Below are 102,096 nucleotides of genomic sequence, written 5' to 3'. Positions count from 1 at the left end.
GCCCTGCAGAGCTTACACTCTAATATACAGAGGGACACACATACAATACAGGGAGAGGGAACCATTGGGAGAAGGGAATCCTGCCCTGCAGAGCTTACACTCTAATATACAGAGGGACACAGATACAATACAGGGAGAGGGAACCATTGGGAGAAGGGAATCCTGCCCTGCAGAGCTTACACTCTAATATACAGAGGGACACAGATACAATACAGGGAGAGGGAACCATTGGGAGAAGGGAATCCTGCCCTGCAGAGCTTACACTCTAATATACAGAGGGGCACAGATACAATACAGGGAGAGGGAACCATTGGGAGAAGGGAATCCTGCCCTGCAGAGCTTACACTCTAATATACAGAGGGGCACAGATACAATACAGGGAGAGGGAACCATTGGGAGAAGGGAATCCTGCCCTGCAGAGCTTACACTCTAATATACAGAGAAACACAGATACAATACAGGGAGAGGGAACCATTGGGAGAAGGGAATCCTGCGATGCAGAGCTTACACTCTAATATACAGAGGGGCACAGATACAATACAGGGAGAGGGAACCATTGGGAGAAGGGAATCCTGCCCTGCAGAGCTTACACTCTAATATATAGAGGGACACAGATACAATACAGGGAGAGGGAACCATTGGGAGAAGGGAATCCTGCCCTGCAGAGCTTACACTCTAATATACAGAGGGACACAGATACAATACAAGGAGAGGGAACCATTGGGAGAAGGGAATCCTGCCCTGCAGAGCTTACACTCTAATATACAGAGGGACACAGATACAATACAGGGAGAGGGAACCATTGGGAGAAGGGAATCCTGCCCTGCAGAGTTTACACTCTAATATACAGAGGGACACAGATACAATACAGGGAGAGGGAACCATTGGGAGAAGGGAATCCTGATACTAATTGTATGGCCTTGTTCCTCGCAGGAGGAAAGCTGGGATAGTGCTGAGGCCCTGGGATGCAAAATTACATCACTGGATACAATGCAAAAAGGGACATTGGAAAAGGGAAATACTTTATTACAGTATTATAGTACAATCTTCAACACTTTCACTGCTACATTACTAATATAGTGCAGTCTTTATTATTATTCCGAGCTCTATTTATCCTTGCCAAATATTTCTTCCAGACTCAGCTCCCGTTCAAACCTGGGGATGGAATTCCGGTGACGGATGTACCTGCAACTCTTCACGTCTTCTAAAGTGATCTCAGAGGGGTTCTTCAGTTCTTGGCTTTTTCCCGTACTCTCTTTCTCATCGTCTGTTGAGAGTCCGACCGAGTCAAAACTATTGAATCTTTTCACCTTGGCGATAAAGTTCGATATTTTCCTTTGAAGTTCCGATGAGCACGAAGCGTCCGAGCTGCGCCGCCCAAACCTGTACCTAGTATTGAACATGAGTGACAAAATTACATTTTCTTGATGGCCAATGAGAGCTGACTGGTTGCTGTTGTTTACAAAGATTACTCCCCACTATGTTGTTCCCACGATGAAAGCCTGGATTTCCTTTTGCAGTAAATGTAAGTAAATTTGATGTTTTTTTTGTAAATGTTGTGACATTAATGTGATTCCTACTGAGAAACTAAATCTGTAGCGCATTGAGCACTAAGCAGAGATACATTAGATAATAGGCTGCTGTAAGGCATTCATTGTGAATAATTGGTACAATTTTTCCTTTATAGCAGACAATGGTGATTGTTGTTTTACAGCGACACTGAATAAATGGGCCCACTTGGGTCAGTGGGTCAGTAAGTTATTAATGCCCTAGGGCACGATGAGATAATACAGTTTTAATGAGTCATGGATCTATTATCCAGGGGTAATTATCTAATTTATTAGACTCTGGGTCACATTTCATTAAAGAGCCTATAGACAGCGATTATTTAATGGTCTGTGCTGATCAGCAACCCTGAACGACCCCGCTGAAAATCAGCTACTTTATATTCAGTTCAACAGATATGAATTAAGCAATAATAGCAGGGAATCAAGGAGCCAGAACTGTGTACAAATAACTGCTTGCTGTGCTATAGGTTATATAGGTTATAGGCTATAGGTTGATTCTTCCCTTCACTACAATGGGATAAGGTTGCCAACAAGTTACGTTATATTATGACCTGACTTAATGAATGATTCTCAACTAATGGCCAAACCACCAACCTTCTGCTTTCCTCTCCCGCTTCACGTCCGTGAGTACCAAGTAGTGGGAGTGAATATCGTTTCCTCGATAAGTCTGGTAGATCAGGAGGAAGTCCCATTTCGAGGCTTTCCAACGAAGGGGTCACATCTCCAGCAGAGACAAACATAAAGAACGCCAGTCAGCATTTCTTTCTAAGGGCTCTGGCATACGGGGAGATTAGTCGCCCGCGACAAAACTCCCTGTTCGCGGGCGACTAATCTCCCCAGATTGCCATCTCACCGGCAAAAATGTAAATCGCCGGTGGGATGGCATACGCGGCGGCGCGATTTCACCGCCGCGTATGCCATCCCACTGCCGATTTACATTTTCGCCGGTGGGATGGCAATTCCGGGAGATTAGTCGCCTGAGACACGGGAGATTTGTCGCGGGCTACTAATCTCCCCGTGTGCCAGAGCCCTAAATGTTCACCTTTGATTGTTCAGTTAAACAGAATGAACCCTTCCGTGCCACTGGCCACCAAAAACTCTTACGGCGTTATAAAATAACAATATTTTTACTTTTACAACATAAAATACTTGCTGAAAAGGCTAATATGGAAACCACAAGGTCTTGTATCTATTGCATCATTGTTTCTGACTTACCAGTTTCGACTTGCTCAAGCTCCTTCCATAACTGCTTGCATTCCAGGTTCCCTTCAGCCACTTGTCTAAGGCGCTTCCTCTCAATCTCAGTCAGGCTTTGGCATAACATTGTGTCAGCCTTCTTATTGAGCTCTTCTGCTCTCTTCAGGCCATGTGGGAGCCTCGGTCCTTTTTGCCTGCGTCGTGTAGCCATCAATGCTGGAAAGCATAAGAGCGGCACGACCTTTTGGGAATATATGAAATGTGAGGAACAGAATGAAAAAATACAAAATGAAATGTTTTGGTAACAAGGATAGAGAGGTTCTGAAGAACTGAAAGGGTTAGAAGGGCAAACGAACGACCATCATAGATAATATAAATGGAGAAAAGACTAAAGAGTAAAAGAAAGGGTAATAGAAGAGAGCAGCGCAACTGCATTTGACTCCTATTTATAAGAGTCCAGTTTCTTTATTTGAACAATTTTAAAGGTATAAATCACGCATCTCCACCTACCCCGTGCCCTGTGTTTAAACAGAATGGTGAGGAGATAAGCATTACAAGCTTGGTCTTGTTTTACAGACTTCTGGCCACACTTATATGTCCTGACTATACAAAGGGTTCTGTATGTCTCGGGCATTATATGCTTATTTTTATACACATTTTATTGTTTCTAGAATGCACGAAATACAGTGGATCCATGGTTACGGCAAATGTCCTTAACCAATGTTATCAAAAGCCCTACATACCCTACATACCACCTCAAGGTGGCCACACATGGGCTGATAAAAGCTGCCAATGTATAGGGCCCTTATTGGGTTGTGTACGGGGCTTAAGTAATGACCAGCCAACCAGTAACTGACTTGGGATCAATCAGATATCTGTGAAGCAGGTATGAAAATCCCAGTAGGTTCTGAGGATTAATTTGGGCCTTTGATGCGACTACCAACTGCATGGGGCCCTATTATGATCAGCTTGATTTTGGCCACCAAATTAGGCAAAGATTTGGATGTTCCATGTCCAGATTTACAGTCATTCAGGGCTGCTTTGTGCTAGACACTATACCCGAGTGTTCTTTTGCACCCCTTAGTTCTCTTGCACTTGGGGTCTCCATAAATGACCCCCATTTTCTTCCTATAGAAACGGTATAGTCGTGTTGTAACATCCAGCTTTCACACGGCCCTGTCGGTACAAGATCAATGGGCTTTTTGTTGATACACCTGTAAACAGAAAATTTGAGAAAACGTCAAACAGAAGCAAAGCAAACAGATGCAAAGCGTGCAAGGCCAAGGAACCCATAACAGAAGTTAGAAATATGAATCAATATTTGAAAACCTTTCAGTGAATCCTTGTACGCTATGCTTGTTTTATGTTTGTGCAGATACATTTAAGTTATTAATATCAAAGCACTTTGTAGGTTACTCGTGTCTTTTGTGAGGTTCACCACAGTGGTAAATCTTGTGCTCCTCTTGTATGAAGTGGCTTATTCTAGTCTTGGCTTTCCTGCTTTAGTCGTATCTAGCTTGCCTCGACACTGGGTTTCACTGGTCCATAGAGGTTTTTTTCTGGGCTTGCACCTAAATAGATTGTGGTTGCCTAGTAGGGCTAGGTAGGAAAGTATAAAGCCGGCCACCTTAGGAGTGGTCCCTAGGCCAAGGTTTCTATATATCCGTAACCTTGTTATAGAACTAAGGGGGCCCAGCCTGAAGGCCAGTTAGCGGGGGAATTGGGGTGAGTGCTTATTTGTGCCCTGGGTACCCCTGGAACTATAGCAGGGTGACTGTTACCCCAATGTTTCTATATATCTGTAACCTTGTTATGGGCTAAGGGGGCCCAGCCTGAAGGCCAGTTAGGGGGAGATTTGGGGTGAGTGCTTATTTGTGCCCTGGGTACCCCTGGAACTATAGCAGGGTGACTGTTACCCCAATGTTTCTATATATCTGTAACCTTGTTATGGGCTAAGGGGGCCCAGCCTGAAGGCCAGTTAGGGGGGATTTGGGGTGAGTGCTAATTTGTGCCCTGGGTACCCCTGGAACTATAGCAGGGTGACTGTTACCCCAATGTTTCTATATATCTGTAACCTTGTTATGGGCTAAGGGGGCCCAGCCTGAAGGCCAGTTAGGGGGGGATTTGGGGTGAGTGCTTATTTGTGCCCTGGGTACCCCTGGAACTATAGCGGGGTGACTGTTACCCCAATGTTTCTATATATCTGTAACCTTGTTATGGGCTAAGGGGGCCCAGCCTGAAGGCCAGTTGGGGGGGGGATTTGGGGTGAGTGCTTATTTGTGCCCTGGGTACCCCTGGAACTATAGCAGGGTGACTGTTACCCCAATGTTTCTATATATCTGTAACCTTGTTATGGGCTAAGGGGGCCCAGCCTGAAGGCCAGTTAGGGGGGGATTTGGGGTGAGTGTTTATTCGTGCCCTGGGTACCCCTGGAACTATAGCAGGGTGACTGTTACCCCAATTTTTCTATATATCTGTAACCTTGTTATGGGCTAAGGGGGCCCAGCCTGAAGGCCAGTTAGGGGGGGGATTTGGGGTGAGTGCTTATTTGTGCCCTGGGTACCCCTGGAACTATAGCAGGGTGACTGTTACCCCAATGTTTCTATATATCTGTAACCTTGTTATGGGCTAAGGGGGCCCAGCCTGAAGGCCAGTTAGGGGGGGATTTGGGGTGAGTGCTTATTTGTGCCCTGGGTACCCCTGGAACTATAGCAGGGTGACTGTTACCCCAATGTTTCTATATATCTGTAACCTTGTTATGGGCTAAGGGGGCCCAGCCTGAAGGCCAGTTAGGGGGGGATTTGGGGTGAGTGCTTATTTGTGCCCTGGGTACCCCTGGAACTATAGCGGGGTGACTGTTACCCCAATGTTTCTATATATCTGTAACCTTGTTATGGGCTAAGGGGGCCCAGCCTGAAGGCCAGTTGGGGGGGGGATTTGGGGTGAGTGCTTATTTGTGCCCTGGGTACCCCTGGAACTATAGCAGGGTGACTGTTACCCCAATGTTTCTATATATCTGTAACCTTGTTATGGGCTAAGGGGGCCCAGCCTGAAGGCCAGTTAGGGGGGGATTTGGGGTGAGTGTTTATTCGTGCCCTGGGTACCCCTGGAACTATAGCAGGGTGACTGTTACCCCAATGTTTCTATATATCTGTAACCTTGTTATGGGCTAAGGGGGCCCAGCCTGAAGGCCAGTTAGGGGGGGGATTTGGGGTGAGTGCTTATTTGTGCCCTGGGTACCCCTGGAACTATAGCAGGGTGACTGTTACCCCAGTGTTTCTATATATCTGTAACCTTGTTATGGGCTGAAGGCCAGTTAGGGGGAGATTTGGGGTGAGTGCTTATTTTTACCCTAAAAGTGCAACCATTTTAACTATGTTGTTATGACAATGTGCAATAAGAGTCCAAATAAGAGGGGCCAAATACTCTGAAAACCTCTAGTGTAGATGCTTTGGCTGTAACCAACCCACATTAGGTGGCCCGTTGCTATATAGCACGCAGCTGCATTGGAAACACAATACCCTCATACTTCCTGCGCTATAGCGAGTACTTGGATAGCTTAAGCACCATAACAATAAAATGTTTAATCCTTTAGGACCTTGAGCACTTTTGCCATTTATTTTGATTTAATGATCTATAAATTGCTCCAGGGAACCCCTTCGGTATAGTTCACTTTCACAAAGCCTTTAGCCCCCTTTTATGGGCTTATTATAATGATCCTTTATGTGCATAGAGCCAGTGGATTACGAGTCTGTTCATCATTCACATCAGTTCCTGCAGTTGGTCTTCATTTTTTTAATAGTTTTTGAATTATTTATCTTCTTTTGACTCTTTCCAGCTTTCAAATGGGGGTCACTGATCCCAGCAGCAAAAAAAAAAAACACTTGCTCTGTGAGGCTACAGTTTTATTGTTATTGTTAGGCCCTCCTCTAATCATATTTCCGTCTCTCATTCACACCATTGCCTGGTTGCTAGGTTAAATTGGGCCCTGGCAACCTACATAGCTGCTGAAATTCCAACTGGGGGAGCTGCTGAACAAAAAGCTAAATATTTCATAAACCGCAAATAATAAAAAAATTAGGACCAATTGCAATTGCTTCCCTTTGCTTGTGTGACTGCAGGGCTGTGATTGGCTGTTCCCCTCCTACTGTGCTACCAGCAGGGACAGTTAGGACACGCCCACCCCTCATTTGAAACACAGACAGGGACCTGAGAGGATCTATAGGGAGCTCCAAAAAGGGGCCATTTTTACAGATAGGATTATTATTTAGCACCATATATTATTCATAATTGCCTACAAAATTAGGGTTTTTCCATTTATCCTACGTCTCCTTTAAAAACACCAGAAGGAGCCAGTTTGGTCGCCCTCATCCAGAACATATACAAGGCTTACTCAAGGCCTTTCAAGCCCTAATCCCACAAACACCTTCCTTACCCCCATGTCCCTGTGGTGCCTGGAGATGTTTGGACATGGCCCTAGGTAAGCCTTAAGTCAATACATCAACTTTAAACATTCATTTGGCAAGTTACACCTTTTTGAAGCCAGATCCAAAGCAAATAATGTCTGTTTTCCATAATCATCACCTATACGCAATGGGTGTCCTTCTTTTTCCAGTCAGTTAGTATTGTGTTTCTTTCTGTGTGTGAACGAGCGTTTGATACAGTGACCCGTACAATGAACAGTTGCTTTCTAGAGTGAGGTTTATTGGGTTTCACAATGGGTTGATGCAAGGTTCTGTTTATTCATTTTGTGGCCTAATCACAGATGTAACTCGGGCCTCTATGGTTACATCTACGCTTGGGAGGTACAACTGTCGCTCATGATGGGAGTTATGATACCAGTGCAGAGGATATAGGGCCTCTAGGTGGGTCAATATGAGTTTGACATGTTTAGTGTATGACCTAATGCAGCTATAGGAAGTATCTCCACATCCAAATCTTGATTTTTTTAACCTTGTCTGAAGACTGATATTTGGCCTGTTCCCTGACCACTGTTCAGTGGCAGAATGAGGGCCATTTTTGGTGTTCAGTGAGCTCCATGTACTGACAGGCAGGCGGACCTGATAGGAAACTGCGGTATATTTGTTTTGTGTAAGGGCAGAGCTAGAATTGGCTACCCAAATCCTATTTTGTTTCAGGGGAATGTAACACAGCCTCCAAACCAGAGAGGATCCGTAGGGAACACTTAATGCAGCTATTCAGTTCAACACCACTAAGCAAACTCCACCAAGCTAAGCAGTCCAACTCCCCTGAGATAATCATTTCAGCTTTACAGAGCTATTCAGTTCAACTCCACTGACCCAAGCAGTACCAACCTACCAAGCTAAGCAGTTCAACTCCCCTGAGATAATCATTTCAGTTTTACAGAGCTATTCAGTTCAACTCCACTGACCCAAGCAGTACCAACCTTCCAAGCTAAGCAGTTCAACTCCACTGAGATAATCATTTCAGTTTTACAGAGCTATTCAGTTCAACTCCACTGAACCAAGCAGTACCAACCTACCAGGCTAAGCAGTCCAACTCCCCTGAGATAATCATTTCAACTTTACAGAGCTATTCAGTTCAACTCCACTGACCCAAGCAGTACCAGCCTACCAAGCTAAGCAGTCCAACTCCCCTGAGATAATCATTTCAGCTTTACAGAGCTATTCAGTTCAACTCCACTGACCCAAGCAATACCAACTTACCAAGCTAAGCAGTCCAACTCCCCTGAGATAATCATTTCAACTTTACAGAGCTATTCAGTTCAACTCCACTGACCCAAGCAGTACCAACCTACCAAGCTAAGCAGTCCAACTCCCCTGAGATAATCATTTCAGCTTTACAGAGCTATTCAGTTCAACTCCACTGACCCAAGCAGTACCAACCTACCAAGCTAAGCAGTTCAACTCCCCTGAGATAATCATTTCAGTTTTACAGAGCTATTCAGTTCAACTCCACTGACCCAAGCAGTACCAACCTTCCAAGCTAAGCAGTTCAACTCCACTGAGATAATCATTTCAGTTTTACAGAGCTATTCAGTTCAACTCCACTGAACCAAGCAGTACCAACCTACCAGGCTAAGCAGTCCAACTCCCCTGAGATAATCATTTCAACTTTACAGAGCTATTCAGTTCAACTCCACTGACCCAAGCAGTACCAGCCTACCAAGCTAAGCAGTCCAACTCCCCTGAGATAATCATTTCAGCTTTACAGAGCTATTCAGTTCAACTCCACTGACCCAAGCAATACCAACTTACCAAGCTAAGCAGTCCAACTCCCCTGAGATAATCATTTCAACTTTACAGAGCTATTCAGTTCAACTCCACTGACCCAAGCAGTACCAGCCTACCAAGCTAAGCAGTCCAACTCCCCTGAGATAATCATTTCAGCTTTACAGAGCTATTCAGTTCAACTCCACTGACCCAAGCAGTACCAACTTACCAAGCTAAGCAGTTCAACTCCCCTGAGATAATCATTTCAACTTTACAGAGCAATTCAGTTCAACTCCACTGACCCAAGCAGTACCAACCTACCAGGCTAAGCAGTTCAACTAAACTGAGCTAGTCCGCTTGCCTCTGTTTTTTTCTTAGCAGTTCAGTTCCAAACATTTCAACTCAACTGACCTAAGCAGTTCAACTCCACAAAGCTGAGCAGTTCAACTCCACTGACCTTAGTATTTTAATTCCCATGTCTCCAAGGAAAGGGTAACAAAACCATTTCAGCAGAAAACCCTTAAGGTGTGTAATGATTTTGCTTTTATTATCATGTCGTTTGGGTGCATCTATTGCTCAAGCTGTGCCTCACCTGATATATTATCTAGATTTTCCAGTTTGGCCGGGAAAGAGGGATAGATTCTTTCAATTATATTTCTATCTGTTGCGCTGCAGCCTGCAGAAAGTGTATGTGACGTATATAACAACCCTTTAATGTCTTATCTGGGTATTAATAAGCAGAATGTTATATAGCAGGGCAGCCCAGAGACAGATAACCCCCTGGGAGTGCAGATGCCCCTTATCTCCTGCAATAGTCTGTTACATTATACTGCAGCCGGGGGCACTAACTGGGCAGGGAGCACATCACACATTAAATAATGCCAAAGTTCTGGTTTAGAGTATTTATTCAATGTCACTGTTTGTTCTGCCTCAGGTACAGCTCTCACCTAAGGGAGGTTAACCTGTAAAGGAAAACTATTCCCCCAGAATGAATACTTAGCCAACAGATAGTTTATATTATGTTAAGTGACCTATTAAAGAATCTCGCCAAACTGGAATATATATATCAGTAAATATTGGCCTTTTATATCCTTTCCCTTGAGCCGCCATTTTGTGATGGGCTGTGTGCTCCCTCAGAGATCAGCTGACAGGAAGTGATGTATCTTTAACTGTAACAGGAAGTAGTGTGGGAGTAAAAGGCAGAACTCTGCCCATTCATTGGCTGATGGGGCCTAGCATGTATGTGTGCCTTGGCTTGTTTGTGTGCACTGTGACTCCTATGATCCCGGGGGGCGGCCCTTAGAATTAAACATGGCAATTTTTTAGCCAAACCAAATCGCTACTCTTCCTAGTGGACCCCCCAAGGCCAGGAGAGGATACTATGGTTTTCCCACTCCCCATTGTTAACCAATTTACATACCTGGGGGTAGAAATAGCACCCCCTATCTCCTCTTACCATGAATTGAACCTAAACCCAATGCTTAGCTGGATGAACACCAAATTTGCTGCCTGGAACAACCCACCATTAGGCCCGGCTGGCCATATCCAGCTCATTAAATTGTTCATACAGCCCTAGATCATGTACGCTATGTGGCATACACCACTTGCCCCCCCTATAAGGGTTTTTTTTTAAAAACTGGATACCAGCATGGATACTAGCATGAGGGCATTTATTTGGGGTAAGGGCCTGTCCCGTTTAGGGCTTCCCCTCCTAAAATGGCCAACTACCAAAGCAGGGATGGTCCTTCCAGACTTCTATACGCTCTACCTGGCTCTGCAACTGTCACATGTGTCCTCCCTTACCCCAGAAGGTCCCTGTTCTGCACTTTACAGCACCTGGATAAATATGCTGCTGCCTACCTATATGGCTCCCTTAGATTGTAAGCTCTACGGGGCAGGGACCTCCTTCCTACTGTGTCTCATACCACATGGCACTTATTCCCTATGCATTTATATATATATATATATATATATATACAGGAACAAACGGAGCACACCCTATTAAAGTTCAAATGCCCAGGGTGCTAGCAAAAACATATAAAGCAAGAAAGTGAGCTGCACACACCAGGACTTCGCAAAAAAATGATAGCTCACTTTCTTGCTTTATATATATATATATATATTTATTTTATTTATTTATTTTATCGCTTATCCTCCCTGTGTGTATTTTTGTATTTTGTAAGATTGTACAGTGCTGCGTACCCTTGTGGCGCTTTATAAATAAAAATATACATACATACATACATACTCCCTGGCAGGCTTTACTGACCCAGCATTCTTCTCCCCCGAATCCTATAATAACAGCAGTAAAAAAAGCATATGATGGGGCTAAGTTTGCTCCCTATTGACCCCTCTACCCCCCTTTGGGGCAATAAAACCCTGGGTAACCTGGTGGAAATCGCACCCCCAAACACTGGGTAAACTCTGGTTTCACATCTATACAAGATGTTTGGTGCGAAGGAAGGATGATCTCCTTCTCAGCCCTGAAACGCCTCCCAGTGGCTAATTTATATAAGGCTGCATACGGCACTTAAAGCGACACTGACAGAGTTTTGTTTTTTTTTTTAACCTGGCCATGTTATTTACTTACCTGAAAGCTAATGAAACGCTATTAAAAAAAATCCGACGGTCCAGTTGGTCCTCTGTCCGCACCTTTTGAATCTAAGTCCTACGCCGCCGCCATCTTCTTTCTTCTCTTCCTGGCTCCTGGATCGCTGCCCCTGCAATAGAAAAAAAACCTTACCTGTAGACCAATCGGCAACGGGACCTGCGCTGCCCTTCTGGCTTCAGTGCGCGATGACGTCATTGCGCGCACGTCAGCACTCAGAAACAAGGCCAGGATTTCATTCTTTAGCCTGACGTCAACCAGCACCTGCTTTGAGTGACAGACTTAGAAGAGACAGTCGAGTTTATCTCACTGTCGGTCCAGGATTTTATTAAGCGTTTATTTAGAAAACAAGGGCTTTCTGGGGAAAACGATCCACATGAGTAATAGGCATATTTGGAGGTAGAATCATTTAATTAAAAGTATTATTTTGCTGTCAGTATCACTTTAAGCACCTACACAGATACTCATTTCCTTTGAGGAGGACCCTATACTTATTAATCATAAAAAGGGGCCACAAAAAGTGCAAAATCTCTACCCTTTATAAATATATAGTCAGCCCTAAGTCTGACTTTGTTACCCTAAAAGGCAGAGGTTCATGGGAGGATGACTTGGGATACATGACTGATGAACAATGGAAAGAGGTACGAATATCTACTAAGCGGGTATCAATAAACTGCAGGCATGGGATGCTTCAGCTTTACCCGATCCACGGGGCATACTGTGAAACTTCATAAAATGTACCCAGCGGTATCTCCCCAGATGCCAAAATAACATTGGCACTCTATTACACATTCTTTGGGCATGCCCCCATATGTGCGGCTACTGGACCAATATTCTGGATAAAGTAGGCAAAGTAATAAACCTAAGTGTCACCCCTGATCCTAAACTGTGCCTACTAGGGATTACCACAGGCCTGGGACTAAATACAGACAAAAAACTATTCTTAACTAAGGTACTCTTCCAGGCCTGTAGGCTCATCCCTCTAACCTGGAAGTCACAATTAGCTCCTACCTTTCAAGCATGGCTTAAAGCTGTGAATGACGTGTGCTACCAAGAAAAATACTCCCTATATAGGAAAAGCGGCTAATGCCTTTGACAATATCTGGGATAATTGTCTCTCTCACTATCCATAAAAGCTACTCCGCATGGGGATCCATAGCACCCCCACCTTTGGGTCCCATCTAACCCCACCAATACAGACCCATAGCAGGGAAACTACCTCCTAACATACTGATACATCTGCTGTAATCACTTAATGAATGCCTATACCTGAATGTAAAAATAGCCATTCTATGTCATTCCTTGTAATCTACTTTGATCTGTAAGGCTAATGTCAGACCAAGCGTATGGAGTATATTTTCAGCAAGCTGAAAAGCGATTGCCAAAAATACCGCCATACGCCTCCTACCTGTGCCTGCACCCGAATAAATGGAATACGCTTGGGTACAGGCACATGGAGCCGATATCCGCATAAGAACACGAGAGAATGCAAAGCACACGTTTTTATGTGTATTTTGGCTCCATGTGCCTGTACCCAAGCGTATTCCATCCATTCGGGTGCAGGCACAGGTAGGAGGCGTATGGCGGTATTTTTGGCCATACGCCGAAAAATTTTCAGCTTGCCGAAAATATACTCCATACGCCTGGTCTGACATTAGCCTAACATGATATTTGTGAATGCCAATGTTATTTAGGATTACCCAATAGTACATACTACTAAAAAAGTATATTTATATGAAAATGGTTTATTTAGATGAAGCAGGGTTTACATATGAGCTGTTTATGCAATATATTTTTATAGAGACCTACATTGTCTGGGGTATAGTTTTAAATTAAATTAATTAGCCTTTAGTATGTTAGTATGGCCACTTCTTAGCAACTTTCCAATTGGTCTTGATTTTTTATTTCTGATAGTTTTTTTTATTATTTGCCTTTCACCTCTACATCTCTCCAGCTTTCAAATAGGGGTCGCTGACCCCAGCAGCCAAAACCTGTTTGCCCAGCTACCTGCTAAGATTCAAACTGGAGAGCTGCTGGACAAAAAGCTAAATCATTCCAAAACCACAGTAAATAAAAAGTAAAGACCAACTGCAAATTGACTTAGAATAGCAAGCTTAATAGTGAAGGAATAAATGAAAAGGCCATGGGACTGCCCCCCCTAGAGGGCTCTGAGCAGTGGCAGTGACCAGGCGCTTTGTACGGTCAGAATAAGTTTCCATCTTTGTATATTTTATTAATGCTACAAAATCACACATTTATATAACAGTGTAAATGGATATTTCTGTCCCCCTCTCTCCTGCTCAGTTCAAACAGTTGTTTGGTGAGTGGTGATGACATCACAATGCTCTTGCCTCCGGGTTTGGTCACAGGACTTGGTTGTTGATGACATCACAATGTCAGGTTTAATCCAGATATTATTCCTGACTGCAGCCATTTGAGGTCTGAATTTTAAAAGATGAAGACCTTGTTTTTGCTTATAAATTTTTTATTCTTATTTTTAATCAATTCAAGTAAGTACCATTGCTTCTAGTACTTATATTTTTCACAGTTTATCATTACACAGATTTACTTATTATATATGACATATATATGTGATTTAATTCTTTGAATCTGACATTGTGCGTTGCTTCTAATTGCAGCTGTTGGAGCTCCGGTGCGTCGGAGAGAGACCACCGTTTCACCTGGTGAGTACCTTCAGTTGGTCTCTGTGTAACTGCCGTTTTCTCTATATTCCCACCCCTGTGCTAGCCTGTTTCCTTTTTACATAGAGCATTAGCCTTCCTCTGTATTCTCTATAGTACCCACGCCCCTCACATTATTGCTCCTGTTCTTCTCCTCTCTGCTTCATTTATATGTTAGAGCTCCCTATTCCACTAATGTCTAGTGTCTCTTTCAACAGATAATGTTATTGAGGACAAAGCGGTGACAGAGTATTTCAACAGAAAACTGGTTATATTGCAGGAAATAAGTAAAGTGTCCATTTTATATTCTATGTACCTACTTGTTCTACTCTCCTTTCCCTTTGCCCTTCCCGCCCTCCCCACTTACTATCCCTCCTATCACTTTCTACATAGAGCATTAGCCTTTCTCGCTATTCTCTATAGTACCCACACCCCTCACTTTTATTAGAACATGGGGGCACCTGGATAATATTATTTCTATAAACATTCTATTTTTATATGTTGTAAAAATATAAGGAATAAAGGAAAAATAATCTTCTCATTACAGGAGAAAACCTGCTTAAAAAATTGAGGAAACGAACCACTACAACCCCTGGTAAGCTCCTCCCCTTCTCCCAGAGTCACTACTCCCTTATGCTCCTCTATAGCATCTGCCTTGCTCCTTCCCACAGTTTATGGTCCCCTGAATAGTACGATATAAATCTCATGCTGTGTAACCCTCCCTTATATGTTAGATCTCCCTATTCCAATAATGTCTCTCTTTCAACAGATTATGTTGTTGTGGACAAAGAGGAGATATTGCGCGCCATGCATTCCAGAAAAATGCATCGATTTGATAGAACAAGTAAAGTGTCCATTTTATATCAAGGAAATTGAGTGTATAAATTTAGAACTTTTCATAGATTTGGTGTGACACATTTGCATATACCGCCCGCCCGCCCGCCCTCAGTGCCGCCCGCCCGCCCGCCCTCAGTGCCGCCCGCCCGCCCGCCCTCAGTGCCGCCCGCCCGCCCGCCCTCAGTGCCGCCCGCCCGTCCGCCCTCAGTGCCGCCCGCCCGCCCGCCCTCAGTGCCGCCCGCCCGCCCGCCCTCAGTGCCGCCCGCCCGCCCGCCCTCAGTGCCGCCCGCCCGCCCTCAGTGCCGCCCGCCCGCCCTCAGTGCCGCCCGCCCGCCCGCCCGCCCTCAGTGCCGCCCGCCCGCCCGCCCTCAGTGCCGCCCGCCCGCCCGCCCTCAGTGCCGCCCGCCCGCCCTCAGTGCCGCCCGCCCGCCCTCAGTGCCGCCCGCCCGCCCGCCCTCAGTGCCGCCCGCCGCCGCCTCAGGCCGCCCGCCCGCCCTCAGTGCCGCCCGCCGCCCTCAGTGCCGCCCGCCCGCCCGCCCTCAGTGCCGCCCGCCCGCCCGCCCTCAGTGCCGCCCGCCCGCCCTCAGTGCCGCCCGCCCGCCCGCCCTCAGTGCCGCCCGCCCGCCCGCCCTCAGTGCTGCCCGCCGCCCGCCCGCCCTCAGTGCCGCCCGCCCGCCCGCCCTCAGTGCCGCCCGCCCGCCCGCCCTCAGTGCCGCCCGCCCGCCCGCCCTCAGTGCCGCCCGCCCGCCCGCCCTCAGTGCCGCCCGCCCTCAGTGCCGCCCGCCCGCCCGCCCTCAGTCCCGCCCTCAGTGCCGCCCGCCCGCCCGCCCTCAGTGCCGCCCGCCCGCCCTCAGTGCCGCCCGCCCGCCCGCCCTCAGTGCCGCCCGCCCGCCCGCCCTCAGTGCCGCCCGCCCGCCCTCAGTGCCGCCCGCCCGCCCTCAGTGCCGCCGTGCCGCCCGCCCGCCCTCAGTACCGCCCGCCCTTCCCCAGCACCGCACACGCCCGCCGGCGGGACCTGACCGTCCTTCCAGGGGGAGGGGGTGCTACCGTTACATTAGAGGGAAAGCAGTTAAGGACAGATAATGGTTGGTACCGTAGATACGATAATCACACAAGTAAGCACCCCAACACCGCGCACGCACACCGCCGGGACCCACCCGCCGTCAGATATAATGGTTGCTACCGTAAATGCAATAATCACCCACTTCAATCAAGTAAGCACCACAGAAGCGCTTCCCCAGCACCGAGCACGCACGCCAGCACTTTTTTGGTGCTGAAAAACTCGGCTTATACTCGAGTATATATGGTAGATTTTGATTGAAAATTTTACAATATCATTATTTTTCCATTGCAGCAACGGAGAGTCCAAAAATTGAAACTACTGTGGGTAAGTGCCATTATCCATGTACCTACTGTTCTACTCTCCTTTCCCTTTGCCCTTCCCGCCCTCCCCACTTACTATCCCTCCTATCACTTTTATTCTCTATAGTACCCACGCCCCTCACATTATTGCTCCTGTTCTTCTCCATTTATATGTTAGATCTCCCTATTCCAATAATGTCTCTCTTTCAACAGATTATGTTGTTGTGGACAAAGAAGAGATATTGCGCGCCATGCGTTCCAGAAAAATGCATCGATTTCATAGAACAAGTAAAGTGTCCATTTTATATCAAGGAAATTGAGTGTATAAATTTAGAACTTTTCATAGATTTGGTGTGACACATTTGCATATACCGTATATACTCGAGTATAAGCCGATCCGAATATAAGCCGAGGTACCTAATTTTACCTAAGAAAACTGGAAAAACTTATTGACTCGAGTATAAGCCTACATTAATTTCTGGTGGTCACACAGCTTATATGGAACTCTAAATATTCACTGGTGAGCTGTTTTCTAATTGGTGAATACTTTTTGCATCGGCAATAACATTTTAAGGAGCTACTTTAGAGAGCTAGAGGATACATGCAACATTGTTACAAAGGGTTTAGATCTCCTTCACTCACACAAAGTATGTGCAAGGGTAGGCTGGGAGTTGTAGTCCAGCAATAGCCAAGCAAAGTTACATTATTATATAAAGTTCATATCCCCTTTAATAAATATTTTATAAAACATATAACCTGTATTTGCTTAAGAAGGTGTAAGAAGCAACATGTCTTTAAAATAAATAGAGACAGCTATACTTGACGTCTGCCTTCTGAATCAGGGAGGACTTCCTCATCCTTAATACATCTACAGGGAACCTACTGAAGGTTTGCTCTCACTAACGCGTCATTAGGGAAAAGAATTCATGCCAAGTCAACCAAGCAATTAATTTTAACTACAAAGTTATAATTCGGATGGGCAAAAGATTGAGGGAGCTATTTATTTTTAAAGAGGCTTTGATCTGGATGGCTCAAAGAGTTAAATATAGCACGACAGTGCTACCCTAGCAACCCGCCCGCCCGCCCTCAGCGCCGCCCGCCCGCCCTCAGCGCCGCCCGCCCGCCCTCAGCGCCGCCCGCCCTCAGCGCCGCCCGCCCGCCCTCAGCGCCGCCCGCCCGCCCTCAGCGCCGCCCGCCTTCAGCGCCGCCCGCCCGCCCTCAGCGCCTTCCAGGGGGAGGGGGTGCTACCGTTACATTAGAGGGAAAGCAGTTAAGGACAGATAATGGTTGGTACCGTAGATACAATAATCACACAAGTAAGCACCCCAACACCACGCACGCACACCGGCAGGACCCGCCCGCCGTCAGAGATAATGGTTGCTACCGTAAATGCAATAATCACCCACTTCAATCAAGTAAGCACCACAGAAGCGCTTCCCCAGCACCGAGCACGCACGCCAGCACTTTTTTGGTGCTGAAAAACTCGGCTTATATTCGAGTATATACGGTAGATTTTGATTGAAAATTTTACAATATCATTATTTTTCCATTGCAGCAACGGAGAGTCCAAAAATTGAAACTACTGTGGGTAAGTGCCATTATCCATGTACCTACTGTCCTACTCTCCTTTCCCTTTGCCCTTCCCGCCCTCCCCACTTACTATCCCTCCTATCACTTTTATTCTCTATAGTACCCACGCCCCTCACATTATTGCTCCTGTTCTTCTCCTCTCTGCTCCATTTATATGTTAGATCTCCCTATTCCAATAATGTCTCTCTTTCAACAGATTATGTTGTTGTGGACAAAGAAGAGATACTGCGCGCCATGCATTCCAGAAAAATGCATCGATTTCATAGAACAAGTAAAGTGTCCATGTTATATCAAGGAAATTGAGTGTATAAATGTAGAACTTTTCATAGATTTGGTGTGACACATTTGCAGATAGATTTTGATTGAAAATTTTACAATATCATTATTTTTCCATTGCAGCAACGGAGAGTCCACAAATTGAAACTACTGTCGGTAAGTGCCATTATCCATGTACCTACTGTCCTACTCTCCTTTCCCTTTGCCCTTCCCGCCCTCCCCACTTACTATCCCTCCTATCACTTTTATTCTCTATAGTACCCACGCCCCTCACATTATTGCTCCTGTTCTTCTCTCTGCTTCATTTATATGTTAGAGCTCCCTATTCCAATAATGTCTCTCTTTCAACAGATTATGTTGTTGTGGACAAAGAAGAGATATTGCGCGCCATGCATTCAAGAGGACTCAATATATTTGATAGAACAAGTAAAGTGTCCATTTTATATTTTATGTCTAGGAAATTGAGTGAATAAAATTAGAACTTTTCATAGATTTTGCAAATAGATTTTGATTGGAAAAAACTAATTTTACGATATCATTATATTTCCATTGCAGCAAAGAGTCCAAAATTCAAAACAACTACTGTCGGTAAGTGCCATTATCCATGTACCTACTGTTCTACTCTCCTTTCCCTTTGCCCTTCCCGCCCTCCCCACTTACTATCCCTCCTATCACTTTCTTACCCGCTGCCTCTCCCCTTCTCCTCTCACTTTCCTTGCACCTCTTTGTACTCACGTATTCTCTCTCCCATCTTTATAAAGATTTTTCCGAGCTTTTGAAGGGGATTGACGAGGAATCAGAGAGACCGTTGCCCCGAATGTACGGCCTTCGTAAGTGTTTCATTCTGGAAAATATATTTTATCATTATTATTATCTTATAACTGCAGTACTCTATCCTCCCTCTGTGTATAGAGTATAGGCAGTCACATATTCCCATTTGTTAATATTCACTACACCCCTTCTTATTACTGCAGTTCTTGGATTTATTGGATTCGTTGTGTTCGGGTTCTCCGCCCTTATGTGCATACAACCGTATGCATTCTGGAAGACCGGGCACCTAGGTGAAGATGAAGAAGATTCGGAAGAGGAAGCTGGCATTAAAGAAGAGGAAGAAGAAGAAGAAGAAGACGAAAATAAAATTTGTAATATTGAAGTCAGTGAAGAAGCTGCTGAAGCTGCTGAAGACATGGAGAGTTAGGCTCAGCTTCCATGAAAAAGACACTGCTATACTTGGAAAGGCTTCTATTATTAGGGCCCCCAAACAAACGTCTCCCTCTTCAGCACTGTATATAGGGGGAACGCGTTATCAGAAGGCACAAAGGAAGAAAAGAATAGAAATCCCAAAAGTTGATCTAAGGACTGGTCCGACTGCCGTTTTGGAGTCAGGAAGGAATTTTTTCCCTCTCTAAGGCAAATTGAAAAAGACGCTCGGATGAGTGGTGAAACGTTTTCAAGAAAAACTCAGAAAAGTCCACTTGTTTAAGACTTCATTCGACTAGATACTGTATATCATGACCTGGATGAATGAGAATCTTCATAGACATCAGAGGGTTTTTTTCGCCTTCCTTTAGATCAACTAGACGTTAGTTTGGAATGATTTGAGTTGAAGACTGATGGGGATAAGGAACAGAGATACCGCAATTAATATAGCAAAGCCTTAATCATATGAGGCATAATCTTGGCATCAAAACAATGGAAAATAAAAACTGATAGTACTGAGACACATTGTCATTATTTCATTGGACTCATGAGCAGTTACTGGTTGTACAAACAAAGGATGAAGACACTATGGCTGCAAAGAGATATTAGTAATACGAATCCGAACTCTGCCGATAAAGGCCGAATCCGAACTCTGCCGATAAAGGCCGAATCCTGGCTGAATGCTGAACCGAATCCTGGGTTGAGTGTATCCCTACTTTAAATAGCTAATAAAAGTGCTAATGAATCAGTCTTTAAACTGGGTGCCAAGTGGAGTTGATACATAGGTTGAATAGGTTTCTTTGAAAGTATTGTACGTAAATGGTGTAATAACCAGTTATTCCCCTGCTGGAAATTTCATGTAGAAAATGCTGATATCATTCAGTAAATAGATCCCAATGTAAACAGTAACATTACGTTTCTAGGCAGTTGTTGCAGGAGTATACGTAACTTATGGAATCTGTATAATTCTCCCAACACGGCCGGGCACCGGCACAACAGTACCCCCTCAACCCCCCTTCATGGTGGCCCTGGTCACTGGTAGTGTTGCTTTGTCTCAGTATAATATCACGTAGATCCCATTACCTATAGCTTTGTCCCAGTATAATATCACGTAGATCCCATTACCTATAGCTTTGTCCCAGTATAATATCACGTAGATCCCATTACCTATAGCTTTGTCCCAGTATAATATCACGTAGATCCCATTACCTATAGCTTTGTCCCGGTATAATATCACGTAGATCCCATTACCTATAGCTTTGTCCCGGTATAATATCACGTAGATCCCATTACCTATAGCTTTGTCCCAGTATAATATCACGTAGATCCCATTACCTATAGCTTTGTCCCGGTATAATATCACGTAGATCCCATTACCTATAGCTTTGTCCCAGTATAATATCACGTAGATCCCATTACCTATAGCTTTGTCCCGGTATAATATCACGTACATCCCATTACCTATAGCTTTGTCCCAGTATAATATCACGTAGATCCCATTACCTATAGCTTTGTCCCAGTATAATATCACGTAGATCCCATTAACTATAGCTTTGTCCCGGTATAATATCACGTAGATCCCATTACCTACTGTATAGCTTTGTCCCAGTATAATATCACGTAGATCCCATTACCTATAGCTTTGTCCCTGTATAATATCATGTAGATCCCATTACCTATAGCTTTGTCTCAGTATAATATCACGTAGATCCCATTACCTATAGCTTTGTCCCAGTATAATATCACATAGATCCCATTACCTATAGCTTTGTCCCAGTATAATATCACTTATATCCCATTACCTATAGCTTTGTCCCAGTATAATATCACGTAGATCCCATTACCTATAGCTTTGTCCCAGTATAATATCACGTAGATCCCATTACCTATAGCTTTGTCCCAGTATAATATCACGTAGATCCCATTACCTATAGCTTTGTCCCAGTATAATATCACGTAGATCCCATTACCTATAGCTTTGTCCCAGTATAATATCATGTAGATCCCATTACCTATAGCTTTGTCCCAGTATAATGTCACATAGATCCCATTACCTACAGCTTTGTCCCTGTATCATATCATGTAGATCCCATTACCAAATAACCTCACTGTGTGTTATGATGGCACGATGATATAACTTACTGAAAATTGTGATGCAATTATTTTTACCCCTGCTCAGTGTAAAAACCAACCCTGAATAAAGGAGATTTAAGAAGTTGTAAAAATGTACAGTATGGCTGCAAGCACTAATTGTTTACTTATTTTAATTTTTATTGTTGTTTAAAAAAAAACAAGCAGTGCAAATGATGGATTTCTTACAGGGCCAAACATTGGGGGGAACATTTGTCCAGGCCCGGTAAATTTGGTGTCTCAAGCGGGGCCTGGGCATGCTGCACCAGACTGGCTGGGCCCCCATTAGCTAATACCCCCGCAGACTGATTAGTGCCCAGGGGCTCATTCTGCCGGTTGTTTCCCGTGCGTATGCATGATATCTGGAAGCACCAGGCACAACCTTATAAGACCACTGCAGCCAGCAGCATGTAGAAAGCCATGAACCGTCCCTTTTACCTTTAGGGGCCCCTGGCCTCATTTGCCTTTGCCCTTAATAGGACTAGTTATGTTTCAACCGAGGATTAAACCAAAAATACCTGCATTCATTTTTTTTACCTGTAACAATAGAAAACGTATCAACTCCCCCATATTTGTCACGAGTCTCCCTGATTTCGCCGCTCTTAGCCCTTCACTCCGAGTAACAGGCCTGTCTGTGTGAATAAATCATTAATGAGAATTTTTACTTCACACAAATAACAAATAATATTCACACAAAGTACCAATAATTTGCTAAATATTTTGTGGTAATTTAAACATGTGCTTTATATATACTTACGTAGGGTTACCGCCTGGCTAGTGTTTTACCGGCCTGAGAGGTAACAAATGATACCTGATGCCAATAGGGATAACATGAAAATATAGGAAGGCCTGCATTATTTTCCACAAAAGGTGGCAACCCTATACATGGCAACTACACAAAATGATAATTACATTACATGAGAGGTTATTGCAGCCTTCAGTTCCCCGTGTTTATACCCTCATTATAGCCAGGCCCGAGAATAGACAAAGTCCCGCCTGAGGTGGTGCAGGGCTGAGGGGATAATGCTGGAAACTGCCCTGTCTGAATAAAGATGTCTGACCACCCTAATGATTGTTACTAGCCAGGAGGTAACACTGTAAGGTGCCACTCACAGTTTACTGAGTAAAGGCGGCAACCCTAGTCCCTAGGCACCAACCCACTATAGTTCATGGGCATCCTGACTGCGACCAGAACGTCTCCATGCAGGGTTGCCAGATTTATTTTTCCAAACCAGCCAAAGTCAGTTCTAAAACCAGCCCAAAACTAGCCAAAAGCCACTTCTAAAGTAGCCCAATATGCGCAATGAAAAAAATTCTAAAAAATAAAGGTATTTATGGGAAAACTTGCCTTTTTAAAGAGTATAATCACTACCCAAGCCCCGCGCCCCCTCTCCAGTTACTGGGAAGGCTGATAATTCCCTCTGTGCCCAGTCCAGTTGGGAAGTCACTCCAGAAATGGATTCAGAATGTTGCATTAACCCCAGACATGATATACATATGGGTGCGTTGAACTGCAACTCTCAGAAGCCCCAAGAGATCCTGAGAATTATACGTCAAGGGTCAACTGCAGAAAGTAACAAATGGCAGCCCCCCCCACATCACAGTAGAAAGTAATGGGACAATCTCATACCATATAGAGCAGGTTGTAGGGCAGACAGGTTGAGCCTTAATAGAATAAAAATGGGAGCCTCTGTCTATACTGTCCAATTGCATGCTGGGTATTGTAGTTTTATATTAATCCTAGCTGTAGGCTAATTGTTAGAAAAAAAACTGCATTACCCAGCTTGCAATGTGGCATGTCAGGTTCACCTAGAGCAGTGCTGTCCAACTTCTGCGGTGCCGAGGGCCGGAATTTCTCGCGCATACATGGTGGAGGGCCGCTAATGGAAGCCAGTTTGACCACTCCCCCCTTTTAAACCACACCCACTTCAAACCACACCCATTTTATCACAATGGTGTTAGTGCAGACACACCCTAAAATCCATATGACTTCTCCTCCCCTGTGGATAGTACAGCAACCCCCAGCATATAATTACACACCTTAGGGACCATTTAATGGCTATTTCCAACTGCTAACAAACTCCCAGAACAAACCCCTGCTAGGTTCACCTCCCACAGGCAGCATAGGGTAGAAAGAGTATGGCACACACAGGCAGCACTCTGCCTGGCCTACGCTACCTGTGTGTGCCATACTCTGCCTGCCCTATGATGCCTGTGTCTGCCATATGCTGCCTGTGTGTGCCATACCCTCCCTGCCCTATGCTGCCTATGTGCCATACTCTGCCTACCCTATGCTGTCTACACACAGGCAGCATAGGCCAGGCAGTACATACAATGTCTGAGGTGTGAACAGACAAACAATGTGGGTGATTACAGCCCAAGCCTGAAGTGTGAACACTGCAGGGGGTGAACAATGCATAGATTAAAAGGTGTGAACACTACAGGGGATTACATGTTTAAACAATACAGGGGGATTACAGCCTGAATCTGACGTGAGAACCATGCAGGGGGGCCAGTTAATCTCAGTACTGATACCATTTAAAGCTTACACAAGGGTAAAACATCAAAGCAGCCAGACAGGTGGGGGGCCACAAAGAGGGGGGTCGAGGGCCGCATGCTTTGGTACACCGGGTGTTAGCGGAGTGCCCAGTGACCAAGGCCCGGGCATGTGAGTTCCGCTTGCCCCATGGCCCAGTGAAGACTCCCGTGTTCATGCCCGTCGGGACACAGGGTACCATGGGTGACGGCAGATCAGCTGCGGAATCTGGGCTGCGAGATCTGCCTGGGGAACACCTATCACCTCGGGATGCGCCCGGTGAGGGGAAACTTGTAGCGGAAGTGCAGGCTCATTTGGCTTGTAATGTAGCGCTAGGAACTGCTCTGTGTGTGTGTGCTGCCCGGGCCCACAGGCACATCAGCATATGGGAATGTTACACTCATTATGGAGCTATAGTTTAAAGGGGCGCTGGGGGGATGGAAGGAGTGCATGAATTCCCCCCAATCATTGTGGGTGTTACAGTATTAAATACAATTGTTTCCCAGCAGCAGCAGAAACAGTTAACAGCCTTATCTCCCCTGTAGGGTCCGGAGATCATGAAAAAGGCGGGCGGCCTGCATGGTTTTATGAACTGGGGCAAAAACCTCCTTACTGTGAGTACAAGAGGATTACACAGACTGGGAAAAGATATCAAAGTTATTATTTAATTATTTTAATCTGTACCTGTGCCAGTAGCAGCCATCATATTGCCCCCAAGTCCCCAATCTGTACCTGTGCCAGCACCAGCCAATCCCTCCTATTGCCCCCAATCTGTACCTGTGCCAGTAGCAGCCATCATATTGCCACCAAGTCACCAAGCTGTACCTGTGCCAGCACCAGCCAATCCCTCCTATTGCCCCCAATCTGTACCTGTGCCAGTAGCAGCCATCATATTGCCACCAAGTCACCAAGCTGTACCTGTGCCATCACCAGCCAATCCCTCCTATTGCCACCAAGTCACCAAGCTGTACCTGTGCCATCACCAGCCAATCCCTCCTATTGCCACCAAGTCACCAAGCTGTACCTGTGCCATCACCAGCCAATCCCTCCTATTGCCACCAAGTCACCAAGCTGTACCTGTGCCATCACCAGCCAATCCCTCCTATTGCCACTAAGTCACCAATCTGTACCTGTGCCAGCACCAGCCAATCCCTCCTATTGCCCCCAATCTGTACCTGTGCCAGTAGCAGCCATCATATTGCCACCAAGTCACCAAGCTGTACCTGTGCCATCACCAGCCAATCCCTCCTATTGCCCCCAAGTCACCAATCTGTACCTGTGCAATCACCAGCCAATCCCTCCTATTGCCCCCAATCTGTACCTGTGCCAGTAGCAGCCATCATATTGCCACAAAGTCCCCAATCTGTACCTGTGCCAGCACCAGCCAATCCCTCCTATTGCCCCCAATCTGTACCTGTGCCAGTAGCAGCCATCATATTGCCACCAAGTCCACAATCTGTACCTGTGCCATCACCAGCCAATCCCTCCTATTGCCCCCAATCTGTACCTGTGCCAGTAGCAGCCATCATATTGCCACAAAGTCCCCAATCTGTACCTGTGCCATCACCAGCCAATCCCTCCTATTGCCCCCAATCTGTACCTGTGCCAGTAGCAGCCATCATATTGCCACAAAGTCCCCAATCTGTACCTGTGCCATCACCAGCCAATCCCTCCTATTGCCACCAAGTCACCAATCTGTACCTGTGCCATCACCAGCCAATCCCTCCTATTGCCACCAAGTCACCAAGCTGTACCTGTGCCATCACCAGCCAATCCCTCCTATTGCCCCCAAGTCACCAATCTGTACCTGTGCCATCACCAGCCAATCCCTCCTATTGCCCCCAAGTCACCAATCTGTACCTGTGCCATCACCAGCCAATCCCTCCTATTGCCACCAAGTCACCAAGCTGTACCTGTGCCATCACCAGCCAATCCCTCCTATTGCCACCAAGTCACCAATCTGTACCTGTGCCATCACCAGCCAATCCCTCCTATTGCCACCAAGTCACCAATCTGTACCTGTGCCATCACCAGCCAATCCCTCCTATTGCCACCAAGTCACCAAGCTGTACCTGTGCCATCACCAGCCAATCCCTCCTATTGCCACCAAGTCACCAATCTGTACCTGTGCCATCACCAGCCAATCCCTCCTATTGCCACCAAGTCACCAAGCTGTACCTGTGCCATCACCAGCCAATCCCTCCTATTGCCACCAAGTCACCAATCTGTACCTGTGCCATCACCAGCCAATCCCTCCTATTGCCACCAAGTCACCAAGCTGTACCTGTGCCATCACCAGCCAATCCCTCCTATTGCCACCAAGTCACCAATCTGTACCTGTGCCATCACCAGCCAATCCCTCCTATTGCCAACAAGCCCCCAAACTGTACCTGTGCCAGCAGCAGCCAAAAAAAATCACACTGCTCCAAAGCCCTCAGCAGCAGCCAATCCTTCATATTGCCCAATTTGACCCCAATAGGTACCTATGCCAGCAGGTAGCAGCAGCCAAAAAATCATATATTGCCCCCATATTATCTCCACCTGTGCCAGCAGCAAGCGTCAGAACTCCCAGGTTTCTCCTACTCAGACTTTATCTTCACACTTCACAACGCGCCAGCTCTCTGTCTCCGCTGTTTGAATGACGGCGTATGCACGCTCCACCCCCTACTGTGCATGCGTCACAGCGCCAGCGTGATAACAGGAGAGCGCATCAGGTTTATTAAGGTATTGGCTGTAAGCAGAATTCACCAGGAGCAGCCCCTCTGCTCATAGATTATACAGAGAGACAGTGGCAGGAATTATCAGGCCATATGTAGTAACATGGTAAAAGCAGCTCTCAATCTGTTTGATTGCGGCAAGATGGCACCTAGTTGTTTGGACCACCTTGTTACAGGCTCCACCCACTTACTCACCAGTCTATTGAAATGTGTGACATGGTAGGAACAAAACAGACCTAGCTATGAGGAACTCCTGTACATTACATGTTACAGGCCCCTCCTACTTACCCATCATTCTTTTAGAACACATGGTATAACTGAGTGAGTGAAGGCAAGACTCACCCAAGGAGCCTCATACAATAACCTTTCACTGTATTTTTCACCTGCAGATATGCTACAGACCTTGTGGTATGTGTAGCTTTGGGCTGTGATATGTTTGACTGTGTCTTTCCAACAAGGACAGCTGTAAGTATCCCCTTAACTGTACCGTACGCTTTAGCACCTTAGGTTTCAGGAATCATTAGGGGGCTGGAACGTAGTATTATTTATGGTATGTAATGTTTTCTCTTTTAGAATTACATTTCCTCTTTGCCAATTACCAAAGCAGGGATGGCCCTTCCAGACTTCTATACGCTCTACCTGGCTCTGCAACTGTCACATGTGTCCTCCCTTACCCCAGAAGGTCCCTGTTCTGCACTTTACAGCACCTGGATAAATATGCTGCTGCCTACCTATATGGCTCCCTGGCAGGCTTTACTGACCCAGCATTCTTCTCCTCCGAATCCTATAATAACAGCAGTAAAAAAAGCATATGATGGGGCAAGGAAAGTGCTGGGTTTGCACTCTATTGACCCCTCTGCCCCCCTTTGGGGCAATAAAACCCTGGGTTACCTGGCGGAAATCGCACCCCCGAAAATCCAGTATCACATCTCCTTTAATCTGTAAGGCTAATGTCAGACCAATCGTATGGCGTATATTTTTGGCAACCTGAAAAGCGCTTATACGCCTGCTACCTGTGCCTGCACCCGAATGGATGGAATACGCTTAGGTACAGGCACATGTAGCCGATATCCGTATAAGAACACGAGAGAATGCAAAGCTCACGTTTTTATGTGTATTTTGGCTCCATGTGCCTGTACCCAAGCGTATTCCATCCATTCGGGTGCAGGCACAGGTAGGAGGCGTATGGCGGTATTTTCGGCCATACGCCGAAATTTTTTTTGGTTGCCGAAAATATACTCCATACGCCTGGTCTGACATTAGCCTAACATGATATTTGTGAATGCCAATGTTATTTAGGATTACCCAATGGCACAAACTACTAAAAAAGTATATTTATATGAAATGGTTTATTCAGATGAAGCAGGGTTTACATATGAGCTGTTTATGCAATATATTTTTATAGAGACCTACATTGTCTGGGGTATAGTTTTTAATTAAATTAATTAACCTTTAGTATGTTAGTATGGCCACTTCTTAGCAACTTTCCAATTGGTCTCCATTTTTTTAATTATTTGCCTTTCACCTCTACATCTCTCCAGCTTTCAAATAGGGGTCACTGACCCCAGCAGCCAAAACCTGTTTGCCCAGCTACCTGCTAAGATTCAAACTGGAGAGCTGCTGGACAAAAAGCTAAATCATTCCAAAACCACAGTAAATAAAAAGTAAAGACCAACTGCAAATTGACTTAGAATAGCAAGCTTAATAGTGAAGGAATAAATGAAAAGGCCATGGGACTGCCCCCCCCCTAGAGGGCTCTGAGCAGTGGCAGTGACCAGGCGCTTTGTACGGTCAGAATAAGTTTCCATCTTTGTATATTTTATTAATGCTACAAAATCACACATTTATATAACAGTGTAAATGGATATTTCTGTCCCCCTCTCTCCTGCTCAGTTCAAACAGTTGCTTGGTGAGTGGTGATGACATCACAATGCTCTTGCCTCCGGGTTTGGTCACAGGACTTGGTTGTTGATGACATCACAATGGTCCCTAGGTTTAATCCAGATCTTGTTCCTGACTGCAGCCATTTGAGGTCTGATTGTCAAAACATGAAGACCTTGTTTTTGCTTATTATTTTTTTATTCATATTTTTAATTAATTCAAGTAAGTACCATTGCTTCTAGTACTTATATTTTCCACAGTTTATCATTACACAGATTTACTTATTATATATGACATATATATGTGATTTAATTCTTTGAATCTGACATCGTGCGTTGCTTCTAATTGCAGCTGTTGGAGCTCCGGTGCGTCGGAGAGAGACCACCGTTTCACCTGGTGAGTACCTTCAGTTGGTCTCTGTGTAACTGCCGTTTTCTCTATATTCCCACCCCTGTGCTAGCCTGTTTCCTTTTTACATAGAGCATTAGCCTTCCTCTGTATTCTCTATAGTACCCACGCCCCTCACATTATTGCTCCTGTTCTTCTCCTCTCTGCTTCATTTATATGTTAGAGCTCCCTATTCCACTAATGTCTAGTGTCTCTTTCAACAGATAATGTTATTGAGGACAAAGCAGCGATGAAAGAGTATATCAACAGAAGACTGGCTATATTTCAGAAAATAAGTAAAGTGTCCATTTTATATTTTATGTACCTACTTGTTCTACTCTCCTTTCCCTTTGCCCTTCCCGCACTCCCCACTTACTATCCCTCCTATCACTTTCTACATAGAGCATTAGCCTTTCTCGCTATTCTCTATAGTACCCACACCCCTCACTTTTATTAGAACATGGGGGCACCTGGATAATATTATTTCTATAAACATTCAATTTTTATATGTTGTAAATATATAAGGAATAAAGAAAAAATAATCTTCTCATTACAGGAGAAAACCTGCTTAAAAAATTGAGGAAAATAACCACAACAACCCCTGGTAAGCTCCTCCCCTTCTCCCAGAGTCACTACTCCCTTATGCTCCTCTATAGCATCTGCCTTGCTCCTTCCCACAGTTTATGGTCCCCTGAATAGTACGATATAAATCTCATGCTGTGTAACCCTCCCTTATATGTTAGATCTCCCTATTCCAATAATGTCTCTCTTTCAACAGATTATGTTGTTGTGGACAAAGAGGAGATACTGCGCGCCATGCATTCCAGAAAAATGCATCGATTTGATAGAACAAGTAAAGTGTCCATTTTATATCAAGGAAATTGAGTGTATAAATGTAGAACTTTTCATAGATTTGGTGTGACACATTTGCATGTAGATTTTGATTGAAAATTTTACGATATCATTATTTTTCCATTGCAGCAACGGAGAGTCCAAAAATTGAAACTACTGTGGGTAAGTGTCATTATCCATGTACCTACTGTTCTACTCTCCTTTCCCTTTGCCCTTCCCGCCCTCCCCACTTACTATCCCTCCTATCACTTTTATTCTCTATAGCAGTGCTGTCCAACTGGCGGCCCGCGACCCACCTCTGTGTGGCCCCCCACCTGTCTGGCTGCTTTGATGGCTTACCTTTGAGTAAGCATTAAATGGTATCAGTACTGAGATTAACTGGCCCCCCTGCATGGTTCTCACCTCAGATTCAGGCTGTAATCCCTCTGTATTGTTTAAAAATGTAATCCCCTGTGTTGTTCACACCTTTTAATACCTGCATTGTTCACCCCCTGCAGTGTTCACACCTCAGGCTCAGGCTGTAATCACTCCCATTGTTCACTTCTTCACACCTCAGACATAGGTACTGTAGGCAGAGTATGGCACATACAGCCAGCATAGGGCAGGTAGAGTATGGCACATACAGCCAGCATAGGTCAGGGAGGGTATGGCACACACAGGAAGGGTAGGGCAGGCAGTGTATGGCACACACAGTCAGGGTAGGGCAGGCAGAGTATGGCACACACAGGCAGCAAAGGGCAGGCAGAGTATGGCACATACAGCCAGCATAGGGCAGGTAGAGTATGGCACACACAGGCAGCATAGGTCAGGGAGGGTATGGCACACACAGGAAGGGTAGGGCAGGCAGAGTATGGCACACACAGTCAGGGTAGGGCAGGCAGAGTATGGCACATACAGCCAGCATAGGGCAGGTAGAGTATGGCACACACAGGCAGCATAGGTCAGGGAGGGTATGGCACACACAGGAAGGGTAGGGCAGGCAGAGTATGGCACACACAGTCAGGGTAGGGCAGGCAGAGTATGACACTCTGCCTGTGTGTGCCATACTCTGCCTTGCTGCCTCTGTGTGCCATACTCTGCTTGCCCTATGCTGCTTGTGGGAGGTGAACCTGGCAGGGGTTTGTTGTGGAAGTTTGTTACAGTTGGAAATAGCCATTAAATGGTCCCTAAGGTGTGTAATTATGTACTGGGGGTTGCTCTGCTATCCACAGTGGAGGAGGCGGCATATGGAATTTAAGGGTATATCTTAATATGACATAATTCTTTCACATATGAATGATGGTTGATATCCCCACTGTAAGGACCAAGCATTTGGGATTTTGCTGTGCTACCACCATTGTGATAAAATAGGTGTGGTTTGAAGTGGGTGTGGTTTCAAAAAGGGGAGTGGTCAAAACTGGCTTCCATTAGCGGCCCTCCACCATGTATGCTAGAGAAATTCCGGCCCTCGGCACCGTAGAAGTTGGACAGCACTGCTCTATAGTACCCACGCCCCTCACATTATTGCTCCTGTTCTTCTCCATTTATATGTTAGATCTCCCTATTCCAATAATGTCTCTCTTTCAACAGATTATGTTGTTGTGGACAAAGAAGAGATATTGCGCGCCATGCATTCCAGAAAAATGCATCGATTTCATAGAACAAGTAAAGTGTCCATTTTATATCAAGGAAATTGAGTGTATAAATGTAGAACTTTTCATAGATTTGGTGTGACACATTTGCATGTAGATTTTGATTGAAAATTTTACGATATCATTATTTTTCCATTGCAGCAACGGAGAGTCCAAAAATTGAAACTACTGTGGGTAAGTGCCATTATCCATGTACCTACTGTTCTACTCTCCTTTCCCTTTGCCCTTCCCGCCCTCCCCACTTACTATCCCTCCTATCACTTTTATTCTCTATAGTACCCACGCCCCTCACATTATTGCTCCTGTTCTTCTCCATTTATATGTTAGATCTCCCTATTCCAATAATGTCTCTCTTTCAACAGATTATGTTGTTGTGGACAAAGAGGAGATATTGCGCGCCATGCATTCCAGAAAAATGCATCGATTTGATAGAACAAGTAAAGTGTCCATTTTATATTTTATGTCATGGAAATTGAGTGTATAAATGTAGAACTTTTCATAGATTTGGTGTGACACATTTGCATGTAGATTTTGATTGAAAATTTTACGATATCATTTTTTTTCCATTGCAGCAACGGAGAGTCCAAAAATTGAAACTACTGTGGGTAAGTGCCATTATCCATGTACCTACTGTCCTACTCTCCTTTCCCTTTGCCCTTCCCGCCCTCCCCACTTACTATCCCTCCTATCACTTTTATTCTCTATAGTACCCACGCCCCTCACATTATTGCTCCTGTTCTTCTTCTCTCTGCTTCATTTATATGTTAGATCTCCCTATTCCAATAATGTCTCTCTTTCAACAGATTATGTTGTTGTGGACAAAGAAGAGATATTGCGCGCCATGCATTCAAGAGGACTCAATATATTTGATAGAACAAGTAAAGTGTCCATTTTATATTTTATGTCTAGGAAATTGAGTGAATAAAATTAGAACTTTTCATAGATTTTGCAAATAGATTTTGATTGGAAAAAACTAATTTTACGATATCATTATATTTCCATTGCAGCAAAGAGTCCAAAATTCAAAACAACTACTGTCGGTAAGTGCCATTATCCATGTACCTACTGTTCTACTCTCCTTTCCCTTTGCCCTTCCCGCCCTCCCCACTTACTATCCCTCCTATCACTTTCTTACCCGCTGCCTCTCCCCTTCTCCTCTCACTTTCCTTGCACCTCTTTGTACTCACGTATTCTCTCTCCCATCTTTATAAAGATTTTTCCGAGCTTTTGAAGGGGATTGACGAGGAATCAGAGAGACCGTTGCCCCGAATGTACGGCCTTCGTAAGTGTTTCATTCTGGAAAATATATTTTATCATTATTATTATCTTATAACTGCAGTACTCTATCCTCCCTCTGTGTATAGAGTATAGGCAGTCACATATTCCCATTTGTTAATATTCACTACACCCCTTCTTATTACTGCAGTTCTTGGATTTATTGGATTCGTTGTGTTCGGGTTCTCCGCCCTTATGTGCATACAACCGTATGCATTCTGGAAGACCGGGCACCTAGGTGAAGATGAAGAAGATTCGGAAGAGGAAGCTGGCATTAAAGAAGAGGAAGAAGAAGAAGAAGAAGACGAAAATAAAATTTGTAATATTGAAGTCAGTGAAGAAGCTGCTGAAGCTGCTGAAGACATGGAGAGTTAGGCTCAGCTTCCATGAAAAAGACACTGCTATACTTGGAAAGGCTTCTATTATTAGGGCCCCCAAACAAACGTCTCCCTCTTCAGCACTGTATATAGGGGGAACGCGTTATCAGAAGGCACAAAGGAAGAAAAGAATAGAAATCCCAAAAGTTGATCTAAGGACTGGTCCGACTGCCGTTTTGGAGTCAGGAAGGAATTTTTTCCCTCTCTAAGGCAAATTGAAAAAGACGCTCGGATGAGTGGTGAAACGTTTTCAAGAAAAACTCAGAAAAGTCCACTTGTTTAAGACTTCATTCGACTAGATACTGTATATCATGACCTGGATGAATGAGAATCTTCATAGACATCAGAGGGTTTTTTTCGCCTTCCTTTAGATCAACTAGACGTTAGTTTGGAATGATTTGAGTTGAAGACTGATGGGGATAAGGAACAGAGATACCGCAATTAATATAGCAAAGCCTTAATCATATGAGGCATAATCTTGGCATCAAAACAATGGAAAATAAAAACTGATAGTACTGAGACACATTGTCATTATTTCATTGGACTCATGAGCAGTTACTGGTTGTACAAACAAAGGATGAAGACACTATGGCTGCAAAGAGATATTAGTAATACAGTGACAGAGTGGGTGTCTCTTATGTTGAGACTGACTTAGGGGGGGTTGTCACTTTAGTCACATAGTAGACAGAAGCCCTCACTATCAATTACACTGTGGGAGCCAGAGGTGGAAATACTTGGGGGGCAGGGTGTTACTCCATGATAGGTTACCCCTCATCTGATTAGCCAGAGGGGGCCCTCAGTACGGTGGCAGTGCTATAAACAACTGAACTGGATGATAAGGATTGGGGGAAAGGTAACATTTTGTCCACGCCCCTTGTGTGTGCACTATAACAGATATTACTTCATAATAAGCAATTCATATAAGGAGTTCTATTAATTAATGTGCTAATTAATGGTCCGTTCTTTGGGGGGCAGTGGAGTTTGCCCAAAGTTTAAACCCTACACTCTTTCCTGCTCTGCCCTCTCATTGCTTGATATGGAAGTTACGTGAGTTTACATAAATTGTGTAAATTTAGGGGCTTTAAATTAGGGATGAACCGAACCCTAGAACCCGTCGTAAGGGATTCGGCCAAATATCCAACCGAATCCTAATTAGCATATGTTAATTAGGATTTGGAAGGGTTAATAAGTTTTCCACTTCCATGTTCACTCAGCGACATTTAACCCTTCAGTTCGGCCGAATCCGAACTCTGCCGATAAAGGCCGAATCCTGGCTGAATACCGAATCCTGGATTCGCTGTATCCCTACTGTAAATAGCTTTAAAAGTGCTAATAAAAGTGCTAATTAATCAGTCTTGAAACTGGGTGCCAAGTGGAGTTGATACATAGGTTGAATAGGTTTCTTTGAAAGTATTGTACGTAAATGGTGTAATAACCAGTTATTCCCCTGCTGGAAATTTCATGTAGAAAATGCTGATATCATTCAGTAAATAGATCCCAATGTAAACAGCTGATGTCACTGTATAATAAGCATTGATATAAATAGTTAAAATGAATAAATGAATGTGCTAATAAGTCGGTTCATTGGGGGCAGTGGAGTTTGCCCCTGCCTGCCCCAGTCAAGCTACTCTACCCCTTTTGTTTGCTTTATAAGTTCCTAGGCAAGTAACATTACGTTTCTAGGCAGTTCTAGGCAGTTGTTGCAGGAGTATACGTAACTTATGGAATCTGTATAATTCTCACAACACGGCCGGGCACCGGCACAATAGTACCCCCTCAACCCCCCTTCATGGTGGCCCTGGTCACTGGTAGGGTTGCTTTGTCTCAGTATAATATCACGTAGATCCCATTACCTATAGCTTTGTCCCAGTATAATATCATGTAGATCCCATTACCTATAGCTTTGTCCCAGTATAATATCATGTAGATCCCATTACCTATAGCTTTGTCCCGGTATAATATCACGTAGATCCCATTACCTATAGCTTTGTCCCGATATAATATCACGTAGATCCCATTACCTATGGCTTTGTCCCGATATAATATCACGTAGATCCCATTACCTATAGCTTTGTCCCGATATAATATCACGTAGATCCCATTACCTATAGCTTTGTCCCGGTATAATATCACGTAGATCCCATTACCTATAGCTTTGTCCCGGTATAATATCACGTAGATCCCATTACCTATAGCTTTGTCCCAGTATAATATCACGTAGATCCCATTACCTATAGCTTTGTCCCAGTATAATATCATGTAGATCCCATTACCTATAGCTTTGTCCCGGTATAATATCACGTAGATCCCATTACCAAATAAACTCACTGTGTGCTATGATGGCACGATGCTATAACTCACTGAAAATTATGACCAAACTAACCCTGAATAAAGATATTAGGAGATTTAAGAAGATGTACAAATGATGGATTTCTGACAGGGCCGAACATTGGGGGGAACATTTGTCCAGGCCTGGTGAATTTGGTGTCCCAAGCGGGGCCCGGGCATGCTGCACCTCAGACTGGCTGGGCCCCCATTAGCTAATACCCCCGCAGACTGATTAGTGCCCAGGGGCTCATTCTGCCGGTTGCTTCCCGTGCGTATGCATGATATCTGTAAGCACCAGCCACAACCTTATAAGACCACTGCAGCCAGCAGCATGTAGAAAGCCATGAACCGTCCTTTTTACCTTTAGGGGCCCCTGGCCACCAATGTATTTATTTCCTCATTTGCCTTTGCCCTTAATAGGACTAGTTATGTTTTAACCGAGGATTAAACCAAAAATACCTGCATTCATTGTTTTACCTGTTAGTAACATTAGAAGACGTATCAACTCCCCCAGATTTGTCACGAGTCTCCCTGATTTCGCCGCTCTTAGCCCTTCACTCCGAGTAACAGGCCTGTCTGTGTGAATAAATCATTGAGAATTTTTACTTCACAAAAATAACAAATTATATTCACACAAATTACCAATAGTTTGCTAAATATTTTGTGGTATTTTTTAAATGTGCTTTATATATACTTACGTAGGGTTACCGCCTGGCTAGTGTTTTACCGGCCTGAGAGGTAACAAATGATACCTGATGCCAATAGGGATAACAGATGAAAATATAGGAAGGCCTGCATTATTTTCCACAAAAGGTGGCAACCCTATACATGGCAACTACACAAAATGATAATTACATTACATCAGAGGTTATTGCAGCCTTCAGTTCCCCGTGTTTATACCCTCATTATAGACAGGCCCGAGAATAGACAAAGTCCCGCCTGAGGTGGTGCAGGGCTGAGGGGATAATGCTGGAAACTGCCCTGTCTGAATAAAGATGTCTGACCACCCTAATGATTGTTACTAGCCAGGAGGTAACACTGTAAGGTGCCACTCACAGTTTACTGAGTAAAGGCGGCAACCCTAGTCCCTAGGCACCAACCCACTATAGTTCATGGGCATCCTGACTGCGACCAGAACGTCTCCATGCAGGGTTGCCAGATTTATTTTTCCAAACCAGCCAAAGTCAGTTCTAAAACCAGCCCAAAACTAGCCAAAAGCCATTTCTAAAGTAGCCCAATATGCGCAATGAAAAAAATTCTAAAAAATAAAAAGGTATTTATGGGAAAACTTGGCTTTTTAAAGAGTATAATCACTACCCAAGCCCCGCGCCCCCTCTCCAGTTACTGGGAAGGCTGATAATTCCCTCTGTGCCCAGTCCAGCTGGGAAGTCACTCCAGAAATGGATTCAGAATGTTGCATTAACCCCAGACATGATATACATATGGGTGCGTTGAACTGCAACTCTCAGAAGCCCCAAGAGATCCTGAGAATTATACGTCAAGGGTCAACTGCAGAAAGTAACAAATGGCAGCCCCCCCCACATCACAGTAGAAAGTAATAGGACAATCTCATACCATATAGAGCAGGTTGTAGGGCAGACAGGTTGAGCCTTAATAGAATAAAAATACTGTCCAATTGCATGCTGGGTATTGTAGTTTTATATTAATCCTAGCTGTAGACTAATTGTTAGATAAAAACTACATTACCCAGCATGCAATGTGACAGGCATGTCAGGTTCACTAGAGGAAAAAACTTTGGCTAGTTGCCAAACTACAAACCCACCAAGGCTGCAAAAAATAGCCCAAATCTGTACCTTGGTGGGTTTGTACTTCGGAAGCCCACCTGGGCTTTAAATTTGTAGCCCCCAACCTGGCAACCCTGTCTCCATGAGCCCCCTGCAATGTCCCGCCAGTTTCCTGAGGTAATTTTGTCACACGTTTTAATGAAGCACCTTAACTGCAACTCACACCCTCATATTAAAGCAGGGCTTCTTTGTAAACTAGAATTCTGATTGAAGTAACCCCATTTCAATGTGTAGTAGCCTGAAAGAACAGCTACCACCTACTACCCACAAGGGTCGCAAGTTAAATAAAGTTTTGGAAAAAAAAAAAAAACATGAATAAAAAAGCACGTTGCTATGGTGCTGGAACGCAAGGAGTTGCTTCCGGGTCTCAAGGGAAAAAAATGGTGGCGCCCCAGTGTCACGCTTTGGTACACCGGGTGTTAGCGGAGTGCCCAGTGACCAAGGCCCGGGCATGTGAGTTCCGCTTGCCCCATGGCCCAGTGAAGACTCCCGTGTTCATGCCCGTCGGGACACAGGGCACCATGGGTGACGGCAGATCAGCTGCGGAATCTGGGCTGCGAGATCTGCCTGGGGAACACCTATCACCTCGGGATGCGCCCGGTGAGGGGAAACTTGTAGCGGAAGTGCAGGCTCATTTGGCTTGTAATGTAGCGCTAGGAACTGCTCTGTGTGTGTGTGCTGTCCGGGCCCACAGGCACATCAGCATATGGGAATGTTACACTCATTATGGAGCTATAGTTTAAAGGGGCGCTGGGGGGATGGAAGGAGTGCATGAATTCCCCCCAATCATTGTGGGTGTTACAGTATTAAATACAATTGTTTCCCAGCAGCAGCAGAAAGAGTTAACAGCCTTATCTCCCCTGTAGGGTCCGGAGATTATGAAAAAGGCGGGCGGCCTGCATGGTTTTATGAACTGGGGCAGAAACCTCCTTACTGTGAGTACCAGAGGATTGCACAGACTGGGAAAAGATATCAAAGTTATAATTTAATTATTTTAATCTGTACCTGTGCCAGTAGCAGCCATCATATTGCCCCCAAGTCCCCAATCTGTACCTGTGCCATCACCAGCCAATCCCTCCTATTGCCCCCAATCTGTACCTGTGCCAGTAGCAGCCATCATATTGCCACCAAGTCCCCAAGCTGTACCTGTGCCATCACCAGCCAATCCCTCCTATTGCCCCCAATCTGTACCTGTGCCAGTAGCAGCCATCATATTGCCACCAAGTCACCAAGCTGTACCTGTGCCATCACCAGCCAATCCCTCCTATTGCCCCCAATCTGTACCTGTGCCAGTAGCAGCCATCATATTGCCACCAAGTCCCCAATCTGTACCTGTGCCAGCACCAGCCAATCCCTCCTATTGCCCCCAATCTGTACCTGAGCCAGTAGCAGCCATCATATTGCCACCAAGTCCCCAAGCTGTACCTGTGCCAGCACCAGCCAATCCCTCCTATTGCCCCCAATCTGTACCTGTGCCAGTAGCAGCCATCATATTGCCACCAAGTCACCAAGCTGTACCTGTGCCATCACCAGCCAATCCCTCCTATTGCCCCCAAGTCACCAATCTGTACCTGTGCCATCACCAGCCAATCCCTCCTATTGCCCCCAAGTCACCAATCTGTACCTGTGCCATCACCAGCCAATCCCTCCTATTGCCCCCAAGTCACCAATCTGTACCTGTGCCATCACCAGCCAATCCCTCCTATTGCCCCCAAGTCACCAATCTGTACCTGTGCCATCACCAGCCAATCCCTCCTATTGCCCCCAAGTCACCAATCTGTACCTGTGCCATCACCAGCCAATCCCTCCTATTGCCCCCAAGTCACCAATCTGTACCTGTGCCATCACCAGCCAATCCCTCCTATTGCCCCCAAGTCACCAAGCTGTACCTGTGCCATCACCAGCCAATCCCTCCTATTGCCAACAAGCCCCCAATCTGTACCTGTGCCATCACCAGCCAATCCCTCCTATTGCCACCAAGTCACCAATCTGTACCTGTGCCATCACCAGCCAATCCCTCCTATTGCCACCAAGTCACCAATCTGTACCTGTGCCATCACCAGCCAATCCCTCCTATTGCCAACAAGCCCCCAAACTGTACCTGTGCCATCACCAGCCAATCCCTCCTATTGCCAACAAGCCCCCAAACTCTACCTGTGCCATCACCAGCCAATCCCTCCTATTGCCAACAAGCCCCCAAACTGTACCTGTGCCATCACCAGCCAATCCCTCCTATTGCCAACAAGCCCCCAAACTCTACCTGTGCCAGCAGCAGCCAAAAAAAATCATACTGCTCCAAAGCCCCCAGCAGCAGCCAATCCTTCATATTGCCCAATTTGCCCCCAATAGGTACCTATGCCAGCAGGTAGCAGCAGCCAAAAAATCATATATTGCCCCCATATTATCTCCACCTGTGCCAGAAGCAAGCGTCAGAACTCCAGTCTCACCAGTCTATTGAAATGTGTGACATGGTAGGAACAAAACAGACCTAGCTATGAGGAACTCCTCCTGTACATTACATGTTACAGGCCCCTCCTACTTACCCATCATTCTTTTAGAACACATGGTATAACTGAGTGAGTGAAGGCAAAACTCACCCAAGGAGCCTCATACAATAACCTTTCACTGTATTTTTCACCAGCAGATATGCTACAGACCTTGTGGTATGTGTAGCTTTGGGCTGTGATATGTTTGACTGTGTCTTTCCAACAAGGACAGCTGTAAGTATCCCCTTAACTGTACCGTACGCTTTAGCACCTTAGGTTTCAGGAATCATTAGGGGGCTGGAACGTAGTATTATTTATGGTATGTAATGTTTTCTCTTTTAGAATTACATTTCCTCTTTGCCAATTACCAAAGCAGGGATGGCCCTTCCAGACTTCTATACGCTCTACCTGGCTCTGCAACTGGCACATGTGTCCTCCCTTACCCCAGAAGGTCCCTGTTCTGCACTTTACAGCACCTGGATAAATATGCTGCTGCCTACCTATATGGCTCCCTGGCAGGCTTTACTGACCCAGCATTCTTCTCCTCCGAATCCTATAATAACAGCAGTAAAAAAAGCATATGATGGGGCAAGGAAAGTGCTGGGTTTGCACTCTATTGACCCCTCTGCCCCCCTTTGGGGCAATAAAACCCTGGGTTACCTGGCGGAAATCGCACCCCCGAAAATCCAGTATCACATCTCCTTTAATCTGTAAGGCTAATGTCAGACCAATCGTATGGCGTATATTTTTGGCAACCTGAAAAGCGCTTATACGCCTGCTACCTGTGCCTGCACCCGAATGGATGGAATACGCTTGGGTACAGGCACATGTAGCCGATATCCGTATAAGAACACGAGAGAATGCAAAGCTCACGTTTTTATGTGTATTTTGGCTCCATGTGCCTGTACCCAAGCGTATTCCATCCATTCGGGTGCAGGCACAGGTAGGAGGCGTATGGCGGTATTTTCGGCCATACGCCGAAATTTTTTTTGGTTGCCGAAAATATACTCCATACGCCTGGTCTGACATTAATCTAACATGATATTTGTGAATAGCACATAATACTAAAAAAGTATATTTATATGAAATGGTTTATTCAGATGAAGCAGGGTTTACATATGAGCTGTTTATGCAATATATTTTTATAGAGACCTACATTGTCTGGGGTATAGTTTTTAATTAAATTAATTAACCTTTAGTATGTTAGTATGGCCACTTCTTAGCAACTTTCCAATTGGTCTCCATTTTTTTTATTATTTGCCTTTCACCTCTACATCTCTCCAGCTTTCAAATAGGGGTCACTGACCCCAGCAGCCAAAACCTGTTCGCCCAGCTACCTGCTAAGATTCAAACTGGAGAGCTGCTGGACAAAAAGCTAAATACAATTGTTTCCCAGCAGCAGAAAGAGTTAACAGCCTTATCTCCCCTGTAGGGTCCGGAGATCATGAAAAAGGCGGGCGGCCTGCATGGTTTTATGAACTGGGGCAGAAACCTCCTTACTGTGAGTACCAGAGGATTGCACAGACTGGGAAAAGATATAAAAGTTATAATTTAATTATTTTAATCTGTACCTGTGCCAGTAGCAGCCATCATATTGCCACCAAGTCCCCAATCTGTACCTGTGCCAGCACCAGCCAATCCCTCCTATTGCCCCCAATCTGTACCTGTGCCAGTAGCAGCCATCATATTGCCACCAAGTCACCAAGCTGTACCTGTGCCATCACCAGCCAATCCCTCCTATTGCCCCCAATCTGTACCTGTGCCAGTAGCAGCCATCATATTGCCACCAAGTCCCCAATCTGTACCTGTGCCAGCACCAGCCAATCCCTCCTATTGCCCCCAATCTGTACCTGTGCCAGCACCAGCCAATCCCTCCTATTGCCCCCAATCTGTACCTGAGCCAGTAGCAGCCATCATATTACCACCAAGTCACCAAGCTGTACCTGTGCCATCACCAGCCAATCCCTCCTATTGCCCCCAATCTGTACCTGTGCCAGTAGCAGCCATCATATTGCCACCAAGTCACCAAGCTGTACCTGTGCCATTCAAACTGGAGAGCTGCTGGACAAAAAGCTAAATCATTCCAAAACCACAGTAAATAAAAAGTAAAGACCAACTGCAAATTGACTTAGAATAGCAAGCTTAATAGTGAAGGAATAAATGAAAAGGCCATGGGACTGCCCCCCCTAGAGGGCTCTGAGCAGTGGCAGTGACCAGGCGCTTTGTACGGTCAGAATAAGTTTCCATCTTTGTATATTTTATTAATGCTACAAAATCACACATTTATATAACAGTGTAAATGGATATTTCTGTCCCCCTCTCTCCTGCTCAGTTCAAACAGTTGTTTGGTGAGTGGTGATGACATCACAATGCTCTTGCCTCCGGGTTTGGTCACAGGACTTGGTTGTTGATGACATCACAATGGTCCCTAGGTTTAATCCAGATCTTGTTCCTGACTGCAGCCATTTGAGGTCTGATTGTCAAAACATGAAGACCTTGTTTTTGCTTATTATTTTTTTATTCATATTTTTAATTAATTCAAGTAAGTACCATTGCTTCTAGTACTTATATTTTCCACAGTTTATCATTACACAGATTTACTTATCATATATGACATATATATGTGATTTAATTCTTTGAATCTGACATCGTGCGTTGCTTCTAATTGCAGCTGTTGGAGCTCCGGTGCGTCGGAGAGAGACCACCGTTTCACCTGGTGAGTACCTTCAGTTGGTCTCTGTGTAACTGCCGTTTTCTCTATATTCCCACCCCTGTGCTAGCCTGTTTCCTTTTTACATAGAGCATTAGCCTTCCTCTGTATTCTCTATAGTACCCACGCCCCTCACATTATTGCTCCTGTTCTTCTCCTCTCTGCTTCATTTATATGTTAGAGCTCCCTATTCCACTAATGTCTAGTGTCTCTTTCAACAGATAATGTTATTGAGGACAAAGCAGCGATGAAAGAGTATATCAACAGAAGACTGGCTATATTTCAGAAAATAAGTAAAGTGTCCATTTTATATTTTATGTACCTACTTGTTCTACTCTCCTTTCCCTTTGCCCTTCCCGCACTCCCCACTTACTATCCCTCCTATCACTTTCTACATAGAGCATTAGCCTTTCTCGCTATTCTCTATAGTACCCACACCCCTCACTTTTATTAGAACATGGGGGCACCTGGATAATATTATTTCTATAAACATTCAATTTTTATATGTTGTAAATATATAAGGAATAAAGAAAAAATAATCTTGTCATTACAGGAGAAAACCTGCTTAAAAAATTGAGGAAAATAACCACAACAACCCCTGGTAAGCTCCTCCCCTTCTCCCAGAGTCACTACTCCCTTATGCTCCTCTATAGCATCTGCCTTGCTCCTTCCCACAGTTTATGGTCCCCTGAATAGTACGATATAAATCTCATGCTGTGTAACCCTCCCTTATATGTTATATCTCCCTATTCCAATAATGTCTCTCTTTCAACAGATTATGTTGTTGTGGACAAAGAAGAGATACTGCGCGCCATGCATTCCAGAAAAATGCATCGATTTGATAGAACAAGTAAAGTGTCCATTTTATATCAAGGAAATTGAGTGTATAAATTTAGAACTTTTCATAGATTTGGTGTGACACATTTGCATGTAGATTTTGATTGAAAATTTTACAATATCATTATTTTTCCATTGCAGCAACGGAGAGTCCAAAAATTGAAACTACTGTGGGTAAGTGTCATTATCCATGTACCTACTGTTCTACTCTCCTTTCCCTTTGCCCTTCCCGCCCTCCCCACTTACTATCCCTCCTATCACTTTTATTCTCTATAGTACCCACGCCCCTCACATTATTGCTCCTGTTCTTCTCCTCTCTGCTTCATTTATATGTTAGATCTCCCTATTCCAATAATGTCTCTCTTTCAACAGATTATGTTGTTGTGGACAAAGAAGAGATACTGCGCGCCATGCATTCCAGAAAAATGCATAGATTTCATAGAACAAGTAAAGTGTCCATTTTATATCAAGGAAATTGAGTGTATAAATTTAGAACTTTTCATAGATTTGGTGTGACACATTTGCATATACCGCCCGCCCGCCCGCCCTCAGTGCCGAAGGGTCCGCCCGCCCGCAGTGCCGCCGCCGCCCTCCCTCAGTGCCGCCCGCCCGCCCGCCCTCAGTGCCGCCCGCCCGCCCTCCCTCCCTCAGTGCCGCCCGCCCGCCCTCCCTCAGTGCCGCCCGCCCGCCCTCCCTCAGTGCCGCCCGCCCGCCCGCCCTCAGTGCCGCCCGCCCGCCCTCCCTCAGTGCCGCCCGCCCGCCCTCCCTCAGTGCCGCCCGCCCGCCCTCCCTCAGTGCCGCCCGCCCGCCCTCCCTCAGTGCCGCCCGCCCGCCCTCAGTGCCGCCCGCCCTCAGTGCCGCCCGCCCGCCCGCCCTCAGTGCCGCCCGCCCTCAGTGCCGCCCGCCCTCAGTGCCGCCCGCCCTCAGTGCCGCCCGCCCTCAGTACCGCCCGCCCTTCCCCAGCACCGCACACGCCCGCCGGCGGGACCTGACCGTCCTTCCAGGGGGAGGGGGTGCTACCGTTACATTAGAGGGAAAGCAGTTAAGGACAGATAATGGTTGGTACCGTAGATACAATAATCACACAAGTAAGCACCCCAACACCGCGCACGCACACCGCCGGGACCCACCCGCCGTCAGATATAATGGTTGCTACCGTAAATGCAATAATCACCCACTTCAATCAAGTAAGCACCACAGAAGCGCTTCCCCAGCACCGAGCACGCACGCCAGCACTTTTTTGGTGCTGAAAAACTCGGCTTATACTTGAGTATATACGGTAGATTTTGATTGAAAATTTTACAATATCATTATTTTTCCATTGCAGCAACGGAGAGTCCAAAAATTGAAACTACTGTGGGTAAGTGCCATTATCCATGTACCTACTGTTCTACTCTCCTTTCCCTTTGCCCTTCCCGCCCTCCCCACTTACTATCCCTCCTATCACTTTTATTCTCTATAGTACCCACGCCCCTCACATTATTGCTCCTGTTCTTCTCCTCTCTGCTCCATTTATATGTTAGATCTCCCTATTCCAATAATGTCTCTCTTTCAACAGATTATGTTGTTGTGGACAAAGAAGAGATACTGCGCGCCATGCGTTCCAGAAAAATGCATCGATTTCATAGAACAAGTAAAGTGTCCATTTTATATCAAGGAAATTGAGTGTATAAATTTAGAACTTTTCATAGATTTGGTGTGACACATTTGCATATACCGTATATACTCGAGTATAAGCCGATTGGAATATAAGCCGAGGTACCTAATTTTACCTAAGAAAACTGGAAAAACTTATTGACTCGAGTATAAGCCTACATTAATTTCTGGTGGTCACACTTATATGGAACTCTAAATATTCACTGGTGAGCTGTTTTCTAATTGGTGAATACTTTTTGCATCGGCAATAACGTTTTAAGGAGCTACTTTAGAGAGCTAGAGGATACATGCAACATTGTTACAAAGGGTTTAGATCTCCTTCACTCACACAAAGTATGTGCAAGGGTAGGCTGGGAGTTGTAGTCCAGCAATAGCCAAGCAAAGTTACATTATTATATAAAGTTCATATCCCCTTTAATAAATATTTTATAAAACATATAACCTGTATTTGCTTAAGAAGGTGTAAGAAGCAACATGTCTTTAAAATAAATAGAGACAGCTATACTTGACGTCTGCCTTCTGAATCAGGGAGGACTTCCTCATCCTTAATACATCTACAGGGAACCTACTGAAGGTTTGCTCTCACTAACGCGTCATTAGGGAAAAGAATTCATGCCAAGTCAACCAAGCAATTAATTTTAACTACAAAGTTATAATTCGGATGGGCAAAAGATTGAGGGAGCTATTTATTTTTAAAGAGGCTTTGATCTGGATGGCTCAAAGAGTTAAATATAGCACGACAGTGCTACCCTAGCAACCCGACCGCCCGCCCGCCCTCAGCGCCGCCCGCCCGCCCGCCCTCAGCGCCGCCCGCCTTCAGCGCTGCCCGCCCGCCCTCCCTCAGCGCCGCCGCGCCCGCCCTCCCTCAGCGCCGCCCGCCCGCCCTCCCTCAGCGCCGCCCGCCCGCCCTCCCTCAGCGCCGCCCGCCCGCCCTCCCTCAGCGCCGCCCGCCCGCCCTCCCTCAGCGCCGCCCGCCCGCCCTCCCTCAGCGCCGCCCGCCCGCCCTCCCTCAGCGCCGCCTGCCCTTCCCCAGCACAACCCGCCCTTCCCCAGCACCGCACACGCCCGCCGGCGGGACCTGACCGTCCTTCCAGGGGGAGGGGGTGCTACCGTTACATTAGAGGGAAAGCAGTTAAGGACAGATAATGGTTGGTACCGTAGATACAATAATCACACAAGTAAGCACCCCAACACCACGCACGCACACCGGCGGGACCCGCCCGCCGTCAGAGATAATGGTTGCTACCGTAAATGCAATAATCACCCACTTCAATCAAGTAAGCACCACAGAAGCGCTTCCCCAGCACCGAGCACGCACGCCAGCACTTTTTTGGTGCTGAAAAACTCGGCTTATATTCGAGTATATACGGTAGATTTTGATTGAAAATTTTACAATATCATTATTTTTCCATTGCAGCAACGGAGAGTCCAAAAATTGAAACTACTGTGGGTAAGTGCCATTATCCATGTACCTACTGTTCTACTCTCCTTTCCCTTTGCCCTTCCCGCCCTCCCCACTTACTATCCCTCCTATCACTTTTATTCTCTATAGTACCCACGCCCCTCACATTATTGCTCCTGTTCTTCTCCATTTATATGTTAGATCTCCCTATTCCAATAATGTCTCTCTTTCAACAGATTATGTTGTTGTGGACAAAGAGGAGATATTGCGCGCCATGCATTCCAGAAAAATGCATCGATTTGATAGAACAAGTAAAGTGTCCATTTTATATTTTATGTCATGGAAATTGAGTGTATAAATGTAGAACTTTTCATAGATTTGGTGTGACACATTTGCATGTAGATTTTGATTGAAAATTTTACGATATCATTTTTTTTCCATTGCAGCAACGGAGAGTCCAAAAATTGAAACTACTGTGGGTAAGTGCCATTATCCATGTACCTACTGTCCTACTCTCCTTTCCCTTTGCCCTTCCCGCCCTCCCCACTTACTATCCCTCCTATCACTTTTATTCTCTATAGTACCCACGCCCCTCACATTATTGCTCCTGTTCTTCTTCTCTCTGCTTCATTTATATGTTAGATCTCCCTATTCCAATAATGTCTCTCTTTCAACAGATTATGTTGTTGTGGACAAAGAAGAGATATTGCGCGCCATGCATTCAAGAGGACTCAATATATTTGATAGAACAAGTAAAGTGTCCATTTTATATTTTATGTCTAGGAAATTGAGTGAATAAAATTAGAACTTTTCATAGATTTTGCAAATAGATTTTGATTGGAAAAAACTAATTTTACGATATCATTATATTTCCATTGCAGCAAAGAGTCCAAAATTCAAAACAACTACTGTCGGTAAGTGCCATTATCCATGTACCTACTGTTCTACTCTCCTTTCCCTTTGCCCTTCCCGCCCTCCCCACTTACTATCCCTCCTATCACTTTCTTACCCGCTGCCTCTCCCCTTCTCCTCTCACTTTCCTTGCACCTCTTTGTACTCACGTATTCTCTCTCCCATCTTTATAAAGATTTTTCCGAGCTTTTGAAGGGGATTGACGAGGAATCAGAGAGACCGTTGCCCCGAATGTACGGCCTTCGTAAGTGTTTCATTCTGGAAAATATATTTTATCATTATTATTATCTTATAACTGCAGTACTCTATCCTCCCTCTGTGTATAGAGTATAGGCAGTCACATATTCCCATTTGTTAATATTCACTACACCCCTTCTTATTACTGCAGTTCTTGGATTTATTGGATTCGTTGTGTTCGGGTTCTCCGCCCTTATGTGCATACAACCGTATGCATTCTGGAAGACCGGGCACCTAGGTGAAGATGAAGAAGATTCGGAAGAGGAAGCTGGCATTAAAGAAGAGGAAGAAGAAGAAGAAGAAGACGAAAATAAAATTTGTAATATTGAAGTCAGTGAAGAAGCTGCTGAAGCTGCTGAAGACATGGAGAGTTAGGCTCAGCTTCCATGAAAAAGACACTGCTATACTTGGAAAGGCTTCTATTATTAGGGCCCCCAAACAAACGTCTCCCTCTTCAGCACTGTATATAGGGGGAACGCGTTATCAGAAGGCACAAAGGAAGAAAAGAATAGAAATCCCAAAAGTTGATCTAAGGACTGGTCCGACTGCCGTTTTGGAGTCAGGAAGGAATTTTTTCCCTCTCTAAGGCAAATTGAAAAAGACGCTCGGATGAGTGGTGAAACGTTTTCAAGAAAAACTCAGAAAAGTCCACTTGTTTAAGACTTCATTCGACTAGATACTGTATATCATGACCTGGATGAATGAGAATCTTCATAGACATCAGAGGGTTTTTTTCGCCTTCCTTTAGATCAACTAGACGTTAGTTTGGAATGATTTGAGTTGAAGACTGATGGGGATAAGGAACAGAGATACCGCAATTAATATAGCAAAGCCTTAATCATATGAGGCATAATCTTGGCATCAAAACAATGGAAAATAAAAACTGATAGTACTGAGACACATTGTCATTATTTCATTGGACTCATGAGCAGTTACTGGTTGTACAAACAAAGGATGAAGACACTATGGCTGCAAAGAGATATTAGTAATACAGTGACAGAGTGGGTGTCTCTTATGTTGAGACTGACTTAGGGGGGGTTGTCACTTTAGTCACATAGTAGACAGAAGCCCTCACTATCAATTACACTGTGGGAGCCAGAGGTGGAAATACTTGGGGGGCAGGGTGTTACTCCATGATAGGTTACCCCTCATCTGATTAGCCAGAGGGGGCCCTCAGTACGGTGGCAGTGCTATAAACAACTGAACTGGATGATAAGGATTGGGGGAAAGGTAACATTTTGTCCACGCCCCTTGTGTGTGCACTATAACAGATATTACTTCATAATAAGCAATTCATATAAGGAGTTCTATTAATTAATGTGCTAATTAATGGTCCGTTCTTTGGGGGGCAGTGGAGTTTGCCCAAAGTTTAAACCCTACACTCTTTCCTGCTCTGCCCTCTCATTGCTTGATATGGAAGTTACGTGAGTTTACATAAATTGTGTAAATTTAGGGGCTTTAAATTAGGGATGAACCGAACCCTAGAACCCGTCGTAAGGGATTCGGCCAAATTTCCAACCGAATCCTAATTAGCATATGTTAATTAGGATTTGGAAGGGTTAATAAGTTTTCCACTTCCATGTTCACTCAGCGACATTTAACCCTTCAGTACGGCCGAATCCGAACTCTGCCGATAAAGGCCGAATCCGAACTCTGCCGATAAAGGCCGAATCCTGGCTGAATGCTGAACCGAATCCTGGATTGAGTGTATCCCTACTTTAAATAGCTAATAAAAGTGCTAATAAAAGTGCTAATAAAAGTGCTAATGAATCAGTCTTTAAACTGGGTGCCAAGTGGAGTTTATACATAGGTTGAATAGGTGTCTTTGAAAGTATTGTACGTAAATGGTGTAATAACCAGTTATTCCCCTGCTGGAAATTTCATGTAGAAAATGCTGATATCATTCAGTAAATAGATCCCAATGTAAACAGTAACATTACGTTTCTAGGCAGTTGTTGCAGGAGTATACGTAACTTATGGAATCTGTATAATTCTCCCAACACGGCCGGGCACCGGCACAACAGTACCCCCTCAACCCCCCTTCATGGTGGCCCTGGTCACTGGTAGGGTTGCTTTGTCTCAGTATAATATCACGTAGATCCCATTACCTATAGCTTTGTCCCGGTATAATATCATGTAGATCCCATTACCTATAGCTTTGTCCCGGTATAATATCACGTAGATCTCATTACCTATAGCTTTGTCCCGGTATAATATCACGTAGATCCCATTACCTATAGCTTTGTCCCGGTATAATATCACGTAGATCCCATTACCTATAGCTTTGTCCCGGTATAATATCACGTAGATCCCATTACCTATAGCATTGTCCCGGTATAATATCACGTAGATCCCATTACCTATAGCATTGTCCCGGTATAATATCATGTAGATCCCATTACCTATAGCTTTGTCCCGGTATAATATCACGTAGATCCCATTACCTATAGCATTGTCCCGGTATAATATCGCGTAGATCCCATTACCTATAGCTTTGTCCCGGTATAATATCACGTAGATCCCATTACCTATAGCTTTGTCTCAGTATAATATCACGTAGATCCCATTACCTATAGCTTTGTCCCAGTATAATATCACGTAGATCCCATTACCTATAGTTTTGTCCCGGTATAATATCATGTAGATCCCATTACCTATAGCTTTGTCCCGGTATAAAATCACGTAGATCCCATTACCTATAGCTTTGTCCCGGTATAAAATCACGTAGATCCCATTACCTATAGCTTTGTCCCGGTATAATATCACGTAGATCCCATTACCTATAGCTTTGTCCCGGTATAATATCACGTAGATCCCATTACCTATAGCTTTGTCCCGGTATAATATCACGTAGATCCCATTACCTATAGCATTGTCCCGGTATAATATCACGTAGATCCCATTACCTATAGCTTTGTCCCAGTATAATGTCACATAGATCCCATTACCTATAGCTTTGTCCCGGTATAATATCACGTAGATCCCATTACCTATAGCATTGTCCCGGTATAATATCACGTAGATCCCATTACCTATAGCATTGTCCCGGTATAATATCACGTAGATCCCATTACCTATAGCATTGTCCCGGTATAATATCACGTAGATCCCATTACCTATAGCTTTGTCCCGGTATAATATCACGTGGATCCCATTACCTATAGCTTTGTCCCGGTATAATATCACGTAGATTCCATTACCTATAGCTTTGTCCCAGTATAATATCACGTAGATCCCATTACCTATAGCTTTGTCCCAGTATAATATCACGTAGATCCCATTACCTATAGCTTTGTCCCAGCATAATATCACGTAGATCCCATTACCTATAGCTTTGTCTCAGTATAATATCACGTAGATCCCATTACCTATAGCTTTGTCTCGGTATAATATCACTTATATCCCATTACCTATAGCTTTGTCCCAGTATAATATCACGTAGATCCCATTACCTATAGCTTTGTCCCGGTATAATATCACTTATATTCCATTACTTATAGCTTTGTTCCAGTATAATATCACGTAGATCCCATTACCTATAGCTTTGTCTCGGTATAATATCACTTATATCCCATTACCTATAGCTTTGTCTCAGTATAATATCACGTAGATCCCATTACTTATAGCTTTGTCCCGGTGTAATATCACGTAGATGCCATTACCTATAGCTTTGTCCCGGTATAATATCACGTAGATGCCATTACTTTTAGTTTTGTCTCAGTATAATATCCTGTAGATCCCATTACCTATAGCTTTGTCCCAGTATAATATAATGTAGATCCCATTACCTATAGCTTTGTCCCAGTATAATATAATGTAGATCCCACTACCTATAGCTTTGTCCCCTGTAATATCCTGTAGATCCCATTACCTATAGCTTTGTCCCAGTATAATATAATGTAGATCCCATTACCTATAGCTTTGTCCCGGTATAATATCACGTAGATCCCATTACCTATAGCTTTGTCTCAGTATAATATCACGTAGATCCCACTACCTATAGCTTTGTCTCAGTATAATATCACGTAGATCCCATTACCTATAGCTTTGTCCCCTGTAATATCCTGTAGATCCCATTACCTATAGCTTTGTCCCAGTATAATATAATGTAGATCCCATTACCTATAGCTTTGTCCCGGTATAATATCACGTAGATCCCACTACCTATAGCTTTGTCTCAGTATAATATCATGTAGATCCCATTACCTATAGCTTTGTCCCGGTATAATATCACGTAGATCCCACTACCTATAGCTTTGTCTCAGTATAATATCACGTAGATCCCATTACCTATAGCTTTGTCCCCTGTAATATCCTGTAGATCCCATTACCTATAGCTTTGTCCCAATATAATATAATGTAGATCCCATTACCTATAGCTTTGTCCCGGTATAATATCACGTAGATCCCACTACCTATAGCTTTGTCTCAGTATAATATCATGTAGATCCCATTACCTATAGCTTTGTCTCGGTATAATATCACTTATATCCCATTACCTATAGCTTTGTCTCAGTATAATATCACATAGATCCCATTACTTATAGCTTTGTCCCGGTGTAATATCACGTAGATGCCATTACCTATAGCTTTGTCCCGGTATAATATCACGTAGATCCCATTACCTATAGCTTTGTCCCGGTATAATATCACGTAGATCCCATTACCTATAGCTTTGTCCTGGTATAATATCATGTAGATCCCATTACCTATAGCTTTGTCCCGGTATAATATCACGTAGATCCCATTACCTATAGCTTTGTCCCGGTATAATATCACGTAGATCCCATTACCTATAGCTTTGTCCCAGTATAATATCACGTAGATCCCATTACCTATAGCTTTGTCCCAGTATAATATCACGTAGATCCCATTACCTATAGCTTTGTCCCGGTATAATATCACGTAGATCCCATTACCTATAGCTTTGTCCCAGTATAATATCACGTAGATCCCATTACCTATAGCTTTGTCCCAGTATAATATCACGTAGATCCCATTACCTATATAGCTTTGTCTCAGTATAATATCACGTAGATCCCATTACCTATAGCTTTGTCCCGGTATAATATCACGTAGATTCCATTACCTATAGCTTTGTCCCAGTATAATATCACGTAGATCCCATTACCTATAGCTTTATCCCAGTATAATATCACGTAGATCCCATTACCTATAGCTTTGTCCCAGTATAATATCACGTAGATCCCATTACCTATAGCTTTGTCCCAGCATAATATCACGTAGATCCCATTACCTATAGCTTTGTCTCAGTATAATATCACGTAGATCCCATTACCTATAGCTTTGTCTCGGTATAATATCACTTATATCCCATTACCTATAGCTTTGTCCCAGTATAATATCACGTAGATCCCATTACTTATAGCTTTGTACCGGTATAATATCACTTATATTCCATTACTTATAGCTTTGTTCCAGTATAATATCACGTAGATCCCATTACTTATAGCTTTGTCCCGGTATAATATCACTTATATCCCATTACCTATAGCTTTGTCTCAGTATAATATCACGTAGATCCCATTACTTATAGCTTTGTCCCGGTATAATATCACGTAGATGCCATTACTTTTAGTTTTGTCTCAGTATAATATCCTGTAGATCCCATTACCTATAGCTTTGTCCCAGTATAATATAATGTAGATCCCATTACCTATAGCTTTGTCCCCTGTAATATCCTGTAGATCCCATTACCTATAGCTTTGTCCCAGTATAATATAATGTAGATCCCATTACCTATAGCTTTGTCCCGGTATAATATCACGTAGATCCCACTACCTATAGCTTTGTCCCAGTATAATATAATGTAGATCCCATTACCTATAGCTTTGTCCCCTGTAATATCCTGTAGATCCCATTACCTATAGCTTTGTCCCAGTATAATATAATGTAGATCCCATTACCTATAGCTTTGTCCCGGTATAATATCACGTAGATCCCATTACCTATAGCTTTGTCTCAGTATAATATCACGTAGATCCCACTACCTATAGCTTTGTCTCAGTATAATATCATGTAGATCCCATCACCTATAGCTTTGTCCCGGTATAATATCACGTAGATCCCACTACCTATAGCTTTGTCTCAGTATAATATCACGTAGATCCCATTACCTATAGCTTTGTCCCCTGTAATATCCTGTAGATCCCATTACCTATAGCTTTGTCCCGGTATAATATCACGTAGATCCCACTACCTATAGCTTTGTCTCAGTATAATATCATGTAGATCCCATTACCTATAGCTTTGTCCCGGTATAATATCACGTAGATCCCATTACCTATAGCTTTGTCCCGGTATAATATCACGTAAATCCCATTACCTATAGCTTTGTCCCAGTATAATATCATGTAGATCCCATTACCTATAGCTTTGTCCCTGTATAATATCATGTAGATCCCATTACCTCTAGCTTTGTCCCAGTATAATATCACGTAGATCCCATTACCTATAGCTTTGTCCCTGTATAATATCATGTAGATCCCATTACCTATAGCTTTGTCCCAGTATAATATCACGTAGATCCCATTACCTATAGCTTTGTCCCAGTATAATATCATGTAGATCCCATTACCTATAGCTTTGTCCCGGTATAATATCACGTAGATCCCATTACCTATAGCTTTGTCCCAGTATAATATCATGTAGATCCCATTACCTATAGCTTTGTCCCAGTATAATATCACGTAGATCCCATTACCTATAGCTTTGTCCCAGTATAATGTCACATAGATCCCATTACCTACAGCTTTGTCCCTGTATCATATCATGTAGATCCCATTACCAAATAACCTCACTGTGTGTTATGATGGCACGATGATATAACTTACCGAAAATTGTGATGCAATTATTTTTACCCCTGCTCAGTGTAAAAACCAACCCTGAATAAAGGAGATTTAAGAAGTTGTAAAAATGTACAGTATGGCTGCAAGCACTAATTGTTTACTTATTTTAATTTTTATTGTTGTTTAAAAAAAAACAAGCAGTGCAAACGATGGATGTCTTACAGGGCCAAACATTGGGGGGAACATTTGTCCAGGCCCGGTAAATTTGGTGTCCCAAGCGGGGCCTGGGCATGCTGCAGCAGACTGGCTGGGCCCCCATTAGCTAATACCCCCGCAGACTGATTAGTGCCCAGGGGCTCATTCTGCCGGTTGTTTCCCGTGCGTATGCATGATATCTGGAAGCACCAGCCACAACCTTATAAGACCACTGCAGCCAGCAGCATGTAGAAAGCCATGAACCGTCCCTTTTACCTTTAGGGGCCCCTGGCCTCATTTGCCTTTGCCCTTAATAGGACTAGTTATGTTTCAACCGAGGATTAAACCAAAAATACCTGCATTCATTTTTTTACCTGTTAGTAGCAACAGAAGACGTATCAACTCCCCCATATTTGTCACGAGTCTCCCTGATTTCGCCGCTCTTAGCCCTTCACTCCGAGTAACAGGCCTGTCTGTGTGAATAAATCATAAATGATAATTTTTGCTTCACACAAATAACAAATAATATTCACACAAAGTACCAATAATTTGCTAAATATTTTGTGGTAATTTTAAAATGTGCTTTATATATACTTACGTAGGGTTACCGCCTGGCTAGTGTTTTACCGGCCTGAGAGGTAACAAATGATACCTGATGCCAATAGGGATAACAGATGAAAATATAGGAAGGCCTGCATTTTTTTCCACAAAAGGTGGCAACCCTATACATGGCAACTACACAAAATGATAATTACATTACATGAGAGGTTATTGCAGCCTTCAGTTCCCCGTGTTTATACCCTCATTATAGACAGGCCCGAGAATAGACAAAGTCCCGCCTGAGGTGGTGCAGGGCTGAGGGGATAATGCTGGAAACTGCCCTGTCTGAATAAAGATGTCTGACCACCCTAATGATTGTTACTAGCCAGGAGGTAACACTGTAAGGTGCCACTCACAGTTTACTGAGTAAAGGCGGCAACCCTAGTCCCTAGGCACCAACCCACTATAGTTCATGGGCATCCTGACTGCGACCAGAACGTCTCCATACAGGGTTGCCAGATTTATTTTTCCAAACCAGCCAAAGTCAGTTCTAAAACCAGCCCAAAACTAGCCAAAAGCCACTTCTAAAGTAGCCCAATATGGGCAATGAAAAAAATTCTAAAAAATAAAGGTATTTATGGGAATACTTGCCTTTTTAAAGAGTATAATCACTACCCAAGCCCCGCGCCCCCTCTCCAGTTACTGGGAAGGCTGATAATTCCCTCTGTGCCCAGTCCAGTTGGGAAGTCACTCCAGAAATGGATTCAGAATGCTGCATTAACCCCAGACATGATATACATATGGGTGTGTTGAACTGCAACTGTCAGAAGCCCCAAGAGATCCTGAGAATTATACCTCAAGGGTCAACTGCAGAAAGTAACAAATGGCAGCCCCCCCCACATCACAGTAGAAAGTAATGGGACAATCTCATACCATATAGAGCAGGTTGTAGGGCAGACAGGTTGAGCCTTAATAGAATAAAAATGGGAGCCTCTGTCTATACTGTCCAATTGCATGCTGGGTATTGTAGTTTTATATTAATCCTAGCTGTAGGCTAATTGTTAGAAAAAAAACTGCATTACCCAGCATGCAATGTGGCATGTCAGGTTCACCTAGAGCAGTGCTGTCCAACTTCTGCGGTGCCGAGGGCCGGAATTTCTCGCGCATACATGGTGGAGGGCCGCTAATGGAAGCCAGTTTGACCACTCCCCCCTTTTAAACCACACCCACTTCAAACCACACCCATTTTATCACAATGGTGTTAGTGCAGACACACCCTAAAATCCATATGACTTCTCCTCCCCTGTGGATAGTACAGCAACCCCCAGCATATAATTACACACCTTAGGGACCATTTAATGGCTATTTCCAACTGCTAACAAACTCCCAGAACAAACCCCTGCCAGGTTCACCTCTCACAGGCAGCATAGGGTAGAAAGAGTATGGCACACACAGGCAGCACTCTGCCTGGCCTACGCTACCTGTGTGTGCCATACTCTGCCTGCCCTATGATGCCTGTGTCTGCCATATGCTGCCTGTGTGTGCCATACCCTCCCTGCCCTATGCTGCCTATGTGCCATACTCTGCCTACCCTATGCTGTCTACACACAGGCAGCATAGGCCAGGCAGTACATACAATGTCTGAGGTGTGAACAGACAAACAATGTGGGTGATTACAGCCCAAGCCTGAAGTGTGAACACTGCAGGGGGTAAACAATGCATAGATTAAAAGGTGTGAACACTACAGGGGATTACATGTTTAAACAATACAGGGGGATTACAGCCTGAATCTGACGTGAGAACCATGCAGGGGGCCAGTTAATCTCAGTACTGATACCATTTAAAGCTTACACAAGGGTAAAACATCAAAGCAGCCAGACAGGTGGGGGGCCACAAAGAGGGGGGTCGAGGGCCGCATGCTTTGGTACACCGGGTGTTAGCGGAGTGCCCAGTGACCAAGGCCCGGGCATGTGAGTTCCGCTTGCCCCATGGCCCAGTGAAGACTCCCGTGTTCATGCCCGTCGGGACACAGGGTACCATGGGTGACGGCAGATCAGCTGCGGAATCTGGGCTGCGAGATCTGCCTGGGGAACACCTATCACCTCGGGATGCGCCCGGTGAGGGGAAACTTGTAGCGGAAGTGCAGGCTCATTTGGCTTGTAATGTAGCGCTAGGAACTGCTCTGTGTGTGTGTGCTGTCCGGGCCCACAGGCACATCAGCATATGGGAATGTTACACTCATTATGGAGCTATAGTTTAAAGGGGCGCTGGGGGGATGGAAGGAGTGCATGAATTCCCCCCAATCATTGTGGGTGTTACAGTATTAAATACAATTGTTTCCCAGCAGCAGCAGAAAGAGTTAACAGCCTTATCTCCCCTGTAGGGTCCGGAGATCATGAAAAAGGCGGGCGGCCTGCATGGTTTTATGAACTGGGGCAGAAACCTCCTTACTGTGAGTACCAGAGGATTGCACAGACTGGGAAAAGATATAAAAGTTATTATTTAATTATTTTAATCTGTACCTGTGCCAGTAGCAGCCATCATATTGCCACCAAGTCCCCAAGCTGTACCTGTGCCATCACCAGCCAATCCCTCCTATTGCCCCCAATCTGTACCTGTGCCAGTAGCAGCCATCATATTGCCACCAAGTCCCCAAGCTGTACCTGTGCCAGCACCAGCCAATCCCTCCTATTGCCCCCAATCTGTACCTGTGCCAGTAGCAGCCATCATATTGCCACCAAGTCCCCAATCTGTACCTGTGCCAGCACCAGCCAATCCCTCCTATTGCCCCCAATCTGTACCTGTGCCAGTAGCAGCCATCATATTGCCACCAAGTCCCCAAGCTGTACCTGTGCCAGCACCAGCCAATCCCTCCTATTGCCCCCAATCTGTACCTGTGCCAGTAGCAGCCATCATATTGCCACCAAGTCACCAAGCTGTACCTGTGCCATCACCGGCCAATCCCTCCTATTGCCACCAAGTCACCAATCTGTACCTGTGCCATCACCAGCCAATCCCTCCTATTGCCCCCAATCTGTACCTGTGCCATCACCAGCCAATCCCTCCTATTGCCCCCAAGTCACCAATCTGTACCTGTGCCATCACCAGCCAATCCCTCCTATTGCCCCCAAGTCACCAATATGTACCTGTGCCATCACCAGCCAATCCCTCCTATTGCCCCCAAGTCACCAATCTGTACCTGTGCCATCACCAGCCAATCCCTCCTATTGTCAACAAGCTCCCAATCTGTACCTGTGCCATCACCAGCCAATCCCTCCTATTGCCAACAAGCTCCCAATCTGTACCTGTGCCATCACCAGCCAATCCCTCCTATTGCCACCAATCTGTACCTGTGCCATCACCAGCCAATCCCTCCTATTGCCCCCATGTCACCAATCTGTACCTGTGCCATCACCAGCCAATCCCTCCTATTGCCCCCAAGTCACCAATATGTACCTGTGCCATCACCAGCCAATCCCTCCTATTGCCCCCAAGTCACCAATCTGTACCTGTGCCATCACCAGCCAATCCCTCCTATTGTCAACAAGCCCCTAATCTGTACCTGTGCCATCACCAGCCAATCCCTCCTATTGCCAACAAGCTCCCAATCTGTACCTGTGCCATCACCAGCCAATCCCTCCTATTGCCAACAAGCTCCCAATCTGTACCTGTGCCATCACCAGCCAATCCCTCCTATTGCCACCAAGTCACCAATCTGTACCTGTGCCATCACCAGCCAATCCCTCCTATTGCCCCCATGTCACCAATCTGTACCTGTGCCATCACCAGCCAATCCCTCCTATTGCCCCCAAGTCACCAATATGTACCTGTGCCATCACCAGCCAATCCCTCCTATTGCCCCCAAGTCACCAATCTGTACCTGTGCCATCACCAGCCAATCCCTCCTATTGTCAACAAGCCCCTAATCTGTACCTGTGCCATCACCAGCCAATCCCTCCTATTGCCAACAAGCTCCCAATCTGTACCTGTGCCATCACCAGCCAATCCCTCCTATTGCCAACAAGCTCCCAATCTGTACCTGTGCCATCACCAGCCAATCCCTCCTATTGCCAACAAGCTCCCAATCTGTACCTGTGCCATCACCAGCCAATCCCTCCTATTGTCAACAAGCCCCCAATCTGTACCTGTGCCATCACCAGCCAATCTCTCCTATTGCCAACAAGCCCCCAATCTGTACCTGTGCCATCACCAGCCAATCTCTCCTATTGCCAACAAGCCCCCAAACTGTAGCTGTGCCAGCAGCAGCCAAAAAAAATCATACTGCTCCAAAGCCCTCAGCAGCAGCCAATCCTTCATATTGCCCAATTTGCCCCCAATGCCAGCAGGTAGCAGCAGCCAAAAAATCATATATTGCCCCATATTATCTCCACCTGTGCCAGCAGCAAGCGTCAGAACTCCCAGGTTTCTCCTACTCAGACTTTATCTTCACACTTCACAACGCGCCAGCTCTCTCTGTCTCCGCTGTTTGAATGACGCCGTATGCACGCTCCACCCCTTACTGTGCATGCGTCACAGCGCCAACGTGATAACAGGAGAGCGCATCAGGTTTATTAAGGTGTTGGCTGTAAGCAGAATTCACCAGGAGCAGCCCCTCTGCTCATAGATTATACAGAGAGACAGTGGCAGGAATTATCAGGCCAGTAACATGGTAAAAGCAGCCCCCAGTCTGTTTGATTGCGGCAAGATGGCACCTAGTTGTTTGGACCACCTTGTTACAGGCTCCACCCACTTACTCACTAGTCTATTGAAATGTGTGACATGGTAGGAACAAAACAGACCTAGCTATGAGGAACTCCTCCTGTACATTACATGTTACAGGCCCCTCCTACTTACCCATCATTCTTTTAGAACACATGGTATAACTGAGTGAGTGAAGGCAAAACTCACCCAAGGAGCCTCATACAATAACCTCTCACTGTATTTTTCACCTGCAGATATGCTACAGAGCTTGTGGTATGTGTAGCTTTGGGCTGTGATACAGTGGTGTGAAAAACTATTTGCCCCCTTCCTGATTTCTTATTCTTTTGCATGTTTGTCACACTTAAATGTTTCTGCTCATCAAAAACCGTTAACTATTAGTCAAAGATAACATAATTGAACACAAAATGCAGTTTTTAAATGAAGGTTTACGTTATTAAGGGAGAAAAAAAACTCCAAATCTACATGGCCCTGTGTGAAAAAGTGATTGCCCCCCTTGTTAAAAAATAACTTAACTGTGGTTTATCAATTTCAATTTTCAATTTCAATATCAATTTCTGTAGTCACCCCCAGGCCTGATTACTGCCACACCTGTTTCAATTGAGAAATCACTTAAATAGGAGCTACCTGACACAGAGAAGTAGACCAAAAGCACCTCAAAAGCTAGACATCATGCCAAGATCCAAAGAAATTCAGGAACAAATGAGAACAAAAGTAATTGAGATCTATCAGTCTGGTAAAGGTTATAAAGCCATTTCTAAAGCTTTGGGACTCCAGCGAACCACAGTGAGAGCCATTATCCACAAATGGCAAAAACATGGAACAGTAGTAGCTCAACGCGTTTCGCGTGCTCCTCCGGAGGAAGCGTGCAGTCAGCACGCGAAACGCGTTGAGCTACTACTGTTCCATGTTTTTATACTTCTACTACATTGTAAGTAGCCTGCACTGTCCAGGATTTTAATATATTAAACGTTTTTACACTATATTCTGCCTTGTTCTCCACCCTATATATATTGTGCTACTGGATCCCTCTTCTATCAATGCCCGGTTGGGATGATTCTACATGCTTCTATATAAGTTGTTCTGGTGAGCAGATATAGAATCTACATTAGCATATATATAGAATTGGGGTCACTTCACCTTACATTGGTGTTTCAATTAAGCACTCACTTTGTTAATCAATTTTTTGGACGTCATTATTATATTGATCTGCACTATATTTTATTTTTATTTCTATTTTTATGCGCTTCCACCAACACTACTGCACATATACTTTGAGGCTCATCTTAAGGGGAGCTGACATCAGGAGGAAGCAGCATCCTATTCACATTGACCTCTACTACATCGAAGGTTCACAAACACGGATTTCTCATCAAGAAGCGCTGGGTTTAGGAGTGTTCATTCACTCCACAAACACTAGATTGGGCTGTGATATGTTTGACTGTGTCTTTCCAACAAGGACAGCTGTAAGTATCCCCTTAACTGTACCGTACGCTTTAGCACCTTAGGTTTCAGGAATCATTAGGGGGCTGGAACGTAGTATTATTTATGGTATGTAATGTTTTCTCTTTTACAATGACATATCCTCTTTGCCAATTACCAAAGCAGGGATGGCCCTTCCAGACTTCTATACGCTCTACCTGTCTCTGCAACTGTCACATGTGTCCTCCCTTACCCCAGAAGGTCCCTGTTCTGCACTTTACAGCACCTGGATAAATATGCTGCTGCCTACCTATATGGCTCCCTGGCAGGCTTTACTGACCCAGCATTCTTCTCCTCCGAATCCTATAATAACAGCAGTAAAAAAAGCATATGATGGGGCAAGGAAAGTGCTGGGTTTGCACTCTATTGACCCCTCTGCCCCCCTTTGGGGCAATAAAACCCTGGGTTACCTGGCGGAAATCGCACCCCCGAAAATCCAGTATCACATCTCCTTTAATCTGTAAGGCTAATGTCAGACCAATCGTATGGCGTATATTTTTGGCAACCTGAAAAGCGCTTATACGCCTGCTACCTGTGCCTGCACCCGAATGGATGGAATACGCTTGGGTACAGGCACATGTAGCCGATATCCGTATAAGAACACGAGAGAATGCAAAGCTCACGTTTTTATGTGTATTTTGGCTCCATGTGCCTGTACCCAAGCGTATTCCATCCATTCGGGTGCAGGCACAGGTAGGAGGCGTATGGCGGTATTTTCGGCCATACGCCGAAATTTTTTTTGGTTGCCGAAAATATACTCCATACGCCTGGTCTGACATTAATCTAACATGATATTTGTGAATAGCACATAATACTAAAAAAGTATATTTATATGAAATGGTTTATTCAGATGAAGCAGGGTTTACATATGAGCTGTTTATGCAATATATTTTTATAGAGACCTACATTGTCTGGGGTATAGTTTTTAATTAAATTAATTAACCTTTAGTATGTTAGTATGGCCACTTCTTAGCAACTTTCCAATTGGTCTCCATTTTTTTAATTATTTGCCTTTCACCTCTACATCTCTCCAGCTTTCAAATAGGGGTCACTGACCCCAGCAGCCAAAACCTGTTTGCCCAGCTACCTGCTAAGATTCAAACTGGAGAGCTGCTGGACAAAAAGCTAAATCATTCCAAAACCACAGTAAATAAAAAGTAAAGACCAACTGCAAATTGACTTAGAATAGCAAGCTTAATAGTGAAGGAATAAATGAAAAGGCCATGGGACTGCCCCCCCTAGAGGGCTCTGAGCAGTGGCAGTGACCAGGCGCTTTGTACGGTCAGAATAAGTTTCCATCTTTGTATATTTTATTAATGCTACAAAATCACACATTTATATAACAGTGTAAATGGATATTTCTGTCCCCCTCTCTCCTGCTCAGTTCAAACAGTTGTTTGGTGAGTGGTGATGACATCACAATGCTCTTGCCTCCGGGTTTGGTCACAGGACTTGGTTGTTGATGACATCACAATGGTCCCTAGGTTTAATCCAGATCTTGTTCCTGACTGCAGCCATTTGAGGTCTGATTGTCAAAACATGAAGACCTTGTTTTTGCTTATTATTTTTTTATTCATATTTTTAATTAATTCAAGTAAGTACCATTGCTTCTAGTACTTATATTTTCCACAGTTTATCATTACACAGATTTACTTATCATATATGACATATATATGTGATTTAATTCTTTGAATCTGACATTGTGCGTTGCTTCTAATTGCAGCTGTTGGAGCTCCGGTGCGTCGGAGAGAGACCACCGTTTCACCTGGTGAGTACCTTCAGTTGGTCTCTGTGTAACTGCCGTTTTCTCTATATTCCCACCCCTGTGCTAGCCTGTTTCCTTTTTACATAGAGCATTAGCCTTCCTCTGTATTCTCTATAGTACCCACGCCCCTCACATTATTGCTCCTGTTCTTCTCCTCTCTGCTTCATTTATATGTTAGAGCTCCCTATTCCACTAATGTCTAGTGTCACTTTCAACAGATAATGTTATTGAGGACAAAGCAGCGATGAAAGAGTATATCAACAGAAGACTGGCTATATTTCAGAAAATAAGTAAAGTGTCCATTTTATATTTTATGTACCTACTTGTTCTACTCTCCTTTCCCTTTGCCCTTCCCGCACTCCCCACTTACTATCCCTCCTATCACTTTCTACATAGAGCATTAGCCTTTCTCGCTATTCTCTATAGTACCCACACCCCTCACTTTTATTAGAACATGGGGGCACCTGGATAATATTATTTCTATAAACATTCAATTTTTATATGTTGTAAATATATAAGGAATAAAGAAAAAATAATCTTGTCATTACAGGAGAAAACCTGCTTAAAAAATTGAGGAAAATAACCACAACAACCCCTGGTAAGCTCCTCCCCTTCTCCCAGAGTCACTACTCCCTTATGCTCCTCTATAGCATCTGCCTTGCTCCTTCCCACAGTTTATGGTCCCCTGAATAGTACGATATAAATCTCATGCTGTGTAACCCTCCCTTATATGTTAGATCTCCCTATTCCAATAATGTCTCTCTTTCAACAGATTATGTTGTTGTGGACAAAGAAGAGATACTGCGCGCCATGCATTCCAGAAAAATGCATCGATTTGATAGAACAAGTAAAGTGTCCATTTTATATTTTATGTCATGGAAATTGAGTGTATAAATGTAGAACTTTTCATAGATTTGGTGTGACACATTTGCATGTAGATTTTGATTGAAAATTTTACGATATCATTATTTTTCCATTGCAGCAACGGAGAGTCCAAAAATTGAAACTACTGTGGGTAAGTGCCATTATCCATGTACCTACTGTTCTACTCTCCTTTCCCTTTGCCCTTCCCGCCCTCCCCACTTACTATCCCTCCTATCACTTTTATTCTCTATAGCAGTGCTGTCCAACTGGCGGCCCGCGACCCACCTCTGTGTGGCCCCCCACCTGTCTGGCTGCTTTGATGGCTTACCTTTGAGTAAGCATTAAATGGTATCAGTACTGAGATTAACTGGCCCCCCTGCATGGTTCTCACCTCAGATTCAGGCTGTAATCCCTCTGTATTGTTTAAAAATGTAATCCCCTGTGTTGTTCACACCTTTTAATACCTGCATTGTTCACCCCCTGCAGTGTTCACACCTCAGGCTCAGGCTGTAATCACTCCCATTGTTCACTTCTTCACACCTCAGACATAGGTACTGTAGGCAGAGTATGGCACACACAGGCAGCATAGGGCAGGTAGAGTATGGCACATACAGCCAGCATAGGGCAGGTAGAGTATGGCACATACAGCCAGCATAGGTCAGGGAGGGTATGGCACACACAGGAAGGGTAGGGCAGGCAGTGTATGGCACACACAGTCAGGGTAGGGCAGGCAGAGTATGGCACACACAGGCAGCAAAGGGCAGGCAGAGTATGGCACATACAGCCAGCATAGGGCAGGTAGAGTATGGCACACACAGGCAGCATAGGTCAGGGAGGGTATGGCACACACAGGAAGGGTAGGGCAGGCAGAGTATGGCACACACAGTCAGGGTAGGGCAGGCAGAGTATGACACTCTGCCTGTGTGTGCCATACTCTGCCTTGCTGCCTCTGTGTGCCATATTCTGCTTGCCCTATGCTGCTTGTGGGAGGTGAACCTGGCAGGGGTTTGTTGTGGAAGTTTGTTACAGTTGGAAATAGCCATTGAATGGTCCCTAAGGTGTGTAATTATGTACTGGGGGTTGCTCTGCTATCCACAGTGGAGGAGGCGGCATATGGAATTTAAGGGTATATCTTAATATGACATAATTCTTTCACATATGAATGATGGTTGATATCCCCACTGTAAGGACCAAGCATTTGGGATTTTGCTGTGCTACCACCATTGTGATAAAATAGGTGTGGTTTGAAGTGGGTGTGGTTTCAAAAAGGGGAGTGGTCAAAACTGGCTTCCATTAGCGGCCCTCCACCATGTATGCTAGAGAAATTCCGGCCCTCGGCACCGTAGAAGTTGGACAGCACTGCTCTATAGTACCCACGCCCCTCACATTATTGCTCCTGTTCTTCTCCATTTATATGTTAGATCTCCCTATTCCAATAATGTCTCTCTTTCAACAGATTATGTTGTTGTGGACAAAGAAGAGATATTGCGCGCCATGCATTCCAGAAAAATGCATCGATTTCATAGAACAAGTAAAGTGTCCATTTTATATCAAGGAAATTGAGTGTATAAATGTAGAACTTTTCATAGATTTGGTGTGACACATTTGCATGTAGATTTTGATTGAAAATTTTACAATATCATTATTTTTCCATTGCAGCAACGGAGAGTCCAAAAATTGAAACTACTGTGGGTAAGTGCCATTATCCATGTACCTACTGTCCTACTCTCCTTTCCCTTTGCCCTTCCCGCCCTCCCCACTTACTATCCCTCCTATCACTTTTATTCTCTATAGTACCCACGCCCCTCACATTATTGCTCCTGTTCTTCTCCATTTATATGTTAGATCTCCCTATTCCAATAATGTCTCTCTTTCAACAGATTATGTTGTTGTGGACAAAGAGGAGATACTGCGCGCCATGCATTCCAGAAAAATGCATCGATTTGATAGAACAAGTAAAGTGTCCATTTTATATTTTATGTCATGGAAATTGAGTGTATAAATGTAGAACTTTTCATAGATTTGGTGTGACACATTTGCATGTAGATTTTGATTGAAAATTTTACGATATCATTTTTTTTCCATTGCAGCAACGGAGAGTCCAAAAATTGAAACTACTGTCGGTAAGTGCCATTATCCATGTACCTACTGTCCTACTCTCCTTTCCCTTTGCCCTTCCCGCCCTCCCCACTTACTATCCCTCCTATCACTTTTATTCTCTATAGTACCCACGCCCCTCACATTATTGCTCCTGTTCTTCTCTCTGCTTCATTTATATGTTAGAGCTCCCTATTCCAATAATGTCTCTCTTTCAACAGATTATGTTGTTGTGGACAAAGAAGAGATATTGCGCGCCATGCATTCAAGAGGACTCAATATATTTGATAGAACAAGTAAAGTGTCCATTTTATATTTTATGTCTAAGAAATTGAGTGAATAAAATTAGAACTTTTCATAGATTTTGCAAATAGATTTTGATTGGAAAAAACTAATTTTACGATATCATTATATTTCCATTGCAGCAAAGAGTCCAAAATTCAAAACAACTACTGTCGGTAAGTGCCATTATCCATGTACCTACTGTTCTACTCTCCTTTCCCTTTGCCCTTCCCGCCCTCCCCACTTACTATCCCTCCTATCACTTTCTTACCCGCTGCCTCTCCCCTTCTCCTCTCACTTTCCTTGCACCTCTTTGTACTCACGTATTCTCTCTCCCATCTTTATAAAGATTTTTCCGAGCTTTTGAAGGGGATTGACGAGGAATCAGAGAGACCGTTGCCCCGAATGTACGGCCTTCGTAAGTGTTTCATTCTGGAAAATATATTTTATCATTATTATTATCTTATAACTGCAGTACTCTATCCTCCCTCTGTGTATAGAGTATAGGCAGTCACATATTCCCATTTGTTAATATTCACTACACCCCTTCTTATTACTGCAGTTCTTGGATTTATTGGATTCGTTGTGTTCGGGTTCTCCGCCCTTATGTGCATACAACCGTATGCATTCTGGAAGACCGGGCACCTAGGTGAAGATGAAGAAGATTCGGAAGAGGAAGCTGGCATTAAAGAAGAGGAAGAAGAAGAAGAAGAAGACGAAAATAAAATTTGTAATATTGAAGTCAGTGAAGAAGCTGCTGAAGCTGCTGAAGACATGGAGAGTTAGGCTCAGCTTCCATGAAAAAGACACTGCTATACTTGGAAAGGCTTCTATTATTAGGGCCCCCAAACAAACGTCTCCCTCTTCAGCACTGTATATAGGGGGAACGCGTTATCAGAAGGCACAAAGGAAGAAAAGAATAGAAATCCCAAAAGTTGATCTAAGGACTGGTCCGACTGCCGTTTTGGAGTCAGGAAGGAATTTTTTCCCTCTCTAAGGCAAATTGAAAAAGACGCTCGGATGAGTGGTGAAACGTTTTCAAGAAAAACTCAGAAAAGTCCACTTGTTTAAGACTTCATTCGACTAGATACTGTATATCATGACCTGGATGAATGAGAATCTTCATAGACATCAGAGGGTTTTTTTCGCCTTCCTTTAGATCAACTAGACGTTAGTTTGGAATGATTTGAGTTGAAGACTGATGGGGATAAGGAACAGAGATACCGCAATTAATATAGCAAAGCCTTAATCACATGAGGCATAATCTTGGCATCAAAACAATGGAAAATAAAAACTGATAGTACTGAGACACATTGTCATTATTTCATTGGACTCATGAGCAGTTACTGGTTGTACAAACAAAGGATGAAGACACTATGGCTGCAAAGAGATATTAGTAATACAGTGACAGAGTGGGTGTCTCTTATGTTGAGACTGACTTAGGGGGGGTTGTCACTTTAGTCACATAGTAGACAGAAGCCCTCACTATCAATTACACTGTGGGAGCCAGAGGTGGAAATACTTGGGGGGCAGGGTGTTACTCCATGATAGGTTACCCCTCATCTGATTAGCCAGAGGGGGCCCTCAGTACGGTGGCAGTGCTATAAACAACTGAACTGGATGATAAGGATTGGGGGAAAGGTAACATTTTGTCCACGCCCCTTGTGTGTGCACTATAACAGATATTACTTCATAATAAGCAATTCATATAAGGAGTTCTATTAATTAATGTGCTAATTAATGGTCCGTTCTTTGGGGGGCAGTGGAGTTTGCCCAAAGTTTAAACCCTACACTCTTTCCTGCTCTGCCCTCTCATTGCTTGATATGGAAGTTACGTGAGTTTACATAAATTGTGTAAATTTAGGGGCTTTAAATTAGGGATGAACCGAACCCTAGAACCCGTCGTAAGGGATTCGGCCAAATATCCAACCGAATCCTAATTAGCATATGTTAATTAGGATTTGGAAGGGTTAATAAGTTTTCCACTTCCATGTTCACTCAGCGACATTTAACCCTTCAGTTCGGCCGAATCCGAACTCTGCCGATAAAGGCCGAATCCTGGCTGAATACCGAATCCTGGATTCGCTGTATCCCTACTGTAAATAGCTTTAAAAGTGCTAATAAAAGTGCTAATAAAAGTGCTAATAAAAGTGCTAATTAATCAGTCTTGAAACTGGGTGCCAAGTGGAGTTGATACATAGGTTGAATAGGTTTCTTTGAAAGTATTGTACGTAAATGGTGTAATAACCAGTTATTCCCCTGCTGGAAATTTCATGTAGAAAATGCTGATATCATTCAGTAAATAGATCCCAATGTAAACAGCTGATGTCACTGTATAATAAGCATTGATATAAATAGTTAAAATGAATAAATGAATGTGCTAATAAGTCGGTTCATTGGGGGCAGTGGAGTTTGCCCCTGCCTGCCCCAGTCAAGCTACTCTGCCCCTTTTGTTTGCTTTATAAGTTCCTAGGCAAGTAACATTACGTTTCTAGGCAGTTCTAGGCAGTTGTTGCAGGAGTATACGTAACTTATGGAATCTGTATAATTCTCACAACACGGCCGGGCACCGGCACAATAGTACCCCCTCAACCCCCCTTCATGGTGGCCCTGGTCACTGGTAGGGTTGCTTTGTCTCAGTATAATATCACGTAGATCCCATTACCTATAGCTTTGTCCCAGTATAATATCATGTAGATCCCATTACCTATAGCTTTGTCCCAGTATAATATCATGTAGATCCCATTACCTATAGCTTTGTCCCAGTATAATATCACGTAGATCCCATTACCTATAGCTTTGTCCCAGTATAATATCATGTAGATCCCATTACCTATAGCTTTGTCCCGATATAATATCACGTAGATCCCATTACCTATAGCTTTGTCCCGGTATAATATCACGTAGATCCCATTACCAAATAAACTCACTGTGTGCTATGATGGCACGATGCTATAACTCACTGAAAATTATGACCAAACTAACCCTGAATAAAGATATTAGGAGATTTAAGAAGATGTACAAATGATGGATTTCTGACAGGGCCGAACATTGGGGGGAACATTTGTCCAGGCCTGGTGAATTTGGTGTCCCAAGCGGGGCGCGGGCATGCTGCACCTCAGACTGGCTGGGCCCCCATTAGCTAATACCCCCGCAGACTGATTAGTGCCCAGGGGCTCATTCTGCCGGTTGCTTCCCGTGTGTATGAATGATATCTGTAAGCACCAGCCACAACCTTATAAGACCACTGCAGCCAGCAGCATGTAGAAAGCCATGAACCGTCCTTTTTACCTTTAGGGGCCCCTGGCCACCAATGTAATATTTCCTCATTTGCCTTTGCCCTTAATAGGACTAGTTATGTTTTAACCGAGGATTAAACCAAAAATACCTGCATTCATTTTTTTACCTGTTAGTAACATTAGAAGACGTATCAACTCCCCCAGATTTGTCACGAGTCTCCCTGATTTCGCCGCTCTTAGCCCTTCACTCCGAGTAACAGGCCTGTCTGTGTGAATAAATCATTGAGAATTTTTACTTCACAAAAATAACAAATTATATTCACACAAATTACCAATAGTTTGCTAAATATTTTGTGGTATTTTTTAAATGTGCTTTATATATACTTACGTAGGGTTACCGCCTGGCTAGTGTTTTACCGGCCTGAGAGGTAACAAATGATACCTGATGCCAATAGGGATAACATGAAAATATAGGAAGGCCTGCATTATTTTCCACAAAAGGTGGCAACCCTATACATGGCAACTACACAAAATGATAATTACATTACATGAGAGGTTATTGCAGCCTTCAGTTCCCCGTGTTTATACCCTCATTATAGACAGGCCCGAGAATAGACAAAGTCCCGCCTGAGGTGGTGCAGGGCTGAGGGGATAATGCTGGAAACTGCCCTGTCTGAATAAAGATGTCTGACCACCCTAATGATTGTTACTAGCCAGGAGGTAACACTGTAAGGTGCCACTCACAGTTTACTGAGTAAAGGCGGCAACCCTAGTCCCTAGGCACCAACCCACTATAGTTCATGGGCATCCTGACTGCGACCAGAACGTCTCCATGCAGGGTTGCCAGATTTATTTTTCCAAACCAGCCAAAGTCAGTTCTAAAACCAGCCCAAAACTAGCCAAAAGCCACTTCTAAAGTAGCCCAATATGCGCAATGAAAAAAATTCTAAAAAATAAAAAGGTATTTATGGGAAAACTTGGCTTTTTAAAGAGTATAATCAATACCCAAGCCCCGCGCCCCCTCTCCAGTTACTGGGAAGGCTGATAATTCCCTCTGTGCCCAGTCCAGTTGGGAAGTCACTCCAGAAATGGATTCAGAATGTTGCATTAACCCCAGACATGATATACATATGGGTGCGTTGAACTGCAACTCTCAGAAGCCCCAAGAGATCCTGAGAATTATACGTCAAGGGTCAACTGCAGAAAGTAACAAATGGCAGCCCCCCCACATCACAGTAGAAAGTAATGGGACAATCTCATACCATATAGAGCAGGTTGTAGGGCAGACAGGTTGAGCCTTAATAGAATAAAAATGGGAGCCTCTGTCTATACTGTCCAATTGCATGCTGGGTATTGTAGTTTTATATTAATCCTAGTTGTAGGCTAATTGTTAGATAAAAACTACATTACCCAGCATGCAATGTGACAGGCATGTCAGGTTCACTAGAGGAAAAAACTTTGGCTAGTTTCCAAACTACAAACCTGCCATGGCTGCAAAAAATAGCCCAAATCTGTACCTTGGTGGGTTTGTACTTCGGAAGCCCACCTGGGATTTAAATTTGTAGCCCCCAACCTGGCAACTCTGTCTCCATGAGCCCCCTGCAATGTCCCGCCAGTTTCCTGAGGTAATTTTGTTGCACGTTTTAATGAAGCACCTTAACTGCAACTCACACCCTCATATTAAAGCAGGGCTTCTTTGTAAACTGGAATTCTGATTGAAGTAACCCCATTTCAATGTGTAGTAGCCTGAAAGAACAGCTACCACCTACTACCCACAAGGGTCGCAAGTTAAATAAAGTTTTGGGAAAAAAAAAACATGAATAAAAAAGCTGGACAGTGTCGGACTGGGGTACCTGGGGCCCACCAGAGACCTTGATCTCGTGCATTTACTCGCGAAAAAACAAAAGGGAAAATCTAAAAATAGAATAGACACATTAAATTACTATTAAATAACATAAAGTTGCAACAACTGCTTCTATATGACCATAACTTGCACTCTGCTGCATACACCAACCTCTTTGCTGTGTATAAAACACTGCCCACTTTTTGCATTAAACTTTAAACTGACACACCATGCACAAAATAAACCATGCCATCATGCTGCAGCATCATGCTTCAAAGCATGCAAAAATAAAATTATTTTTAGAGAAAGAAGGAATCACACCATGCATTTTGCCTCGTAACAACAGATGACAAGCCATTACAAATCTGGTCTTTCACTCCCTGATAACGTCAGGGCATAATCTGCCTGTGTGTCACTGAATAACTTGTTTCACACCAACCAGGCTTACTTATTCAGAGCAACTGAATGATTTCAGAATTCTGGAACAAGAATATATTACATTTTAAAAACACAGAAGCGTTAAGTTACGGTAACAAGCATTCATGCAATTTCCCAAATAAATGTACAGTACATTCAATCCTCTGCATAAAGGGATTGCATATACTTGCACATACAACTAATTGTAGATTACAATAGCCTTGGATACTCTGATTGTACTCAAGAACTCATCCAGGCCCCTCTTATAGGCATTAACAGAATCTGCCATTACCACATCTCTAGGCAGGGCATTCCCCAACCCCCTCACTGCCCTCACCGTAGAGCTGGGCGGTATGACCAAAAATTTATATCACGGTATTTTTCAAAATTATATCGGTATCACGGTATTTGACGGTATATAAATAAATAATAAATATTGGTTGTTCCCAGTGGTCTTATTTTTGAATTTCTGGCAAGGAAGCAAGCTTTTGATTGCATAAAAAGGCTGCCAGTCGACATAGAGGCTATTAAGTAATTATAGCTCTTATTGGCACCCCCACGAACTTTTTCCATGTTTGTGTTGCTCCCCAACACTTTTTCCATTTAAATGTGACTCACAGGTATAAAAGGCTGAGGATCCCTGATATAAGGTCATAACATCATAAGATCAAAACCAAACTGAATGGGTCAAAACTGAACAGATGGCTACCCTAGATCCCACCAATCCCGTTGCACTATTCTGCCTTTAAAGAACAGGTATGACCAGGGTGCTATAAGGGGCGAGCAGTGCTGCGGGGGTGGGCTGATGGCTAAAAATGGCAAAAGGAAGACAGGCTCATCCACTCGAATCTTGGAGCACGTTTACAGCTATGCCAGTTTTACCAAACGGAAAGACATTCCCTGGAGTATATACCCGTACGAAGCTATAGAACAGGATTAAATATAGCCACACACTTCCTAATTTTGCGTTGTGCAGTTAAAAAACAGCAGGAAGGCCTTAGCCTTAGGATGGGTGCCCACAACATTCTCCCGCTTACTTTCACACTCTGGTCACTGGAACATGTCGCAGACGTTGCGTGCGCGCTGACGTCACGTACGCACAGGGCGCAACCCTGATATACTTGGGAAAAAATTGCAGGAGGCGCGCACACCGGTATTGGGGTATGTTTAAAATTCATATCGTTTTTTTTTTTTAAAAAAACGGTATACCGGTTAAATCGGTATACCGCCCAGCACTACCTCACCGTGAGGAACCCCCTACCCAACATCCCCCAGCAGGGCATTCCCCAACCCCCTCACTGCCCTCACCGTGAGGAACCCCCTACCCAACATCCCCCGGCAGGGCATTCCCCAACCCCCTCACTGCCCTCACCGTGAGGAACCCCCTACCCAACATCCTCCGGCAGGGCATTCCCCAACCCCCTCACTGCCCTCACCGTGAGGAACCCCCTACCCAACATCCCCCGGCAGGGCATTCCCCAACCCCCTCACTGCCCTCACCATGAGGAACCCCCTACCCAACATCCCCCGGCAGGGCATTCCCCAACCTCACTGCCCTCACCGTGAGGAACCCCCTACCCAACATCCCCCAGCAGGGCAACCCCCTCACTGCCCTCACCGTGAGGAACCCCCTACCCAACATCCCCCGGCAGGGCAACCCCCTCACTGCCCTCACCGTGAGGAACCCCCTACCCAACATCCCCCGGCAGGGCAACCCCCTCACTGCCCTCACCGTGAGGAACCCCCTACCCAACATCCCCCGGCAGGGCAACCCCCTCACTGCCCTCACTGTGAGGAACCCCCTACCCAACATCCCCCGGCAGGGCATTCCCCAACCCCCTCACTGCCCGCATCGTGAGGAACCCCCTACCCAACATCCCCGGCAGGGCATTCCCCAACCCCCTCCCTGCCCTCACCGTGAGGAACCCCCTACCCAACATCCCCCGGCAGGGCATTCCCCAACCCCCTCACTGCCCTCACCGTGAGGAACCCCCTACCCAAAATCCCCTGGCAGGGCATTCCCCAACCCCCTCACTGCCCTCATCGTGAGGAACCCCCTACCCAACATCCCCCGGCAGGGCATTCCCCAACCCCCTCACTGTGAGGAACCCCCTACCCAACATCCCCCGACAGGGTATTCCCCAACCTCACTGCCCTCACCATAAGAAACCAATTGCATTGCAGGTGAAAATTCCCAAATCCACATTGCCACTGTTCTTTAACATTTAGTACAATGATGCATTATTCAGAAATGGTCATACTTCCATAAAAGTTGTAAAAAACTGTATTTCTTGAAGAGCCAATCCTATCAGTGATGTTTAGTTTAAGTGAATCACAGATTGCTTCATCTTTAAAATAGAAAGACCCTTAGTACACACACACATACATATATACACCAGTACTCCATCAGCTTTATAGATTGTATTTCATTATTATTATTATTAACATTTATTTATAAAGCGCCAACATATTCCGCAGCGCTGTACAATAAGTGGGTTACATACACTGGACATACAGAGTAACATATAAAGCAATCAATAACCGATACAAGAGGTGAAGAGAGCCCTGCCCAAAAGAGCTTACACTCTACAAGGAGAAAGGGTTGAGACACAAGGGGGCTGATTTACTAATCCACGAATCCGAATGAGAAAAATTCGGATTGGAAAACGAACATTTTGCGACTTTTTCGTATTTTTTGCGATTTTTTCGTCGCCATTACGACTTGCGCGAATTGTCGTGACTTTTTCACAGCCATTACAAATTTCGTGAATTGTCGCGACTTTTTCATTGCCATTATGCCTTTCGTGAATTGTCGCGACTTTTTCATAGCCATTACGACTTTCGTGAATTGTCGCGACTTTTTCACAGCCATTACAACTTTCGTGAATTGTCGCGACTTTTTCATAGCCATTATGACTTTCGTGAATTGGCGCGACTTTTTTATAGCCATTACGACTTTCGTGAATTGTCGCGACTTTTTCATAGCCATTACGACTTTCGTGAATTGGCGCGACTTTTTTATAGCCATTACGACTTTCGTGAATTGTCGCGACTTTTTCATAGCCATTACGACTTTCGCGAATTGTTGCGACTTTTTCATAGCCATTACGACTTTCGTGAATTGTCGCGACTTTTTCATAGCCATTACGACTTTCGTGAATTGTCGCGACTTTTTCATAGCCATTACGACTTTCGCGACTTTCGTATTGAGAGCTCAAAAAAGTCGCGACAATTCGCGAAAAAGTTGCAAAGCAATTAATTTACTTTTCATTCATTTAGCAACTTTTATTGTATTCATTGTAGGCAGGTGAGCAGCCCCACCCCAGTTATATAATTCATAGCCCAGGGCTGGAGGGCATAAGCAGAATATAAAGTGCAATGTGGGGTTAAAAAGTAAAAATGAAATTAAAGAAGCGGTTATCAGGCAAAGAAGTTGGTTGTGGGCCATGGGCATATTGGGAATATTGAACCCCCCAACCCCAAAGTCTGCTGCAGCATGTTATTCTCACTTACCAATGCAGCAGCAGCAATAGCAATCCACTTATGGACTGGTGTAGAATAGTCACCTGACCAGCAGACTTCAGATCAGAAGGCCCAGCGCAAAGGACGCATGCGAGTGACGTCATCGCGCATTGGGACGCAGGCTGGCAGCAGACTCAGGAAACAAGGAAGTAATGCGAGCGACTGTGGCGCTGGAACGCAAGGAGTTGTTTCCGCGTCTCAAGGGAAAAAAAATGGCGGCGCCCCAGTGTCACGCTTTGGTACACCGGGTGTTAGCGGAGTGCCCAGTGACCAAGGCCCGGGCATGTGAGTTCCGCTTGCCCCATGGCCCAGTGAAGACTCCCGTGTTCATGCCCGTCGGCACACAGGGCACCATGAAGGGGGTGACGGCAGATCAGCTGCGGAATCTGGGCTGCGAGATCTGCCTGGGGAACACCTATCACCTCGGGATGCGCCCGGTGAGGGGAAACTTGTAGCGGAAGTGCAGGCTCATTTGGCTTGTAATGTAGCGCTAGGAACTGCTCTGTGTGTGTGTGCTGTCCGGGCCCACAGGCACATCAGCATATGGGAATGTTACACTCATTATGGAGCTATAGTTTAAAGGGGCGCTGGGGGGATGGAAGGAGTGCATGAATTCCCCCCAATCATTGTGGGTGTTACAGTATTAAATACAATTGTTTCCCAGCAGCAGCAGAAAGAGTTAACAGCCTTATCTCCCCTGTAGGGTCCGGAGATTATGAAAAAGGCGGGCGGCCTGCATGGTTTTATGAACTGGGGCAGAAACCTCCTTACTGTGAGTACCAGAGGATTGCACAGACTGGGAAAAGATATCAAAGTTATTATTTGTAAATATATCAACGTGTCGGTCTTCCCTTAGCTGGCTGGCCACTAAAAACCCTTATTCCCCATTGGCCCCCTGTTTTGTTATCAGGGCCGGGCCAAGGTATTTTGGCAAAAAAGTTTATAGAGAAACGGAGCACAGGAAAACTTAAAAATAAAAACATTTATTTATTTCATCAATTAAAAACAAGTCAGAGCATATTCACCTCCTGGCTTAACGCGTTTCGTGGTTATACCACTTCGGTATAACCACGAAACGCGTTAAGCCAGGAGGTGAATATGCTCTGACTTGTTTTTAATTGATGAATTAAATAAATGTTTTTATTTTTAAGTTTTCCTGTGCTCCGCTTCTCTATAAACTTCTTTTTGCAATTTTGGCCCTATCCGGGGGCGGCGTATAAGCGTGGTAGCACGGAACAACTTACTGTAGCAGGCTATCCTGGTGAGTGCTCCCCTCTTTTTCTTCTATTTTTTCAAGGTATTTTGGCACCCTAGGCAAGGGCTTCAATCAGCACCCCCCCCCCTTCCTGAATCCCCCCATATACCTGTGCCATCAGCCATCAAATTGCCCCAATGTACCTGTGCCAGCAGCCATCATATTGCCCCCTTGTACCTGTGCCAGCGGCCATCATAAAGCCCCAATGTACCTGTGCCAGCAGCCAATATATTGCCCCTTTGTACCTGTTCCTGCGGCCATCATAAAGCCCCAATGTACCTGTGCAAGCAGCCAATATATTGCCCCTTTGTACCTGTTCCTGCGGCCATCATAAAGCCCCAATGTACCTGTGCCAGCAGCAGCCATCATATTGCCACCAAATCACCAATCTGTACCTGTGCCAGCAGCAACCAAAAAAAATCATACTGCTCCAAAGCCCCCAGCAGCAGCTAATCCTTCATATTGCCCAATTTGCCCCCAATAGGTACCTATGCCAGCAGGTAGCAGAAGCGAATAAATCATATATTGCCCCCATATTATCTCCACCTGTGCCAGCAGCAAGCGTCAGAACTCCCAGGTTTCTCCTACTCAGACTTTATCTTCACGCTTCACAACGTGCCAGCTCTCTCTGTCTCCGCTGTTTGAATGACGGCATATGCACGGTCCACCCCTTACTGCGCATGCGTCACAGCGCCAACGTGATAACAGGAGAGCGCGTCCGTTTATTAAGGTATTGGCTGTAAGCAGAATTCACCAGGAGCAGCCCCTCTGCTCATAGATTATACAGAGAGAATACCGCAATGCCTGACACAAAATGGCATTCTGTAATTCCAGTGGGAACGGCGCATTCATATTTAGTGAGACACAGGACTGGGCAGTGCGGGGTTCCCCCTTGATGTAGTAACTGGGGAATGCATTCTGGGTTGGACAGGATCTTAGTTTATTTTATGTGCGGCCGATGCGGTTAATCACAACTTGGATGTGATTCTGCCCTTTCTCTGATTTCAGGACAGCGGTGGGTTTCAGATGGTTTCCCTGGTGGAGTTGTCAAAAGTGACGGAAGAAGGGGTGCAGTTCAGATCTCCCTACGATGGGAAAGAGATCCTGCTCACCCCAGAAAAATCCATTGAAATCCAAAATGCACTGGGTAATTCACACCATTTACCCCTCAAACTGGGCTTCCACACGCAGCTCATGCAGTGGTATCTATGTATCCATGTTCTGTGCCCAGTCAGGGACTGCAGATAAACCCTCTCCCCATTCTTCTTGTGTCTGATATTTCTTCTGTTACCCTTGTACTTAGCCAGTTGTACATTGTCCGGAGCGGTTGGCTGGTTCTGGTAGCCAAGATGGGGGCTTCTCTCATGGCTCTCGATTCCGATACCCTTCCTCAGCTAAACATTCTGCCCTCCTCCCCTGCACAGGCTCTGATATTATGATGCAACTGGATGATGTGGTGAGCAGCACAATCACAGGCCCGCGTGTGGAGGAAGCCATGCACAGGTCTGCACTTTATGTTCCTCATGTTGTTTGCACCTTTGCCTCCGTGATATTTATTAATCTCGTCCTGACACACGCCTCTGCTTTATGTTCAGGTCTATCCGCTGGTTGGATCGATGTATTGCCGCCAACAGCAACCCCGATCGACAGAATCTCTTTGCCATCATCCAAGGAGGTCTGGATGCTGAACTGCGCAGGAAGTGTTTGCAGGGTATGTAAATTCCTCATGTAAAAGACCTTATTTTGGCTGATGGCCATACACGGGCAGATTTAGTCTGCTGATTTGAGTCTTTCACACCCCTGACTGGCCTACACGACTGATATCTTGCCCGAATATTGTCCAGTTGTTGATCGGCAGGTTTGATTTTTCCCATCAGATCGGTAACTGTAACATAGTAAGTTAGGTTAAAAAAAGACGTATGTCCATCACATTCAACGAAAATGCCTATATATAACTTGCCTAACTGCTAGTTGATCCAGAGAAAGGCAAAAAACCCCATCTGAAGCCTCTCTAATTTGGCGCAGAGGGGAAAAAATTCCTGAGTCCAAGATGGCAATTGGAACGGTCCCTGGATAAACTTGTACTAAGAGCTATCTCCCCTACCCCTGTATTCCCTCACTTGTACTGAGAGCTATCTCCCCTACCCCTGTATTCCCTCACTTGTACTGAGAGCTATCTCCCATAACCCTGTATTCCCTCACTTGTACTAAGAGCTATCTCCCATACCCCTGTATTCCCTCACTTGTACTGAGAGAGCTATCTCCCATACCCCTGTATTCCCTCACTTGTACTGAGAGCTATCTCCCCTACCCCTGTATTCCCTCACTTGTACTGAGAGCTATCTCCCATACCCCTGTATTCCCTCACTTGTACTGAGAGCTATCTCCCCTACCCCTGTATTCCCTCACTTGTACTGAGAGCTATCTCCCCTACCCCTGTATTCCCTCACTTGTACTGAGAGCTATCTCCCCTACCCCCGTATTCCCTCACTTGTACTGAGAGCTATCTCCCCTACCCCTGTATTCCCTCACTTGTACTGAGAGCTATCTCCCCTACCCCTGTATTCCCTCACTTGTACTGAGAGCTATCTCCCCTACCCCTGTATTCCCTCACTTGTACTGAGAGCTATCTCCCCTACCCCTGTATTCGCTCACTTGTACTGAGAGCTATCTCCCATAACCCTGTATTTTCTCACTTGTACTGAGAGCTATCTCCCATAACCCTGTATTTCCTCACTTGTACTGAGAGCTATCCCCCCTACCCCTGTATTCCCTCACTTGTACTGAGAGCTATCCCCCATACCCCTGTATTCCCTCACTTGTACTGAGAGATATCCCCCCTACCCCTGTATTCCCTCACTTGTACTGAGAGCTATCCCCCCTACCCCTGTATTCCCTCACTTGTACTGAGAGCTATCCCCCCTACCCCTGTATTCCCTCACTTGTACTGAGAGCTATCTCCCCTACCCCTGTATTCCCTCACTTGTACTGAGAGCTATCTCCCCTACCCCTGTATTCCCTCACTTGTACTGAGAGCTATCTCCCCTACCCCTGTATTCCCTCACTTGTACTGAGAGTTATCTCCCCTACCCCTGTATTCCCTCACTTGTACTGAGAGCTATCCCCCCTACCCCTGTATTCCCTCACTTGTACTGAGAGCTATCCCCCCTACCCCTGTATTCCCTCACTTGTACTGAGAGCTATCTCCCCTACCCCTGTATTCCCTCACTTGTACTGAGAGCTATCTCCCATAACCCTGTATTCCCTCACTTGCTAAGAATCCATCCAGCCCCTTCTTAAAGCTATATAATGTATCAGCCAGTACGAGGGAATTCCACAACTTCACAGCTCTCACAGTAACAAACCCTTTCCCAATATTTAGATGGAACCTCCCTTCTTCTAATCCGAGTGGGTGCCCTTGTGTCAGTGGAAGGACCTACTGGTAAATAAAACATTAGAGAGGTTGTTATACAATCCCCTTATATATTTATACATAGTTATCATATCCCCCCTTAAGCGCCTCTTTTCCAGTGTAAACAGCCCCAACTGGGCCAGTCTTTCCCCATAACTGAGACTTCCCATACCCTTTACCAGCTTAGTTGCCCTTCTCTGGACCCTCTCTAACTCAATAATGTCCCGTTTGAGCACTGGAGACCAAAACTGAACAGCATATTCTAGATGGGGCCTTACCAGCGCTCTGTAAAGGGGAAGAATTACCCCCTCCTCCCGTGAATCTCTGCCCCTTTTAATACAGCTCAGAGCCTGTTTGCCCTTGCAGCTGCTGCCTGGCATTGCTTGCTACAGCCAAGTTTAATATCTACAAGGACTTAAAGCTCCTTCTCCATTATGGATTTGCCTAGTGCAGTCCCATTAAGGGTATAAGTGGCTGCATATTTTTACACCCCAGGTGCATGACCTTACATTTATCCACATTAAATCTCATCTGCCACTTAACTGCCCAGATTGCCAGTTGGGCAAGATCCTGCTGCAATGTGCCACATCCTTCCCTAGGTCATTTATGAACAAGTTAAACAAAAGTGGACCCAGTACAGAACCCTGAGGGACCCCACTGAGAACCTTACTCCATGTAGAGAATGTACCAGTAACAACCCCCCTCTGTACCCGATCCTGTAACCAGTTTCCTACCCACGTGCAAATGACTTCACTGAGACCAGTAGACCTTAGTTTAGAAAGCAGTCGTTTGTGGGGAACGGTATCAAATGCTTTGGCAAAATCCAAATAGATTATATCTACTGCCCCCCCCCCACCCCCACTGTCCGCTTCTTACTCTTCATGACCCGTCCTTCATAAAGCCATGCTGTTTCCTACCCATAATGCCATTCTCCAGTACATAATTTTGTATGTGATCTCTTGACAAGCCTTCAAATAACTTGCCCACCACGTATGTCAGACTTGCTGGCCTATAATTGCCAGGCTGAGATCTTACTCCCTTTTTAAATATAGGAATGACATTTGCCTTCTTCCAATCCCTAGGTACCATACCTAATGAAAGCGATTCTGAGCATATCGGAAACAAAGGCAAAGTAAATCTGCCCCTAGCTCCAGGGTTGGACTGGGGGGTGCAGGGCCCCAGCCAGCCGTGTCCCCTACCCCTGCAGGGCCCCCACCTGACGTCCTCCCCGAGCGCGTGTAAATTGAACGCGCCAGGGGAGGAACAGTCAGTAAGGGGAGCGCTGGCAAAGGTCGGACTGGGCCGCTGGGGCCCACTAGGGCCGGGGCCCACCGGGATTTTTCCCAGTGTCCCCGGCGGCCCAGTCCGACCCTTCCTAGCTCTCTCAGTACCCGAAGGTGTATTCTATCTGGCCCCGGGGCCTTGTTCACATTTATCTTGTGTAACCCTTTAAGCACCATATCCTGTGTCAAGCACTGTGTAGTTGGAGCTGAGGCAACAGTGCAGCTATTGGGTGGGACTTGGCCCACTGGCTCCTCCTACTGTAAACACAGCTCATTGATTCAGTCCTTGCTCCAACAGCCCCTATATCAGTCATTGTAATTACATTGTTTTACCATCAAATTAGCCTGATCTTGGCCTCCTTAGGTGGGCATATCAGGGAAAGATCTACTGTGTTGGCGACCTCGTCCAATGATTGATCCTTAACATGGTTTGGGTCAGTCTCTTGTACAGCAGGCAAAAGCTGTGTCTATTACATTTAGATTGTACTCAGTCCTGGGAGCCCTTTCTCCAGTTATATATCTATAAAACAGAAACAGTGCTTAAAAGCCAAAAGAAAAGAGAGAAAATGAAAACATAGAAAATATTACTATAATATTTTATATTTTTCCTTTTTATTTCTCTTTTCTCCTGGCTTTTAATCACTGTTTGGTTTTTTATAGGTATATAAATTGTGTTTTTTGAGAAGGACCTTTTACCCGAGAATTTTATGGCTTTGTACGGTTCGTGTTCTTGCTGTTAATCCCCCAGTTATAGGCTCTTCTCCCCTTGGCTATTAGTCAGGACCAGAAGTAGGGGTAGGCCGAAGGGGCAACTCCCTAGGGTGCAACAATGGGGGGGGGGGTACCTATCCTGCCTACCCCTACCGCACTCTCCCTTTTCACTGTCATTGCCCTGCCGCTTGTCATTGAGCGGCTCCTCCCCCTCTGTGATGGCTTTGCCACATCGGAGGGAAGCTTGCTGGGGTGAGGTGGCCAACCATGTTGCCTAGCCTGCCCCTTCTATTATTGCCCATTGTTCTTGTACCCTGGATTAGGTTTGATCCAGTTTCATTTCTTTATTTCTGTCGCAGAGATGACAAAACGGGACGTCCCCGGCTTTGCCATTGGTGGCCTAAGCGGAGGAGAAGAGAAAGATCACTTTTGGAGAATGGTGACCCTCAGCACTGACCATTTGCCTCGGGACAAACCTCGTTACCTTATGGGAGTGGGGTAATTTATTTATTTTATTTTTTTGATTCCCAAAGTGCCAGGAATTCAGACCATATGTGGTAACATTGTAAAAGCAGCCCTCAATCTGTTTGATTGCGGCAAGATGGCACCTAGATGTTTGGACCACCTTGTTACAGGCTCCACCCACTTACTCACCAGTCTATTGAAATGTGTGACATGGTAGGAACAAAACAGACCTAGCTATGAGGAACTCCTCCTGTACATTACATGTTACAGGCCCCTCCTACTTACCCATCATTCTTTTAGAACACATGGTATAACTGAGTGAGTGAAGGCAAAACTCACCCAAGGAGCCTCATACAATAACCTTTCACTGTATTTTTCACCTGCAGATATGCTACAGACCTTGTGGTATGTGTAGCTTTGGGCTGTGATATGTTTGACTGTGTCTTTCCAACAAGGACAGCTGTAAGTATCCCCTTAACTGTACCATACGCTTTAGCACCTTAGGTTTCAAGAATCATTAGGGTGCTGGAACGTAGTATTATTTATGGTATGTAATGTTTTCTCTCTTAGAATTACATTTTCTTTTTTTTTTTTTTTTTTTTTTTTTTTTTAAATAAATTTCCACTTGCTAAGAATAGAAATTAAAGGGCAAGTAAAGACCAAGGTCTTAGTTAGTTACCCCAGCTCACTTGCTCTTGCACCTAGTATCCTTGTGCGGCCCTTGCTTGTCTGCTTGATGATTCTGTATTCTTTTTCTATTTTTACTCATTGCAGCTTAACATTCCACCCTTTTACATGTATTGTGTCTTCCTGTGGTTCAGCTTAGAGGCTAAGATTATTGATGTTTGAGGCCATGTTCCCGCTGATCTGCACAAAGTACAATGAAATAACTGTCTCTGCTTATTTTTCTTTCTCTGTTCAAGCTACACAGGGGTGTGCATGCTAAATAGTGATTGGTACAGATACACATACAGGCTTAAGATTGGCTCACTTTGCGAGATTGCCAAAACAAGCAGATCTTTGCCTGATATGCCCGCCTAAAGGTGGCCACACACGTGGCGACTTGCGATCTTTGGTCGCACGAAAGATCGTACAATCAGCCACAAACCATTCAGGGCTGAAACGGCAGATAAGGAGGTAGAGACAATAGGATTTCTACCTCCTTCTGCCGATTCAGCGCTGAAGGCAGATTTTGGTCAGGCGCCTTCTATGGCGCCCGATCAAAATCTTTTAACTGGCCCGATCGGCGAGCTTCCTGCGACTTCCTGTCGACTCGCCGACTTGCCATACACGCACCGAATATCGTACAAAACGAGGTTTTGTACGATATTATCGGTGCATGTATGGCCAGCTTAAATTAAGTTGTTCGGCCCTAGGGTCAAATAATCAAATTAAAATGATGGAGATGGGAGCAGTCAGATTGGGGACCATATTAAACCTGCCCAATAGACATCGGGGCAGATATCAGTCAGGTAGGGTCATCGTGGATCACCATACATGGCCAGATACGCTGCTGAATCGGTTTAAAGGGCACAAATCAGTAATTTATATGTGCCAGTGTATTGGCACCTGTAGCCCCATGACATATCTGTGTACAGGTTAAAGGGCAGAGCTTGGGGGGTTTCTCCCTATGTGCATCATGACTGTATTGTTTGACACCCCCACATTAAGGTATGGGATTTCCCGGATCTTTTGTTGAGTGTTAAATGGACAGTCTGCGTGGCCTGAAGCACAGCTAGTACTAATGCTGATCAGGGCTGGAGGGAGACATGATATGAATAAAATGGTGGAGGGCCCCAAGCTGAGATAATACAGGATGAGATACCGGAGGTGTCCAACCTATGGCTTTCCGGCTGTTGAACAATAAGTGGGAGCTGGAGGGCATGCAGGATGGGACTGATACAAATAATATTGCACAGATGGATAATGGGGGAGTAGAGCAGGAATATTGTATATTCTTATTAATATATTGTCCCTGGTGCTGATTAAAACCTGTAAATGTGTTCTGCCGTGTGTGTGTCTGTGCTGTGGGATTACAATTCTGATCAGAAGAACATGATTGCCACCAGTTCAGATGGTTTCTAGGAAAAAGGAGAGATGCAATACGTTCCCAACATCCCCCCCAGCTTGTGCTGCTACACCTCAGAGGCTAATTCCCTCTTCCTTTGGTATCGTACTTGCTACCAGCCTCTGGGCAGCCGAGCTGCCTCCTTCAAATAATAGCTAATCCCTAAAGGGCCCCTTTCTTGCTAAGCTTTACTATGTGTTAGCTGGGCCACAGCGCTCCATGGAGCAATTAACTCCCACACCCCTCAGCTCTTGCATACGCTGATATACGGACACGTTCTCCTGCGTCTCTATCTGCTAAATCATTTATCAGTGCTGGTCCCACGCTGTGCAGAGGGGTTGCCCATAGTGCCGTACATTCTATTATCATTTATTTCTCTGCTTTATTGATGTGGCTAATGGATGTGTTTAGGAATTTGCACTGCATTGTTTGGAAGGGAGGATATAAATATACATTATTAATTCTGGCCTTGCTTGCTTGTTACAGTATAAAAAAAGCAGGCAGGATAAATACAGTGCCAATTCCATGTATAATACCCAGAACCCACAGCAGGATAAATACAGTGCCAATTCCATGTATAATACCCCAGAACCCACACAGGATAAATACAGTGCCAATTCCATGTATAATACCCCAGAACCCACAGCAGGATAAATACAGTGCCAATTCCATGTATAATACCCCAGAACCCACAGCAGGATAAATACAGTGCCAATTCCATGTATAATACCCCAGAACACACACAGGATAAATACAGTGCCAATTCCATGTATAATACCCCAGAACACACACAGGATAAATACAGTGCCAATTCCATGTATAATACCCCAGAACACACAGCAGGATAAATACAGTGCCAATTCCATGTATAATACCCCAGAACCCACAGCAGGATAAATACAGGGCCAATTCCATGTATAATACCCCAGAACACACGGCAGGATAAATACAGTGCCAATTCCATGTATAATACCCCAGGACACACGGCAGGATAAATACAGTGCCAATTCCATGTATAATACCCCAGAATACACACAGGATAAATACAGTGCCAATTCCATGTATAATACCCCAGAATACACACAGGATAAATACAGTGCCAATTCCATGTATAATACCCCAGAATACACACAGGATAAATACAGTGCCAATTCCATGTATAATACCCCAGAACACACGGCAGGATAAATACAGGGCCAATTCCATGTATAATACCCCAAAACACACGGCAGGATAAATACAGTGCCAATTCCATGTATAATACCCCAGAACCCACAGCAGGATAAATACAGTGCCTATTCCATGTATAATACCGCAGAACCCACACAGGACAAATACAGTGCCAATTCCATGTATAATACCCCAGAACCCACAGCAGGATAAATACAGTGCCAATTCCATGTATAATACCCCAGAACCCACAGCAGGATAAATACAGTGCCAATTCCATGTATAATACCCCAGAACCCACGGCAGGATAAATACAGTGCCAATTCCATGTATAATACCCCAGAACCCACAGCAGGATAAGTACAGTGCTAATTCCATGGGGGTGCATAAGACCCAGAACATACAGCAGGATAAATACAACCCTAGCTTCATTTATAATACCTCCATTTTATTTGTTGTAGTTAGGGATGCACCAAACCTCCCCCCCCCCGACGGGTTTTGCTGAATCCGAATCCTAATTAGCAGAAGGGGTTAAAAATCAGCGCGCATGGAGAAAATGTTTCCCCCTCGACCATTTGCTAATTAGGATTCAGATTCAGTTTGCCTGGGACTGTGGATTTCGCCGAAACAGAACCTTTAAAAAAAAAAAAAAGCCTGTATTCGACCCAAATCCTGAAACAAATGTTATTCGGTGCATCATTAGTTGTAGTTTGCCCTTACACCATTCCCACCACCTCCCCTACCTGCTCTTTAGGCCACTGCAAAACAATCTCTTTCCCCCTCAGATCCCAGGCATACAGCAGGGCCTGTCAGGACTGGGGCACATTGGGATTTCTCCCGGTGTCCTGCCAGCCCAGTCAGCAAAAAGGACCTCCATTAAATAGGGCTGCCTGTCTGTGCCTTAAACCCTAGCCAGGTGGGAGATATACATGCTACATGATTCCTAACGAATTTATTCAGCTATTAATAACAAATTCAGGATATATATATATATATATATATATATATAAGGCTAGGACTTCCAGCAATTTAGCCTCATTAGCAGGAGCGCTGCCAACGAGCCCTAATAATCTGCGCTCCATCTTCCATAGTGTTTAACCAGAATTGTCCCTTTGTGCCACCAGTAATTACATCCCTTTCATTATTGACACTATTAGGGGCATGGCTCCCGCTGTGACACAGACCAGTACAATCCGTAGGGTAATAGAGAGCACAGAATGAATTCACTCAGTTGGCAGTGCTGCTGTTTTGGTAGGACAGGGCATTGGTACTGGCACTGCCCCAGCATCCCACAACTGATTTTGGACTTGGGGAATTTTTAGCCCAGAACTAGAGAGGCCGCAGGTTTTATACCACTAATACTGACTGTGCTGGGCCTGATAATCTGTCTAATTTATCTCAATCTGTTTGTCTTGCTTAGAGGTTCGGATCAGCGCTGGTTCCCTGGGGTTCCCTACAGCTAAAGAACAAACAGTTTGCTAAAGATTTCCAGCCCATAGACAAGAACTGTGATTGTCCCACGTGTCAGAGGTACAGTAAGGTTTGTTCTTCACTGTTACAGGAGGGAGGTATGGGTTAAACTGTCTGGAACATTCCCTACAGGATGCCACAGACAGGAGGGAGCTATGGGACACGGAGTCTGCCCCTCCCACTGCAGGGTGATACAGTGACACAGACAGGAGGGGGCTATGGGACACGGAGTCTGCCCCTCCCACTGCAGGGTGATACAGTGACACAGACAGGAGGGGGCTATGGGACACGGAGTCTGCCCCTCCCACTGCAGGGTGATACAGTGACACAGACAGGAGGGGGCTATGGGACACGGAGTCTGTCCCTCCCACTGCAGGGTGATACAGTGACACAGACAGAGTTTAATGTTAACCCTCTCCTTTCCTGTCTCTCCCACACACAGGTACAGCCGGGCCTACATCAATGCCTTATTTAAAAGTGACACTGCTGCTATGCACCATATTACAATCCATAACATTGCTTATCAGGTGAGCAGTTAATCAGAATTGTGTTATGACCTGTGCCCTATAGAGGGCGCTGTGCTCTGTTTTGTCACTGACACCCTGTGTGTTTGTTCCCAGCTGAATCTGATGCGCTCGGTGAGGGACAGCATCCTGCAGGGCCGCTTCCCCCAGTTTGTGCAGGACTTTATGAGAACCATGTACAGCAGCAGAGACAAGTACCCCCAATGGGCTGTGGATGCTCTAGAGACAGTTGGTATCACCCTGCAGTGATCTCTGTGCTCTTAGGAACATGGAGTAAATCTGCACATTACCTGTTATGGGCCTTTTTATACCACAGAACTGATACTCAGGCCGGGACCCAATAGCCCTGTTGGGCTTTAACTTATTGTCTGAAATGTTCCGCTCATAGTTCCGTTATTCTGTTTTTATCAATTACCTTTTTTTTAAGAACTTTTATTTTTAAATAAAACGCCAAGTTTTTAAACAATCATTTTAGTTTGCAAAGGAGAAATATGTACATGTAAATTATAAAATATGACTTGCAGGGAGCATTTATAGGGTGGGGTTATATGGAGCAATAGGAGGACTTATAGGGAGGGGTTATATGGAGCAATAGGAGGACTTATAGGGAGGGGTTATATGGAGCAATAGGAGGAGTTATAGGGAGGGGTTATATGGGGCAATAGGAGGAGTTATAGGGAGGGGTTATATGGAGTAATAGGAAGGGGTTATATGAAGCAATAGGAGGGGTTATGGGGAGGGGTATATGGAGCAATAGGACGAGTTATAGGAAGGGGTTATATGGAGCAATAGGAGGAGTTATAGGGAGGGGTTATGGAGCAATAGGAGGAGTTTTAAGGAGGGGTTATATGGAGCAATAGGAGGAGTTACAGGGAGGGGTATATGGAGCAATAGGAGGAGTTATAGGGAGGGGTAATATGGAGCAATAGGAGGGGTTATATGGAGCAATAGGAGGGGTTATAGGGAGACATTATATGGAGCAATAGGAGGAGTTATAGGGAGGGGGTATATGGAGCAATAGGATGAGTTATGGTGAGGGGTTATATGGAGCAATAGGAGGAGTTATAGGGAGGGGTATATGGAGCAATAGGAGGAGTTATAGGGAGGGGTAATATGGAGCAATAGGAGGGGTTACAGGGAGGGGTATATGGAGCAATAGGAGGTGTTATAGGGAGGGGTAATATGGAGCAATAGGAGGGGTTATATGGAGCAATAGGAGGGGTTATAGAGAGGGGTTATATGGAGCAATAGGAGGAGTTATAGGGAGGGGTTATATGGAGCAATAGGAGGAGTTATAGGGAGGGGGTATATGGAGCAATAGGATGAGTTATAGGGAGGGGGTATATGGAGCAATAGGAGGAGTTATGGGGAGGGGTTATTTGGAGCAATAGGAGGAGTTATAGGGAGGGGTTATATGGAGCAATAGGAGGAGTTATAGGGTGGGGGTATATGGAGCAATAGGAGGAATTATAGGGAGGGGTATATGGAGCAATAGGAGGAGTTATAGGGAGGGGTTTTATGGAGCAATAGGAGGGGTTATATGGAGCAATAGGAGGAGTTATAGGGGGGGTTCAGCCTGGGGAATCTTTATCCATAAGCACCTTCACTTCCTTTCTCTTGTCCTGAATTCTCCTTACCAGGCACCGAAATTTCACAGAAACCATTAGAAATTGTATCCATTAGAAATGTGACCTTTTTTGTACTCGTTCTAACCTCGTCTTCTCTTATCCATCTTCATCCATAATATTGTGTACTTTGTTCTCTCCTCGCCCAGTGCGGGCTGCCCGCAGCTTGTAATGTTTCCTGCTACTTGGTGACTGCCGTGCCCTGGGCTTTACAGCCTCTCATCTTGCCATCCGCTAATCAAGCAGTTTGTTTTACTATCATATGCAGGCCATGTCCCTGCCTTTGTACCCCTGCCCTGCTGCCTCTCAACACCCCTGCCCTGACATTTCTGAGTCCCTGCTCTGCCACCACTCTGCACCCTCAATGCCCCTTCCCCCTGCCCTGGTGCCTCTCAGCATCCCTGGCCTGGTATTTCTGTTCCTGTCCTGGCACCCCTATGCGCCCCTCAATGCCCTTGCCCTGATGCCTCTCAGCACCCCTGCCCTGGCACCCCTCTGCACCCTCAATGCCCTTGCCCTTGCACTCCTTCCCAGGTGCCTCTCAGCACCCCTGCTCTGGTGCCCCTCAACGCCATTGCACTTCTGCTCAGGTGCCTCTCTGCACCCCTGCCCCAGCATTTGACTCCCTGCTCTGGCACTCCTCAGCATCCCTGCCCTTGTGCCCCCCCCCCAGCGTCCCTGCCCTTATACTCCTGCCCAGGTGCCTCTCAGCCCCCCTGCCCTAGCATTTGAGTTCCTCCCCAGGCACCCATCAGTTCTCCTGCCCTTATGCCCCCCCCAGCGCCCCTGCCCTTGCACTCCTGCCCTGGTGCCTCTCAGCATCCCTGCCCTGGCATTTTTGAGTCTCTGCCCTGTCACCCCCTGCCCTGGTGCCTGCCAGCCCCCCTGCCTTGGTATGTCCTGTCCTGGCACCCCTATGTGCCCATCAATGCCCCTGCCCTTGCACTCCTGCCCAGTTCCCTCTCAGCACCCCTGCCCTGTTATTTGAGTTCCTGCCCTGGTGCCCCTCAGCGCCTTTGCCCTTGCACACCTCACTTTTGCAGCAATAGCAGTCTAGCCTCCTGCTTGCACCCCAGTGTATAGAAGAATGTCTTTCTGCTAGGAGTGCACCAAATCCATGATATTCATTCAGATTTGAGGAGAGGGATGGAACTATTCAGATTTCAGATTCGCCCGGATACTTTACAAAGGGCTCCGATTCAGCCGAGTCCTAAGTTCGTCAGCCCCCCAGGCTTTGTATACAATACTGTCCCTATAAGGAAAGAATAATAATACAGTATAACAGTTGGGGCCAATGGGAGGGGCCCCCCCACCACAGGGCATGTATGAGAATGAATGAAATGCCCAATCCCTGTGGGTATCAGTCACGTGACAGCCAGAGAGCAGATCTGCGGGGATATGATATTATGGTCTAGATTTCTCTCTTTCTACTTGTCCCCGTCATTGTCCCCTGGGGAGCCCTGACTTTAGACAGACAAAGGCTCCCCATGTTCTTGGGAATCCATCAGTTTCTCTGTGATTTCTCTTTCCAGGGTGTCTCTCATTTCTTTTATCTACCCAACCCCCCGCGCCCAGCAGAGACATATGTACAGGAGAGACTGACGGCTCTCACTGATATCCTTCACTTCATGCTCAGTGGAAGAGCCTCTCTCTACCAAATGCCTCCTAACGACAGATATAAGCGCGCCATGTTACCCATTAGCCATTTTTCATTCCCTTCTTCAATAAGTGCTCTCTCCTGGGGCTCATTAGGGGTTTATTCTTGTATCGTAGCTAAGTGACCGTATGCATTGGCCTCTTCTTAATGAATCGTACGTTCCTCATGGCCGCTCCTTGCCGTGTCTCATTAATGTCCACATAAAGCTCTTCTTCAGCATTGTTATTAGGGGAAGCGTCAAGGCATTATATGTAGGTCTTGTCTCTTATGTTATAGGCTACGTTTCTGTTCTTGTGAATGGGGCCCAGCTGATTACATCCCAGGGCCTCCTCAGACTGAATTTATCCTGTTCTCTATTCACATAGTAGTACTAGGACTGGGTTATATGGAATGACAACATGAGTTATGGGGACGGATTGTATGGAGCCATAGGAGGAGTTATAGGGAGGGGTTATATGGAGCAATAGGAGGAGTTATAGGGAGGGGTTATATGGAGCAATAGGAGGAGTTATATGAAGGGGTTATATGGAGCAATAGGGATAGTTATATGAAGGGGTTAAATGGAGCAATGGGAGGAGTTATAGGGAGGGGTTATATGGAACTATAGGAGGAGTTATAGGGAGGGGTTATATGGAGCAATAGGAGGAGTTATAGGGAGGGGTATATGGAGCAATAGGAGGAGTTATAGGGAGGGGTTATATGGAGCAATAGGAGGAGTTATGTGAAGGGGTTATATGGAGCAATAGGAGGAGTTATATGAAGGGGTTATATGGAGCAATAGGAGGAGTTATAGGGAGGGGTTATATGGAGCAATAGGGATAGTTATATGAAGGGGTTATATGGAGCAATGGGAGGAGTTATAGGGAGGGGTTATATGGAACTATAGGAGGAGTTATAGGGAGGGGTTATATGGAGCAATAGGAGGAGTTATAGGGAGGGGTTATATGGAACAATAGGAGGAGTCATAGGGAGGGGTTATATGGAGCAATAGGAGGAGTCATAGGGAGGGGTTATATGGAGCAATAGGAGGAGTTATAGGGAGGGGTTATATAGAGCAATAGGAGGGGTTATAGGGAGAGGTTATATGGAGCAATAGGAGGAGTTATAGGGAGGGGTTATATGGAGCAATAGGAGGAGTTATAGGGAGGGGTTATATGGAGCAATAGGAGGAGTCATAGGGAGGGGTTATATGGAGCAATAGGAGGAGTCATAGGGAGGGGTTATATGGAGCAATAGGAGGAGTTATAGGGAGGGGTTATATGGAGCAATAGGAGAATGAAGAATCGTGTCTTGACCGAATGTTGAGATGCCTCCCAAATAGGACTTGCCTACCTCTCATTTCAGCCTGGACTTTGAACAGAAAGTTTCTCTCTCACATTTCAGGAGGTAAAACGTTTTCTAAATATTTTTTCTGCATCATTACTTATTTTGAGGAAGAACAAATATTATAGCTAAATGTAAGTGGTATATAAAATGTCATTAAAGGAGAAGGAAAGTCATTTTGGCTTTTTACTGCCAATAGATTTGCCACATTAGTGCCACCTAGAACTCTCTATTTATTCTGCAGAAAGCATTACCATACCTGAGTAAAGCGCGCTAGAAGCTTTCTGTTTGCTTAAAATAGCAGCTGCCATTTTAAGTAGCTTCCTGCTGCAGCTCCAGCCCTTATAGCTCAGATCACACATTCCTAAGGGAGGGGGGAGGGTGTTTTTAGCATTCTTAGCATTCTTTTGGGAGGGGGGAGCAGGAGAGAGATGAGAGCAGTGCAGGCTCTGGCCCCAGGAATGAAGGCTTTTTCTAAGAGAGGAAGTCAGATACCCTAAGAACCTGTTTCCAAAAAAGAGTCAATAAATCCTGTGCTTCTTTTGATAGAGGACTCAGTGCAGAGTTTCTGTGAGTGCTTATAGCTATATTTACATTTCTGATAAAGCTTACTTAGTTTGTACTTTTCCTTCCCCTTTAAATGAGAGCATTCAAGCCACAGAGCTCAGACTTCCTCTCTGATATCTGTTTTTTACAGGGTTTGGAGCCCATAACAAGGTTGAACAGCAGAGGGAACTCGGTGAGGGGGAGCAGTTATATAAATGCAGGGGTTTAACAAGACTGTGTGTATATGGGTTTGGGCATTAATATGGGATGTGGCTCTTTTTCTATTCACTTCAGTCTCCAAGCCGCTAACCTTACTAACAGCCGCTGCGCTGAGCCTCCCGGAGCCTTAATGGCTGAGAGCACAGCACTCATGCCTGCAGCACAGCAATAACAAAATGGCCGTGTCAGACAGGATAATCTCTCTGGCCCTTTTACAGCTATGGCTTAGCTTGTTACAGAATGCAGAATTCATGGGCTGACAGGCAGGCAGCTCGACAAGCTTGTCAGGGGTTTTTCCTGGTGGTAAAATCTTAGTACCTGGATGGGGTACAGATCAGTACTAAGGAGACTTGTGGCCAGGCCTGGACTGAAATTCAAAATAGGCCCCGGCATTCCAAGTACACAGTGGCCCAAACAGCCCCCCATAGGCTCAATAAATAGTGAGTGTCTATGGCACCTTACAGCAGCCCCTCTGGCATTTGCCTGAACCCACAGATTGCCAGTCCGGGCCTGATTTTCAGTACACAGAGGCCCAAACAGCCCCCCATAGGCCCAATAAATAGTGAGTGACTATGGCACCTTACAGCAGCCCCTCTGGCATTTGCCTGAACCCACAGATTGCCAGTCCGGGCCTGATTTTCAGTACACAGAGGCCCAAACAGCCCCCCCATAGGCCCAATAAATAGTGAGTGACTATGGCACCTTACAGCAGCCCCTCTGGCATTTGCCTGAACCCACAGATTGCCAGTCTGGGCCTGATTTTCAGTACACAGAGGCCCAAACAGCCCCCCCATAGGCCCAATAAATAGTGAGTGACTATGGCACCTTACAGCAGCCCCTCTGGCATTTGCCTGAACCCACAGATTGCCAGTCCGGGCCTGATTTTCAGTACACAGAGGCCCAAACAGCCCCCCCCCAGCCCAATAAATAGTGACTGTCTATGGCACCTTACAGCAGCCCCTCTGGCATTTGCCTGAACCCACAGATTGCCAGTCCGGGCCTGATTTTCAGTACACAGAGGCCCAAACAGCCCCCCATAGGCCCAATAAATAGTGAGTGACTATGGCACCTTACAACAGCCCCTCTGGCATTTGCCTGAACCCACAGATTGCCAGTCCGGGCCTGCTTGGGGTTTGCCTCAAATGGCTGTGATTGGCTGTCATTTGCTGTGGTTGTGGTTCCACTGAAGCATTAAGTGGAAGGTCATTACTGTGATAATAATGTTTTGCAAACAGACAAGCTCACTCATATATTTTCCTGCTGCAAGTTCCAGACTCATAGCAAGTGCAATTGCTTATACCTGGGCAAAGTTTGTTAGAGAAAGGACGAGTCAGTGACTGATTTCCCTGTCCTTGGCAACCTCGCCAAGCGAGCAGATCTTAACGTGTATGGCCACCTTTAGACCGGGGCACCAAGGGGCTATCACAAGACATAAGACCACAGACCCACTGTTTCTCCTTTCTTTGCACCTTCTTAATTACTTTTTCTTGCTTCTATTTTTCCCTTCATAGCGCCCCCGTTTTCTCATACAGAAATTGGAAATGAGAATGGTATAGTCACCACCACATGGTTGGGTGAGCAGGAGGGTCCACTCACACCTGGGCCTACCAGGAGTTTTTCTTAAGCCCTAGTGGGCCAGTCCGACCCTGGTAAGTCACTTGGTCCTTTCCACATTTATAAGTAAACCCTACAAACAGGGATGGCTTCACAGCTTGAGGAAGACTCTTCTAGACAGACCCCACTTACAGTGGTGTGAAAAACTATTTGCCCCCTGATTTCTTATTCTTTTGCATGTTTGTCACACAAAATGTTTCTGATCATCAAACACATTTAACTATTAGTCAAAGATAACACAAGTAAACACAAAATGCAGTTTTTAAATGAGGGTTTTTATTATTTAGGGAGAAAAAAAATCCAAACCTACAGTGGCGTGAAAAACTATTTGCCCCCTTCCTGATTTCTTATTCTTTTGCATGTTTGTCACACTTAAATGTTTCTGCTCATCAAAAACCGTTAACTATTAGTCAAAGATAACATAATTGAACACAAAATGCAGTTTTTAAATGAAGGTTTACGTTATTAAGGGAGAAAAAAAACTCCAAATCTACATGGCCCTGTGTGAAAAAGTGATTGCCCCCCTTGTTAAAAAATAACTTAACTGTGGTTTATCAATTTCAATTTTCAATTTCAATATCAATTTCTGTAGTCACCCCCAGGCCTGATTACTGCCACACCTGTTTCAATCAAGAAATCACTTAAATAGGAGCTACCTGACACAGAGAAGTAGCCCAAAAGCACCTCAAAAGCTAGACATCATGCCAAGATCCAAAGAAATTCAGGAACAAATGAGAACAAAAGTAATTGAGATCTATCAGTCTGGTAAAGGTTATAAAGCCATTTCTAAAGCTTTGGGACTCCAGCGAACCACAGTGAGAGCCATTATCCACAAATGGCAAAAACATGGAACAGTGGTGAACCTTCCCAGGAGTGGCCGGCCGACCAAAATTACCCCAAGAGCGCAGAGACAACTCATCCGAGGGGCCACAAAAGACCCCAGGACAACATCTAAAGAACTGCAGGCCTCACTTGCCTCAATTAAGGTCAGTGTTCACGACTCCACCATAAGAAAGAGACTGGGCAAAAACGGCCTGCATGGCAGATTTCCAAGGCGCAAACCACTTTTAAGCAAAAAGAACATTAAGGCTCGTCTCAATTTTGCTAAAAAACATCTCAATGATTGCCAAGACTTTTGGGAAAATACCTTGTGTACCGACGAGACAAAAGTTGAACTTTTTGGAAGGTGCGTGTCCCGTTACATCTGGTGTAAAAGTAACACAGCATTTCAGAAAAAGAACATCATACCAACAGTAAAATATGGTGGTGGTAGTGTGATGGTCTGGGGTTGTTTTGCTGCTTCAGGACCTGGAAGGCTTGCTGTGATAGATGGAACCATGAATTCTACTGTCTACCAAAAAATCCTGAAGGAGAATGTCCGGCCATCTGTTCGTCAACTCAAGCTGAAGCGATCTTGGGTGCTGCAGCAGGACAATGACCCAAAACACACCAGCAAATCCACCTCTGAATGGCTGAAGAAAAACAAAATGAAGACTTTGGAGTGGCCTAGTCAAAGTCCTGACCTGAATCCTATTGAGATGTTGTGGCATGACCTTAAAAAGGCGGTTCATGCTAGAAAACCCTCAAATAAAGCTGAATTACAACAATTCTGCAAAGATGAGTGAGCCAAAATTCCTCCAGAGCGCTGTAAAAGACTCGTTACAAGTTATCGCAAACGCTTGATTGCAGTTATTGCTGCTAAGGGTGGCCCAACCAGTTATTAGGTTCAGGGGGCAATTACTTTTTCACACAGGGCCATGTAGGTTTGGATTTTTTTTCTCCCTAAATAATAAAAACCCTCATTTAAAAACTGCATTTTGTGTTTACTTGTGTTATCTTTGACTAATAGTTAAATGTGTTTGATGATCAGAAACATTTTGTGTGACAAACTTGCAAAAGAATAAGAAATCAGGAAGGGGGCAAATAGTTTTTCACACCACTGTACATGGCCCTGTGTGAAAAAGTAATTGCCCCCTGAACCTAATAACTGGTTGGGCCACCCTTAGCAGCAATAACTGCAATCAAGCGTTTGCGATAACTTGCAACGAGTCTTTTACAGCGCTCTGGAGGAATTTTGGCCCACTTATCTTTGCAGAATTGTTGTAATTCAGCTTTATTTGAGGGTTTTCTAGCATGAACCACCTTTTTAAGGTCATGCCACAACATCTCAATAGGATTCAGGTCAGGACTTTGACTAGGCCACTCCAAAGTCTTCATTTTGTTTTTCTTCAGCCATTCAGAGGTGGATTTGCTGGTGTGTTTTGGGTCATTGTCCTGCTGCAGCACCCAAGATCGCTTCAGCTTGAGTTGACGAACAGATGGCTGGACATTCTCCTTCAGGATTTTTTGGTAGACAGTAGAATTCATGGTTCCATCTATCACAGCAAGCCTTCCAGGTCCTGAAGCAGCAAAACAACCCCAGACCATCACACTACCACCACCATATTTTACTGTTGGTATGATGTTCTTTTTCTGAAATGCTGTGTTACTTTTACGCCAGATGTAACGGGACAAGCACCTTCCAAAAAGTTCAACTTTTGTCTCGTCGGTCCACAAGGTATTTTCCCAAAAGTCTTGGCAATCATTGAGATGTTTTTTAGCAAAATTGAGACGAGCCTTAATGTTCTTTTTGCTTAAAAGTGGTTTGCGCCGTTTTTGCCCAGTCTCTTTCTTATGGTGGAGTCGTGAACACTGCCCATAATTGAGGCAAGTGAGGCCTGCAGTTCTTTAGATGTTGTCCTGGCCTTTTGTGGCCTCTCGGATGAGTTGTCTCTGCGCTCTTGGGGTAATTTTGGTCGGCCGGCCACTCCTGGGAAGGTTCACCACTGTTCCATGTTTTTGCCATTTGTGGATAATGGCTCTCACTGTGGTTCGCTGGAGTCCCAAAGCTTTAGAAATGGCTTTATAACCTTTACCAGACTGATAGATCTCAATTACTTTTGTTCTCATTTGTTCCTGAATTTCTTTGGATCTTGGCATGATGTCTAGCTTTTGAGGTGCTTTTGGTCTACTTCTCTGTGTCAGGTAGCTCCTATTTAAGTGATTTCTTGATTGAAACAGGTGTGGCAGTAATCAGGCCTGGGGGTGACTACAGAAATTGATATTGAAATTGAAAATTGAAATTGATAAACCACAGTTAAGTTATTTTTTAACAAGGGGGGCAATCACTTTTTCACACAGGGCCATGTAGATTTGGAGTTTTTTTTCTCCCTTAATAACGTAAACCTTCATTTAAAAACTGCATTTTGTGTTCAATTATGTTATCTTTGACTAATAGTTAACGGTTTTTGATGAGCAGAAACATTTAAGTGTGACAAACATGCAAAAGAATAAGAAATCAGGAAGGGGGCAAATAGTTTTTCACACCACTGTACATGCACATATCATCCTGCCATACAATTCCCCCTTTTCTATAAAATGAGGACGACTGACATTTTGGAATGTGACTATATGTCTATGTTAGAATGTATAGAGGTAACAAACTCACTCATATTCCCAGTTCATTTACTTCCAATAGAAGAAGATGTCATTACATTCCTTTTGAAGGGTTTTACATTCTCCTTGTGAGGTTGCCTCAGCTTTTCAGCATTATGATTTGTGTCTGTAGCAGCCATTGCGTATTCCCTATTGTAAATCTGCCTGTACGTCATGCCAAATTGCTCCTATTAGTCCGTGTAACTGTAATCACCCTATTGACGTACTTCTCTAGATAAACCACAATTTCTGGGGTTTCAGCTGCTTCCCTGAGATCATTTTTACCGTATCCATCCTCCTACAGCGATCAGGTTCTTATTGTGTCAGGTTTTTAAATGACATCTTCCCAAGTGTATTTATTTCCATTTGTTTACAGGCTGCGGCCAAAAAAAAACTGTAAACCTCATTTTGAAAAAGAACTTCCAGTTCTCCCATGTGAGAATTCTCATTGTCGGCTCTGCCTCATTTTATGTATGACTGGATATGTATTTGTGATTGAAATTATTTCCGTCTTCATTTGGAATGTACAAAGAACCTTTATTTCATCTTTTGTGGACTTAGCAAAGCTCAGCCTGGGTTCTGATGACCCGCAATCGTTATCTGATGAAGTCAGAATTGAACATGATTATTCAGTTCCTCTCAAGATGAGGCTGTTAAATTATTGAAATGATTAAGAGCAGCAGAAGAAGAAAAATACAGTGAGAAAAGTACAGAAGGTTAAGACTGGCTTAGGGAGTAGTTGATGGAAAATTCCCAGGCAGTAATACAGTCCTTATGGTGTACATACATGCCCAGATAAGCTTGGTTTCATATGATTATCAGTTCATGTATTGTGGCCCGCTGATCCCAAGTGATAGCCATGTACTATGGATATTGCCTGGTTTAGGGATTAGGCTTTAAAAATGTAATCTGCTGATGGGCCAAGTTGACCATGTTGAAGAGGAGCCACAACTCTTCTTTACTATTCCGCTGATTGAACAATAGATAGGTGACCGTACCATGAGTGGTCCCTCTCCATCCATTTAGCCTGTGGGCTCACCCACTGGGTTTTTAAAGCAGAAACCAGAATAATAGCTCATCAGATTCCCAACTACAGACCAGTTTTGCCCTTCTTTGAGCTGATCTGTGTAGGGCAGGGTTTTCTGGTCAGCTAAGGAAGAGCCAGGTTTATCCTATTTATATTTATACTCACTCAGGCCCTAACTGGAAAGTTATTCCCATTCATTCCTTGGTGGGGCTATTGATGCCCATTCTTCTTTCCTGGCCTGACATACATTGCTACAATGTGCTATAGCAGCTAAATCCATAAAGCTAGGCCTTACTTTTCCTTATTTACTTGAGCGCCGGCTGGTAGTTATTCTATCAGGTGGCTTCTCCAGTAGAATTTCTTCCCATGATGCACACACCTGTCAGATGGCCTTCTCCTTTTATATCCTTTTGAGGCTCTACCCATACTCACTAGCTCCATTTAGTGCTCACACAATATTATTATTACTAACATATATCTAGTTGAACTCTGCACTAGTCTCTCTGGTTGCTTATCTGATATCTCGGCCTGTTCTGAGGCTTAGGGCCCACGGAGCGGGTTAGTCACCCGCGATAGATCCCTGCTACTATGGGCGACTAACTTTTCTGAAATGCCTTTCCATCAGCAACGGAAGCAAAGCAAAGCGATGGGTAGGCCTTTCCACTGGTGACTCCTATTATTGCTGGTGGGAAGGCATTTCAGAGCGGTTAGTCATTCCCATTAGCAGAGATCTATCTCAGGCGACTATCTTGCTCCATGGCCCATCAGCCTAACAATGTTGCCATTTATCTGTGACCTATTTATAAGCTTAGGGTCACCTGACAAAATGTTTTGACCGCAAGGGGGTTGGGTGGTTGAATCTAAGAAGCCTCATATCATCTGATCTTGGGGTACAACAGACATAAACACTTGTGTAACTAGGGACCTATGGGCCTGGAGTAAATTTTGAAAGAACCTGCAGGTTGTTGTGCAGTCAACAATGCCTCTGATCTATACGAGCTGGCAACATGGCTCCTCATCCTTAAGTTTTCAGGTAGGCACGGTCTTATTCTGGGGTTATTAATCTGGCAACAGCTGAGTTTCCCATCAGCCTCGCTATAGAATCCCCAACTCTGAGCTCATTCACTGCCCTTTGTAGGCCAAGTCTGCTGAAATCTGACTCTTGGATTCTGGTTCCTTCTTCCTGCCATCGCTTACCCCAGTTTGGGCAAGGCGGCTGTTATAGGCAGAAGAGCTTACTCTCTGTTTGAATTGACAGACATGAGCCATACAGTACAGTAAATGGAAAGCACCAAAACCAAATGATATTTAACCACTGATTGAATCTGGTTTACAGAAAAGACACAGGCTGTTAATTGAAATAACTGACACAAGGACAACACAAGATGGAGAGGGTTATGAAGGGAATCTTACCAAATGCTTTATTTCATTAGAAAGCAGGAACATTCCAAGCAATATAAAGGGTCTGCAGAAATGTAACCAAGGTCAGACAGAATTCCCCATAGGAACCTGTTTATACCAAGGAAAGAAGCACAAAGACGTTGCTTGTGATGTGACTGAGCGCTTACTGGGGTACCAGCAAAGAAAAGCATTCCTTACAGCCGGATAGGGTCACATTCCTTATCTAGGGGGCTACAATGGCCAGTCTAATAGATACATTGATTAGCTCACTCAGCCCATTTTGCCAGCGAAGATGCTGAAGGCCAGGCATATAAGTAAAGAATGGTTGCTTGGGGACAATTGTTCATTTTCTATTCCCAAATATATCAAGGTTTCTGTTGAATTTGCTTTTCCCTGGTTGAGTGGAAGGGATCTGTACCCTCTTCATCTGTGGTTACAATGTTAGTAATCCACTCAGGGTTTTCCCCTCCTATGTAGAAGGCTAATTAGCACACACAGGGCATGTCCTCTGGCCCAAATTGTACCAAACGGATGATATTGTACAATAAAGCCCAGAGAACCCTTAATGTTGCAGGGTGCCAGGAAAATCCTATGGATGGATGGTATCATCTGAACTGCAGATTTTAGCCTTGTTCTAGAGGTGCGGAATCATTTATAAAACCTTACTATTACAATAACTACAATGTTTTCTTTCTTCTCTCTGTGATCATCCTTATTACTTGCCCTTAAATACTCCTTTTTTTCCCAGCTCTGCAGAAGATGCTTCTGTTACAGACAAATATTCTATATCACTGCAATAACAGAATCATAAACCACAGCGCTGTGACACTGCAGATAGAGGGCGCTCACGGGCCGCACAGTCTAGTGAGAGATGCCGGCTTGGAAAAAGGAAAACAAACACACCTGTTAATTCATAGCCTCATGTGATATTTTAATACAATTAATTTGACAAATATTTCTACTGGGGTAAAATAATTGTTGTTTTGATATGGTGGCTTAAATTTATCTCTGTAGCTGTAAGGCGTCAAGGGTTTGCTCCTGTTTGGAAAAAGAAGTAGAACATGTTCTTTTTCCCTGACAGCTCTGCAGTGGATCAAGAATTGCGGCAAGGAACACAAGGCAGGACACAGTGGGATAATAGCCTCTGGGAAGGGACTGGGGCTGTGGGATAGCAGGTATAGTAGGGAGAGATGGTGCCTATAGTAGCAGTGGGGGGATAATAGCCTCTGGGAAGGGACTGGGGCTGTGGGATAGCAGGTATAGTAGGGAGAGATGGTGCCTATAGTAGCAGTGGGATAATAGCCTCTGGGAAGGGACTGGGGCTGTGGGATAGCAGGTATAGTAGGGAGAGATGGTGCCTATAGTAGCAGTGGGGGATAATAGCCTCTGGGAAGGGACTGTGGCTG

At 44.8% G+C, this 102,096-nt stretch overlaps 3 protein-coding genes and 6 long non-coding RNA genes across 46 annotated transcripts; 4 read left to right on the top strand and 5 right to left on the bottom strand.

The window, feature by feature from the left end:
- Window positions 1-1,106: 1,106 nt before the first annotated feature.
- On the bottom strand, window positions 1,107-3,431 carry LOC101734409. The gene is made up of 4 exons (XM_004918876.2): window positions 3,276-3,431; window positions 2,784-3,006; window positions 2,163-2,289; window positions 1,107-1,389 (listed from the first exon to the last, which is right to left on the bottom strand). Exons 1-4 carry the CDS (start codon window positions 3,315-3,317, stop codon window positions 1,107-1,109), a joined length of 675 nt encoding a protein of 224 aa, XP_004918933.1. The 5' UTR covers window positions 3,318-3,431.
- A 10,563-nt stretch (window positions 3,432-13,994) lies between these two features.
- LOC108645395 lies at window positions 13,995-67,734 on the top strand. Of its 28 annotated transcripts, XM_031899430.1 has the most exons (30): window positions 13,995-14,535; window positions 14,796-14,843; window positions 15,018-15,092; window positions 16,440-16,472; window positions 16,661-16,735; window positions 18,003-18,035; window positions 18,234-18,308; window positions 18,437-18,469; window positions 29,943-30,017; window positions 30,146-30,178; window positions 31,586-31,660; window positions 31,789-31,821; window positions 32,010-32,084; window positions 32,220-32,252; window positions 43,404-43,478; window positions 43,607-43,639; window positions 43,838-43,912; window positions 44,793-44,825; window positions 45,024-45,098; window positions 46,539-46,571; window positions 46,760-46,834; window positions 46,970-47,002; window positions 63,955-64,029; window positions 64,165-64,197; window positions 65,503-65,577; window positions 65,706-65,738; window positions 65,927-66,001; window positions 66,137-66,169; window positions 66,365-66,439; window positions 66,569-67,734. In XM_031899430.1, the coding sequence occupies exons 3-30, from the start codon at window positions 15,021-15,023 to the stop codon at window positions 66,770-66,772; spliced, it is 1,680 nt and encodes a 559-aa protein (XP_031755290.1). In that variant the 5' UTR covers window positions 13,995-14,535; window positions 14,796-14,843; window positions 15,018-15,020; the 3' UTR covers window positions 66,773-67,734. The 28 variants fall into 28 exon arrangements, with proteins under 28 accessions (XP_031755290.1, XP_031755265.1, XP_031755281.1 ...); XM_031899405.1 differs by having other exon boundaries at window positions 13,996-14,843; window positions 43,607-43,912; window positions 44,793-45,098; ... (2 more) ...; window positions 66,775-66,843; window positions 66,988-67,734; XM_031899404.1 differs by having other exon boundaries at window positions 13,997-14,535; window positions 14,796-15,092; window positions 43,607-43,912; ... (3 more) ...; window positions 66,775-66,843; window positions 66,988-67,734.
- LOC116409822 lies at window positions 22,238-22,906 on the bottom strand. The gene is made up of 2 exons (XR_004222108.1): window positions 22,401-22,906; window positions 22,238-22,275 (listed from the first exon to the last, which is right to left on the bottom strand). It is a non-coding gene; the product is annotated as an uncharacterized LOC116409822 (long non-coding RNA).
- On the bottom strand, window positions 28,694-30,350 carry LOC116409820. Its single transcript, XR_004222106.1, has 2 exons — window positions 30,201-30,350; window positions 28,694-29,489 (listed from the first exon to the last, which is right to left on the bottom strand). It is a non-coding gene; the product is annotated as an uncharacterized LOC116409820 (long non-coding RNA).
- On the bottom strand, window positions 31,492-75,530 carry LOC105946166. 10 transcript variants are annotated; one of them, XR_004222098.1, is made up of 8 exons: window positions 70,208-70,549; window positions 70,053-70,106; window positions 69,832-69,930; window positions 66,749-67,623; window positions 55,051-55,149; window positions 47,585-47,693; window positions 36,105-36,203; window positions 31,492-33,709 (listed from the first exon to the last, which is right to left on the bottom strand). It is a non-coding gene; the product is annotated as an uncharacterized LOC105946166 (long non-coding RNA). The 10 variants fall into 10 exon arrangements; XR_004222102.1 differs by lacking the exons at window positions 70,053-70,106; window positions 70,208-70,549 and adding an exon at window positions 75,438-75,530; XR_004222104.1 differs by lacking the exon at window positions 70,053-70,106 and having other exon boundaries at window positions 70,208-70,550.
- Window positions 37,772-41,405, top strand: LOC116409819. Its single transcript, XR_004222095.1, has 2 exons — window positions 37,772-38,032; window positions 41,351-41,405. It is a non-coding gene; the product is annotated as an uncharacterized LOC116409819 (long non-coding RNA).
- On the top strand, window positions 38,294-40,319 carry LOC116409823. The gene is made up of 2 exons (XR_004222109.1): window positions 38,294-38,367; window positions 40,077-40,319. It is a non-coding gene; the product is annotated as an uncharacterized LOC116409823 (long non-coding RNA).
- Window positions 42,155-43,716, bottom strand: LOC116409821. The gene is made up of 2 exons (XR_004222107.1): window positions 43,662-43,716; window positions 42,155-42,950 (listed from the first exon to the last, which is right to left on the bottom strand). It is a non-coding gene; the product is annotated as an uncharacterized LOC116409821 (long non-coding RNA).
- qtrt1 (queuine tRNA-ribosyltransferase 1) lies at window positions 75,500-88,273 on the top strand. 2 transcript variants are annotated; one of them, XR_004221850.1, is made up of 10 exons: window positions 75,500-75,883; window positions 76,150-76,218; window positions 77,710-77,848; window positions 78,126-78,204; window positions 78,297-78,412; window positions 82,467-82,605; window positions 82,959-83,034; window positions 87,231-87,350; window positions 87,723-87,807; window positions 87,901-88,273. XR_004221850.1 is itself a non-coding variant. In NM_203759.1 (10 exons), exons 1-10 carry the CDS (start codon window positions 75,659-75,661, stop codon window positions 88,051-88,053), a joined length of 1,191 nt encoding a protein of 396 aa, NP_989090.1. In that variant the 5' UTR covers window positions 75,546-75,658; the 3' UTR covers window positions 88,054-88,273. The 2 variants fall into 2 exon arrangements, 1 of the variants encoding a protein (NP_989090.1); NM_203759.1 differs by having other exon boundaries at window positions 75,546-75,883; window positions 87,231-87,340.
- Window positions 88,274-102,096: the final 13,823 nt, after the last annotated feature.

The sequence above is a fragment of the Xenopus tropicalis genome, chromosome 3, assembly GCF_000004195.4.
Source record: "Xenopus tropicalis strain Nigerian chromosome 3, UCB_Xtro_10.0, whole genome shotgun sequence".
Classification (NCBI taxonomy): Eukaryota; Metazoa; Chordata; class Amphibia; order Anura; family Pipidae; genus Xenopus; species Xenopus tropicalis.
This window is presented reverse-complemented; position numbering and strand designations above follow the sequence as displayed.

What these genes read in the sequence shown, in the direction of transcription:
- LOC101734409 (XM_004918876.2), bottom strand. Translation starts at nt 3,317, where the DNA reads ATGCTTATCTCCTCACCATTCTGTTTAAACACAGGGCACGGG. An exon ending in GTTTAAACACAGGGCACGGG is followed by an intron (nt 3,007 to 3,275) that starts GTAGGTGGAGAT and finishes TATTCCCAAAAG; the next exon opens with GTCGTGCCGCTCTTATGCTT. An exon ending in GCTTGAGCAAGTCGAAACTG is followed by an intron (nt 2,290 to 2,783) that starts GTAAGTCAGAAA and finishes TCTCTGCTGGAG; the next exon opens with ATGTGACCCCTTCGTTGGAA.
- LOC108645395 (XM_031899404.1), top strand. Translation starts at nt 14,954, where the DNA reads ATGCTGTGTAACCCTCCCTTATATGTTAGATCTCCCTATTCCAATAAT. An exon ending in GCATCGATTTCATAGAACAA is followed by an intron (nt 16,736 to 18,002) that starts GTAAAGTGTCCA and finishes TTTCCATTGCAG; the next exon opens with CAACGGAGAGTCCAAAAATT. An exon ending in AAAAATTGAAACTACTGTGG is followed by an intron (nt 46,572 to 46,759) that starts GTAAGTGCCATT and finishes CTCTTTCAACAG; the next exon opens with ATTATGTTGTTGTGGACAAA.
- qtrt1 (NM_203759.1), top strand. Translation starts at nt 75,659, where the DNA reads ATGGCGGCGCCCCAGTGTCACGCTTTGGTACACCGGGTGTTAGCGGAG. An exon ending in GTGGAGGAAGCCATGCACAG is followed by an intron (nt 78,205 to 78,296) that starts GTCTGCACTTTA and finishes CTTTATGTTCAG; the next exon opens with GTCTATCCGCTGGTTGGATC. An exon ending in GATTGTCCCACGTGTCAGAG is followed by an intron (nt 87,341 to 87,722) that starts GTACAGTAAGGT and finishes TCCCACACACAG; the next exon opens with GTACAGCCGGGCCTACATCA.